Below are 118,872 nucleotides of genomic sequence, written 5' to 3'. Positions count from 1 at the left end.
ATCTGATGGGACAAATTCCAGTCGACATTAGATGCCAGTTGGAGATATCTTTATCAACTGAATGTTCAACTGAAAAACATGATATCGGCGTAGAAATAAAAAAGCATCTGATGGGAGAATTTCCGGTCGGCATTAGATGCCAGTTGGAGATATTTTATCAACAGATTATTAAGCCGGATGACACAGTTAGTGATGGTAATGCCCGACAGTTTGCAAAATACATGGTATAAATATGAAACTAAACATCCCTCCTCCCTTTCCACTACCAACAAATAGTTTTGTTTTTGCATGTGGAGGTAAAAGGCGTTTGTGGTCTGGGCCTCGACTCAGTTTGGTAATAACAATAAGCTATATAGGGCTGAATTCAAATACCAAACATAGAAAGCGAATATAATTTCGTAGATGTCTTTGTCGTGATAATAATTAATGCACAGAAAAATGAAAACAATGCAGATTATAAACTCATAGGTAAGTTGTAACTTCTTAACGAAAACCTTAAATGTCTTTTAATAACATATTGAGAAAGCCCGCCGGATATTTTTCCTTTTTTTCTGAATAAAGGATAAGTCAACAGATATAAGGTGATTTCTAATTAAACAAAGAATTTGTTTAATTAGCTCTATTACTATCTACCTTAGTTCTGCCCTAGGAATGACGCATGGACGGATGATAGATAAACTTATCTGTCAACAAATGGACTAACCTCATTTTTATACGATCCTAATAAGGGCTTATGCCAATTTGCCTCTCACTCACTCGGACTATCTGTCTTGGCTTTTTCTACAATTAGCCATGGCTTGATGCCTACAACTAAGTAAATTTTGAACCAAAATCAAGTAGTTGTGGACGTCAAGCCATAGCTAATTGTAGAAAAAGCCAAGACATATAGTCCGAGTGAGTGAGAGGCAAATCTGGCATAAGCCCTTATAAGCACCTTGATTTTAAAAACATATTGATACAGCCCGACGGATATTTTTCCTTTTTTTTCAAATAAAGGATGAGAACAGATTTAAGGTAATAGCTAATCAAACAAAACTGAAAATGCAGCGACACCTAAAACCAAGCCGAAAAAATTACCTCTCATTTTTACTCAGTTGGTCAATAACCTTTCCCAGGGCACTGAGACTAACGTTGATAGCACACCCTTCTTTGAATCTTCCGCCGGTGGCTCCTGTTTGATGACTTTTTCAGACCCAGCCAAATCAACTAGATTTAGATGAAAGTTGAATGGCGATTTCATCGCTACCAGTCTCACAGCGACTTCTGCTCTCAATAATCTGAAAAAAAAAGGATGAGTCATACTTCAGTATCGCAGAACATAGGTAGAAAGTACATGACCAACCCTTAGAGGAGATAGGATTTGGGAAGTTTTTACCTATTGAGATGGGGTACGGGGGAGGATTCTAACTCGAAAGAAGTTGATTATGAGACCACTAGTTTTCAAAATCTCTGGGAGGAAAGAAGGGAACTTCACAAACAGCAGAAAAAAAAGCTTTATAGTGTAAAAGGGTGCTGAAAAAAAAGAAACTGTACGACCTTCCACATCACGACAGGAACCGAACAAGTATTACTGCAAATAATGTAAGGTGGTTATTCGCAACAAGCCATGTATTAACGTACGAAAAATGTCGTTCAGTCCCGACTTTTAGGGCTACAATGAGACACGTTTTGAGGATGAAGAGTGACAGATTACCAAATATCCTTGTCGGCCAACCGTCTAGGGTAAATGAAAAGCAGTTCGTCCCCAAATGGGGTGGATGGATGTCACAAGGGAAGATTTAAGGGAAATGACAGCTTCTTGGGAGGATGTAAAGAGGGAGCCTTTGAATAGATCTTCATGGAAAAGGAGCGTGCGCAGCTGTGCTGGCCTCACACGGCATGATGCTGCGATGAGTTGTTAGTAGTAGTATAAATTAACGGCAAAAAAGTGTCGGCCTTAAGTATTCAATGGAAGACAAAGCTGGCTTATAAGACTGGTAGTGAAATATTCTCGAATGTCACGTAATTGAAAATTACCTGTAATTAATTGTGGTAATTGCAAAAAAGCAAGGTAATTGAAAATTGACTATACTTCCATTGTCTTATAAATTTATCTTAATAAACTGTGATTAGTAACTGTGTCTCGGTTATGGTTAGACATAGACATAGACATAGACATTTTTTATTTTCATCCAAAACATATAAAATAAACAAAAAATTTACCATTAACTGCCACTCTTAAGACAAAAGAGTCCTGGTTTAGCAAGCTTTCAAAATACTATCCCCTACAAGAAAATTCTGATTTAAAAAAAAGATAAAGGAAACGTAAAGATTGTTCAAAGTCAAAAATATAATAATTTGAATTTGGCGCCAAAAACCTTTCGCAAAAGCATTTTCCGCTAGTAGCCTAGATTTACTTTCCCGAGTCTAGCCGATTCTTGTCTTCTCACGAATATCAGTCTAGTAGCTTCTCACTAGTCGCATATATCAAATGCAAAGCTAAGTCAGCTTCGCTAGCCGGTCCACGAATAGCACCATACACCACAACTGTTATTCAACTTAACACAAAAAACGTTAGCCGACAACGGATAGCAGATAGTAGGATAGCGGAGCTCGTGGGTCTACATCAAAATATTATGTTCCTGCCCGATGTCATTTACAGAGTAAAACCTCTCAAATCTGGCACGCCAACCTTCCAACATCTAAAGATACATTTTTAGAGGGAGGTAGGATGGGCAGCAAAAGAAACCAATATATGAAAAAATACATGAAATAAAAATATAAAAAGTAAATATAAAAACATATGAAATATAAAAAACCTTAAAAATAAATTTCGAATATACACCAAACAATATAGACTGAAATCATTGCAAAAGTTACATTGGCTGAAGTCTGGAGGCTTTTTACGAACAAAAATTTTATTTAGTCAAAAGATCAGGCTAAATAACGAATTTAAATGATTTTTAATATATTTCCCGGTGCAAAGCATCAGATATATCTCAACTTTTGTTTTAGCTTTTTCCGTCATGTCAGTAAGCCTGTCATCCTTATTCCTAAATAGACATTTGAGTTTTGTAGTTTTCACATAATTCTATTATGTCTATAAAAGTTGCAGGTGCAGAGATTTTTTTTTTCTTTGTTGCATTTTTCTTTGTTGCAATAAAAATAATTCAAAATTAGTAGATATATTGCTTAGAAAAGGCTAATGGATTTTCTTTTAAGGCCTTGGTAATGGAAAACATCAGTATTCATTGTATAATATCTTTTAAAAGTTTTACTATTATTTATTTTTTTTACGCACACTATACAATAATATTAAACGTAATGTAGCCTACAAAGATAAAGGAGAAAAAGCAAAAATATAATAGGAAGAAAAACTAACAACTGAAGAACCTAAAAGGGCGGTGATGTGGGGAGACAGTATCGCAAGCTGTGCTGCAAACTTTGTGTGCGGTGATTAATCTGATTTTTGTCCAACGCGGAAGAAACCACAAAGAATTACAAATCATTATTTTTTTAAATAATTTGACTCCCAATTCTTTCCTTTTGGGTGATTTTTAGATCTTTGCAGAAGTACCTTTTTCGATAAAAAAAAATTAGGATATGAACAAAAAAAGACGGAAATTCTATAACTTGATTTAAAACATCAATAAAAAAAGACAAAATCCCCCATCCCCCCAAAAAATCCAAACAAATGTAGCCTACTAGTCCAATAACCGAGGGAAACCTATATACAAGAGATACTTACGATTCTGAATATAGTGTGCGACCGAGAACTCCTCTCGTTCATGTTTGTGCACGCTATGTGACGGAGTTTTTCACCCTTTTTCATAACGTCTATTACCTATGAACAGAAACAATTAATAGAAGAAAAAAGAGCTAAAAAACAGCATAATTAAATTTAAAAAAAATGGCAACTGGCGATACTGGGAATAAATCGTTCTTAGTCTTGAAAATTATCATTATTAAGACACATATTATTATATATGTAATAAAATTCACTCATCAGAAAAGCATAGGGTCATTGTTGAAGACAAAAAGTAACAGCTCAAAAAAAAAGAAAAAAAAAAGAAAAAAAAAAGAAAAATCGGCGTGCCTTGTTTACCTCTCATTCCAGACAATCTAATGATAATCCTATGCCAATTTTAAATTCTTGATCAACTTGCCCAGGACTCTAGGCAGGCATGACTTATTAAAAGATAACAAACAAGTATTAGTCCAATAAGAGAGGTAAGCTCACTCCCACTATTACCCGTGCAATTTAACAAAACACTTGGAAAACTATAGGTTCTATGAATATATTAGCTCTATGACTATCTATCTACCTTAGTTCTACTGCCCTAGGAGTGAAGCATGGACGGACAATAGATAGATATATCAATGAATTGAATTGAACTATCTGTCTTGGCTTTTTCTACAATTAGCCATGACTTGATGCCCACAATTATTCCATTTTAATTCAAATTAATGTGTTAATAAATTGAATAAAACATTCTCTGTCTGACACAAAAAGTATGTCCGAGTGCACCTTTAGTTTTATTGTGATGAAGCATCAACCCCAAGCAATCTCAATCATCAAAAACACTTCCACAATTCATTCCCCAGACATCATTCTTCTCAGATTCCCGAGTGAAAACGGGCACGTAACCTAAACAAAATGTATCTTCTTCCATACTGTCACACACAGAAGCATAAGAAAAGGGCTCCAACGCTACCATATTTTTTTTTATCAATTTGAGCTAAAGAACTAGACTTATGTTTAGCAGTCTTCGTGAATAGGCCTTATCTTCTCCCTTCAAAGTACTAGTAACAAGAATCAACTAAAAGTGAATCCATTAAATTGGCACAGATTCCCGTCAAGTGTAGGGTTCGACTTCTTAACTAGTCAAAGAGAAGGGTTGTCCTTGTATTGTAAACAATCATTTGACTTTCCAGATTTACGTGAAACAGGCACGAATTCTCGGAAGCTCTATGTTCAATCCTCCCTGCCTTGGAATTTAAAGTCTTTAGTTTCATACTTTCCATTAGTCTGCATACAATTCGCCACCAACTTCATGCTATTTCGACAAATTTGTGCTTTGATACTTTTCAAAACCATTCTTCATTTCGCCCCTATTAATATAGTCGGTCTGTGCCCGGCGTTCTGAACTTTTGCACGAAAGTCCATTAGTTACCCAACTGACAGTGAGCTCATCCCAGCAAATAATAACGAGCTCCTCTGCAACTCCTCTCTATTTGAAGCTTCAGTCATTACTCCCTCTCACAAAACTCCACCTCCTTTAAATATTTTTACTACCAATTCCTATCACCATTGAAGACATCCTACATTTCGGTTGACACCTGTTTGTATTGCCACGAATCACAATTTTCCCCCATTGTAAATCGTACAATTATCATTTATCTGTAAAAGATAGCCTAACCATTTTGACTTCTCCATTATAGATGAGCCGCAGAATGATGGAATGAGCCACGTTTTTGTGCAGTTTTTTGTATGATGTGTAGTCACTCAAGCCAGTCCTAATCTAAAAAAACTTCCAAGAAGAACATCTGGCATTTCTTCTCTTTTTTCCCAATGAAGTTTAAGAACAAAATCAAGCAAAAAAAAAACAAAAAAAAAGAACAGGACTTCAATCTTCCCTCTGATAAAACATATCTGGCAATATATAGCATACAGACGCAAATACACAAATAAGATCCTCTCCACTGAGGCCCACGATTCCAACTACTAAAATTCTATCGTTTTTTCCCTTTTGTAAAAGACTAATATGTACTGAAAACATCAACTTTCAACTTGAAAGCAAATCAGTCCTTCATCTACTTTCAAACTGCTCAAGCAAGGTCGTATCCAGTTTTTTTTTTCTGGGGGGGGGGGGTACGAAACGATTTTTTCGAGGGGGTCACAAGAGGATTGGGGGGGGGGTACAAAAAACTTTAAAAACACGTCAAAAATATTTAAAAATATTAAAATATTTAAAAATAACAAAAATATACAAATTTGTTATTTTTTCTTTAGTCGGACAATCATTTCAAGGAGGGATTCGAACCCCCTAAGCATCTCCCTTCTGGATACGGCCTTGTGCTCAATTTTCAGGAGCATACTTAAGAACTGTCATTACACTGCTTCTAGAATCTAGGCCTTATTGCTAAGACTTTTCACCTTGTTCTTCCAAACGTCTCAATTTTCTAAAATGAGGCACCCTTCACCATCTCCTCTTTCTAAATCTTCACTGTATCTACCTTCCTTACTATTAGTATTACTACCTATGCAAGAACAGTTATTACCACTATTATTTGTAAACCTTGATTATCCTGTGATATAATTTTTTTTTTTGTTATGACAAGTAAAAACACACCGCGCAAAATACAGATCTCTTTCAGTAAAAGGCAAATGACGCTATAGTTTTAAAATGCTCAGGGGACTGGAGCCCTACGTCGTTTTGTCGCAACAAATTTTTCTTTACATACTTGAAGATAACTTCGAAGACCAAACTGCCTTTCCATGACGAAAATATAATAGTTCAAAATAGGGATGAAACCTTTTAATTGACAGTGAAACAAATAGATTTTTTTAAGTGGATATTTCGGACACATATACAGGGTCCATCATCACCAGTATATTTGTAGTTTTAAGCATATCGAAAAGAGGAAAAATACATACACTATCAGGAGTGGAGCACATTTCTTCTGATAGCTCCTTAATGACAACTTCGTTGTGAGTATCACTTACTTTGAGTCGAGTGGAGCCTGTCAGCAAGTCAGTTATCTGCTCTTGATAGATCTCAATGAACGAAACTCTGAAAGCAACGTGGAAAGATTAACATCTTGAGCGCACAAATAGCAATTTTCAGAAACAAAAATAGTAATTTTGAATCTTTCATCCCCCCCCCCTAACCTCACTAAAAAAAACAACTGGAAATACCTTATTTTGGGGCATTTTCACAGAGAAATGCTGTTTTTTGAAAATTTCAATCATTATTTTAACGGGCAAATTGGCTACCCTCCCCTCACTACTGAGATACTGAAATACCCAGATACTGAAAAAACATTTTTTCCCTCTTCCCAATTTTGGTGAATTAGCGCTTTAGCCCCTTCCTCACTTGGGAATCCTTTCTTTTTGGCCTACCAGGCAGCGTCTTTTGATTTACTGGGGTTCGGAAATGAGGTCATCTTTCTCTGCGGTAAATAGTATCCCCAAGTTGGTGTCGTATCTACTGTTCCATTTTTGGTTTATTGTGGTGACATCATTCTTATATGACGCCCATGATTTCTACCTTGAAAAACCGAGAAATTGACCAAGTTTAAACCAAGAAAACTTGGAAACTAACCATTAAAAAAGTCACTAGACTTTCACTGCAAGAAAATTAATTTTATGAATTAAGTTAATTAATTGAATTAATTTTTTTGAAAGTTAAATTAAATTAATTTAACAACTCAAGGGTCATAGTTAATTAATCTTGTAAAAATCAATGAATGGGTAAAAACGTGGATAAATTGGCAAAACCATCAAAAAGTAACCTATTATATATTTTCTTACTTGAAAATGTGCAAATTGCACTACGGAACACGTAAGTTTTAGCCTGAAATGCAAAGTTCTCCGATCGGCTCTCAACAACGCTAATAAATGAATGCTCAAACTCCGTTTAGCTTTGTTTCCCTTAATATTAATGGTACAAAAGACAAGGATCTACTGATAAGTGAGCTACTTGAAAATGATATTGTGTTTCTACAGGAGCACCTTCTCTCTAAATTGAATGTTGATAGCCTAAAGCGTTCTCGGACCCATTATACCTTCTTGAGAACCGCCCAAAAAACCCGTGGAAGACCATCAGGAGGTCCGGCCATCTATTTCAGACACAAGACTCAGCCGATATTATTGCAATGCGACGCTAACATCTTAGCAATAAAATGTGGTGATACCGCATTTATAAACATTTATTTCCCCTGTAATAAAAAGACTGTGCAGTCATTGTCTAGTTTTTCACAAGCATGTAATCGCCTACGAACACTACTTAGCGACCTTTTAAAACAAAATACCAAATGGGTTCTCAACGGCGACATGAACACTGACTTATTATCTAATTCCGACCGATCTGAAATCTTTCTCGATTCACTACCTGGAGGATTCCATCTTGCTGATAAAGATCTCCTATTTACTTATATTCACAATCGTGGTGGTCTTACTTCCAACCTTGATCATGTAATTGTGTCAGATTCAACTCTACTTTCATCAATAGTTCATGTGGAAGACTTTAAAATCGACGACGATCATTTACCAATCACGTGCCAACTATCTTGCTCCATGGCGACCTCTGTGCAACGTAACTCTCCCAAGTGGTTCTCAAAGTTAAATTGGGAAAATACCAATGTTCCACTTTATGTATTGACATTGTCCCAGTTATTATCATCTATTAAAGTGCCTTTCCACTTATTGCAAACATCTGTATCTACAACTTCAACTCGGATAGATATAAACTCGTATTATCAGCAAATAGTGTTCTGTCTAAAGTCTGCCGCTAAAACAGCTGTACCCTCCGAGTGCGTGCGAACGGGTACTCGCAATCCCTTTTGGAAATTTGATCCTAAAGTGAAGATAGCTAAACAAAAAGCTAAGTTCTGGCTCCGTATGTGGATAGCCTGTAATCGTCCTTCTTCTCGTTCAGTACATCAAATAAAACAGAAAACCAAACGAGAGTACAAATATTCCCTGCGTAGAGCGAGACTGAATGCCTGGGATGGTCCTTGTGACAAGAAATCCTGGGATCGTGTTATAAACAGTGTTAAGTGTTCACCTCCAATTAATTCGTCTCTTCGGCTATGTGACTTCGTTTCTCATTATAAAAACATTTTGCTTTCGTTTAATATTTATCTCCAAAATCATTTTACAAAGCTTGTCAACTGAATCCTCCCAATTCATATCAACCAATCTCAAGTGTTGTCGGTAAAATCTGGTGTTATACTCCGAGCTCTTATGCAAGTGAATAAGTCTGAGTCTCTCGATAGTGATGGTCTTTGCTTCAAGTTTTTTGCTTATGATTGTCCTGAACTACTGAAGCATTTGCAATTATTGTTCCAGATGTGTTTGGCACAGTCCGTTGTGCCAGATAGTTTTTTGTCCGGCTGTATATCTCCCATAGTCAAGAGGGGTAAGGACCCCAGTGCTTGCTCTAATTATCGTCCTATCACTGTGTCTTGTTTTGTTAGTAAGCTACTTGAATATGTACTGCTACCGGCCATTAACTCCAAGTGCAATTTTACACCCTTCCAGCTTGGTTTTAGAAAAGGCATGGGCTGTTTTCAAGGTCACCATATTGTGGGTTGGCTAATGAAACAAGCTGTTGCTCAAAAAAGTCACCTGTATTGTTTGACTGTTGACATATCTAGTGCTTTTGATAATGTAATTCATTCAAATGCTTTGTTTTCTCTAGCAGCCTCGGGTGTTAACCTTTCTATTGTTTCCGTGCTTAAGTATTGGTATGCTAATTCTTCAGTTAGGGTGAAGTGGAATGGTACGGTAGGGGAGTATATTCCTGTTAAAAAAGGCGTTAGGCAAGGTGCCGTGTTATCCCCAAGCATTTTTAAATGTGTTTTTGCTTCGTGTCTCCAACGTCTTCAACCGTCAATTTTTTACAATGATAATTTAGGCATTAGTCACGTTGCATATGCTGATGATGTTCTGCTTCTTAGCCGGACGAAAAATAGTCTAATTACCAACTTCTAACGGCTTTCAGCCGCACTATCCACGGTAGGCCTTTCAGTTAATGCCTCCAAATGTGAGTTTTTGTGTCTTGGGAGTCCTCCACCAGCATCACCTCTTTGCTTGGGTTCTTCAACTATACCATGTTCAGCAAGTATTAAATGGTTGGGTCTCTCTTTTTCCACGTCACTTTCGTCTACTTGCTCCGCTATTGCGTCCAGCGTGCTGATAAGTATGCGGGTTGGATACGCGAAAATTTCACCAAATCGTGGTCGGTATAATGGACTATGCCGTCTTTATTCTAGTTTTTGTGCCCCTGCTGTTTTTTATCTTTCTGGTTTTGCTTTCCTCCTTCGCAAGAAGGATACAAAGAAAATACGCTCAGGATATTTTAAGTATTGCAAGTATTTGCTGCGTCTGCCTCGGTGGTATCGGAATCATACAGTCGTCTCTAAACTTGACATCGTTGATGCGCCCTCGCGACTGAAACATTTATCTAAAGATATATGTCTTAAAACTCGGCAAATGATCGGTGTTTTTGACCCTCTTTGGCCATTTTTTGAATGGAGGTAATTTATTTATGTTGTATGTTGTTATGCTGCTATGTTATTTATGTTGTTATGTTTTTTGTCTTGTTTTTTCTTTTTTTGTGTGTTTACTCCACAGTTTAATGTACTTTGTGGGTTATAAATAAATTATTATTATATTGTATGGTCCCTCCCAAATACTTAATTATAATCTATAAAGAACTGTTTCCTCCTTTTCAGTTCAAAAATTTTGTTCCATCTTCTTTCATATAAATTGCGCCTATTTTCTATATAGCTAAATATAAAAAAGATTGTGACAATTTTCTACATAGCAAAATATAAAAAGATAAAGATTGTAAGAAATACCAGAAGATAGGTAAACGTGATAGAAGATAGGTAAGGACCCCTTCTCAGAAAAAGAACGATTACTTTTAAGTTTGACAATATAAGGAAGGGGCAGATCCAAAGGGGTACTGGAGGACCCCCCCCCCAAGACTTCTCTGGCACCCTCATTTTGTTTTTTCTCTTTTTTAACTTTTTAAAATGAAACTTGTCAATTATTGGTCCCTAATCACATTGCCAACCCCCCCTCCCAAGACTTTACTCTAAACATACATTTGATATTAGGGGTATGATTTTTATCCTCCAGGGGGTGAAGAGTGAAATTCTGATGACAAATATAAGTAGATAAAATATTATGGGATACATAAGCAAACGTAAGCCTATTTGTAATAATATTGGCTACCCTCTCAGACAATTTTTTAACCTTTTGGGGTTAAAAACAAACTCTAATTATCGTTTGTTTGTTATAATAAATTTTTCTTTCTCTGTCCAGGACATACAGGCCTTCAAAAGTTAAAAACAACAAAGATATTTAAAAGATGGGAGATTTAATCCCAAAAAGATTGCTTACATTTTGAAAATCTTCTTTGAACCTACAACTTTTTTTTAAATTCAGTCTCCTTATAAACAGCACTTATTGGAAGAGAATGTTAAAAAGCATGCCGCTTATTGTTAAGAATGTCAAAAAGAGTCCCTTGGTTATTTTTGCCCATTTCAGAGATTTTATAGTAAAAAATAAATTGTAAGACATGCTGTAACTCTTACTTCGATGTTGTTCTTTTAACATGAGCACCACCAAGGATATCCTGGGAAGGGGGAGGCATGGTATTACCAGGAGCTTTATTCTTACCGAAATTTCAATGGGAATGTTTCTCATTTTCCAAGGTTCTATGCCTTCTTGCTTCTAATGAGTTAGACATTGATTGAACCCCCCTCCCCAGCCTCTGTGTATTATAGGATCGTAGCACTGAATGATTGCCTCAAAGAGCGATGTAAATTATATAGTACTTACCTGAGCAAGTACTCCCGGTCGGGATTACTTTCAATAGCCTCAAATATCTCGTTTACAACGAGTTCCAGGACCCCTCGTTCGGTTTTGCTACCCATCATAGTGTGGGTTTTACCTGAAAAAGAAGATTGTAACAGAATATAAAATTAATGACAAATGGAATAACTGCTGGGTCAGGTTTAGCCTTTAAGAAAAGATACACTTGGGTCATTGCAAAAGGAATAACTTTCATCGGACCACTATTTTGGTTTGATTATTTTGTTAATTGTATTTATTATATTATAATAATTTATTGGATTTATTTACTGCGGTTGCTATTTCCCTATAAACTGTGGTTTAAATATTACTGATAATTTTAAAGCTGAGGTACATCATATTCTTTTCAACTGAATTTATGCTAAAGCAAAAGATAAAACTGTTATGTAAACATAGGTTTTTAACGATTCGTTGTGAAGTACCAAGGACAGTGAAAATGAATTTTTATTATTTGAATTGGTTAAATGGTGAACCATATACGTCTTAAGAGATCAGGAAAAACAGAGAATTCAACTTTTAATGAACAACACCTCTTATGCAGTTCTCCAGTTTTGGTAACAGCAGGCATCCAATTCATGAATAAAAAAATCAGCCAAAAATATAAGTTAAAAACATATGGTAACACTAGTATCGTCAATTGGGGAGGGGACTATATGCACCCTCTTAGATTTGGAAATATCTTTTTTGACCGAGTATATTTATTGAATATATTTTTTTTTTCATTGAGAAAGAAGCAACAAATTTATCCCCCTAGATTTTGAAAATATATTTTAGCCCCACCTAAATCTTTGTAAATTGTCACCGCTGGGTGCCAAATAGCTTAAGAAGAAGTAACTTTCCTTTAATGGTATTATTGTCTTTGATAATGCACAGATTGTTAACGTTTAATTACTAGGGATGAAAGGCGACGTCAAAGTTATTTCAGTTTTGCTTATGACCTGAAAAACTAATTAACTTAAAACAGCCTCAAGAAAATCTTAGAAACTCATGGTTGTCCGGTACAAATAGACCATAGATGGGTAAAAGGGGCATACATAGAAAAAAAAATTTTTTTTTATCTTTGATACTTTAACTTTAGCACTGTTTGAGTCACAAAAAAAATTCTCATCTTACCTTTCAATTTCTATTTCCTTTTTCACAAATGGCTTATTAAAACTTAAGACATATCAACAATACCAAAAGGATGTACATTAACACACTTCTGTGTTACTACTGCGCCGTATGTTCCCTTAAGAATGGGTGAACCTTTTTAAACATTTGATTTCAATTATATAAAGACTTCCAGAGATCTTTTGTTCTTTTTTTTAATATGACTATTTTCTGAGTGCAAGTTTTGTCTGTTTTCCTAATTTAGAATAATAATTACTATTTTTTTATTTGCATATTTAGAGTTTACCGGCTTTAAAAAAAATTGTATATTTTAGTTGTTAATTCCACTTACATCTTTCTATTCCTTTTTTGATAAAGGTTTGCAGAGGCGAAGCCGAAATATTCAGGCCTTTTTCAGTTTATATTATTTGTTATCTCCATTACAATTTTTACGCTTATATACTATATTTACATTTTATTTGTGATACTCAAGATTATTTGTTTGTATAATCCAAATTTTAATGGCCATTTTTAAAATTTTGTGTGCCCCTCAGAAGTGAACTTACCAATCTTTCATATGCTATATTATATCCAGATAATTTTTACAGCATTCAAATTTAAATTAATCATTAAATTAAATTTAAATTAAATTCAAATTTACTTCATAAGTATTATAGAACATTTAGTTTGCTTTGTTTTAAATCTAGCTACCAAAATGATTTTTTTTTCTCATACTGTCTCGTTTTCTGGACAATTACAATTACCAAAGAAAATATATTTCGCTGCCAAACTCTTGGTTAGAACGTAATACGTGATGGGTACATTTTTTTTCAAATGGTAGCCAGATGGCATAAAAATGCAGCTGCACAATAAGTGGCTACTGCTGAAATAGCTGATAAACTAGGGTTACCACGCTTTGAAACCTCCAAACTATAAGTGTTGGAAAATTAAGTTATGAAATCAAAACTTCGAAGAAAGTTTTCGCATAAGCATAGAACCTTAACAAAAAATAACTATAAACATAATAAATTTAGTACAAACGTAATACAATCATAATAAAAACTGAAAAGAATAGAATAAATAAGGAATTGAATCAACCAAAATAGAGCGAAGTCAAAACTTCGACGAATATTTACGTACCAGCGTGAAGTTTTTTTAGTATGGAAGACAAAGTAAAAAACTAAGAGAAATAGAATAAAAAAGGAATCAAATCAAATAATAAAAAAGATGCTCGATCAAACTTCTAAAATAATTAAAAGGTAAAAAGCAAAAAAAAATTTTGCTTAGAAACAAATGAAGCTTAAAGACACTACTTAAGAAGCGAAATTAGCTTCTGTAGATTTGAACATACAAAATACAGGTGCAGTTTCAGGTGGATCATTCTAATACAGCAGTTAAGACATATTCACAAATATTATTTTGCTAATAGCGGTATAAAGGCTAACGCTGACTTTGACCCTATCATAGAATTTTATGATTGGCTAAAAAAATTGATTGGCTAAAATTAACAGTAGCTAAATTCATTGTGAGAGGATACTTACCAGAGGATGTTTGACCATAAGCAAAGATTGTGGCATTAAATCCATTGACAGCCGAATCTACTAAAGGCTTAGTGACCTTCTCGTAAACATCCCTGTTTGTGGCCTTCATATCGAACACATGATCTGCAAAATTGATAACATGATAATTACAAACCGACTGAATACATAAGTATATACTTATATTAATAATAATAATTTATTTATAACCCACTGCATAAAACAATGTGAGGATAGTGGAGTAAAAAGAGAGAAAACAAAATAAACATCATAAAAGAAAACAACACATAGGTACAACAAAATCAAAAGAACAAACGGATGAGAACAAAGGCACAACACAATAAGTACACCAAAATCAACAAGGAAAAGGGTCAACAAAACAAACGGATGAGCCCGTAATATGGGGTAAGCCGTCGATATGCTTGTGCCGATCACTTATCATGAAGCTCCTGCAGTTTTGCGGTTATATCGGGAGCTTTATATTTTCGGATTATTCTCCGATTTCGATACGATAGAGGTAGATAAAGCAGATATTTATAGTATTTATGGTAATATCTACATAGTTTACATAAGTCACTCTTTTTCAGTAGAATGAAGGTCTCAGAAAGAAGTACAGAGTGATCACTTGCCCAGTAAATAATTTTAAACGTTACAGATTCCTTTAGGAGAAACGATAAGATACGTTCATTTGCAATAGAGTTCTACTCGATGAAGGTTCAGGAAAGGCAACTTCGAAACAATATGGAAGTGATCTGGAATATCACACACCAAGGCATAGCTCCAAAGAATTTTAGGCATATTCTTCAAGTGCAGCTTTGACCTCAGTCGTTTTCTTCTTAAGAGCTTTGGCTATTCACAGTAACAAAAACACCCCTATGAGAGCCGTAGTGAAATAGCCTATAGCTCTTGTGACGGTTCTTTGATTTAATTTTTAATATACGTGACAGCCAGACGGGGTAACGGACAAAATTTGCTAGAGCCGTATCTCCAATTTTTAATTTAATCATCTTGATAATAGATATATTTGAAAAAACTAAGTTTTTCTGATGAAAGTAAAGAGCGAAGCTGAAACTTAAAACGAACAAAATTACTGTTTCACGGTTTATGCAATATATTTTTGAAAAATTGTTTCAAAAAAACTGGCTCGTCATATTTCTTTATATTTACAGAATTCTGAAAACTAGCACTTTACTGAAACCACAAAATTGGCACGACAAAATAGAAATTGAAACAGGAAAACTCTAAAGTGGTCTACAGAAAATAAAAGAGTAACTTATAAAGCTCTCAATAGTCTTTTACCAGCCATGAAATCAAAAATTCTACGATACGATTTTAACTCTAACAACTCTCTAAAAACTCAAGAGAGCTTAATTTTCAAAAATGTGTTGCATAAATTTTCAATAATTTTTGTTCATTATAGGCTCCAACCTGGCACTTTACTTTCATCAGAAACTGTCATTTTTTTTTAATAATTATTTTGTATATTTATAGGATGTAAAAGTGTTGACAATAAACCTTATAAAAGATTTTTTCCGACTTAGGCGAAGAAAATGGCGAAAATAACATGAGTTTTTGGCATTCGCAAAATAACAAGAGCAGTAACTATAAACTAAAGCATCTTATAAAAAAGGCTCCTTTATACTAATTGATTTTTTTAAATCCCAGCTTTATTGCATGATAGATATCTAAGACAACAAAGTAGCCTAGATCTCAAAATCTTATTACCACTCGATGCACCTTTTAAATGCTTCATTATAAATCTATAAAAAGCACGCTGAAAAGATCAATAGCTATAAATTAATCCTCTAAACGTATCACTATAATGTTACCTGTGTTCTACTTCTCTTGGTGGGAATGGAGGGGAGGGGGTTCCCGTTCTCCCTAGTTTTGCCCCAGCCTATATTCTGAAATATACCTTTTTAAAGGTTTTCTCGGAAAAGTCCTTTTTTGGGCATTTTCAGACAAAATGAAAAAAAGCACATTTTTATGTCATACGGTGGCGTTATCAATTCGACTTTATTAGATATCAAAATTGGCTTTTAAATAAGCCCTAAAACAGCTCTCTATCATGTTGCATTTGCCTCCTAGTTTTGCTTGTCATTAGACAATTTATGGAAAATATTAGGGGGACTATTAAAGAGGGAGGATTTAAAACTTTGACATCGAGTTTCCAAACCGTGGAGATTATTGCAGTACTCATTTCATTCTTCGCAACCTTTCCATTCCAAAAATCAGCTTTTAAATGAGCCCTTAAACAGCTCTGTACGATGTACCAGTACTCCACGAGCAAAGAAGAAAAAAGGAGCAGCAGCAGAAGAAGAAGAAGAAAAAAGACGACACTTCAGTGCTACCCATGCAAAAAAGTAATTTCCTTTGTTGTTAAAGGTGGGAGAGGGTTAAGTTCTTGTACAGGATTTCGACAATGGCAAGTCCAATTGGGTACCTTTTGTTTGGCTCCACCGCCATTTTAGAGTGGTTTCATGCTATTTTTAAAAATCTCTCCAAATGTGTTTTCTAAATAATATTTTACAATTAGAGTTAATCGAAATAATAGCTACCATTCCTAAATCACCTACAACTGTAAATGAGAACGGTTCAAAAAAAATACTTTTTCTGGGACAGGCCCTTACTAGCAGTGGCGAACACCTTAAACAAATTCAAAGGTCCAAAAATCAAGTACGTAAATATTTAAAAAAAGAAACTAGATCAAATTTAGTGACCAACCAGAAAACTATAAGCCCTAAGTCGCTGCATTAATTATGTTCGGTATAATTAGAGACCTAAAGAACTTCTCTTTATTTCACAATTAAATAAAAAAACTAGTTTTTTTAACTGAAAGTAAGGAGCGACATTAAAACTTAAAACGAACAGAAATTACTCCGCATATGAAATGGGTTGTCCCCTCCGCAGTCCCTCGCTCTTTACGCTAAAGTTTGACTCTTTGCCACAATTCTACTTTTTAAAACAATTAAAAACTTTAGCGTAAAGAGCGTGGGACTGCGGAGGGGACAACCCATTTCATATACGGAGTAATTTCTGTTCGTTTTAAGTTTTAATGTCGCTCCTTACTTTCAGTTAAAAAAAAAACTAGTTTTTTTTATTTAATTTCTGAACGTTTTTGAATTAATGCATGTTTGATTTTGGCTCTCCGCACATAAATTATTGAAATGAAATTAGTATATTAATTTTTTTTGGCTAAATGGCTTTCTCTTAGTTTTGATCAGACGATTTTGAGAAATAAGGGGTGGGGAAGGAGGCCTAGCTGCCCTCAAATTTTTCGGTTACTTAAAAAGGCTACTAGAACTTTTGATATTCAACGAACGTTTTTATTAGTAAAAAATATACGTAACTTAAGAATTAACTTACGTAACAAACTTTTATATTCTTATATTTTTATTATGTGTACGAGGGGGTTTGTACACTCGTTAATACCTTGCTCTTTACACTAAATCGTAAGTTTTGTCCCAATTCTTTGAGAATGACCCCTGAATCAAATAGGCCGTAGAATAAATAGTTGAAATCACTAAAAATATTTTAGCATAAAGAGCGAGGTATTTATCTCCTCCTAAATACCTCGCTCTTTATGCTAAAGTAATTTTAGAACCCCTCATATGCGTAATAATCTCTGTTTGTTTTAAATTTCAATGCTATTCCTTACTTTCATTTGAAAAAACGTTTTCATGTTTATTTTTTCATTGTTTTTTTTTTATAGTAGTGCTACAAAATCCTGCGCCCTTTTCATTGAATTTTTCTTCCCCCGTGACATATTCCTCAAAGGAAAGATCCTCCCACTAAGCCTTCTCCCATCAAACCCACTCCCCCAAACCAAAAAAAAAACCATGAAAACGTCTGAACACTTCCCAATAACCATTACTATATGTAAACACTGGTCAAAGTTTGTAACTTGCAGCCCCTCCCTCAGGGATTGTGGGGGAGTAAGTCATTCCCAAAGACATAGTTATTATGGTTTTCGACTATGCTGAACAAAATGGCTATCTTAAAATTTTAATCTGTTGACTTTTGGAAAAAATGAGCATGGGAGGGGGCCTATTTGCCCTCCAATTTTTTTGGTCACTTAAAAAGGGCAGTAGAACTTTTCATTTTCGTTACAATGAGCCCTCTCGCGACATTCTAGGATCACTTGGTCGATAAGATGACCCCTGGGAAAAAAACAAAAAAAAAACAAACAAATAAACACGCACCCGTGATTTGTCCTTCTGGCAAAAAAATACAAAATTCCACATTTTTTAGATAGGAGCTTGAAATTTTCGCTATAGAGGTCTCTGATATACCGAATGCGATAGTGTGATTTTCGTTAAGATCCTATGACTTTTAGGGGATGCTTCCCCCTTTTTTCCAAAATAGGGCAAATTTTCTCAGGGCAAATAACTTTTGATGACAGAGACTAAATTAATTGAAACTTATATATTTAGAATCAGCGTAAAAATTCGATTCTTTTGATGTATCTTTTAGCATCAAAATTCCGATTTTTAGAGTTTCGTTTACTATTGAGCCGGGTCGCCCCTTACTACAGTTCCTTACCACGAACTGTTTGAAAAGAAAATAATTCGGTATTTCGGGGCTTCTGACATTATTACTCCTTTGCGGAAGTTAGGCTCAAAATTGAAAAAGGATTATATTTTTTCTCTGGGCCTCTTCCACATCTTAGTTCGTTTATTTTCTCGTTAGTTTTCACCTGTTTTCGCTTTATAGTTGTGTTATCTCTTAGCAGTTCTTTCGTTAGTTGAGTTATGGTTGTGGTATATATGTTTTATCACTCGTATAGTTGTGTTATTTTCAAATTATACTCTATAATAGAGAGGCTCCGAACACCCAGCATTGTATATTAAGCTCTTAATTTGACGTTTTTTTCTAACGTGACCAGATTCGTCCTGCGCCCTTTTCATTGAATTTTTTCCCCCATGGCATATTTCTTCAATGAAAGATCCTCCCACATAGCCCCCTCCCTCAACCCTACCCCCAAAACCAAAAAAATACCCCTGAAAACGTCTGTACACTTCCCAATAACCATTATTATATGTAAACACTGGTTGAAGTTTGTAACTTGCAACCCCTCCCCCAGGGACTGTGGGGGAGTAAGTCTTCCCCAAAAACATAGTTATTATGATTTTCGACTATGCTAAACAAAATGGCTATCTCAAAATTTTGATCCGTTGACTTTGGGAAAAAAAATGAGCGTGGTAGGGGGCCTAGATGCCCTCCAATTTTTTTGGTCACTTAAAAAGGGCACTAGAACTTTTCATTTCCGTTAGAATGAGCCCTCTTGCGACATTCTAGGACCACTTGCTCGATACGATGACCCCTGGGAAAAAACAAAAAAAAACAAATAAACACGCACCCGTGACAAAAAATGTCTTCTGACAAAAAATGCAAAATTCCACATTTTTGTAGATAGGAGCTTGAAACTTCTACAGTGGGGTTTCCACCTACTTTTAGGGGGTGTTTCCACCTATTTTCCTAAATAAGGCAAATTTTCTCAGGCTCGTAACTTTTAATGGCTAAGACTAAACTTGATGAAACTTATATATTTAAAATCAGCATTAAAATGCGATTCTTTTGATGTAGCTATTGATATCAAAATTCTATTTTTTAGAGTTTTGGTTACTATTGAGCCGGATCGCTCCTTACTACAGTTCGTTACCACGAACTGTTTGATTCATAATAATCAAACAGTTCGTGGTAACGAACTGTAGTAAGGAGCGACCCGGCTCAATAGTAACCAAAACTCTAAAAAATTGAATTTTGATATCAATAGCTACATCAAAAGAATCGCATTTTAATGCTGATTTTAAATATATAAGTTTCATCAAGTTTAGTCTTACCCATCAAAAGTTATGAGCCTGAGAAAATTTGCCCTATTTAGGAAAATAGGGGGAAACACCCCCTAAAAGTCGTAGGATCTTAGCGAAAATGACACCATAAGATTCAGCGTATCAGAGAACCCTACTGTAGAAGTTTCAAGCTCCTATCTACAAAAATGTGGAATTTTGTATTTTTTGCCAGAAGACAAATCACGGGTGCGTGTTTATTTGTTTGTTTTTTTTTTTTTTTATTTTTTTTTTCTTTTCCCCAGGGGTCATCGTATCGATCAAGTGGTCCTAGAATGTCGCAAGAGGGCTCATTCTAACGGAAATGAAAAGTTCTAGTGCCCTTTTAAGTGACCAAAAAAATTGGAGGGCATCTAGGCCCCCTCCCACGCTCATTTTTTTCCCAAAGTCAACGGATCAAAATTTTGAGATAGCCATTTTGTTCAGCATAGTCGAAAATCATAATAACTATGTCATTGGGGATGACTTACTCCCCCACAATCCCTGGGGGAGGGGCTGCAAGTTACAAACTTTGACCAGTGTTTACATATAGTAATGGTTATTGGGAAGTGTACAGACGTTTTCAGGGGGATTTTATTTTGTTTGGGGGTGGGGCTGAGGAGAGGGGACTATGTTGGAGGATCTTTTCTTGGAGGAATCTGTCATGGGGGAACAGAAATTCAATGAAAAGGGCGCAGGATTTTCTAGCATTACTATAAGAAAACAATGAAAAATAAACATGAAAACGTTTTTTCAAATGAAAGGAAGAAGCAGCATTGAAACTTAAAACGAACAGAGATTATTACGCATATGAGGGGTTCTAAAAATACTTTAGCATAAAGAGCGAGGTATTTAGGAGGAGATAAATACCTCGCTCTTTATGCTAAAGTATTTTTAGTAATTTCAACTATTTATTCTACGGCCTTTCTGATTCAGGGGTCATTCTTAAAGAATTGGGACAAAACTTACGATTTAGTGTAAAGAACGAGGTATTAACGAGGGTACAAACCCCCTCATATACATAATAATAATTAAAGAATATAAAAGTTTGTTACGTAAGTTAATTCTAAAGTTACGTATATTTTTTGCTAATAAAAAAAATCGTTAAAATTAAAATTAATAGTTGCCTTTTTTCTGTAACCGAAAAATTGCATGGCAACTAGGCCTCCTTCCCCATCCCATATTTCTCAAAATCGTATGATCAAAACTAAGAGAAAGCCCTTTAGCCAAAAAAGGAATTAATATGCAAATTTCATTTGAATAGTCTACGTGTGGAGAGTCAAAATCAAACATGCATTAATTCAAAAACGTTCAGAAATTACATAAAAAAACTAGTTTTTTTAACTGAAAGTAAGGAGCGACATTAAAACTTAAAACGAACAGAAATTACTCCGTATATGAAATAGATTGTTCCCTCTGCAATCCCTCGCTCTTTACGCTAAAGTTTGACTCTTTGCCACAATTCTGCTTTTTAAAACAATTAAAAGCTTTAGCGTAAAGAGCGAGGGATTGCAGAGGGAACAATCTATTTCATATACGGAGTAATTTCTGTTCGTTTTAAGTTTTAATGTCGCTCCTTACTTTCAGTTAAAAAAACTAGTTTTTTTATGTTAACACTAAGTCACTGAATTAATCATTTTCGATATTTTCAATGCACGTAATAGATTTCTCCTTAGTAACAGAATTAGTTCGTAAACTCGTATTAAATCACAAATAGATTTCACATAAGAAGCCTAAATACAGTTTATATGTTTACTGGTCAAACGCCATTAAAAGATATTAAATTTTATCTACACTGTGTTAAGTACGGCCTATTTCGTCTCACTTGTAAGGAATCAAGTTGGAGCTGGCACGTACTCAGGGGGGAGGGGCCTTCGCCCCCACCCCCGAAATTTTGTGAAATACTTAATTTCCCCATGGTTTCTTTGGATTTCTGGCAAAAGTAGGACATTTAATCTAGATACATGTTTGAAGCCTTTTTTGAGGGATTTTACAGCATGCAATTATCCGGTCAAATCGCTGCCCAATTATTAACCAATTTTCTGTCGAACTTTTTACCCTCTTTGAAGTAATTAGCAATTGTACTGTTATTTTTTCTTTGTAAAGAGAGTTTGATTTCCACAGCAAAATAGAATTGTCCTTGATATTAGAACGTTTATCCCCCCCCCCTGTTCAGGATAAAGTACAGCTTTCAATGTATCAATTTTGCAAACAATCATTTTTCATTAAAATCTACGTTTTTGCAATAGAAGAACTACCCCCCACAGCGCCCATATTGCACTGTTAACCCTAAAATTTCCCTTTTAGTGGGATATGATAGATAAATCACTGGTTCTAAGTCGCTGTGAACTTCTCTTTATTTCACAATTCATAATAATCAAACAGTTCGTGGTAACGAACTGTAGTAAGGAGCGATCCGGCTCAATAGTAACCAAAACTCTAAAAAATGGAATTTTGATACCAATAGCTACATCAAAAGAATCGCATTTTAATGCTGATTTTAAATATATAAGTTTCATCAAGTTTAGTCTTACCCATCAAAAGTTAAGAGCCTGAGAAAATTTGCGTTATTTTAGAAAATAGGGGGAAACGCCCCCTAAAAGTCATAGAATATTAACGAAAATCACACCATCAGATTCAGCGTATCAGAGAACCCTACTGTAGAAGTTTCGAGCTCCTATCTACAAAAATGTGGAATTTTGCATTTTTTGCCAGAAGGCAGATCACGGATGCGTGTTTATTTGTTTTTTTGTTTTTTCCAGGGGTGATCGTATCGACCCAGTTGTCCTAGAATGTTGCAAGAGGGCTCATTCTAACCGAAATGAAATTTTCTAGTGCCCTTTTTAAGTGACCAAAAAAATTGGAGGGCACCTAGGCCCCCTCCCACGCTAATTATTTTCCCAAAGTCAACGGATCAAAATTCTGAGATAGCCATTTTATTCAGCGTAGTCAAAAAACCTTATAACTATGTCTTTGGGGACGACTTACTCCCCCACAGTCCCCGTGGGAGGGGCAACAAGTTACAAACTTTGACCTGTGCTTACATATAGTAATGGTTATTGGGGAGTATACAGGCGTTTTCAGGAGGATTTTTCGGGTTTGGGGGAGGGGTTGAGAAGAGGGGGATATGCTGGGGGAACTTTCCTTCGAGAATTTGTAATGGGAGAAGAAAATTTCCATGAAGGGAGAGCAGGATTTACTAGCATTATTTAAAAAAAAACAATTAAAAAATAAAAGTGAAAAAGCTTTTTCAGCTGGAAGTAAGGAACAGCAATAAAACTTAAAACAAACAGAAATTATTACCCATATGAGGGGCTCACCTCCTTCTAATACCTCGCTCTTTACGCTAAAGTATTTTCGGTAATTTCAACTACTTATTCTACGGCTTTTGTGATTCAGGGGGTCATTCTTAATGAATTGGGATAAAATTTAAGCTTTAGTGTAAAGAGCGAGGTACTGACGATGGGGCGAATCCCCTCATATATGTAATAAAAACATGAGAATACAAAAGTTCTTAACGTAAGCTAATTTATAAGTTACGTAAATCTTTTACCAATAAAAAGATTCGTAAAAAATTAAAAGTTCTAGTTGCCTTTTTAATTAACCAAAAATCGGGGGGCAACTAGGCTTCGTCCCCCGCTCTTTTTTTCTCAAAATCATTCGATCAAAATTATGAGAAAGCCATTGAGCCAAAAAAAAATATGCAAATTTCGTTTTGATTATTCCTCTGCGGAGAGCCAAAATCAAAACATGCATTGATTCAAAAACGTTCAGAAATTAAATAAAAAAAACAAGTTTTTTCAACTGAAAGTAAGGAGTGACATCAAAACTTAAAAAGCACAGAAATTACTTCGTATATGAAAGAGGCTGCTTCCTCATCAACGCCCCGCTCTTTACGCTAAAGTTTTTTACTGTTTTAGAAAGAAGAATTGAGAGAAAGAGTCAAACTTTAGCGTAAAGAGCGGGGCGTTGATGAGGAAGCAGCCTCTTTCATATATGAAGTAATTTCTGTGCGTTTTAAGTTTTGATGTCACTCCTTACTTTCAGTTGAAAAAACTTGTTTTTTTTATTTATCTCTAAATAGGGTTCATACAAGTTTGTCCAGTCTAGATGTTTAACTAAATCACTGAATTAATCATTTTCGATATTTTCAATGCACGTAATAGATTTCTCCTTAGTAACAGAATTAGTTCGTAAACTCGTATTAAATCAAAAATAGGTTTCACATAAGAAGCCTAAATACAGTTTATATGAAGCCTAAAAAGTACTTTTGAGGCTTCAATCTTCTTCCCCCATCCGCTACAATACTACAGATTAAAGTTGTTCTGTATTTTCCGATATACGTGCTTTTTGCATTACTAAATAAAAAAAGTGCTACTTTATGTCTGCTGTTTCGAAGGTATTGCCCCCCCCCCAAAAAAAAAAAAAAACTACGTACGTGCCTGAGTTGGAGGTGTCGGGATTTTTTTCAGGAGGGGGACACGTACTGTTTTCGTTTTCTTGTCTGTCGTCTGACACGTTCTTGAGCTAGGTAAGAATTATACAAGCTAGAGGACATCAAAATTCTTATTCAGTGAATTCATAAAATTTTACCATTATATCCAAATGCAAAGCTATTATCAAAAACACACTTTAGAATAAAACATATTTTATCACCATTATTGTGACTCTATTAACAAAAAGGTTGGCCTGTTTGACCTCATTTTGAGTAGTATCATGCAATAGTCTTCAGTCTGTGGAGACACAAAATAGGTCTCTGGGTCGTAAAACACCTTCAAACCGTCCATCCAAGGACCAGCTTTTGTAGGAACTGTAGGGGAAGGTAAAGAAAGGAAGGCGAAAATAATTTTCAACCTGAATGATTGAACCAAGGGGTGCCACAGGCCACTCCACCCCCTCCATACACCTGAACAGCATTCTAAAAATTTGCAATTCGCGTCGCTTTGCAATGCTTGCCGGCAGTTTCGTTCTATTTGACGGTTTCGCCCAAAAGGTTTATTTTCTGGAGCAGAGACTTTTCCAGAATAATTGTTTCGACATATTGTTATGTCTAATAATGGTTATGTCTAATAATGGTTAGACATATTGTCCATACATTTAGCTTGGATATTTTTTCATGGAGCCAACAATTTTTCATATTGAAGGCCATTTAGAAGGCCTACTCTAGGGATTTGGTCTCTGTCTATCTGGATGATATAACCCAAACACCAAGTCAATTATTAATTCAAATAGAACCAAGAAAATTTCCTATTGAGCAACTAGAACCAAGGAAATGTCCGTCTGGGTTCAGGTCTACGTCCCTCACAACCCCCAAAATTATGATACTTTTATAAGGTTCCAATAATTTCTTATACTTTCCAAGTGATTCGTCCATTTGTGTTTCAATCTTAAGTTAATAATTGAGAAGTACCTTAGTTGTCAAACACCTTTGGTACTCAGTTTTAAACATTGTGAGCAAACGTTCGATACTGTTGATAGAAGAGCTTTAGCAAAGGTCTTATCCTTGCATGGTATTAAATAAAAAAAATTTGTTTTTTTTACTGCAAGTAAGGAGTGACACTAAAACTTAAAACGAACAGAACAGTTGTCCCCTCCTTAACGCCTCGCTCTTTACGTTTAAGTTCGACTCTTTCTCACAACTCTACTTTTTAAAACAATAAAAGACTTCAGCGTAAAGAGCGAGGCGTCGAGGAGGGGACCACTCCTTTCATATATGGAATGGTTTATGTTCGTTTTAAATTTTAATATCGCTCCTTACTTGCATTTTAAAAAAAAACTTTTTTTTAATTAAATTTCTGAACGTTTTTGAATTAATGCATGTTTTGACTTTGGCTCACCGCATATGAATACTTAAAACGAAATTTGCCTATTAATTTTTTTTGGGCTAAATGGTTTTCTCTTAGTTTGAATTGGACGATTTTGATAAAAAAAAAGGGGTGGGGGAGGACGCCCAGTTGCCCTCCAATTTTTTGTTACTTAAAAAGGCAGCTATAACTTTTTAATTTTTTGTACGTACGTTTTTATTTAGTAACACATATACGTAACTTACGAATTAACTTATGCAACGAACTTCTATATTTGTATATTTTTTGATGAAGCCATGATGAAGCCATGAATCTTATCATAAAATTAAGCCATATTAAATTAAATAACTTACCAAATTTGAAGACAGAACTGGAATGTTCAGAAATTTGTTTGGTCTGTGGGTCAATTTGATATACAGTGTTATTTTCTACTTTCCAACATATTGGGTTTCCAAATGTTATCTCCCGCTCTATTAAGGGACGCAACCTCACAGCTACCAATATGTTATCGCACATCTTGCAGCTTAGTATCTGAAAAAGAACATGTTTTTATTTTTAGCACACATTTAGGAAAGCCAAAGCAACAAACCACGAAAAAGCATATGCAAGAATTACTTTCTGGTGATAAATCGCGCGAAGTTTATGGAGATTTCGAAAAATATCTATCCATTAGAGTTAATTCTGGAACCTAGCTATGGGACAAGACAATATGACCATTTTTTAGATTTAAATATCAATATTTCTGATAATAACAAATTATAATAAAATTGCTATCAAATATATAATAAAATTGACGATTTCAATTTTGAAGTAATGAATTTCCCATAGCTCAAAAGTAATATACATTCAAATATCACTGATTCAGCTTTTCATGCTTCTAGTCTACTACTACACGTCTAGAGGACCTTAAAGCTATCAAATGGATTAAGATGATTATATATGATCAACCACAACAAGTTTACCCTAAAAATAATACTCTATTCAAATAGAAAAATCGAATAATTACACAAGTTGAATTCAAAATATACATCCACTTTTTCAACATGCCATCAACACAAAATCCAAAAAATAACTAACTTCCAATCAATAAAATAAGTAAAGTCGAACTGATCCATACTTCCACAAATGTAACAATTACTATTAACCTTCTTCTAATAAGAAAATAGAACTATTACACAGTTTAAGTTAAAATATATTCATCCAATCGCTCGGCATGTTTTCAGCACCAAGTCCAAAATCTAACTAACAACGAGAAATACAAAAATACTTGAAACCCAGTTTAATATTTGGACAGCGTCACTTGGAACATAGACATAAAGCTCATTTATTTTGCAATCCGTCAATTGAACTAATTTATTTTAGGAGAGCTGATACATAATTATAAGGGTATTACTAAATATAAAATCTTAATTGAAGCACAAGTCCAGGGGGAATCAACACGAACTGTCATTATTGGGTCAAACAATTTACATCAGTTCACTTCTGGTTTAGTATTTTTAAAGTTGCGGTAAATTCTAGTTAATTGACTTCTTCCTATCTCAGAAAGGGTTTAGGTTAGGAAAATGAAACTTTCAGGGATGAGTCTATAGGCTAAAGTATGTTCTGGGAAGTGATTATAAAGTACCCATCTCCGCTCCTTCTCCTTCTAGAGGGCCCTAAAATTTGCCTACATGACAAGTCTATACCTATTGAAATTTTGACAAAACAACATTTTACCTTAATTTTCAGTTACTAGTTGCTTTTTCTCTGCCTTTAGTTCTGAAAATACAATTCCTGTTATTTGTGTAGAATTTTGAGCCAAATCAATGTTTTTTTTTCAAAATTTAGGAAATGTATTTACATATCTTTCAAACCTTATAAAATGGAATTGAGCAAAGTTATGAAGCTGAAAACAATTTTGTTGTGCTTCAATTACGCAGAAGATCTATTTTGCAAGGTTTCACTTTTATATCACACAAATTTTTAAAGGTCATCAAAGGTCAGGGCCCTCTAGAGGGAGAAGGAGTGGAGGTAGTTGCTTCAAAATGCTTTCCCGGGACACACTTTAGTTTCTAGATTCATCCCTGAAAGTTTCATTTTCCTAATCTAAACCCTTTCTGAAATAGCAAGAAGTCAATTAACTAGAATTTTACCAAAGTTGCTTCCATGTGGCTACAATTTATCTTGGGCGTTGGGAGCAGAAGCGTAATTTGCTATGGGGCAGGGGGAGGCAACTACTCCTCCCGGACCTTGGTTTGCCCCCCAGTTGAAATTTAGTTTCTTCAAAAATCTTGTCAAAACTAAGATAAGTCAGCATAATTCCAGCATTCTCACCCCAGGGCCATACCCAAGACTTTTGTTTAAAGAAAGGGGCCAATAATATTTGCCCATAAAATCTTGTCTATTTTAATACTGATTTCATTGTGAAACAAATTTGATGGGGAAAGAGGTTCAGAATGGGAGTTTCCTTCTCCTATGTACTGCTTTGCTTATCTTAGTATTACCTATAATTCCTTATATTTTCCCCGTGAAATTGAGCTGGCCAAATGTATAAATTATTTCATCAAATTAACAGAGATGTCGAGTATGTGTACTGGGGGGGGGGTAGCCTGGAGATTTTCCTTAGGTTGGTTGCCAACGGGGTAAGTCTTCAGATAAATAGTGTGAATTTAGTTATCCCATTATTCAAACTTCGATCATCATACCACAGGAAAGGTGAAGTATTTGATATTCGAACGGGGAAAGGTAATAACTAAATTACAACGAGTTTTGGCCTTAGCGTGTATGTCGACGATTACCAAGAATACGTAAGGCTTTTTACCAAGACTGCCATCAATAGTGATTTTGCCACCACTCCTAAGTATATAAGCATATTTTGCCACAGCTCCTAAAATATCTTTTAGTGTATCGTATCTTAATATGTAAGCCCAAGTTCTTTTCAGGGCTGTAATTCTTTTTCTGGGTTGATGTGAGCCCAGCTGTAGGCTAATTAACTTATTTCTATCCGTTTTCATATAAACCTTTGTATTTTTTAATGTGTACAGGTACGCTCCCTGATCCACAAGTAAACAATACATATTTGTTCAGCACTATCTGGACATTATAAGAGTTTAAATAAAGTGGGGAAGAGTAGAGTCACAACGAAGAGACGTAACGTAGGGGGATTTGGAACCCCCCAATTCTAAACTGCCCCCTTTTTCTAGGTATTTCTTATTACTAGGTATATTTTTTGGGTTGCACTCAAGGCATATTTTATACTAATGAAATTATTATTTTAATGTAGCACGTTTTATTTAATCAAATATAACGTCATTGCTATACTACCATTATCTTCTTGGCTCTTGATATGGAATTGAATAATCCGTTAAGTCTTTCACATGAAACGGATGTAAGAAAGTAGAACATTTATAGGGTTATAAACCTTAAAAATTAGAAAAGTAGGGAAAATATAGTGGCCTGGCAATACCTTCGCTGGCTATATTTTTGACCTGGTATTCATTCCATAGTTTTACTCAGCCTGCAACTACTTTTCGAGAAAGTAAGAAGCCACTAGACTAAAATTTTATTCTTTTTTAATATCTTGAAAAGTAACCGGTATTTTGTTTTTAAAAATAAAATATGACCTAGATAAAATTTGTTGCACAATAATTTCAGGGTTCAAAAGTTCAGGAGGATTTTGCATGTTCTTTCTTTAATCAGCATTCCGATTTAAATAAGGTTACATTCGAGGAAGAAAAGTCAGATAAGAAACAGTATGTCGGAAACCTCTAGCATTTCATCATCGCAAATAGAAACAGATGGCATATTTATAATTTGAAAATAACAGCACCAAGCCGCCTGAGGCCAACACTGCTACACACGCTCCTCCTTCATCCCAATATATTCAAAGTTTCGCTTTATACACCCTCCCGGGAAGTTCCCATTTTGTTTATCTTTCTTTAGGCCTATGACGTCCTCCCACCCCTGACGAGGACGACCCGCTTTCCGTTCAGCCCTAGACGGTTGGCCGAAAAGGACAATCTTCGGCAATCTGTCATCCTTCAGCCGCACAACTTGTCCTAGCCATCAACCTTTTTTTGGTTAGGGATTTAAAAAACCGAAATCTGGGGAAGGTTTTTTCGATTTAACTGGGGTGTTCTTATCATATTTTTTTCAAATATAATACAAAGTTTTGGTAAAATTTTAGATAATTGACTTTTTGCTATCTCAGAAAGGGTTTAGGTTAGGAAAATGAAACTTTCAGGGATAGGTCTACAGGCCAAAGTATGTCCCGGGAAGGTATTTTAAAATACCCACCTCCACTCCTTTCTGCCTTTAGAGGGCCCTAAAATTTGCCTACATGACAGATCTATACCTATTGAAATTTTGACAAAACAACATTTTACCTTAATTTTCAGTTACTAGTTGCTTTTTCTCTGCCTTTAGTTATGAAAATACAATTTCTTTAATTTGAGTAGAATTTTGAGCCATATCAATGTTTTCCTTCAAAATTTAGGAAATGTATTTGCATATCTTTAAAACCTTATAAAATGGAATTGAGCAAATTTACGAAGCTGAAAACAATTTTGTTGTACTTCAATTAAGCAGAAGATCTATTTTGCAAGGTTTCATTTTTATAACACACATATTTTTAAAGGTCATCAAAGGTCAGGGCCCTTTAGACGGAGAAGGAGTGGAGTTAGTTGCTTCAAAATACCTTCCGGGACATACTTTAGTCTGCAGATTCATTCCTGAAAGTTTCATTTTCCTAACCTAAACCCTTACTGAGATAGCAAGAAGTCAATCAACTAGAATTTTACCCACTTTTTGACCTAACCTAACTATACATAATTTTGGCACTGAGAAAATGTAGTATTATTTTGTCGAAAACGACCGATAACTCACTTTAATTGAAAATTTGTCATTTTTAAGCGCTCATAAAGTACTTAAATTTGCAATAAAAGCGACTATTATAGGCGTATTCGTAAAGAGCATAAAAAAGGCATCGAGTGGTATGGTCACTTTATTGGTAAGTCAATTATATGAATTGTGATGCATATACCCTTGTTTTTACAGTAAAATAAATGTACCTTTTGAAGAAAAAATGCCTTCGTAAACAATAGACTAGTCTGTCACCTGATTTATTCTTTACAGCACACAAGTTGATAGTATGATTTGTGCAAAGAACTGTTTTAAAATTCACCAAGCAGGAGCATATTTCATAATTCACCGGCCTGTTTTTTGTGCAAACAACCAATAACATTGCAGCATTTAGTCAAGGAGCAGGGAGGAGAGGGAGAATGACCTTGAAAAGAAACTCATTTTTAATAGGGGGTAATCAAATGTAAGCAGTTCAATTTTTTACAGATGCATATGAAATTTTCATAAGCTGGTCAATAGTGATTGCAAATATTCATTGAAATATCCGTATTTGGGTTGAACGGGGGGGGGTCCCTTCATCTGAGATTCATCTAAAACATCCTTCGTAAGAACTCGGTGGGAAATAGTCTAAGTTTCAATTGCATGAAAATTACGGTGGCTTGCGCTAAAAACCTTTATATATTTTGCCTCATATATCAAGGGGTAACAAAAATGAGCATAAGCCTAGAATCAGGGCTATTGAGAAGGAAACATGTTAATAAAGCTATTTTTACTTCAGAATATGCAGAAAAATTGATGTTAACAAAGTTTGAAAGCTATTCCAATATACTTTACACCCCACCCCCGACTTTGCAAATATTTAGCCTAAATTGTTCATTTTCCAAGTGTTTTTCCGTTTCTTGATGTTCTCAACGCTGATTCAATTTACGGGTAAATGGGTTGAAACAAGAGTGACGCTTGGCAAAATACTTGGGAAATGTAGGCTATAATTTCAACATATGTTTGCACATTAGGGGGATTGGGGATAAAGTATCGCTTTCAAAATTTGTTAACTACTGTTTTTCTGCACATGACTAAATAAGACTTGTTTCCGTAATATGTTTCCCTCTCAATACCCCTAACTCTAACTATAGGCTTCTATCCAAATTTGAAACAAAGAGGAACAGAAAATACCGCAAAAATGTGTGCACATACTGCACGAAAAAGCAATCAATCCTTGAAAAAAAGAGGATGGAGTTATGCTTAAAAATAAACTCGAGCTCTTGTGTACAAAGCTTCATTGAGACCATTAATTAACAATTCTATTTTTGATTTGTTAATGAATATTTTTTTCAAAATTGTTTTCAATTTACTATTTAAATTATTCAATTATTAGAAATTATTTTAATTTAATAATTATTATTCATTTTTTTAAATCTTTTAATTTTTTGTTTGTTTTCCTTTATTAACTGCACCCTCTATTTATTAATAAAATTTCCTTCGACGATTTGTTCTACAGTCTCATGACACTGCTCGCTCAATTTTATGTTCTATCGAACCCCCTCCCCCTTAAAAAACAATATACATAGGCTACATGTTTAGTTTAGGTGCAACGTAATCAGTGGGGATTGAAAAAAAAAGTAAAAATGCTGCAGTAAAACCTCCAAAAATCATGATAGTCAGAATCAAGGATAGATTAGGACATGGGAATTGAGTTTGTTCCTTGGCCTGTCATTTTCGCATGAAGTAGATTTTTAAGTGGTGGGAGGAAGGGGACAAATAACTTTTCTTTCTTTTTATATAATGTTAGATTCAAAATAGAATACATGACGGTAACCCTAAAAATATTCTACAATCCAACAGTTTATAGTAACAATAAACCAAATGTAAACAGCAATTCATGCTAATGGTAAACGAAGCGCCATAAAAGTAAATATGATCAAACAGTTCGTGGTAGGAACTGTAGTAAGGAGCGACCCGGCTCAATAGTAACCGAAACACTAAAAAATGGAATTTTCTGCCAATGGTTACATCAAAAAATCGCATTTTAATGCTGATTTTAAATATATAAGTTTCATCAAGATTAGTCTGACCCATCAAAAGTTACGAGCCTGAGAAAATTTGCCTCATTTCAGAAAATAGGGGGAAACACCCCCTAAAAGTCATTTGATCTTAACGACAGTCACACCATCAGATTCAACGCATAAGAGAACCATATTGAAGAAGTTTCAAGTCCTTATCTACAAAAATGTGGAATTTCGCATATTTTGCCAGAAGACAAATCACGGATGCGTGTTTATTTTTTGTTTTTTTTTTCGGGGTGATCATATCGACTCAGTGGTCCTAAAATGTCGCGAAAGGGCTCATTCTAACGGAAATTAAAAGTTCTAGTGCCCTTTTTAAGTGACCAAAACAATTGGAGGGCACCTAGGCCCCCTCCCACACTCATTTTTTCCCAAAAGTCACCGGATCAAAATTCTGAGTTAGCCATTTTATTCACCATAGTCGAAAAACCTAATAACTATGTCTTTGGGGACGACTTACTCCCCAGCAGTCCCCCTGGGAGGGGCTGCGAGTTACAAACTTTGACCTGTGTTTACATATAGAAATGGTTACTGAGAAGTGTACAGACGTTCTCAGGGGGATTTTTTTTGGTTTTGGGTGGAGAGTTGAGGGGGAGGGGTTACGTGGTAGGATCTTTCCACGGAGGGGTGCAGGATTTTCTAGTATTATTTAAAAAAATAATGAAAAAATAAATATGAAAAGTTTTTCTATTGAAAGTGAGAAACAGCATAAAAAATTAAAACCAACAGAAATTATTACGCATATGAGGGGTTTACCTCCTCGTAATACCTGGCTCTTTACGCTAAAGTATCTTTAGTAATTTCAACTATATATTCTACGGCCTTTCTGATTCAGGGGAAGGAATTTGGACAAAATTTAAGCTTTAATGTAATGAGCAAGGTATCGACGAGGGGTGAACCCCCTCATATACGCAATAAAAACATACGAATATAGAAGTTCGCTACGTAATTTAATTCGTAAGTTATGTATAAGTTTTACTTATGAAAATGTTCGTAAAAAATTATAAGTTATTGTTGCCTTTTTAAGTAATCAAAAAGTCGGAGGGCAACAAGGCGTCCTCCCTCGCTCCTTTTTTCTAAAAGTCTTCCCATTAAAACTATGAAAAAGTCATTTAGCCCAAAAACATTAATATGCAAATTTCGTTTTAATTATTAATTATATATATATATATTTAATTATTTCGTTTATATTATTTATGGAGAGCCGAGATCAAAACATGCCTTAATTCAAAAACGTCCAGAAATTAAACAAAAAAAACAACAAGTTTTTTTTAAATGAAAGTAAGGAGCGACATTAAAACTTAAAATGAACAGAAATTACTCCGTATATGAAAGGGGCTTTTCCTCCAATGCGCCCCTCTCTTTACGCTAAAGTTTTTTACTTTTTTAAAAATAGAGTTAAGAGAAAGAGTCAAACTTTAGTGTAAAGAGCGGGCACATTGGAGGAAAAGCCCCTTGCATATACGGAGTAATTTCTGTTCGTTTTAATGTCGCTCCTTACTTTCATTTAAAAAAACTGCGATGGAATCAGGAATCATTCTCGATTACCGAATCAAAAACCTCGGAAAGAGCCTCCTTGAACCTAATGTACTACTATATCTTGACCACCACCATCAGCAAGGATGCCTTTCAAAATACAGCAGAGAACCACCCGCCTATATCTAACTCGTCAGAAATTTCCTGTGTTTTAATCACGTATTGCGATTTCCTAAGAGACGATACAGATGCAGTGCTTGAAGTGCCTCCGGTTATTTTCGTGGAGGACCGAGCCAATGGTTGCTAATTTCAGGTTCAACCTAAGTCTTCCTTAGGGCGGTATCAAGAAATAGAGAAATCGAGAACCGCTGCCCCCCTTTATATGGATCATTTAGATGGATTTTATCTTAAGGAGGTTTGTCTTAAGCAGCACAGGAAAGGCAATGGGAGACCATGGAATCAAATGGGGAGAGAGAACTTTCCTGGACTTAGATTATGCTTATGATATAAGCATTAGATGAAAGTATGAGCAAAATAAATGAACTTTTAGAGGTTTTGCGAGTTCAGAGAGCTAGAATAGGTTTAAAAACCAATGATAAGAAGACTAAGTCGATAAAGCTAAGAATCAGTGAAGGTGAAAAGGTGACGTTGGGTAACAAAAAAATTGATCAGGTGGACAGCTTCATTTACCTTGATAGCATTATTAGCAAAGACTTTGGGAGTGGCGAAGATGTTAAAGATAGAACAGCCAAGGCTCAAGGTGTTTTTTTTTTTCACATTTAAATAAAGCCTGGAAGAATAAGTCTACAAACCAAGATTATAATTTTGGAAGCTACAGTGATGACAGTGGTCGAATATGGCTCTGAAGCATGAGCGAACCAAAAAGCAGACGAAAGTTTGCTAGATGTTTTCCAGAGAAATTGCCTACGGTTTTTTCTGGGTACCCAGCTGACAGACCGTATTTCAAACAGTAGACAACACGAAAATTGTGGTTCAATCCTACTCTCTAGGGCTATGATGAAAGGTTGAGATGGCTAGGTCACGTTTTGCGGATGAAGGATGACAGATTGCCGAAGATTGTCCTTTTCTGCCAACCGTCTAGGGTTAAACAGCAAGCAGGTCTCCTGCGCTTGGGGTGGGAGGATATCATAAAGAAGGAACTACCTGGGAGGGTGAAAAGAGGGAAGCTTTGAATAGGTTGGGAAGGGGGAGTAGCGTGAGTATCTGTTGGCCTCAGGCGATTCGGTACCGCAGTGAGTTGTTAGTAGTGGTAGCAGTAGAAGGGTTGTCGATCATCAAACTACCAACTACGCAAAGATTCTCACGTAGCCTAAAATGTCGCAAAATGTCTAAATATAAGCAGTAACCATAAGAAAAAAAGAAAAGGGCCTTTCCGGATCCCCCCGCCCCCGCTGAACCTTATGATGTTTTTGTAGTGTTCCTTGAAAAAGCAACGATTCCCCCAAAGATTTTGAACAATAAATTTTTGCCCCCCCCCCCCTCCCCCAACTGTAAAGATTGTAATAAAGTGAAACTCAGGAAATTTAAAGATTTAATCAACCTTACAATCTAAACATTATGTTGTACGTTTAACCTTTGGTAGTCTAAAAGTTGGTGCGTTACATGAGGCAAATTTTAAAAGAGCTTGAGGAAAGTGCAAAAGTGCTTCGTTTTTTTTCCATTTTTTATAGCATTTTTTAAAGTAGTTTTTTTTATCAAGCAGAAAAGACTCGAACTACTAAATTTCAGCAGTCACATCAATTTCATCCCGAAAATTGATGTCTCGACTTCACTTATCGGTATCCGTATAAAAATGAAGATAATCGAATTTTTGATGTTTTTTTTACCCCCTCCCCGAAATAAATCCCGGGCACGGCCCTGCCAAAGGGTATGAGTTAACAACTCTTGCTTCAAAGCAGAAAACTTAACAAAGAAACTTACCCGGTCCCGTTGAAATGTCTTCCTTTATTTCGTTTGTATCCTCTTCTTCTTCTGATGAAACAGGAAGAACTTTATTTTTCCTTCTTGACCTTAGTTTTCGCGTTTTCCGTGAGGGTTCATCTAAGTTAATTGTACCATCTAAAAGTAAATTTATCTTAAAAAACTGCTGTATGTATTTTTCAGTCAGTAATTACTGTAATTCAGAGAGAAAGAAAGAAAAAGAAGGGCAAAAATCAAAGAGGGAGACAAAGTAATCAGAAACAAAAACAGTTAATTAAATTATTTTCTTTTCATTTTCTTCTTGCATAAAACTCTTATGACCTCGCCCTCCCTATGCCCCTCTTCCTCCCTACCTCTGTCCAGAGGCGGTTTTTGGGGAGGGACAGAGGGGGCACTAGTCCCTGGTGCAGAAATTTTAGGGACACTAAACTTTAAATCAACCATGTAATGGTTACAATAACGTAGTCCTTTTTTGTATATTTTGTAGACGGCACAGTTCATAAATCGAAATGATTAATACATTACTAATTATTTAGTAAAATGAAAATAAATAAAAAATGATAATTAAATTAGAGTAATTAATAGTAATTTAAATAAGTTAAACAATACAAAAAATTATTAATCAATTAATAAATTTAAAATATTTGTTAATAAAATGAAAATTCTGTCAAAATTCTTACTTCAGTTCTTACTTCATTATATGAAGAGAAATCATAGTTTAACACATTTTCAAGGCACTTCCACTATACTTTATGCCTAATGCATTTTATATTGGCCTAACCTATCCTAAATTAGGATTTTATAGTGAATTAGTTATTGGAGAGGTGATTAGCTGCCTGAGTAGGCTACTGGATATCTTAACCTAGACTGCTTTTGTTAGAAGAGTAGCCTAGGTCTAACCTAGCTTAATACCATTATTCTTGCCAAGAAGAGCCTAATTCTTCACCTTCTAACAAAAAAACATTTTCTAAACAAAAGTGAGTGTCAATGCATGGGTTTAATAAGGGTTCCTGAGAGGGAAACATGTTCAGAAAACAATTCTTAGGCTACTTCACTATATTTAGAGAAATTGTAGGCCTAGCTTGACACATTTTCAGGGCATTTCCACTATGCTATACACCCAACCCATTTTATATAGCCTAAATGAGGCCTACCCTGATGATTTTCTACACTAATAGGATAATATTAAAATAGCGCTTTACTGAAAGCTCAAAAACCACACTGGTATGTTTTCAGGAACGGATAAAGGGCGATTGGGCCCAATCGGGCCCCGAGTTAGAAAGGGCTCCTCACTGCCATCAAAATGGACAATTGTTTTGGAAATTGCAAAATAGTCTTAACAATCCAGTAAGTGTTGTTTCTGGAGAGAGATCATTAAACTAAAACCATCTGGTATCAAGAAAGAATCAGGAGAGATAAAATATTTTAGCAATAATGTCGATTGGAAGTGAAGACACAAGGAAATTAAATTTTCAAACAATTTTAGAAAAATTTACTTAAAAAACTTAGAGGCATGAAGATTCATTCATTAATGTTCGGTGATGTAAATTTCAAAAGGTATTTTGAGCAGTTTTATAACGTAAATTAACGCACTTACGAAAATGACAATTACAAGAGTGGAAGAACGAAATTGAAGAACAAAGAAATATGCGGTCAAAAGATAAGTGATAGCGAGAATTACAACAACTCAAAAATGAAAGGAAAGAACGAAAAAAATGCGCTTACAAGACAAGTGACAATTAAAATCAGAACGAATCAAAATTGAAAATGATAAACAAAAGAAAACAAGGAAAGACAAGATCCAAGAGGTCATATGGCATGAGTTCTAGCAAAATTCTAAAAGCCAATAGACTGATTTAAAGGGAAAATTAGAGGCTTAATGCCGGTAGGGATTTAAAATAAGAGCTCTGAGATACGAGGTCCTTCTAAATATCAAAATTCATTAAGATCTGATCACCCACTCATAAGTCAAAAATACCTCATTTTTTCTCTCCCTTCAGCCCCCCAGATGGTCGAATTGGGGAAAAAAACTTTATCAAGTCAAATTATGCAGGTCCCTGAAACGCATACAAATTTTCATTTTCCTAGCTCGTCCAGAAGCACCAAACTGCCAAAGCATTAGACCCCCACCCCACTAGCTCCCCAAAAAAGAGCGAATCCAGTCCAGTTACGTCAATCATGTATCTACAAAATTTGCTTATTCTGCCCACCAAGTTTCATCCAGATCTCTCCACTCTAAGCTTTTTCCAAGATGTCCGGTTTCCCCTCCAACTCCCCCCAATGGCACCAGATCTGGTCAGCATTTAAAATGAGAATTTTGAGACATGTATTTCTTCAAATATGAAATTTCATTAAGATCCGGTCACCCGTTCTTAAGTTAAAAATACCTCGATTTCTTTAATATTTCCAAATTAACAGCCCCCCCCCAACTTTCCCAAAGAGAGCGTATCTGTTCTAATAATGTCAATCACGTATCTAAGACTTGTGATTATTCTTCCTATCAAGCTTCATCCCGCTCTATCCACTCTAAGCGTTTTCCAAGATTTCCGGTTTCCAAGACTTCTGTTTCCCCCTTCAAACTCTCTATGTCCCTGGATCCAATTCGAATTGAAAATATAGCATCTGAGACATAAGATCTTTCTATATATCAAGTTTCATTAAGATCCGATCACCATTCGTAAGATAAGGATACCTCAATTTTCACGTTTTCCAATATTTCCGTTTCCCCCCTTCAACTGTCCCAATGTCAACCAAATCTGGTCGGGATTTACAGTAAGAGCTCTGAAGCACAAGATCCATCTAAACATCAAATTTCATTAAGATCTGATCACTCGTTCGTAAGTTATAAATACCTCATTTTTTCAAATTACCAGCCCCCCCCCAAATCCTCAAAGAGAGTAGATCCCATCCGATTGTCAGTCATGTATCTTGGACTTGTGCTTATTTTTCCCACTAAGTTTCATCCCGATCTCTCCACTGTATACCTTTTTTAAGATTTCCTGTCCCCCCAACTCTCCCCAAAGACACTGGATCCGGTCGGGATTTAAAATAAGAGATTTGTGTTACGAGGTCCTTCTAAATATGAAATTTCCTTATGATCTGATCACTCCTTCGTAAGTTAAAAATACCTCATTTTTTCTAATTTTTCAAAATCAACCCTCCCCCAACTCCCCCAAAGAGAGCCAATCCGTTCCGGGTATTTCAATCACGTATCTAGGATTTGTGCTTATTTTTCCCAACAAGTTTCATCCCGATGCCTCCACTCTAAGCGTTTTCCAAGATTTTAGGTTTCCCACTCCAAATCCCCCCACTATCACCGAATCTGGTCGAAATTTAAAAAAAAAGCTCTGAGATCCAATATTCTTCTAAATATCATGTTTCATTAATATCCGATCACCCGTTCGTAAGTTGAAAATACCTCATTTTTTCAAATTTTTCCGAATTAACCGCCCCCCCCCCCATTCTCCCCCCCAGATGGTCGAATCAGGTAAACGACTATTTCTAATTTAGTCTGGTCTGGTTCCTGATAAGCCTGCCAAATTTCATTGTCCTAGCTGATCTGGAAGTGCCTAAACTAGCAAAACGAGGACCGACAGACCAACAGAATTTGCGATCGCTATATGTCGCTTGGTAAATACCAAGTGCCATAAATAAGTGGTTAGAAGATATACAAAAGTGAGAACAAAGAAACATGCAATTATAAGATAAGTGGCAGCAAGAAATACAAGCAACAGCATTAACTAAAACGTGTCAAATATGAAACTGAAGAACAAAGGATTAAAGGGTTCGCAGACACGCAATAGCGATTATCAAAACGTGCCAAAAATGACAAGGAAGAACAAAGAATTTTGCTGTTAGAAGACAAGCGACACCGAGAATCAGAACGAGTAAAAAATCAAAGTGAAAAAAAAGATATTACGTTAGAAGAACAACCCCATTGCAATCTCTGACGAAAAAAAACCGTGGTGCAAAACCCAGTGTGGTGTAAACCTACAAAAACGCAGTTAACTACACTAGTTTTAATGACACGTCATTGGGACCCTTCAACGTTGCATATGTATGTATTCACTGTGGAGTCTCCCATTTCCCTGCAGAAAAAGCAGTCAACAAGGGTGATTTTTTCGAGGTTGGTGCCTGCTTAGTCAAAAGGCATTGCCACCTCAACAATTTCCAAATAAATTAGTTTGGCCTGTTACAGAACATCATTTGTTGGGGATCTCCAGGAAGAAATATAGCTAGGCAAAATTAACTATGCCAGTGATTACATAAAAATACGAGAAATAGAAGATGACTTAAATTAACCTGTTGCTTCACTATGTTAATAGTCTTGGATATAAGACAATTTACAATGAGAATGAACATATAATAGCCTGCCGCGTAGCTGTTGGTCTCTCAGTACTATAATTTCTCAGTATAAAATCTAAACTCATTCACACTGTTTTTTTTGAAGATTGTATTTGCTTTAACTCATTTAATTCATTAACTCGGAGCATGTTTCGGAATATTAGACTTCCTAGCCGAGTAGCTGGCGCAACAGATTCGGAATCTTTGTCCGAAGGGCGGAGGTTCGATTCCTAGTTGGTTTGGCTGGTTATTTGGTTTGGTATTGGGCTCAGTGAGTTTTTATTATTGTATAAACTTAATGAAGTGAATTTTTTTGTTTATTTGTTTTAAATTTTGTGTTATATAGCCCCCTTACTATGGGCCATGAAGCCTGTAGTGCTATTGTAAATAGTTGTTGTAATAAAGAAAGGAACTGAACTGAATTACAAATATTATGTTTTGCACATAATACAAAATCTAATATTAAGTAACTGTGAAATTTTGCTCTTAATATATTTAAAATATTATTTTTTAAGGGGCACATTATAATATTATTTCATTTTGCTTTGTTTTCAAAGTTTGGTAGTTTGATAAAGTGGTTTTATCAACCAAAATATTTTCAGCTCTGTGAGAAAAGGGTAGAGCATAGTTGTCCACACCCTTCCTATATTTTATATAAGAAATTTTGCCCCTCCTAGGTTTTTGCCCCACTGTACCAACAAAAAAGAATAACAATTCATTGTGCCCACATCCCTGTTTACTCTGGCAGTGCTATTGTGCTGCCTATGACCAAAAAAATAGAAAGGAAAATAGTCAGTTTTTCACAAATATGCTTTCCACAAGGATATATGATAAATAATTTTAAATGGCTATTATTTTCTGAATAGCTAACAAGTCCCTAAACTCTGCCTTTGGGAATGACATGACCCCTATCAATTTCTGAGTATAAAACCGTAGACTATAAAATTTGCCCATCGTTAAACATTGTATTTTTATTTTGAAATGCATGGGCTTTTTTCTTATGAGAAGGATTCCCTGGGTAAATTTCACACCGAGAAGGGGGGGGGGCGGTCCCTGACATCCTCTGAAAAATGGTGAGATGGTAAATACTTAGAAACATTCAACAAAAATATTTCAAAAAAGCAATATCAAATTTTAAGGCGAACAGAAGCTATTCCGTATATTAAGGGCACTGCCTGTGACCAAAAAGATTGAAAGGCAAATAGTCCCTTTTTCACACCTATGTTTTCCCCCAAGATATCTGACAACATTTTTTAAATATATATTATTTTCAGCTTAGTTGTCAAGTTTTTAAGCTCTGCCTTTGGGAATGACATGACCCCTATTAATTCTTGTGTATAAGGCCAAAGGCTATAAAATTTACTTTTGAAACCTTTAGATCTGTAAACTATGCTATTCCAGCCTGGGGGGGGGGGGCAGGATTGATTGTATCTAGTATGCAGGGGCGGGAAGGGGGGCTTAGAAGAATGGAATGAACTAATAGTTTTAGCTGGAAGAGTGTGTCTATAGCACTTATTTGACTTTAGTGCTTCTAAAAAAGAAACAAAGACCATAAATGTTGCCAGAGCCACAGGGATTGGGGTGCAGGAGGAGGAGAAGGGTGCAGACTAAACAACAATCATTTTCGAAACCTTTAGATTTGTAAACACTATCTATGTTCTACCAGCCCTAATTCTAGCTAATTCTATGAGGTGTGTGTCTATAACCTCTAGCATAAGATATTTAGGTTTTACATTTTATATTCACTCTATTAAAAGTTTATTTTGCTGGAAAATTGTTTTCTAATATTTATTGCCGGTGCATATTGCTCTGTATAAATGGAAAGTGCATATCTTATATTTTCAAATTTTTTTTTTTATTATTAAGATAAGATTTAATGATGGATACTTGATCAGTTTTCTGTTCATGATATATATATATATATATATATATATATATATATATATATATATATATATATATATATATATATATATATATATATATATATATATATATATATATATATATATATATATATATATATATATATATATATCATGAAAAGAGAAATCACCAATGCAACAACACAAACACAAAAAAAAAAAAAAAAAAAAAAAAAAAAAAAAAAAAAAAAAAGAGAGACAGAAGGAGAAAAGGAAGACTGTTTTCCTAAATTAGTGATTAATATAGACCAGCACTTGAATGAGGCCTTAACCCTACTCATCCATACAATCACATAGGTCAAACAGCATAGCCACACACAATCAACCATAAAGAATAATCCATGGACAGGCAGTCATGTCGTCAATAAGTATAAGTCGTCATTTACCAAACAATAGAAAAAATAATATAGACAAATAATTCAGAGGCAACACCCAACATAAGGGCTCATCAGGAGAATACACTGGCCTGTATAGGGTTTCGCCACTCTAAATTCTCTACCCAGCACAGTGTTGTGGCTACCACAGAATATCCATGGCATCCCCACGTAAGGTATCACCCCCAAAATACATGCCTATGAAAAAAAAAACAGCAAATGTAAAACAACCAAGTAAAACCAAAACAAGATTATCCTGTTAATATATCCCTCCCTTTAGCAACAATAGGTAAACTAAATATTATAAATTTTACCAAATCACAAATATTAACACATTGCAAAAAACCTGAATGAACTAAACAATTATAGAATTCATCTTTACCATGTGGCTAATTTTTAAGAAAATCCGCTCAATTAGAAACACAATTCAAAATAAATGGCGCTGTGACAACATTTCTCGAACCTCCGAAATTAGTTGAAAATTTCTTTAAGTATTTCTAGATAATTCTTTTGATATTTATTTAAAAGTTCGTTATAATGAAAACTAAATTTTTTAAATTGCCAAGTTAATTTATTTGCAAAAAAACCTCTTGATATCAATTTTTGGCTTAAGATTTTACATCTATTTTTAAAATCAATATAATTACTACAAATCCTTGCATAACGAAGTAACTGTGAGAAAAACGCTGAATATGTGATATTTGAGTGTATATTACTTTCAGGGAATGGGAAACTAATCACTTCAAAATCAAAATCATCCGTTTTATTATACATTTTAAAACTTAATTTATTATTATCACAAATATTAATATTTAATTCTAAGAAATGATCTTCATGACCAGCGCCATGACTAGGCTCAAGAATAAGCTCTGATGGATATATATTTTTAGAAATATCAATGAAATCCTTACAATTTAAGACCAAAATATCATCTAAATATCTTTTATTATTTGACAAAGCATGTTTTAAATTAATTGAATTATTCTTATCCATCATATATTTATATTCTAGTTGACTTAAAAACAAGTCAGCTATAAATGGGCTGGCATTCCCCCCCATGGGAATTCCCATAATTTGCTTGTACAAATCACCCCCAAATCTTATATAAGTATTGTATAAAACAAATTCCAATAACTCAAAAATCATATCCAAGCTGTAACATCTCAAGTTAACTGTAGTATTAAAGCAGTTTGTCCATATAGCTTTTTTATTATAAATGTCTATTTTTAAGAACCTTTTACTAGATAAGAGGAAAGATTTCTTGATAACAGTTTTTAAATTATCAAACACTACATTAAGTGTTAATTAGTATACATTGTCGCAAAATCGAAAGACTCAATTCTTTTAGCTGAAACCATTGTTAAAGAATCTATCACCTGCAGTGAATTATTAACACTCCAATATGGATTAAAATTCGAAAATTTTTTAATACCAGAACAATAGGTTTTAAGTTTATTTACAATTTCCTTTAAAATTAAAGAGAGGTCAGTAGCAGCAATGCGGGTTGGACATTTAGCTGCTCCAGCAATAAACCGTGGTTTAGGGGGATTCTTATGAAATTTTACAGTCCAATATAGGAAAGGGAACTTCTTATCATTGTCATTTATTTTAATATTAAAATTTTTAAAAAGTATTTCTTCAGTCTTTTCAATTAAATTCTCATCCTCTAAATTTACCTTTTCGTAAACATTAGTTGTGCATAACTCCCTTTTTAAGATATCACAATACAGCTTCTGACAAATTATGGCAAAATTATTATTAGCTTTATCCACTGGCACAATTACAAATTCATTCTTTAGATTAGCAATTGCTTGTTTAATCTTCGCATTATAAAATAATGATTTAGTGTTACTATTTTTTAAGTTAGAATATATTTTATTTCTTATTCTACTAATAATTAAATTCTTCCAACTTTGAAAACTATCTTTATTTTTATTTTCTTTCTTACACCACTTATCAATAAATAAATCAAAATCATTTTCCAAGCCATCAAGAACACTCGATGGTTTCAGATGATGAGAAAGATGGAAATTAGCCCCTTTATTCATTATAATTTGAAGATCATCTTGCTTTATTATTGACAAGTCCCCAGTTATAACATGTTTGTAAGTAGGATTTACAAATGGGCAAAGTTGCTTACAATTACAAACCGGTTTCCAATTTATATCACTATTTAGTTTTTTTAGTATTAAATTATAATTAAAAATAATTTGCCCAATAGTTTTTGAAAATTTATAAGTTAAAACTGGACTATCATTATAATTCAAATTACTAGGAAGGGCCTGTTTCACATGCCGCTGATTTAAAATTTCTGGTAAATTAATATCTTCAATCTGCTTACAAGTAAAATTAATAGGTAAATATAATCTGTTATCCTTATTACTAATCTTATCGAACTTTTTCTTTTTTGAAATAAATTTCGTTTTAGTTAGAATGCAAATTATATATATATATATATATATATATATATATATATATATATATATATATATATATATATATATATATATATAAATCATGAAAAGAGAAATCACCAATGCTACAAAACAAACACAAAAAAAAAAAAAAAAAAAAGAGACAGAAGGAGAAAAGGAAGACTGTTTTCCTAAATTAGTGATTAATATAGACCAGCACTTGAATGAGGCCTTAACCCTACTCATCCATACAATCACATAGGTCAAACAGCATAGCCACACACAATCAACCATAAAGAATAATCCATGGATATATATATATATATATATATATATATATATATATATATATATATATATATATATATATATATATATATATATATATATATATATATATATATATATTTATATATATATATATGTATATATATGTATATATATATATATATATATATATATATATATATATATATATATATATATATATATATATATATATATATATATATATATATATATGTATATATATATATATATATATATATATATATATATATATATATATATATATATATATATATATATATATATATATATATATATATAATGTATATAATGTATATTTAGCTTTTCATTTTATTTCATAAACGAGTTTTCATTTTATATATATGATGTAGAATATTAGTTGGTGATCTTTGATCTAGAGGCACTGTACTTTTTTCGTTGAGCAAATGCAAACAGTCGACAAAGATGCACTAATGGAATCCTTTACTTTTAACTCAATTTCTTTGAAGTATGAGGTATATCCTTTTGATTAGAGTGAGGCGATGTGTAGGTTTTGTAGCTGTATTTCATCTTTTAAATTCAAAATATTCGCGAAACTTTAATTCTATAAGGCTTCAGTTGAGGATATGGAGCGTAAAGTAAAGGATATGGAGTTGAGGATATGGAGCGTAAAGATAACATCACGCAGTGGAAAACAAAATATGCAAGCTTGATTATCCTTCTCTGGAAAATAGAAAATCTGAATCGTCATTATAATTCTCAAACAAAATTAAACTTGTTGAAAAATCGTGGTTGCAGCGGAGAACTTGAATAAAAAGGAGGAAAATCAGTATTTTTGAATAAGAAGTACTTTTTTTTCCTGGTTTTTCCTCCGTAGTTAAGAGGGTACTGGAAAATCACAAACAGCTATCTAAGGGCTCATCTTAAAGGAAATTACTACATCTAGTCCCTTTCGTAACTAAGTAAACGCAATATCATAGTCAGTGCAATAGCGCTGCTTAAGTAAAGAGCTATGAGGGCACAGTGTATTATTTGTTAATTTATTTTTGTGTATTTATTACAAACAAATGCACTTTGTGCAGAAGGAGTTGTCGTAAAAATTTTGAATGGGGCTCATTCAATTGGAAATTGAAAGGGCTAGTACCTTTTTTTAATAGCCAAAAGTGACTGGAGGGTAACCACACCACCCTTCACTGCCCATCATTTCCCAAAACACTCCAATCAAAATTTTGAGTTTTGTCTTTTGTAATTAAGCAAAAACAATATCATAGTCAGTGTAATAGCGCTGCCTAAGTAAAGGGGTATAGGGGCACAATGTATTGTTCGTTCGTTTATTTTTATTTATTTGTTTTAGACCAATGCACTTGGTATGGAAGTTGTTGTAGAAATTTAAACAGGGCTCATTCGATTGTAAATTGAAAGGGCTATTACCCTTTTAAATAGCCGAAAGTGATCATTCCCCAAATACATTCAATCAATATTTTGAGATAGCCATTTTTTAGTGTCGTTGAAAGGTCCAGTAATTATGTCTTTGGGATTGCAGCCCCACATGGCCCTCAGAGAGGGGCTATAAATTATATTAGTTGCCCATTATTAACATTTAAGGTTCTTAGGGAATGGATGTCGTATAAACTTCGGATGCAGCTAATTCAATTGGAAATCAGAAGTCCGTTGTTTCCTAATTCCTGTTGAAAATGGTCTAGAGATCATATAAAAAGGTCTTCAGAATTGTAATAGCCGCTCAGAGCCTGGAGACAAGGGTTGTAATTTATGCCCCGAAGGTATGTGAGGTTTTCATCGAATGGGTGGTCGTATAAACTTTGGATAGGGCTCATTTGATTGGAAATTACGACGTAATTTCAATTTAGAATTATGGCGAAAGTGAACTTAAAGATTTTCTAGAACATTTAAATACTTACGATAGAAACCTGCAATTCACTTTAGAGACCGAAAGAGATGGAAAAATACCTTTTTTAGATGTATTGATAATACACAGTGTGAATAAACTTGAATTGCACGGTTTACAGAAAACCTACCATAATAATAGATACCTTCACTTCAAATCTCACCATCCTCCACAGGTTAAAAGAGGTGTGGTAATATCTCTTGTGGATAGAGTACTTAATATCTGTTCAGAGCCGTATGTTAAAAAAGAATTAAATTTTATTACAGACATACTTTTTGGTAACGGGTACCCAATTTCTCTCATGAATACTGTTATTGCTCAAAGATTAAAGATGCATTCTTCTGAAGCCTTAAATCCCTCACAAGTAAATGATTCGAATAAACCCACAAGCACGATTTACCTACCTTATATTCCGAAAATTACTTCAAAACTGAAAAAAGTTTGTTTAAAGAACAATTTACGTGTTGTATTCACAAGCAATTTAAGTATAATGAATCTTATCAATTCTGGTAAGGATAAAACCCCAATTACTCGTCTACGAGGGGTGTATCAAATACCATGTAGTTGTAGAAATTATTACATTGGTTGAACCCACCAAAATTTAGGAACAAGATTGCAGCAACACAAAGAAAGTATTGAAAAAGCATTAAAATCTAAAAACAACTCCATATCTTTCGATTCAGCTTTAAGTAATCATATTTTTGAAAATCCAAACCATTATGTTCTATTTGACGAAACAATTTGAATTAGAAATGACCTAGGAATCAAACAAACTGTCCGTGAGGCAATCGAAATCAAACGAAACTTAAATAATAATACATCCCTAAATAGAGACTTGGGTGAATACACACTCAACCCTATGTACACACAATTAATTATAGAAAATAATCTAATTCAAAATAAAACAAAAATAGGAACGAACAAAAACAAGCCCAATATCAAAAGAACTATCAGATTAGCTGCAGAGAAGGCAAATATCGCAATAAGAAATCATTCCAATTTTTAATAAATTCAGTTAGTGAAATGAATGAACCTTTTTATCTTGCAAAATGTTAGCTTTTATCAGACAGTCTTGGCTGAACTTTTCGTTAAGAAGGAATGATGCCAAGGCTATTTTAAAATAAAAACAAATGGATTTTTAACTGAGAACTTGTATTGTAAGTGTTTTATTGTTTTTTATTTTTTCTTTGCTGAAGACGGCCCTTAGATATAGGGCCGAAATATTCAAATAGGTTTGGTTGGTTCACTGTCTTGGGAAAAAAGTCCTCATTATTCTCTATTTTGTTGTTGAGAGACGTTTAAAGAATAAATTCAAAGCTATTGACCATTTCACCGTGTTTTTGCTTCCTTTTTGAATATTTTTAGTTGAAAAGAGCATTAAAAAGCGTGATCAAGCTCTCACAAGACTTTGAAGTCTGGTCACCTTACTGCCTTAAATTTCTAGCACGTAATAAACGCAGGACTTAAAACAGCAAATATTATATAACAGACTATTGATGAGTAGACGCTATAATGTAATGATAATAGTTACGCCTTGTGATCGTATCAATACAGATTCAAATCTTGACCAAAAATATTTTTTGAAGTGTGTATCAAACAGATAGTGGTAACCAACTGTAGTAAGGAGCGACCCGGCTCAATAGTAACCAAAACTCTAAAAAATGGAATTTGATACCAATAGCTGCATCAAAAGAATTGTATGTTAATGCTGATTTTTAATACATAAGTTTCATCAAGTTTAGTTTTACCCATCAAAAGTTACGAGCCTGAGAAAATTTGCCTTATTTTAGAAAATAGGGGGAAACAACCTAAGTCATAGAATCTTAACGAGAATCACACCAAATTCAGCGTATCAGAGAACCCTATTGTAGAAGTTTCAAGCTATTATCTACAAAAATGTGGAATTTTGTATTTTTTGCCAGAAGGCAGATCACGGATGCGTATTTATTTGTTTGTTTGGTTTTTTTATTTTGTTTTTTCCCCAGGGGTGATCGCATCGACCCAGTGTTCCTAGAATCTTGCAAGATGGCTCATTCTAACGGAAATGAAAAGTTCTAGTGCCCTTTTGAAGTGACCAAAAAAATTGGAGGGCCCCCTCCACGCTAAATATTTTCCCAAAGTCAACAAATCAAAATTCTTAGATAGCCATTTTATTCAGCGTAGTCAAAAAACCCTATAACTATGTCTTTGGGGACGACATACTCCCCCGCAGTTCCCGTGGGAGGGGCCGCAAGTAGCAAACTTTGACCAGTGCTTACATATAGTAATGGTTATTTGGGAGCGTAGAGACGTTTTCAGGGGGATTTTTAGGTTGTGGGGGGTTGATAAGAGTGGGATATATTGGGGGAACTTTCCTTGGAAGAATTTGCCATGGGGGAAGAAAATTTTCATGAAGGGAGCGCAGGATTTTCTAGTATTAATTAAAAAACAAACAATGAAAAAATAAATATGAAAAAGTTTTTGCAACTGAAAGTAAGGAGAAGCATTAAAACTCAAAACGAACAGAAATTATTACACATGTGATGGGAATCTCCTCCTAATACCTTGCTCATTACGCTAAAGTATTTTTAGTAATTTCAACTATTTATTCTACGGCTTTTGTGATTCAGGGGTCATTCTTAAGAAATTAGAACAAAATTTAAGCTTTAGTGTAAAGAGCGAGGTACTGACGAGGGGGTGAACCCCTTCATATACGTACCAAAAAAATGAGAATACAGAAGTTCGTTATGTAAGCTAAGTTGTAAGTTACGTATATCTTTTACTAATAAAAATGTTCGTAAAAAATTAATGTTCTAGTTGCCTTTTTAAGTAACAAAAAAATCGGAGGGCAACTAGGCCTCCTCCCCCGCTCCTTTTTTCTCAAAATCCTCCGATCAAAACTATGAGAAATCCACTTAGCCAAAAGAATAAATATGCAAATTTCGTTTTAATTATTCATCTGCGCAGAGCCAAAATTAAAACATGCATTGATTCAAAACGTTCAGAAATAAAATAAAAAAAAACAAGTTTTTCTAAAGGACAGTAAAGAGCGACATTAAAACTTAAAACGAACAGAAATTACGTCGCATTTGAAGGGGCTGCTTCCTCAGCAACGCCCCGCCCTTTACGATAAAGTTTTTCACTGTTTTAAAAACTAGAGTTAAGAGAAAGAGTCAAACTTTAGCGTAAAGAGTGGGGCGTTGATGAGGAAGGAGCCCCTTCATATACGAAGTAATCTGTGTTCGTTTTAAGTTTTAATGTCGCTCCTTACTTTCTGTTAAAAAAACTTGTTTTTTTTTTTATTTAATTCTAGTTGGAGGCGGCTCCAAACCGGTTCTTGTGTATTATCTATTACACACTCGAGAAGTGAAGTTAGCTTAATCCTAATGAAATATACAAAAATATGATGAAAATATAATACTTAATTAACAAAATTATGGAAACTACAGCAAAGAATTATGGAAAGCAGGACGCATTATATCAAATGCCTAACATATCCTAACCCAAACAATACCATTTCTATATATTAGATATTTAATAAAAATTTACCTGCAACGTTTCAGTTAAGCCTAACCTAATTTTCTTCGAATACTGACCGGTTATCAGATGATATGCAGATCCAAATTCTCGGCTTTGTACTGAATAATACATAAGTACCTAAAAACCTCTTATCGAGGCTTTTAGATCATGACAAATTGATTGACTACATTGAAATCAGCATTCCTTGATATTTTGAACCCGTATGGACAAAAATTTGAGTTTGGTAGCACAGTAGCGAAAACCGCCATTTTGCTGTATTCATCAAGAACGGGGGGAAGAGGCTCAAAACTTCCTAACTATGGAATATCGATGAGCCATCTTAAAGTTTCTATTAGCTGGCATTTTAACCCTCTTTGGGCAAAAATGGATGCTTCTCGGCATAAATGGCAGAAAACGTCACTTTACTGTGATATAATTTCTTTTGCTAATCAAAAGAGGCGCTAGAAAAAAAGCATTGGAAAAAACGGAGAAATCACTAATTCCCAGGAGATTTTCTTGTTCAAGGTGGGGACTTTAATTCTGCTAAATGGGTTTCCGACCCTAGTGATTCTTACGTTGCATTTTTGATTTCTATTCGACACCATTTTGGAGGTTTTAGCAAGAAGTCACTGAACTAGTATTTTACCAGCTATTGTTTTTGGCTAGTTAATAATATTATATAGGGTTTCAAGTTCTATTAAAATTTCTTTCTTTGAGAAATTCATTTTGATTTTTAACTGCATCCAATCACAGTGATTACGCTTATTTAATAAAATTTATCAAACAGTTCGTGGTAACGAACTGTAGTAAGGAGCGACCCGGCTCAATAGTAACCAAAACTCTAAAAAATTGAATTTTGATATCAATAGCTACATCAAAAGAATTGCATTTTAATGCTGATTTTGAATATATAAGTTTCATCAAGTTTAGTCTTACCCATCAAAAGTTACGAGCCTGAGAAAATTTGCCTTATTTAGGAAAATAGGGGGAAACACCCCCTAAAAGTCGTAGGATCTTAACGAAAATGACACCATCAGATTCAGCGTATCAGAGAACCATACTGTAGAAGTTTCAAGCTCCTATCTACAAAAATGTAGAATTTTGTATTTTTTGCCAGAAGACAAATCACGGGTGCGTGTTTATTTGTTTTTTTTGTTTTTTTTTTTTTTTTTTTTTTTTTCCCCAGGGGTCATCGTATCGACCAAGTGGTCCTAGAATGTCGCAAGAGGGCTCATTCTAACGGCAATTACTTATATACGAAGTGTCCTTGTCTATTACTTTAGAATTTGAGTCAAGAATTGAAGGGAAATTTACCATAAAGAGGGTCGGCTGGGGAAGGGGTAGTCCTCCACATTAAGGAATTAATTTGTATTCGTATTAATTTTCATTTTGCTCCTTACTACCAGTCAATTTTTTTTAATTGAATGTTATGCTATCATGCTTCTTTTCCCTATTATGCTATACAGTAATGTTGCCTCTGGAAATGCATTTGTTGTATGGGCTGGTAACTATCCCTAAAAGCGATAAGTATCAAAACCCAAGATAAGCAGTATTTTCTGAAGTGGTTGATAGTGCAACGAATCTTGCAATTAAAAGTCCTAGGGATTCGAGATTCCTTTGCCTTTTTTTTTGCACCAATTCACAAAATTGTTACGGGGGGGATTTTTTGTTAATTCCGTAATTGAAGATACGAATAAAGGTATTTTCAAAATATAAGAAGGAGGGGGACATGGCCATTTCAAAGATTTTTGTTTGGGGAGGGGGGACACAAAAAAAACTTTGCAAAACACATGAAGAATTTGCTGATATACATTTTCGTTATTTTTTGCGAGTCGGAAAATTTTTTAGGAGGAATCTCCAAATCCGATACCCACCCCCTAAATGTTGCCTAGGGGATATAGTTTTTTCAATTTTCAACGAAAAACTTGCATCTTTCAGAATATAGCGGGAGAGTTGCCCTCTTCTCTCTTGGTCGATGCTCTTGTTGGAATATGTTATAGGAATTGAACCTCTACGCTTTTCTTGGGTACAGATCTTTTAAATTTTATATTCAGAATCGTAAACAGTACCTGGCCCATGATAGACTTCGGAAGTCAATGTATTAATTAGGCCTTTGTCATTTGATTTTTGTGTCATAAAGTAAATATGCAAATAAGAATCCAGGCTCTTCCTCATAAGGTATGCATAGAACATAATTAAAAAAAAAAACTTGAGTTATTACTTGGCTGGAGATTAATATTTTTAAAATGTTTTGTCTAAGGTAAATCATCAAAGCAAGTTATTGGACGGATAAGATTTATAGGCTGAATGGTCGGCTGGTATTTCTGAATAATGTGCAACTTCTGAGCTTAAGCAATTCTGAAAAATAGTCGTAATTTTGGAAGGGATTGCATAGAAAGTTTTCTCATTGAATTTTTGTTTTACTTACAGGTGGGGCTGTATCCAGGATTTTTTTTTCAGGAGAAGGAAGGTTACAAAAGGAATTTATTCGGGTGGTTTTACACAAAGTTCTTTAAAAAAAAACACATAAAAAAAATTGTTTATCTTCATTTTTGTTATGTTTTTACCAGTCACACCAATATATTTCTTCTTTTTTTTTTTTGGGGGGGGGGGTCAAACCTCCTCTCCAAATACGGTATTGCTTACAGGTGTATCAATTTTAGTTTCTTGGGCTTTTGAATATACCAGTTTTTTGGGTTTTACTTAGAAAAAAAAAAAACAAAAACAAGCCAAATTTACTCAGTAATTTGAAAAAATATATTTCCCCCTTCCTATTAAAGCTTCAGAATTGGTGCCCTTAATTACATGCTTTTTGTTTAGACATTTATATCGATCCCACGTTTTATTAAATAAAAAAAACAAGTTTTTCGACTGAAAGTAAGGACCAACATTAAAACTTGAAACGAACAGAATGTTACGCATATGAAATAGACTATCCCTTCCTTGCCCCTCACTCTTTATGCTAAAGTCTTAAATTTCTTTAAGACTTTATCTCTTTCCCCCCCCCCCCTATAAAATCCAGTTTAAAATACAAAACTCCACATTTTTGCAGTTGGGAGCTCGAACCCATTACAGTAGTGATCTTGAGACAAATTGTTTGATGTTGTGATTTGCATTATAATACCTTGACGTTTGGGACGTCCCCTCTCCCTTCTCAGGAATCACGGATATTTTCTAAGGTTCATAGCTTTTGATTGGTAATATTAAACTTGATGAGTTATATATTTTGAATCAAAATAAAAAGCCTATTCTTTTTATATGTTTTTTTTTCAAATTCTGTTTTTTAGAGTTTCGGTTACTATTGGGACGAGTCAATCCTTACGTACAGCTCTTTACTCCAAACTGTTTGAACTAGAGACGAAAATAACCATGAAGCATCCAACATGATTAAGTGACCAATTCAAAGAGTGGTCACGGGAGGGGGGAAGTTAAACGAGCAAGTATGAAATATTGATTCAAGCTATGGTTAATATTTGTATGGGGGGAGGGGCATTGAATTTTTAGAAAAGTAAACAAAATAAAAGTTTGTATTCCGAAAACAAATGGAACTATCGATAAAAGTGCTCTAAAATTTTGAGAGGTGTTGTTTGGGCCTGGAGACAGGCCCCTGCTAAGGAAAACTGATTAGAGATGGAAATCAAGTTCGTCTAGGAGAAAAATAACAATAGCCATCTAGCTTTACTTAACAGGGACATAATCTTAAAACAACCAATTTTTCTGGTTTAATGGGGATCTTACTTTGGAAGATCTTTCCCAGGAGGAATTTTTCGAGGGGGAGTAAAAATTTTCCATGGAGGGAGGCTGGATTTCCCAGAGCTATTAAAAAAACTATCGAGATTTTTCAAAAATTTGAACAAAGCTGTTTGGTTTTTGCTTTACTTAGGACGTAGACAACAAAACAAGTTGCCTGGACCAAATATTATATTAGTATATTTTTTTTTCATTAGCCTAGGTACTGTATGTCAAGCCCTTGAGGGCTAATTGAGGGTGGAGGGGTGGGAGGGCAGTGGTGTTATCGTTAACGGTACGTGTACAATAGCCAGCTCCAACAAGAAATCCCTTCAGAAGGGGTGAGGGGGGCAAGTTCAACCAGGACTAGGGTTTTGACAATATCAAGCGAGAGAAATTTTTACTTTCATCTGTTGATCCATTTTGTTACTGTTCTAGTTTCCTATACGAACCTATCAAAGGCAGATTTAGTGCAAAATCTTGGAGGGGAAGAAGGCAATGTGACAAAGGTGCTAGTAATTAACCAAATTAAAAAGTTTATATACAAAAAGAGAGAAAAAACGAAAAAACAGAATGAGTGTAACAGGAAAACCTTGATGGCACAGTCCTCTTTGGGTCCCTTGGAGATGCTCCCTAGCTTTCTATTTCTGGTGCATATTTATAATGCACTGTTTTTGCACCACAGAGGAGAAATCGTTTTTATCAAATATTCAATGATTTCACAATTTTAGTCCATATGGACTGATTTCCCAGAGCAGGTTATCCCAGAAGAACATGGATCGCAAGTGCTAGACGGCAGTGGCTACTATTCACAAATTGTAGGAGAAGGTAAAAATATTTTTCAAAGTCTATAAGAGGGTTAGTGCTGTTGTTTTACTTCTTTTTTAATGAGAAAACCGAAGAACGACATTTTTTGAGGAAAATAAAAAAAACAGATATTTTCCAGAATCAAGAGAGGGCAAAAGTTTATTTAGAGGGGGGGGGGGGCAAATCAAACCCTACCCTTCCCCCTTGATTGACACTTGAACACGTGACAAAGACAATTTGTTTTGCCAATCCATCAATTAGCATACCTGGTGAGGTAGTACCCTAAATACCTCGTCAAACGTTGTACTGCAAACTTTTTTAGTATGCTGAGAATTAACCTTTTAGCATTAACCTTCTACGATTAAAAGTGTCAAGAAACTTAGGCATGATACGTGAGCTAAGGTATATTTTTCCTGGATGTATTTTAAAGCTTCTTTATAATTATCTCATACAGCCGCAAATTAATAACTGTTCTATTGTTTGGACTAGTAATTTCCTATCCCTATTAAAACCACTTTCTCTTCTTCATGAAAAGGCCCGTCAGTTAGTTTCAGATACGAATAGTACGTCAACAAATTCTCTTCTTAGGTTCTGTTTCCTATCTTGTGCTATTTTTATTCTTATATATCTTCATGGTCTACTTCCCTTTTGTTTTTTGAACTTGTTACAACCCCGAGTGTGTCAATCTTCGTGGTACTCGTAACTCTGAAGTTTTATTGGTTGTTAGAACTCCAACCAAGAGGTCAAATTCTAGCCCTAAATACGCATGTAGTAGGGTTTGGAACTCCCTGCTGAAGAACATCAATCTTTTGAAGACTCCTTCGGTGTCTTAAAAAGATTGATGAAAAGTCATTTGGGTTAATTTTTTTTCTTATTCTTCTTTTTTTGACAAGTAATAAAAGTACCATATATTTGCCAGTTTAGTTGAGTGTAAGTAACTGAAAAAAGGTTTCATATAACTATTCGCATTTTCGTTTTTTTTTTTGTATTTTTTTTTTCCTCTCCGCGTTTATTTCCCTTGTCTAGTATTATGAATCTTGATAGATATGATTATAATGTTTTCCCTACGTTCACAGGTCATGGAGCCTTTTGTAGGGATGTTAAAAGAGATACAATTATTGATTATTTGATATAAATAAAGTTGAAATTGAAGCTATGCATAAGTTCGATGGGGTATTGGCTTCTTGGTGTTTCTTCTTCTTTTTCTTCCTTTTAATGTGTTCCGTTAAAACTTATCGATAACTAAATACAAGACATATTTTAGATTTTAAAAATGTTTTGGTGAACATAAAACATAAATATGAAGACAAAAACCGCTGATCTCAGGCCAAACTGCTCTGATTTTTAAAACTAAAAATGATTTTTTAATGATTTTTTTAAGTCACATTTGGCCCCAAGACAGATATTCTATCGTAGCCATTCCTAACAGTAAACCTTTATGCAGATATTCTTGGAATTGAAAAATGGCAACAGATGAACGAATTTTATTTGATTCAAAATACTTGTCGGTTATTTGAAACACGCATAAGAAGTAAAGTAAGGTAAATCGTATTGAAATATAAAAAAACATGATGATAAAATAGCACTTTAGAAAAAAAATTTATGGAAACCCAACCTAACCTAACCCCTAACCAAAACTATATGTTAAATATTTAGTTAAAATATAGCCACATCGTAGATTTTCTCATTCAAAACAAGCATATGATAACCAATTCCAGAGGGGCAAAATGGTTATTGTTAGATATTACACTGCGTAGCTCTTGAATCCGTTTCGAATAACTGACAAGTACCAAATACGGCGCTGTTTATATACAGCGGTCGTCCATTGTCGACCAACACAGCGGAGCATATCGAAAATGCATTACAAATGTATTCAAAGATACTTTGATCGTCCAGATTCCTACTTATTTTACCCTCGAGAACGGCTTGATACTCTTTTTGCAACTGCCTCAACAGTATGAAACTATTAGATAAACCTTTAAGCAAGGCATCAACGATAGTTTGTCCACACATGAGTAGTTTATAATTGTTATATTCAGATCCCTGATTGATTTCAAAAATATCATCAGGCTCTCTGTCCCCCTCCTACCATATTCCTCAAATAGCATAGGCCTACGTTTGACATAAGCTCGTTTCAAACCTATTCATGTCCTTTCTCCCCTTTCAGGCAGTTTTGTTTTAGGTTGAGTCCCAGTTGAACTTCACTGAAGTAAAGATACTGGGACTGTTTGAAAAAATTTCCATTTTAGTTTTATTGGTCGTTTGCTATTGTAAGCTTTTCTTCTTTTATATGTTTATGGTTTTCTGAGGACGGCCTTGGGACATAGGGCCAAGATATTCATTCAAATTAGATTTCCACTGTCTTGCGGAAAGAATTCTCTATTGTTCTTCCTGTTTTTGATGTTTGTGGTGGAATACTAGCATCGTAGTTTTCTTATTGAGACAAAGCTAATTTTTTCTCAGACGGCTGACCGGTTTTTCTCAAACAGAGCAAACTTCTTGAGTGTTGTTGGGCAAGCACAAAAGTACGAATAATTCTCAAACGTCTAAAAATAAAAATGAAGATTTCGACTGTTTTGGCTTTCCATGCCTTTGAATACCTAAATCATTTAGTTTTGATTGACAAACCAACTTCAATTTCCACGATAAATGGCTTAAAACAACCTTTAAGGGAGGCAACTGAAATTAAAAAAAAATATATGAATACTTAGGTGTAAGAGATAATAAGGAATGTTTTATCAACCCTATGTTTTATAATTTAATGCAACGAGAATAAACTAGCATTCTTTTTTTATCAAACAGTTCGTGGTACGAACTGTGAGTAAGGAGTGACTCGGCCCAAACGTAATCAAAGCTGTAAAAAAGGGAATTTTGATAAGAATTGATAGAACAAAAGCATTCGCTTCAATGCTGAATCCATATAACCAAAAATTTGTTAACTTTAATGTTCCCATCAAAAGGCCAAAACTTTGAGAAAATTTGCCTTATTTTCAGAAAAGAGAAAAGTTCAAATGATCTTAATGAACACAACACCGTTAGATTCAGCTTATGAACATACTATGAACATATTAGATTCATTAGATGTCAGAGAACACTCCTATAAAAGTCTTCATAGCTACAAAGGAAATTTTGTGTTATTTGCCAGAACAAGGATTATGGATCCGAGTTGAATTTTGCCCAGGGATGATCGTATAAAACCAATGGTTCTGGATTGTCGGAATAGGGCTTGTTCGAACAAACACCGAAAGTTCTAGGCCCTGTTTTTAGTGACCAAAGAGATTGGAGGGAGACTAGCCTTCACCCAAGCTCCTTTTTCCCCGAAGTCATCTGATAAAAATTTGGAAGAGCCATTCGATTAAGCATTGTAGAAATATCCAATACCTATGTCTATGGGAATGACAAGACACCCCACAGTCCATAGAAGTTTGTTTTATGCGATGGGGGAAGGATATTCCACAGAAAGAATTTCGGAAAACAAAGTTTTCAAGGGAATTTTGCTGGCAAATTTTACACTGAGATGGGGATTCCGCAGCAGGATTTTAAAAAGGTCAGATATTGAGTATAAAAGTTTTTTCAGACACTAAATTTTTTCAATACTTTTAGAATTTTCTTATTAAAATGCAGCAGCTTTTTTTTATTCCGGAGTAGCTCTTAAAGAATTGGGACAAAACTTCAAAATCAAACAATTCGTTGTAACTAACTGTAGTAAGGAGCGACCCGGCTCTATAGTAACCGAAACTCTAAAAAATGAAATGTTGATACCAATAGTTACATCAAAAGAATTGCATTTTAATGCTGATTTTAAATATATAAGTTTCATCAAGATCAATTATACCCATCAAAAGTTAGGAGCCTGTGAAAATTTGCCTCATTTCAGAAAATAGGGGGAAACACTCCCTAAAAGTCATACAATCACAATACATACAAAATCACACCATCATATTCAGCGTATCAGAGAACATTGTTGTAGAAGTTTCAAGCTCCTATCTACAAAAATGTGGAATTTCGCATTTTCTGCCAGAAGAGAGATCACGGATGCGTGTTTATTTGTTTTTTGTTGTTTTTTTTTCCAAGTGGGATCGTATTGACTGAGTGGTCCTAGAATGTCGCAAGAGGGCTCATTTTAACGGAAATTAAAAGTTATAGTGCCCTTTTTAAGTGACCAAAAAAATTGAAGGGCACCTAGGCCCCCTCCCACGCTCATTTTTTCCCAAAAGTCACCGGATCAAAATTCTGAGATAGCCATTTTATTCACCATAGTCGAAAAACCTAATAACTATGTCCTTAGGAACGACTTACTCACCCACAGTCCCCGTGGGAGGGGCTGCAAGTTACAAGCTTTGACCTGTGTTTACATATAGTAATGGTTACTGGGAAGTGTAAAGACATTTTCAGGGGGATTGTTTTTGTTTAGGGGGGAGATTTGAGGGGGGTTACGTGGGAGGATATTTCCATGGAAAAACTTGTCATGGGGGAAGAAAATTTCAATGAAGGAGGCTCTTAAAGAATTGGGACAAAACTTCAAAATCAAACAATTCGTTGTAACTAACTGTAGTAAGGAGCGACCCGGCTCTATAGTAACCGAAACTCTAAAAAATGAAATGTTGATACCAATAGTTACATCAAAAGAATTGCATTTTAATGCTGATTTTAAATATATAAGTTTCATCAAGATCAATTATACCCATCAAAAGTTAGGAGCCTGTGAAAATTTGCCTCATTTCAGAAAATAGGGGGAAACACTCCCTAAAAGTCATACAATCACAATACATACAAAATCACACCATCATATTCAGCGTATCAGAGAACCTTGTTGTAGAAGTTTCAAGCTCCTATCTACAAAAATGTGGAATTTCGCATTTTTTGCCAGAAGACAGATCACGGATGCGTGTTTATTTGTTTTTTGTTGTTTTTTTTTCCAAGTGGGATCGTATTGACTGAGTGGTCCTAGAATGTCGCAAGAGGGCTCATTTTAACGGAAATTAAAAGTTATAGTGCCCTTTTTAAGTGACCAAAAAAATTGAAGGGCACCTAGGCCCCCTCCCACGCTCATTTTTTCCCAAAAGTCACCGGATCAAAATTCTGAGATAGCCATTTTATTCACCATAGTCGAAAAACCTAATAACTATGTCCTTAGGAACGACTTACTCACCCACAGTCCCCGTGGGAGGGGCTGCAAGTTACAAGCTTTGACCTGTGTTTACATATAGTAATGGTTACTGGGAAGTGTAAAGACATTTTCAGGGGGATTGTTTTTGTTTAGGGGGGAGATTTGAGGGGGGGTTACGTGGGAGGATATTTCCATGGAAAAACTTGTCATGGGGGAAGAAAATTTCAATGAAGGAGGCGCAGGGTTTTCTTGAATTATTTGAAAAAACAATGAAAAAATAAATATGAAAACTTTTTCCACTGAAAGTAAGGAGCAGCATTGAAACTCAAAACGAACAAAAATTATTACGCATATGAGGGGTTTACCTCCTCGTTATGCCTCACTCTTTACGCTAAAGTATTTTCAGTAATTTCAACTATTTATTCTACGACATTTGTAATTCAGAGGTCAGTCTTAAGGAATTGGGACAAAATTTTAACTTTAGGGTAAAGAGCGAGGTATCGACGATGGTTGAGCCCCCTCAAAACATTGAATATTAAAGTTTGTTACATAAATTAATTCGTAAGTTACGTATATTTTTTACCAACGAAAACGTTTGTAAAAAATTAGAAGTTCTAGTTGCTTTTTTAAGTAATCAAAAAATTGAAGGGCAACTAGGCCTCCTCCCTCGCGTCTTTTTTCTCAAAATCTTCCGATTAATTGCAATTCATCATCTATTTACAAATGATGCTTCTTGAGTATATAGGTCTTCGTGTTGACCCGGCAGCAGATGGGATTAAGCCCTGGGCCAGATATCTTCAGACAAAAATCAACCCACTGTTCCATCTTTCACATTTCTTCCTGTTCCTATCTATACTTAAACTTCTTTAGATCCTTTTCTAGGTTTTCATTATAACGAACTTTTAAATAAATATCAAAAGAATTATCTAGAAATACTTAAAGAAATTTTCAAATAATTTCGGAGGTTTGAGAAATGTTGTTGCAGCGCCATTTATTTTGAATTGTGTTTCTAATTGAGTGGATTTTTTTTTAAATTTAGCCACATGGTAAAGATGAATTCTATAATTGTTTAGTTCATTCAGGTTTTTTGCAATGTGTTAATATTTGTGATTTGGTAAAATTTATTATATTTAGTTTACCTATTGTTGCTAAAAAGAGGGATATATTAACAGGATATGCTTGTTTAGGTGTTACTTTGTTGTTTTACATTTGCTGTTTTTTTTCTTTCATAGGCATGTATTTTGGGGGTGATACCTGACACGGCGATGCCATGGATATTCTGTGGTAGCCACAACACTTGGCTGGGTAGAGAATTTAAAGTGGCGAAACCCTATATAGGCCAGTGTATTCTCCTGATGAGCCCTTGAGTTGGGTTGTTGCCTCTGAATTATTTGTCTTTATTATTTTTTCTATTGTTTGGTAAATGACGGCTTATACTTATTGACGACATGACTGCCTGTCCACGGATTATTCTTTATGGTTGAATGTGTATGGCTATGCTGTTTGACCTATGTGATTATATGGATGAGTAGGGTTAAGGCCTCATTCAAGTGCTGGTCTATATTAGTCACTAATTTAGGAAAACAGTCTTCCTTTTCTCCTTCTGTCTAACCTTATTTTTTTTTTTTTTTTTTCTGTGTGTGTGTGTCTTTGTACTGTTGCATTGGTGATTTCTCTTTTCATGATATATAAATATATATGTATATATATATATATATATATATATATATATATATATATATATATATATATATATATATATATATATATATATATATATATATACATATTAATTAATATGCAAATTTCGTTTTAATTATTTATGTGCGGAGAGCCAAGATCGAAACATGCATTAATTCAAAAACGTCCAGAAATTAAATTAAAAAAACAATTTTTTTTAAATGAAAGTAAGGAGCAACATTAAAACTTAAAACGAACAGGAATTACTAAGAATATGAAAGGGGATTTTCCTCCTCAACGCCCCGCTCTTTACGCTAAAGTTTCTTACTGTTTCAAAAATAGAGTTAAGAGAAAGAGTCAAACTTTAGCGTAAAGAGCGGGGCGTTGAGGAGGAAAAGCCCCTTTCATATGCTTAGTAATTTCTGTTCATTTTTAAGTTTTAATGTTGCTCCTTACTTTCATTTAAAAAAAACTTGTTTTTTTATTTAATTCAGCGTAAAGATCGAGGGATGAGTAACAGGTAGGCTAGTTCCTCTATTGTCCGACAAGCAATAATTTATGTTCTTTTAAGTATTAATGTCACTCCTTAATTTCTCCAGGAAAAAATTATGCAATTTGAAAACAATACCAACTCGCAATTTTAAAGCGAATCTGGGTACTTGATAATTATAGCGACCACACCAAAGAAGTTAATTATAGCGACCAAACTCATGAAGTGAAGCTAGAAAACAGAAAACAGAATAATTATAGCTAACATGTTTTGTATGCAGACCCGCTATACTTCCCCCAACCCCCTCCTAATGTGCAAATATATAGCTCAAATTATATATTTCCCCGATATTCTCCCAATGCGGCTTCTTAATTCAACCTGCGTTCCTATAAATTGAATTAAATAAAAAAACAAGTTTTTTCAACTGAAAGTAAGGAGTGACATCAAAACTTAAAACGCACAGAAATTACTTCGTATATGAAAGAGGCTGCTTCCTCATCAACGCCCCGCTCTTTACGCTAAAGTTTGACTCTTTCTCTCAATTCTTCTTTCTAAAACAGTAAAAAACTTTAGCGTAAAGAGCGGGGCGTTGATGAGGAAGCAGCCTCTTTCATATACGAAGTAATTTCTGTGCGTTTTAAGTTTTGATGTCACTCCTTACTTTCAGTTGAAAAAACTTGTTTTTTTATTTAATTTCTGAACGTTTTTGAATCAATGCATGTTTTGATTTTGGCTCTCCGCAGAGGAATAATCAAAACGAAATTTGCATATTTTTTTTTGGCTCAATGGCTTTCTCATAATTTTGATCGAATGATTTTGAGAAAAAAAGAGCGGGGGACGAAGCCTAGTTGCCCCCCGATTTTTTGGTTAATTAAAAAGGCAACTAGAACTTTTAATTTTTTACGAATCTTTTTATTGGTGAAAGATTTACGTAACTTATAAATTAGCTTACGTAAAGAACTTTTGTATTCTCATGTTTTTATTACATATATGAGGGGATTCGCCCCATCGTCAGTACCTCGCTCTTTACACTAAAGCTTAAATTTTATCCCAATTCATTAAGAATGACCCCCTGAATCACAAAAGCCGTAGAATAAGTAGTTGAAATTACCGAAAATACTTTAGCGTAAAGAGCGAGATATTAGAAGGAGGTGAGCCCCTCATATGGGTAATAATTTCTGTTTGTTTTAAGTTTTATTGCTGTTCCTTACTTCCAGCTGAAAAAGCTTTTTCACTTTTATTTTTTAATTGTTTTTTTTTTTAAATAATGCTAGTAAATCCTGCTCTCCCTTCATGGAAATTTTCTTCTCCCATTACAAATTCTCGAAGGAAAGTTCCCCCAGCATATCCCCCTCTTCTCAACCCCTCCCCCAAACCAAAAAAATCCTCCTGAAAACGCCTGTATACTTCCCAATAACCATTACTATATGTGAATTTGACAAAAGAGGGAATAGTTGTGGGAAAAGTGGAAGTCATGGCCAATTGTAGAAAAAAGCCAAGACAGATTGTTTGAATTTAACAAAAGAGGGAATAGTTGTGGGAAAAGTGGAAGTCATGGCCAATTGTAGAAAAAAGCCAAGACAGATTGTTGAATTAAGTGGGCAGCCCAGTCAAGGGTTAATTTTATCCGTTTTTTTTTCAAATCGAGGTCGAGGCCGAAGGCCTCGACCGAGATCCGTTGATTTTTGAATTTGACAAAAGAGGGAATAGTTGTGGGAAAAGTGGAAGTCATGGCCAATTGTAGAAAAAAGCCAAGACAGATTGTTGAATTAAGTGGGCAGCCCAGTCAAGGGTTAATTTTATCCGTTTGATTGCCGTTGTTACTGTCTGCCATTTATGCTACACCTTTCCGTGCATGTGTGTCCCTTCACAAATGCCAAAATGGACACACATGCACGGAAAGGTGTAGCATAAATGGCAGACAGTAACAACGGCAATCAAACGGATAAAATTAACCCTTGACTGGGCTGCCCACTTAATTCAACAATCTGTCTTGGCTTTTTTCTACAATTGGCCATGACTTCCACTTTTCCCACAACTATTCCCTCTTTTGTTAAATTCAAAAATCAACGGATTTTTGCCCCTTCAACGGAAAAAATGCCGTTGTTACTGTCTGCCATTTATGCTACACCTTTCCGTGCATGTGTGTCCCTTCACAAATGCCAAACTAGAGTTGTACCTGTTGGAGGTTCTCGCTGGGGAACACACGCAGGTTGACTACGGGTTAAATTACTTGAAAATTTTCCCTCTCATGGCTATCACTCGACAACGCTGAACTAGAGTCAACCCTCTCATGCTAATTCACGGTGAGTTGGGTTCCAACCTGTTGGAGGTTCTCTCTCAGGTTAATTCACGATCGCAGAAAGGGGAAAGCAGCATATTGACAAATGGAAATAACGAGTCCAATTCAAGGCCTACAAGGGCCTCCTGCAATCTGCCTCGACTCTTATGCAAGTGAACTTGCATTTATAAGCCAAGGAATTTGGGCGAGAAACAAAAATTTCAACTGTCTGTAATTGACTACAAAACGTCGACTAGACATGGGCTAGATGGGAACCCCAAATGAGAATGAGTATATTGTTGGTATGTGTGAAGCGGATGATTACTACCACTTGAGCAATGGTCTAACCATTGACGGCTTTAAGGATTCGTGCTCTAAGCGCGGCAAACATAGGCTCAATGAAATACCCTATGAAAGAGGTATATGGTGTTGGTATGTGCCTATAGCAATGGCCTAGCGCTAGAACAACGGGTCTAACTAGCCTCGGCTTGAAGGCATCCGTACCTCAAGCGGTGAGCGGTTATTCTTGTACGGTATGTCTCTTTTTTACAAGATTTATAAGCCTAAGCCCCTACAATGCTCCACTTGTCTAGCCCACGGCCACAGCAAAAAACACTGCAAACAGTCCCATCCGTCTTGCCTTAAGTGTGGGAAAACAGGCCACGCAATTAGTGAATGCCCTGAGTCAGAACCTTTCTGCAGAAATTGTAACCGGAAGGGACACACAGCCCTCCAAAAACAATCTTGCCCAGCTCACCAAAAGCGAGTTGTAATCCTTAGAACATCTGATAAAATGAACCTACCCTACTCAGTTGTAGCTGCAAGAATCCCTTGGCAACCCACACCCCATCGGCCCAGTAGAAGCCAAGCAACAGTTGCTGTAGCAGATGCAAAGACAGTATCATTTCCAAAAGAGGCAAATAATGTTCATACTCAAGGTTCTAGTCATTCCCCCCATCCCTTACCTAAGTTTACTTCAACATCCTGCCCTCCAAAAGATTCATCTAAAAATAGCCAAGAATGGCAAAGGCTTGCAACTTATCTCACAGTCAGTCACTTAATTGAGGTTAGTAATGAAGCTGAGGAAACCAAAAATACTCTCAAGAAGAAAGCTATCACTAAACTCCTAGGTGATGACATATTAGAAACAGCTATGGCTCAATTATCCTCCATGAAGAAGGACATAGATTCCACATCAAAGCTAGTTAAGTCTGTAGACTCAACTGCAAATCAAATCAATGCAGGCTCTGAAATTGCCACAACCCCCAAGACGGTAATCGATGCCACTGCCCTAGTCAAAGGCAAGAAATCTAAGAAAAAAACGGCAAACTTTCCATCCCAGTCCAAAATTACCACCAATGATATTTCGTCGGCTGAAGAAGATTTCCAATATTCTAATCAAGGAGATGATGAAACTCAGACCACAATGGATGTTTAAATGTGCACCGTACAAGATTTTACGTTTCTCACGAATTTATCACTGTGTAATAATGTTGTCTTTAACTATAACGATGACCAAAATAATTTGCCCACCAGCCCCTTAGCTAGCCCCGATAGCCCTTTAAACCAAATTAACTGTGAATATCTCGACACTTTTGATTTTGTAAAAAATGTGAAACCTAAGCTAATGGAAGAGACCAAACTTAATGTAATTTGCTTTAACATCAGAAGTATACGGGATAAGTGGGCTAATTTTAAAGACTTAGTTTTAATTAATGGTTACTGCCCTTTCGACGTAATTGGAATAACGGAAACATGGCTTTCAGAAATTGATGATAAGAATGAATTTTCCCTCCCTGGTTTTCAAGCTATTCATATTGAAAGAAAATTAACCAAGTCCTCTGGCGGCATTTCTCTTTACATCCGGTCAAGTCTGAAATTCACCAGGCTATTAGACTGTGAATCCTTATTCTCGCAACCTATAAATAATAGATGCATTTATTCAATAATCGTAGACATAAGTGTTGACGAGAATTCTCTTATTTTTTCATTATTTTATAAGCCCCCCTCATTTCCGACCCCTTTCTTTTGTAACCTATTTGATGATTTTTCTAGTTTTATTAATTTACCACAAAAGAAGGCAATAGTTTTTGGGGACTTCAATTGTAATTTACTAAATGTTAGCAATAATAATGATTGTGATACCTTTTTTGAAACATTCACCTCAAGTGGTCTTCTTCCCACAATCCTTTTTCCTACTAGAGTTGATCCTGTGAGGTCTACAGCTACTGTAATTGACAACATTTTTGTATCCACTTCCCTGGGAAACCACCTGTCCTCCAAAATAATATTTTCTGACCTGTCAGATCACTTTCCAATCTATCTCTCGCTACCCTCCCTACCAACTAATCAGCCCTCTAGAACTAAAACCCCTACGTATAATAGAATATATAATACTGTGAATATGAACAGGTTCACGGATCGTTTGAAATCCTTTGACTGGTCCAAGGTTTTGGATTGTCAGGATGTTAATTCAGCCACAAATGGTTTTACACAAGGACTGAGTGATCTTATCAGTTCAACCTTTCCAGTTCGTAAATCAAACCGAAAAACTAGCCATATACGTCCCTGGATGTCAAATAGCCTGATAATCTCTTCATATCGAAAAAATGACCTATATAAGTTAGCTTGCAAAACCAGTAACGTTATTGACCTGACTAATTATAAAAAATACAAAAATTTATATACCAAACTTGTCCGGGAAGCAAAAAAAAATTATTATTATTCGAAAATCTCTCATTGCAAAGGGAACTTGCAACAAATTTGGTCAACAATAAATGAAATTCTTTCAAAAAAAAGAAGTTCAAGATCTGTACCTCTTAACCTTAAGGACATCAGTGGCAGATTAATTGACCCAAGTTCAGTACCGGATGCTTTTAATAATTATTTCACTAATATTCCAAATGCTAACTCCTGTTCCTTCTCCCAGTCAGTTCAACCTAGCAAGAATCCTGGATCTATGTTTTTCTCTCCAACTGATCGTAAAGAGGTGCTTCAAGTTATCAATTGTCTCTCTAATAGTAGTACACCTGACTTCTTTGGCATAAGTAATAAGCTTCTTAGGACCGTATCTTCCTATGTTTGTGAACCCATTGTGCACATAGCAAACCTGTCTATGACCAATGGAGTCTTCCCAGAAATATTTAAATCAGCAATTGTTATCCCGATTCATAAAAAAGGCGATCCGTCTGAGATAAGTAATTATCGTCCAATCTCACTTCTCCCAGTTATATCTAAAGTGCTCGAGAGAATTGTATTCCGACGTCTTTCTCCCTTTTTATTTGGGATTCATTCTTCAGATTCGTTGATTTCTCCTCATCAATATGGCTTCCGTTCCAAATTTTCAACTGCTCATGCACTAATAGACGCCACACAGTTTATACGTTCCCAACTTGACCTTAAAAATACTGTATTGGGCTTATTTCTGGACTTTTCTAAGGCCTTTGATATGGTTGATCACAGTGTTCTATTAAGTAAACTCAACAACTTAGGGATTCGTGGAGTTCCTTTCTCATGGTTTGGCTCTTATCTCTCTGGTAGAGTACAGAGTGTGAGTCTGGGCGGGTTGACTTCACATCCCCTACCTGTCCGAAGGGGCGTCCCACAAGGCTCTGTTCTTGGTCCAATACTTTTTCTCCTTTATATTAATGATTTGGTTACGGACCTGGGTCCATCAGTGCACCCAGTACTTTTCGCTGACGATAGCAACTTTTTCATCACCGGTCCTAATTTACCATCCGTTGTCGCCTCTACTCAAACCCTTCTAAATAGAGTAGAGGAGTGGTGTCTAGTTAACTGCATGACCATTAACATCAAGAAAAGTCAGGTTGTATTATTTCGAACCCCTTACAAAAAAAATGAACCTCAGCAAGCACTTGGCCTAAAATATTCTACCAATCTCCTCCCACAGGTCGAAGTTGCCAAGTTTCTTGGTGTTCACATAGACTCCTCCCTATCATTTGCAACACACGTGTCCTACATCAGAGCCATAATTTTGCGACAGGTAAGTATGATTAATCGTGCGAATTATTTTCTTCCTCCCGATATCCTTGTCACCCTTTATTACTCTTTTATTTACCCATATATCTCATACTGTGGATCTGTTTGGGGCAACACTTTTCCTTCAGTTACCAATAAATTAAAATCTGCCCAAAACCGTGCCATCAAAGCAGTTTTTCGGCTGCACCGACTATATCCCACCCAGGACTTGTACTCCGATTTTGGTATTATCCCTTTTGAACAAATCATCAAAAAATTAAATCTGTACCTTGCATACTCCGCTTACCATAAAAATCTTCCTCCTCAATTATTATCTTATTTTAATATTAATAATTCTGAAGGCCTCTGTCTCCGTTCATCCAACCGTTCCTTCATTGTCCCCAAGTTTGTCTCTAGTTCCGCCCAGCGATCCCCCATTTATAAATCTATACTTCAATGGAATATAATACCCTCCAGTGTCGAGCTATCCACAAGTTTTCGCACGCTGTATAGCAATGTACTAAAATTTTGATATTATAACTCTCTAAATTCTTATTCAATTTGCTTTAGTTACTCATGTTTTCTCTTTTCTTTTTTTTTCTCTCTCTTCTTCATTTTCAATTTTTTGTGGTTATGGTCCTCAACAAGTTCGCTTCCAGGATCTTTATTATTATTGGTGTTATATTGTAGTTTTATTTGAATAAATTGAATTGAATTGAATTGAAGCACAGGTCAAAGTTTGTAACTTGTTGCCCCTCCCACGGGGACTGTGGGGGAGTATGTCGTCCCCAAAGACATAGTTATATGGTTTTTCGACTACGCTGAATAAAATGGCTATCTCAGAATTTTGATCCGTTGACTTTGGGAAAATATTTAGCGTGGGAGGGGGCCTAGGTGCCCTCCAATTTTTTTGGTCACTTAAAAAGGGCACTAGAACTTTTCATTTCCGTTAGAATGAGCCCTCTTGCAACATTCTAGGACAACTGGGTCGATACGATCACCCCTGGGGAAAAAAAAAAACAAAAAAACAAAAAAACAAAAAAACAAATAAACACGCATCCGTGATCTGCCTTCTGGCAAAAAATGCAAAATTCCACATTTTTGTAGATAGGAGCTCGAAACTTCTACAGTAGGGTTCTCTGATACGCTGAATCTGATGGTGTGATTTTCGTTAAGATTCTATGACTTTTAGGGGGCGTTTCCCCCTATTTTCTAAAATAACGCAAGTTTTCTCAGGCTCGTAACTTTTGATGGGTAAGACTAAACTTGATGAAACTTATATATTTAAAACCAGCATTAAAATGCGATTCTTTTGATGTAGCTATTGGTATCAAAATTCCATTTTTTAGAGTTTTGGTTACTATTGAGCCGGGTCGCTCCTTACTACAGTTCGTTACCACGAACTGTTTGATCACTGTGACGAAACAAGAACCGGAAAATAAGTGACAGGTGACAGAATGCATTTGACTTGTATACTTTGGGCTTCGTTTTTGTACATTAGGGGGGAGGGGTAAGTACAGCGGGTCTGCATGAAAAACGGGATTAGCTATAATTATTCTAAATACCATGAAGCAAGAATTGTTTTCTAACTTCACGGTGTCCCATCATTGGCGTGGTTGCTACAACTAATACGAACCCGGTCATTAGACAGACTGCATCAATCGCTAGCAAAAGACTGTTTGCATGATCTAATTTCTGAATGATCTTTTCACTGCTTCGGCTTTGGTTATTGTTTCTGGCATTTCACTTTACTTTTTTTTTCCTTTTTCGAGCGCTAAGGACAGCTTTGTAATGGTACTTGCAGAAATATGCGCTTTATGACTTTGATTAAATAAAAAAAACTAGTTTTTTTAACTGAAAGTAAGGAGCGACATTAAAACTTAAAACGAACAGAAATTACTCCGTATATGAAATGGGTTGTCCCCTCCGCAGTCCCTCGCTCTTTACGCTAAAGTTTGACTCTTTGCCACAATTCTACTTTTTAAAACAATTAAAAACTTTAGCGTAAAGAGCGTGGGACTGCGGAGGGGACAACCCATTTCATATACGGAGTAATTTCTGTTCGTTTTAAGTTTTAATGTCGCTCCTTACTTTCAGTTAAAAAAACTAGTTTTTTTTATTTAATTTCTGATTGTTTTTGAATTAATGCATGTTTGATTTTGGCTCTCCGCACATAAATTATTGAAATGTAATTAGTATACTAATTTTTTTTAGGCAAAATGGCTTTCTCTTAGTTTTGATCAGACGATTTTGAGAAATAAGGGGTGGGGAAGGAGGCCTAGCTGCCCTCGGTTACTTAAGTTTTTTCGGTTACTTAAAAAGGCTACTAGAACTTTTAATATTCAACGAACGTTTACAACGAACTTAAGAATTAACTTACGTAACAAACTTTTATATTCTTATATTTTTATTATGTGTACGAGGGGGTTTGTACCCTCGTTAATACCTCGCTCTTTACACTAAATCGTAATTTTTGTCCCAATTCTTTAAGAATGACCCCTGGATCAAAAAGGCCGTAGAATAAATAGTTGAAATCACTAAAAATATTTTAGCATAAAGAGCGAGGTATTATAAAGTATTTTTAGAACCCCTATAGTATTTTTATATTTTAAAAAAATATAAAGTATTTTTAGAACCCCTCATATGCGTAATAATCTCTGTTCGTTTTAAATTTCAATGCTATTCCTTACTTTCATTTGAAAAAACGTTTTCATGTTTATTTTTTCATTGTTTTTTTTTATAGTAATGCTAGAAAATCCTGCGCCCTTTTCATTGAATTTTTCTTCCCCCATGACATATTCCTCAAAGGAAAGATCCTCCCACAAAGCCCTCTCCCATCAACCCCCCCCCCCATAAACCAAAAAATCCCCATGAAAACGTCTGTACACTTCCCAATAACCATTACTATATGTAAACACTGGTCAAAGTTTGTAACTTGCAGCCCCTCCCTCAGGGATTGTGGGGGAGTAAGTCATTCCCAAAGACATAGTTATTATGGTTTTCGACTACGCTGAACAAAATGGCCATCTTAAAATTTTAATCTGTTGACTTATGGAAAAAATGAGCATGGGAGGGGGCCTATTTGCCCTCCAATTTTTTTGGTCACTTAAAAAGGGCACTAGAATTTTTCATTTCCGTTAGAATGAGCCCTCTCGCGACATTCTAGGACCACTTGGTCGATAAGATGACCCCTGGGAAAAAAAAACAAAAAAACAAACAAACAAACAAATAAACACGCACCCGTGATTTGTCTTCTGGCATAAAATACAAAATTCCACATTTTTTAGATAGGAGCTTGAAATTTTTGCTATAGAGTTCTCTGATATACCGAATGCGATAGTGTGATTTTCGTTGAGATTCTATGACTTTTAGGGGATGTTTCCCCCTTTTTTTCCAAAATAGGGCAAATGTTCTCAGTCTCGTAACTTTTGATGACAAAGACTAAATTAATTGAATCTTATATATTTAGAATCAGCGTAAAAATTCGATTCTTTTGATGTATCTTTTAGCATCAAAATTGAAAAAGGATTATATTTTTTCTCTGGGTCCCTTCCACCTCTTAGTTCGTTTATTTTCCCGTTAGTTTTAACCTGTTTTCGCTTTATAGTTGTGTTATCTCTTAGTAGTTCTTTCGTTAGTTGAGTTATGGTTGTGGTATATATGCTTTATCGCTCGTATAGTTGTTTTATTTTCAAATTATACTCCATAATAGAGAGGCTCCGAACACCCAGCATTGTATATTAAGCTCTTAATTTGACGTTTTTTTCTAACGTGACCAGATTCGTCCTGCGCCCTTTTCATTGAATTTTTTCCCCCATGGCATATTTCTCCAAGGAAAGATCCTCCCACATAGCCCCCTTCCTCAACCCTACCCCCAAAACCAAAGAAAATCCCCCTGATAACGTCTGTACACTTCCCAATAACCATTATTATATGTAAACACTGGTTGAAGTTTGTAACTTGCAACCCCTCCCCCAGGGACTGTGGGCGAGTAAGTCATCCCCAAAAACATAGTTATTATGATTTTCGACTATGCTAAACAAAATGGCTATCTCAAAATTTTGATCCGTTGACTTTGGGAAAAAATGAGCGTGGGAGGGGGCCTAGATGCCCTCCAATTTTTTTGGTCACTTAAAAAGGGCACTAGAACTTTTCATTTCCGTTAGAATGAGCCCTCTTGCAATATTCTAGGACCACTTGGTCGATACGATGACCCCTGGGAAAAAAAAAAAAAAACAAACAAACAAACAAACAAATAAACACGCACCCGTGATTTGTCTTCTGGCAAAAAATGCAAAATTCCACATTTTTGTAGATAGGAGCTTGAAACTTCTACAGTAGGGTTCTCTGATACGCTGAATCTGATGGTGTCATTTTCGTTAAGATCCTACGACTTTTAGGGGGTGTTTCCCCCTATTTTCCTAAATAAGGCAAATTTTCTCAGGCTCGTAACTTTTGATGGCTAAGACTAAACTTGATGAAACTTATATATTTAAAATCAGCATTAAAATGCGATTCTTTTGATGTAGCTATTGATATCAAAATTAAATTTTTTAGAGTTTTTGTTACTATTGAGCCGGATCGCTCCTTACTACAGTTCGTTACCACGAACTGTTTGAAAACCAGCAGCTACATTGTGCCTTTTCATTTTTTTTTTATTTCTAAAATTTCTCGAAAGTTTTTACTTTATACTCTATTAGTGCATCTAATAATTGTAGTAGTAGTAGTAGCCCTGAGAGTTTCAACTTAACGCTCTTAGCGTTCCTGATCTATCCTTTGCACAGCCATATTGCGACTACTCTATTATATCTATTTGGTCATTTACCTTCCTTGGAGTCTTGGACCACAATAATATTATAATCCGTGTCTTGAGCTATGGTTATCCCCTTCTTGTCATCCAGATTCTAAAAGCCAGAAATGCATCCTTATTACCAACTCAGATCAAAAACTCCGCATTCTGAATATCAAATCACAATGAAAGTAGTAGCCACGGAGACAAGGTGAATTTTGTTAGTTTGAATAAGTCAAAAAGTTCGTGGTAATGGACTATAAGGAACGACCCGGTTCAATAGTAACCAAAACTTTAAAAAAAGGCATTTTGACAACAATGGATATATAAAAAGAACTGGCTTTTTTATGATAATTTCAAAAATACAAATCTAATTGAATTTTAGTCTACCCATCAAAAGCTACCAGCCTGAGAAAATTTGCCTGATATGCGAGACAAGGGGGAAAGACCGCTATAAGTCAAATAATTTTAATGAAAATCACATCTTTTTAGCCAGAAGAAAGATCACGGATGCGTGTTTATTTGTTGTTGTTGTTTCTTTATTTGTTTGTTTTGTTTCTTCTCAGGGATGATGATATCGACCCATTAGTCCTTAAATATTGGGAGAGGGATTGTCTGAATGAAAATTGAAGTTCTAGTGCTCTTTTTAAGAGACCAAAAAGATTAGAGGGCAAATACACTCCTCCCAATTTTTCTTAGAATCATCCGATAAAAATTTTGAGATGACCATTTCGTTCAGCATAGTTGAAAGGCCAAATAACTATGGCTCTGGAAATAACACGATCACCAACAGACCCTGGGGAAAGGTCTTTTGGCCAATTTTGGTTAAAAATATTAAAAAAATTTAATAGCTAAGTTTTTAAAGATAATTTGACCCCTCGACACCTACGAGGCAAAGGCTAAAAGCTTTGAACTCTGGCTAGTGTTTACATTGTTTATTGGTTATTGGGAAGTATACAAATATTTTTTCGAGGGAATTATTCCCGGTGGGGGAGCGGGTATTTTATACGGGAAGATTTTCACATTGATAGGGTAGTTTCTGGAGGTGAGCTTTCCAAATAAAACTTTACATGGGGGAGGGGATACTTTGCCAAAATTAACTTTGCAAATTCTATTTTAAGTTTTCATGTAAGTTGAGCCAAATTCAAATCTGCATTAGTTGAAAAACTTTCAGAAAATATTTTTTTTAAATAAATTTTTTTAACTAAACGTAAGGAGCAACATTAAAACTTAAAACGAATAGAAATTATTTCGTATACGAAAGGGGCTGTCCCCTCCTCTGAGTAATTCTCCTTACGCTAAAGTTTGACTTTATCCCAACTCTTTTTTTAAAATGTTTCCGTCGAAACACTGGCAACCATGGATTTGGAGTACACGGGTTGAAACAATAGAGGTTCGTTGCCAAATACTTGGGAAATACCCAGACGGTATTTTCCTAGAGTACTAACTGGAGAGGTGGAAACATACTAAGAAAATAATTCTAACATCACAGTATACAGAATAAGAATAGTATAACACATTTTGCATTCAGCCTCGTTATACTTTACCCCCAGCAACCCCCCAAGACGATGCGCAAATATAAAACCCGAATATATTTTCCAGCTATTCTCGCAGTGCGTCACTCTTGTTTCAACCCGTGTACCCAAAGCCTATATAGACAATGTCTATGTAGGCTGTGAGTGTGCCTGTAAATTGAATCAACTGTGACGAAATAAAAACTGGAAAAATAAGTTATGGTGGCCGAATGCATTTAAAATACATAATTTTGGCTATATTTATACATTAGAGGGGAGGGGCAAAGTATATGCAAAATATGTTAACCATGACTATTCTGCAGGTTATGAAACAACAATTGTTTTCTTAGCATGTTCCTTTCTCTACAGTTAGTTCTCTAGGCCAGTGGTTCTCAAACTGTTGTACACGTGCCCCTTGGAGGTACGCAAAATTTTTAAAGGGTAAGTGGCCGGCTAACAAAAAAGAAACAACTCTTTACCTCTAGGACTGACAATTTCAATTGGGCCTATATTATAGCCATAGTTTACTTTGTAGCGGTAACTGCGGTGTAGGCTACCTAAAAAAAAAGTTTGGGTATAAAGGGGTAGAGTGTCTAAATAAGTTTGAGAACCACGCTTCTAGGGAATGACCCAAGCAATAATTCACGCTAAATATACGGAGGGGGCAGAGCCGGTCCTGGGGTAAAGATAGATAAGATAAAATATTTATGTCAAAAATATCACTATCACAAGCCCTCAAAGGGCCGAATTCGGACTTCGGAGTCGACTAACAAAGCAAATAAAGCAAAAAACACTAATAATAATGAATAAACAAATTATGAGTAAAAAAAAAATCTGTCAAACTAAACTTGAACAAATACAAGTCAGAAAAAAAGGGAAGGGGACAAAAAAATCTAATGATACAGAAAAGAACAAAAAATAAACATATATATCCACAAATTAAAAGGGCCACTAAAAAAAGTCCAAAAACTCACAAAAAAAGAACGAAGCATAAAACACACGAAAAACACATATGATTAAAAAGGAAACTAAACCAAAACAGCGGGGAGCAAGCAAATTAGTGCAACGACTTAAAGCACCTCACATGAAAATAAGGGGGGGGGAGAAACTAGTTGGCTATTTTATTCATTTTTCCTGTGATGAAGGGGACAAAGGTTTTTTCATATCTGGAAGTAACGCAGCGAATGGGGGACAAAACTGGGATAGGCGCAGAAACAGCTCGAGGCTGTCGTAATCTGGATGGTGCAACACCATCAGATTCAGCGTATCAGAGAACCCTAATGTAGAAGTTTCAAGCTCCTATCTACAAAAATGTGGAATTTTGTATTTTTTGCCAGAAGACAAATCACGGGTGCGTGTTTATTTGTTTTTTTTTTCCAGGGGTCAGCGTATCGACCAAGTGGTCCTAGAATGTCGCAAGAGGGCTCATTCTAACGGAAATGAAAAGTTATAGTGCCCTTTTTAAGTGACAAAAAAATTGGAGGGCATCTAGGCCCCCTCCCACGCTCATTTTTTCCCAAAGTCAACGGATCAAAATTTTGAGATAGCCATTTTGTTCAGCATAGTCAAAAACCATAATAACTATGTCTTTGGGGATGACTTACTCCCCAAAAATCCCTGGGGAGGGGCTGCAATTTACAAACTTTGACCAGTGTTAACATATAGTAATGGTTATTGGGAAGTGTACAGACGTTTTCAGTGGGATTTTATTTTGTTTGGGGATGGGGCTGAGGAGAGGGGGCTATTTTGGAGGATCTTTCCTTGGAGGACTCAGTCATGGGGGAAAAAATTCAATGAAAAGGGCGCAGGATTATCTAGCATTACTATAATTTATTTAGCATAAAGAGCGAGGTATTTAGGAAGAGATAAATACCTTGCTCTTTATGCTAAAGTATTTTCAGTGATTTCAACTATTTATTCTACGGCCTTTCTGATTCAGGGGTCATTCTTAAAGAATTGGGACAAAACTTACGATTTAGTGTAAAGAGCGAGGTATTAACGAGGGTACAAACCCCCTCGTATACATTATAGAAATATATGGTTATGAAAGTTTGTTACGTAAGTTAATTCTTAAGTTACGTATATTTTTTACTAATAAAAACGTTCGTTAAAAATTAAAAGTTCTGGTTGCCTTTTTAAGTAACCGAAAAATTGGAGGGCAACTAGGCCTCCTTCTCCACCCCTTATTTCTCAAAATCCTCTGATCAAAACTAAGAGAAAGCCATTTAGCCAAAAAAAAGAATTAATATAAAAATTTCATTTTAATAATTTATGTGCGGAGAGCCAAAACTTGACATGCATTAATTCAAAAACGTTCCGAAATTAAATAAAAAAAACTAATTTTTTTAGTTGAAAGTAAGGAGCGACATTATAACTTAAAACGAACAGAAATTACTCCGTATATGAAATGGGTTGTCACCTCCACAATCCCTCGCTCTTTACGCTAAAGTTTGACTCTTTGCCACAATTCTACTTTTTAAAACAATAAAAAGCTTTAGCGTAAAGAGCGAGGGATTGCGGAGGGGACAACCCATTTCATATACGGAGTAATTTCTGTTCGTTTTAAGTTTTAATGTCGCTCCTTACTTTCAGCTAAAAAAATTAGTATTTTTTTTTATTAATAAGAACGTTCGTAAAAAATTAAAAGTTCTGGTTGCCTTTTTAAGTAATCAAAAAATAGGAGGGTAACTAGTTTGGAAGAGGGAGATGGCCAGAAACCCCTCTGCGCTCGTGCCTGAGCTAGAAAAAATTATTCTAACTGGAATTAGGTTAGCTTTATTTCGTATCCATTGCTTTAATTAATTGTTAAGGTCTTCCACCAAGGCCGTATACAGGAGGGTGGTTACGGGGTCTGAACCTGTCGCCGAAATATTTGCCCGACTTGTAAAAATGTAACGAAAATGCATATAAGCAAATTTTCGCTCCGTTTTTAATGCTTTTTTTATTGCACCCCCCCAGCCTTGAACAAAAATCCTAGATGCACCCATGCCTCCCAAACTTCATATCCTCGATTAAGTTATAGGATTATGTACATGCATCAACTATATAGGTCATACCTCCATCCAATTTTGATAGAAATCCACACAGACTTAGGTTTATTGCGTTTCCAAAAATCAAGGGCTGGCCTTGGGCCCTGAAATTCAATTTTTTCTTGAGCTTCTGGACTCTTTTATTCAAGCCTTACATCCACAATGGAAGGCTTGAATGTTCAAAAATAAAGCATCAATTATGACAGGGGAGTCCAATACTGCCTCCCCATAAGAAGTGGAGGAGAAGTATACTGTCTAAGTCAATGTCACTAGAGAGACTGTACCTAAAGATAAGCGTCTTTCATAACTAGGTATTAATACACATCCGTAGATATTTCGCAAACTATGAAGACAGACGTGCAAAGAGGGAAAAGGGACCTTCGCCCTCCTGGAGTACTGTATTTTCATATATTTCCACATAGATTTCATATTGTTCTTACAGTTCACATTTTTTTTTACAATTTCCTCCCTCGAATCATTTTCTTGATACAAAATTGGGTAAGATTCTAGTTAATTGACTTCTTGCTATCTCAGAAAGGGTTTAGGTTAGGAAAATGAAACTTTCAGGGATGAATCTACTGACTAAAGTATGTCCCGGGAAGGTATTTTGAAGAAACTACCTCCACTCCTTCTCCCTCTAGAGGGCCATGACCTTTTCTGCTTAATTGAAGTACAACAAAATTGTTTTCAGCTTCATAACTCTGCTCAATTCCATTTTATAAGGTTTTAAAGATATGCAAATAAATTTCCTAAATTAAAAAAAAAGATTGGTATGGCTCAAAATTCTACTCAAATAACAGGAATTGAATTTTCAGAACTAAAGGCAGAGAAAAAGCAGCTTCTAACTGAAAATTAAGGTAAAATGTTGTTTTGTCAAAATTTCTATAGGTATAGACCTGTCATGTAGGCAAATTTCAGGGCCCTCTAGAGGGAGAAGGATTTGAGATGGGTACTTTAAAATACCTTCCCGGGACACACTTTAGCCTGTAGACCCATCCCTAAAAGTTTCATTTTCCTAACCTAAACCCTTTCCGAGATAGCAAGAAGTCAATTAACTAGAATTTTACCCAAAATTGGGGCTAGACGCCTCCGAAACCTGCACAAATGCAAGATTAATAATTCATTATAAGTCTATGATGTAAACATAAAATAATTTCCTTGGTTAAATCCCCCCTCCAACAAAATAATTATTTCCGGTTTCTCCAAAACAGAAATTCAGCCACGACTTTGTCATTATGCACTGATGAAAGGTTCTTCCCTAAAGATCAACATACCTTAGATTAAATCATTCAAAAATATAACTCCTACTTTGCAACATTTACAATCAATCCTTAGAGATACAGAAATTAAATAAAAAAAACAAGTTTTTTTAAATGAAAGTAAGGAGCGACATTAAAACTTAAAACGAACAGAAATTACTCCGTATATGAAAGGGGCTTTTCCTCCTCGACACCCCGCTCTTTACGCTAAAGTTTTTTATTGTTTTAAAAAGTAGAGTTGCGAGAAAGAATCAAACTTTAGCGCAAGGAGCAGGGTGTCGAGGAGGAAAAGCCCCTTTCATATACGGAGTAATTTCTCCTTACTTTCATTTAAAAAAACTTGTTTTTTTTATTTAATTTCTGAAAGTTTTTGAATTAATGCATGTCTGATTTTGGCTCTCCGTACATAAATTACTAAAATGAAATTTGCATATTAATTCTTTTTTTGGCTAAATGGCTTTCTGTTAGTTTTGATCAGATGATTTTGAGAAATAAGGGGTGGGGAAGGAGGTCTAGTTGCCTTCCAATTTTTCGGTTACTCAAAAAGGCAACTAGATCTTTTAATTTTTAACGAACGTTTTTATTAGTAAAAAAAAACGTAACTTAAGAATTAACTTATGTAACAAACGTACATAACTTACGTAACTTACGTTACGTTTTATCCCAATTCTTTAAGAATGACACCTGAATCAGAAATGCCGTAGAATAAATAGTTGAAATTATTTAAAAAATTTTTAGCATAAAGAGTGAAGTATTTATCTCCTCCTAAATACCTCGCTCTTTATGCTAAAGCATTTTTAGAACCCTTCATATGCATAATAATCTTTGTTCGTTTTAAGTTTTAATGCTTCTTCTTACTTTCAATTGAAAAAACTTTTTCATGTTTATATTTTCATTGTTTTTTTTTTATAGTAATGCTAGAAAGTCCTGTGCCCTTTTCATTGAATTTCTCTTCCCCCATGAAATACTCCTCCAAGGAAAGATCCTCCCATATAGCCCCCTCCCATGAACCCCACACCCAAACCAAAAAAATCCCCCTGATAACATCAGTACACTTCCCAGTAACCATTACTGTATGTAAACATTGGTCAAAGTTTGTAACTTGCAGCCCCTCCCCCAGGGACTGTGGGGGGTAAGTCATCCCCAAAGACATAGTTATTATGGTTTTCGAATATGCGGAACAAAATGGCTATCTCAAAATTTTGATCCGTTGACTTTGGGAAAAAAATGAGCGTGGGAGGGGGCCTAGGTGCCCTCCAATTTTTTTGGTCACTTAAAAAGGGCACTAGAACTTTTCATTTCCGTTAGAATGAGCCCTCTTGCAAAACTCTAGGACCACTTGGTCGATACGATGACCCCTGGGAAAAAAAAACAAAAAAAAAACAAAAAAACAAATAAACACGCACCCGTGATTTGTGTTCTGGCAAAAAATATGAAATTCCACATTTTTGTAGATTGGACCTTGGAATTTTTTCTATAGGGTTCTCTGATACGCTGAATGCGATGGTGTAATTTTCGTTAAGATCCTATGACTTTTAGGGGGTGTTACCCCCTATTTTCCAAAATAAGGCAAATTTTCTCAGGCTCGTAACTTTTGATGACAAAAACTAAATTTGATGAAACTTATATATTTAAAATCAGCATAAAAATCTGATTCTTTTGATATATCTTTTAGTATCGAAATTCCGTTTTTTAGAGTTTCGTTTACTATTGAGCCGGGTCGCTCCTTACTACAGTTCTGTTTGAAACTAAACTCTGTTTGAACCACGAACTGTTTGAAACTAAACTCTAGGCATTCTAAATTAATTGGTATAGAGATTGGTATACCCTGACTAACCCACGCATGCCCCGCCCTGAAACTGCTGTTTGTCGATGGATCTTCTTTGTCCAGGATCTACCCAAACGGGTGGTATCTATCCAAGCAAGAAAAATCTTAATGATTAAGACTACATAAGGAAAGATGAATACATCTCATGAAAGTGAAGCAGATTGACTGAATCGTTGAATTTGCTACCACACACTCTTGTGTGTTTTTGGGTCGTAAAAAGATAATGGTTTTTGTCCTTCAAGTGTAGTATCCAATCAGCAAATTGAAGTCAGTTTATGTATTTCTAGTTTTAGAATATTCATTACCAAACATAAATATTGAAAAACACTAAATTAATAATAAAAATGTATTTGTACAAAAGCCAGTGAGGGTTGTGACAAACCAAAACGTACAAAAAAACCACTACGGTGCAGTCCTAATCTCAGAAATTTCTCAGAAGCTTGCAAATTACCCTATAATAATTATTTCTCATTATCCTTGTTTAATTTTTCTTATCAATAAGACATTCCCCAAAAGTTCCTTTTGTAAGTGAGGCAAATAAAGGAGACACATACACATCCTCTGTTCTCCTCCCCGGATAATTTTTTCCCCCACAAATGATGATCCAACTCAACATAAATTTTTAAACATGTTCACTTGGTTTACTTAAACTATGCCATCCCAAATGTAAAAAATTTTTGTCCTAAATCAGCTAACTAAGCTTTAACTTAGTTTAGCTACATTTTTTTTTAGTATAGCTAGCCAACATCAATTTTTATCAGCCCAATCTAGTACCACACTTTCATATGGTACTCAGCTGGCGTGTGAGAAAGTCAGGGTCTGGCTTATTCCCCGAGTAAATCCCCAGAATATCCCTCCTCCCGGCGGAAAATTTGGTCGTGCGAAAATTTTCCCGTTTCAAAATACCCACTCGCGGAAATTCCGCCAGGGAAATTTCCCCCAGTAAAAAAATTCCCCTAAGAGAATCAAGCCCACATGTAAAATTGAGCAGCCACAAAGAAAGTATGAACTAATGAAAGAAAAAAGAAATAAAGACAAATAATGAAGAAAGAAGGAAATTTTGGAATACTACTACTACTACTAATAACTCACTGCAGCCCCAAGCCAACTGAGGCCAACACAGCTACGCACGCTCCTCCTCCAACCTAATCTATTTAAAGCCTCCCTCTTTACACCCTCCCAGGAAGTTCCCATTTCCTTTAAATCTTTATTTATGACATCCTCCCAACCCAGACAAGGACGACCTGCTTTCCGTGTAGCCCCAGAGGGTTGGCCAAAAAGGAAAATCTTCGGTAATCTGTCATCCTTCATCCGTAGAACGTGGCCTAGCCATCTCAACCTTTCTTTCATTATAGCCCCAGAAAGCGGGATTGAACCACGCTTTTCGTACAACCTACTGTTTGAAATACGGTCAGTCAGCCGGGTACCCAGAACAATCCGTAGGCAATTTCTCTGGAAAACATCTAGTAAATTTTCATCTGCTTTTCGGAGTGCCCATGCTTCAGAGCCATATTTGACCACTGTCATCACTGTAGCTTCCAATATTCTAATCTTGGTTTGTAGGCTTATCTTTCTATTCTTCCAAACTTTTTTTAACTGTGAAAAAACACCCTGAGCTTTAGCTATTCTACTTTTAACATCTTCACTGCTCCCACCATCTTTACTAATAATACTACCAAGGTAACTGAAGCTCCCAACCTGATCAATGTTTTCGTTACCTAATGTCACCTGTTCATCTTCACTTATTCTTAGCCTTAATGACTTAGTCTTCTTAAAATTAATTTTCCAGCCTATTTTAGCACCCTGAACTCGTAAAACCTCTAAAAATTCATTCATTTTGCTCACACTTTCATCTAATATGCTTAAATCATCAGCATAATCTAAGTCCAGGAGCATTCTTCCTCCCCATTTGATTCCATGGTCTCCAATTGCCTTTCCTGTGCTCCTTAAGACGAAGTCCATCAAAATGATCCATATAAAGGGGGATAGAACACAACCCTGCTTAACTCCTGATTTAATACAAAACCAGTTGCTAACCTCATTTCCTACCTTAACCGCAGCAGTATTATTCTCGTACATAGCGCAAATCACTTTAATGTATTTTTCTGGTATACCATATAACGATAAGACCTTTGTTAACACTGTTCTATCAACAGAATCGAAAGCTTGCTCATAATCTATAAAACTAAGGACCAAAGGTGTTTGACAACGATGGGACTTCTCCATTATTAACCTAAGAGTAAAAACATGGTCGAAACATCCTCTACCTTTTCTAAAACCGCATTGTTCTTCCCTTAAAACTTTGTCTACAGTATGTCTCAGCCTAAAAAGTATCATATTACTCAGTAATTTACTACCTACAGAGACCAGACTAATGCCTCAATAATTACGACACTCACTCTTGTCACCTTTCTTATACAGTGGTTTATTCAAGGTTTTCCTAAAATCATTAGGTACTTCCCCTTTTTCAAAAATCATGTTCATAATCTTCAGTAGCTTATTCCTAACCTCAGAGCCACCGTATTTAAGGAACTCATTAATCATACTATCAGCACCTGGGGCTTTATTATTTTTTAATCCTTCTAGTACTGTCGCTAATTCTTCCTCACTAAACAAATCTTCCTTCACATCCAAGGTATCACAAACATTTTCATTTTCATCTATATCTTTTCCTGCAACTGTATCTCGGTTTAGCACATTCTTAAAATGTTCCACCCATCTTTCTTTTACTTTTTCCTTATCACTAATTGTGGCCCCATTTCTATCTTTAACTGGGACTAGTCCGGATTGGCTACTCCCTTTCAATTTATTAACATGCCAGTATAACATTTTCCTATTATGCCGTCTAGCCGCATCTTCCAGATCCTCAGCAATTTTATCCATCGCCTCCATTTCACATCTCCTTAGTTCATATTTTAATGCTTTCTCCACTTTCTTCACATTCCTTTTGTTTTCATACGACCTATCACTCAGATAATTCTTATACAAACACCTTCTACTCTCTATTAAACCTAAAGATTTTTCACTAATATTCCTAGTTGCTGTCTTAGCACTCTTCCCTAGGACACCATCAGCAACTTCACAAATTGTTTTTCTGAAATTATTCCATCCATCTTCCACATTGTCAAATTTTAAACCCTCAAGTTTAGTACTCAACTGTTCCTGGAATTTTTTTCTCAAATTTTCATCTTGAAGTCTACCAGCATCATAACTTTCTGGGAGGGAGTTGCCCTTCCGAAATTTCAGCTTTAAATTAACCTTAAACACTACTAGATGGTGATCTTTACTTCTAACATCAATAACGGCATTCCTATACACCCTAGTATCTTGTATTGATCCTGGTCTTCTGTTTACAATAACATAATCAATAAGGTTTGCTGTCTTGCCATGACGTGAATACCATGTCAACTTATGGGCCATTTTGTGACCAAACACAGTATTGGTTATAACTAGGTTGTTATACCTACAAAATTGCAAAAGCCTATAGCCATTACTGTTTTCTTTTCCTACACCAAATTTACCTAGGCTAGGATATCATCTGTCCCTATTTCTACCAACCTGGGCATTAAAATCTCCTAGCAAAAACACCATATTTCTACCTGGTACCCTGTCTATTTGCTCCTGTAACTGTAAGTAAAATTCATCTGAGTCACTAGTATCTCCATCAGTTGGTTCAATGGGGGCATATACTACTATAACTGATACCCTAAACTTTTTAGTCATAAAATGAGCGATTAGTATTCTATTATTAATACCTTCCCAGCCTAAACAAGACTTAGCAGCTTCCTTATTCATCATGAGCCCTACTCCCTGTCTATGTACCCCATCCTTCCTGCCTGAGTAAACAAATTCTATGTCACCTAATTTCATGCTTCCTACCCCTGGGATATGAGTTTCTGAAACTCCTAATAAATCCAGTTCAAACTGCGTAACATTCCATGTTCCAATTTTCATGTTCTTTAAATCTTTGAAATTATTTTGGCCTCAAGAAAAGCAGTGATCCCGGATACCAGTGCAGGATGGGGACCAACATATCTTCTCAAGTCTACACCGAAGCGCTTAAGCCGGCTTAGAACCGGATAGACTGCTAATACTGCAAAAGTAGACCTAAGTAGCCAATTTAGCCTGTTTGAAACATCTCACAAGCCATCACCCTATAGAAAACACCATTGAGAATTTAAATGAAGAAGAAAACTTATTAGAGACTGCTAATACTGCAAAAGTTATGAGGTACAGCAAGATTATTTTCAGCTTCACAACATTGCTCAATCAAAATAAATTTTGAAGAAAAAACATTGACATGGCTCAGAATTCTACTCAAATAATAGGAATTTAAAATTTTTAATACTTTTAAAAAAGCTTTTTATTGTTCTATTTAAATGACGCGTGCTTCTCATGAGTCGTTCTTTAAGTATTGGGAAAAAAAGTCAAACTTAAGCGTAAAGAGCGAGGTATTAAGAAGGGGGTATCCCCTCATATACGTAATAATTCCTGTTCATTTTATGCTTAAATGTTGCTCCTTAACTTCAGTTGGAAAAGTTTTCGTTTAATTTATGATTGTTTTTTAAATAATGCCGGGAAATCCGGCTCCCTCTCCACGTGTGAAGATCCTCTAGACAATTCAGTCCCGGTGAAAATTTACCCTATTCTTTGTGATGAACTTCGACCAAATCCATAACTTGACAACGATCTTTTATATCTTGTGTGGTAAATACATTTAGAATTTATTTGGAAGATTTTAACAATGAACTTTAAGAACAGGGTGATGGATATGTACCACTTCAGCTAACTTTGTCCTATTTATTTATAATTAAAAAAAAACAAGTTTTCTGAAACTGAAAATAGGGAGCGAAATTAAAACTTAAAACGAACAGAAATTATTCCGTACATGAAAGGAGTTATCGCATCCTCAACACCCCGCTCTTTACGCTAAAGTTTTTGTTGTTTTAAAAAGTAGAGTTGTGAGAAAGAGCCAAACTTTAGCGTAAATTGCGGGGCGTTGTGGAGGGGATAGCCCCTTTCATATACGGCTTTCTCAAAGTTTTGATCGGACGATTTTGAGAAAAAAGGGGTGGGAGAGGGGCTTAGCTGCCCTCCAATTTTATTTTACTTAAAAAGGCTACTAGAACTTTTAATTTTATTTACGAACGTCCTTATTAGTAATAAATATACATAATTTACAAATTAACTTACGTAACAAACTTCTATGTTCGTATATTTTTATTATGTATATGAGGGATTTTTCCCCTCGTCAATACCTCCCTCTTTACACTAAGGTTCGAATTTTGTTCCAATTCTTTAAGAATGACACCTGAATCACAAAGGCTGTTTAATTAGAATAAATAGCTCTTTTAAAATTACTAAAAACACTTTAGCGTAAAGAGTGAGGTATCGAGGAGGGGACTAACCCCTTCGTATACTGAATAATTTCTGTCCGTTGTAAGTTCCAATATTGCTCCTTACTTTCAGTTGAAAAAATTATTTTTTTTATTTAATATCTGAATGTTTTCGAATTAATGCAGCTTTTGATTTTGGCTCACCGTACATGAATAATTAAAACGAAATTTGCATATAAATTCCGGCTAAATGGCTATATTTATAATTTTTTTTCGTATAAATAAACTATTGGCTAAATGGCTTAATCAAAGTTTCAATCGGACGATTTTGAGAAAAAGGGGTGGCGAAGGGGGCCTAGTTGCCCTCCAATTTTGTTGGGTTACTTAAAAATTATTTGATTTTTCGTTTTAAATAACGCTGGAAATTCCAGCGCCCCCTTCATGGAAATTCTCTTCCCCCATGATAAATTCTTCCATCCCATATCGTGACATTCTAGGACTACTTGGTCGATACAATCACCCATGGTTAAAAAAAAACAACCGAAAAACAAATAAGCACGCATCCGTGATCTTTCTTCTGGCCAAAAACACAAGATTCTGCATTTTTGCAGATAGAAGCTTGAAACCTCTACAATAAGGTTCTCTGATACGCTGAATCTGACGGTGTGTTTCTTTTTTCTTAAGATTCTATGACTTTTAGGGGGTGTTTCCTTTTTTTTTTGAAAATAAGCGAAATTCTCTCAGGCTAGTAACTTTTGATTGGTAAAGCTAAACTTGATGAAACTTACATATTTTAAATCAGCATGAAAATCCAATTCTTGTGATGTATATATTGGTATCAAAATTCCGTTTTTTAGAGTCTCGGTTACTATGAGCAGGGTCGCTCCTTACTACTGGTCGTTACCACGAACTGTTTCATTAGGTTATTTATTTTATTTTATTATACTTTAATAGTTCTATATTATTTTTTAATACATATTATATATATACTATAATTTAATTTTATTTTATTTAGGTATTTATTATTTATTTTATCTATTTATTTTACTTTTTATTAAGAACTAAGAAACTATCTACTCCTGAAGCGAAAATCATGGAGAATTCGAAAGAAATCTTGGAACGGGTCAGCTTTGTTCTCTACTGTGGCAATATGTCATCAAACATGATAAAATCGCTACATATTAAAAGAATAAAGATGCGGTGTTCCTAACGTGGTTAAAATTCCCTAAATCGAATTTGTTTACGATAAAAAAATTGGCAAGCTTTTCAAATAGCCCGATGCGTGTATGAGAAATTGATACGCATACACCAAAATTTTATCTTCAAAAAATAAAGCTATAAATTAAGCCGACCTCCTGAGAATCACTTCCCCACAGTTCTCTTATGGAACACTCGCCAGGATCGGGCGTGAACCTCCTGGGCAAGAAAGCTGGGGATCACTCTTCGTTATAGAAAAATTACCAGTGAACTCAATCACCCCACTTAATATGTCTTGCATCTTGCTCATTATTGCTCATCGCTGAATATGGATACCCGCTATACTTTTAAGTGTCTGGTATTGAGAAAAATCATGGATGCAGCGGTAGCTGCAATCTAGTAAAGAACGAACCACAGCCCATAGTAACCAAAAGTTAAAAACCGCGTTTAGAAAAAAGCTACCTAGTGAAAAAAATTGCCATCTGACACTGATTCTGGAATGGTAACTATTATTTCGGTTCGTCCTAAAAGTAAAAGTTTATTGCGAAAAGAAATCTATGGTGCTTTCGAAAAAAATTCTGAAACCCAATGAAAATGGCGTCAGATCAGAATGAAAAGTGTATCATTGGAATCAGCATGGTCAAAAACCGTTTAGAGGGAAATCCCCTCCCCCTCCTTGAACAACAAGGAAATTTTATTTTTGATTATTTTTTTTGTAGGGCTAGGGTGGAAAGGAACATCATAAAGAGATGTGTAGTTGCTCATTCCAACGAAAATTAAATTTGCTAGTGCCCTTTTTAAGTGACTAAAATATTTGAGGGCAACTAACCCTCTCCCTAAAGGCCTCCTCCCCCTAAAGTCATCCAATCAATATTTCGAGTTAGCCATTTTGCTCAAAACAGTTCCAAGGTCCATTATCTATGGTTTTGGTTGTTACATGAACATAATCCCTTGGGAAAGGGCTGTACGCTGTATCGGTATCGGACGTATTGATATCATGAGTATCGGTATGGGCGTATTGGTATCGCCTGTATCTTCGACAGATTTTTGGTACCTCATGTAAAAGATATTGCTCATATATACGTCCTTCCTATATATTCCACCATCAGCAATTTCCAAATGGTACTAAAAACGGCACTTTTGTTGCCTTGTCTCAAGGGAAAACCTTGGGCTACTGGGCTACTAGAAATTTTTAGAGTGACGATTATTGGCTCGTTTGAAACCTATTGCTCATATCTACGTGCTTTTTATCAATTCTACCATCCGTAAGTGTGATAAAGGACTAAAAATAGGGGCGTAATTTCGTCAAAATCCTACGGGGGGGGGGGGGCAAAGGTGAACCAAATTTTCCCAGATCAAGTGAATGTCAATGAGAAATGAAAAATAAGCCTTATAGCACCATAAATGCAAAGAATCAGAGGCAACGCTGTAGGGTTGCCTATAGTAAAGGCCATACGGCTCCATTGTTTTATTATTCGTTTATTTATTTTTTCCCAGAGGCACTTCCTATGGTAGGGGTCGTCGTATAAATTGGAAATCGAGAGCTCTAGTTCATTTTTAAGAGTCAAAAGTATCAGAGGGCAGCTAGCCCACCCACACCCTTTTCCCCTAATCCGTCCGATAAAAATTTTGAGGCAGCCATTTTGTTCAAAATAGTTCAAACATCATATAGCGATAACTTTGGGGTCAATACAATCCTTCAGGGCCTGGGGGAAGGCGTTGTAAGTTAAGCCCTAGGGGCAAATATGGCTCTTATAGAAGAGATGCTCTTATAAACTAAGTAGAACTGTGCCAAGCATTTTTGAGAGTGCGCCACCCGTTTTGGGGACTTTTCCAAACGTGGCGGAACTGTGCGGTATACCTGGCGTTCCGAGATGTATGCCAGGTGGTGGAAAGTCAGCGCCCCCTCGAAAATGGAAAACATGATATGTCATGCTTTTATATGTAGCTGATGGTATGAGGGTTATGATAATGATCCTACTATGAAAAAATTCCTTTTTTGTCAATTTGCTATTGTTCTCACTAAAAACATTTTGGAAACTTCAGATTCTGAAAAGGGTCAATCTTTGGCCATCCGTTTCTATTCTAATACATCTGTTGTGTTGTAAACTTTGTGAAATGATATTGTATCTCTATTGCTTTATGACTTATAAACCTCCCTGAATCCAGCATTTATATGCTCCGTTGTTGGTTTCCAGGGTATAATAGAATTTCTTTAGAGTGAGCAACAGGAAAATAAAATTATATTGCTTTTTTTATTTGTATCCATGTGTAGGCTGTGAGTGGGCCTGTAAATTGAATCAACTGTGACGAAATAAAAACTGGAGAAATAAGTTATGGTGGCCGAATGCATTTAAAATACATAATTTTGGCTATATTTATACATTAGAGGGGAGGGGCAAAGTCTAGGGAGGCAAAGTATATGCAAAATATGTTAACCATGACTATTCTGCAGGTTTTGAAACAACAATTGTTTTCTTAGCATGTTCCTTTCTCTACAGTTAGTTCTCTAGGCCAGTGGTTCTCAAACTGTTGTACACGCGCCCCTTGGGGGTACGCAAAATTTTTAAGGGGTAAGTGGCTGGCTAACAAAAAAGAAACAAGGACTGACAATTTCAATTGGGCCTATGTTATAGCCATAGTTTACTTTGTAGCGGTAACTGAGGTGTAGGGTACCTAAAAAAAAGTTTAGGTAAAAAGGGGTACAGTGTCTAAATAAGTTTGAGAACCACTCTTCAAGGGAATGACCCAAGCAGTAATTTACGCTAAATATATGCACATTAGGAAACAGAGGGGGCAGAGCCGGTCCTGGGGTAAAGATAGATAAGATAAGATATTTATTTCAAAAAGATCACTATCACAAGCCCTCAAAGGGCCGAATTCGGACATCGGAGTTGACTAACAAAGCAAATAAAGCAAAACACTAATAATAATGGATAACCGAATTATGAGTAAAAAAAATCTGTCAAACTAAACTTGAACAAATACAAGTCAGAAAAAAAGGAAAGGGAACAAAAAAAATCTAATGATACAGAAAAGAACAAAAATAAACATATATATTCACAAATTAAAAGGGACACTAAAAACAGTCCAAAAACTCACAAAAAAAAGAACGAAGCATAAAACACACGAAAAACATATATGATTAAAAGGGAAACTAAACCAAAACAGCGGAGAGCAAGCAAATTAGTGCAACGACTTAAAGCACCTCACATGAAAATAAGGGGGGAGAAACTAGTTGGCTATTTTATTTATTTTTCCTGTGATGAAGGGGACAAACGTTTTTTCATATCTGGAAGTAACGCAGCGAATGGGGGACAAAACTGGGATAGGCGCAGAAACAGCTCGAGGCTGTCGTAATCTGGATGGTGCAACACCATCAGGTCAGCGTATCAGAGAACCCTAATGTAGATGTTTCAAGCTCCTATCTACAAAAATGTGGAATTTTGTATTTTTTGCCAGAAGACAAATCACGGGTGCGTGTTTATTTGTTTTTTTTCCCAGGGGTCCTCGTATCGACCAAGTGGTCCTAGAATGTCGCAAGAGGGCTCATCCTAACGGAAATGAAAAGTTATAGTGCCTTTTTTAAGTGACAAAAATTGGAGGGCATCTAGGCCCCCTCCCACGCTCATTTTTTCCCAAAGTCAACGGATCAAAATTTTGAGATAGCCGTTTTGTTCAGCCAAGTCGAAAACCATAATAACTATGTCTTTGGGGATGATTTACTCCCCCACAATCCCTGGGGAGGGGCTGCAAGTTACAAACTTTGACCAGTGTTTACATATAGTAATGGTTATTGGGAAGTGTACAGACGTTTTCAGTGGGATTTTATTTTGTTTGGGGATGTGGCTGAGGAGAGGGGGCTATGTTGGAGGATCTTTCCTTGGAGGACTCAGTCATGGGGGAAGAAAAATTCAATGAAAAGGGTGCAGGATTCTCTAGCATGACTATAAGAAAACAATGAAAAATAAACATGAAAACGTTTTTTCAAATGAAAGGAAGAAGCAGCATTGAAACTTAAAACAAACAGAGATTTTTACGCATGAAAGGGGTTCTAAAAATACTTTAGCATAAAGAGCGAGATATTTAGGAGGAGATAAATACCTTGCTCTTTATGCTAAAGTATTTTCAGTGATTTCAACTATTTATTCTATGGCCTTTCTGATTCAGGGGTCATTCTTAAAGAATTGGGACAAAACTTACGATGTAGTGTAAAGAGCGAGGTATTAACGAGGGTACAAACCTCCTTGTATACATAATAGAAATATATGGTTATGAAAGTTTGTTACGTAAGTTAATTCTTAAGTTACGTATATTTTTTACTAATAAAAACGTTCGTTAAAAATTAAAAGTTCTAGTTGCCTTTTTAAGTAACCGAAAAATTGGAGGGCAACTAGGCCTCCTTCTCCACCCCTTATTTCTCAAAATCGTCTGATCAAAACTAAGAGAAAGCCATTTAGCCAAAAAAAGGAATTAATATAAAAATTTCATTTTAATAATTTATCTGCGGAGAGCCAAAACTTAACATGCATTAATTCAAAAACGTTCCGAAATTAAATAAAAAAAAACTAATTTTGTTAGTTGAAAGTAAGGAGCAACATTATAACTTAAAGCGAACAGAAATTACTCCGTATATGAAATGGGTTGTCCCCTCCACAATCCCTCGCTCTTTACGCTAAAGTTTGACTCTTTGCCACAATTCTACTTTTTAAAACAATAAAAATCTTTAGCGTAAAGAGCGAGGGATTGCGGAGGGGACAACCCATTTCATATACGGAGTGATTTCTGTTCGTTTTAAGTTTTAATGTCGCTCCTTACTTTCAGCTAAAAAAATTAGTATTTTTATTTATTAATAAGAAAGTTCGTAAAAAATTAAGTTCTGGTTGCCTTTTTAAATAATAAAAAAATAGGAGGGTAACTAGTTTGGAAGAGGGAGATGGCCAGAAACCCCTCTGCGCTCGTGCCTGAGCTAGAACAAATTATTCTAACTGGAATTAGGTTAGCTTTATTTCGTATCCATTGCTTTAATTAATTTTTAAGGTCTTCCACCAAGGCCGTATACAGGAGGGTGGTTACGGGGTCTGAACCTGTCGCCGAAATATTTGCCCGACTTATAAAAATGTAACGAAAATGCATATAAGCAAATTTTCGCTCCGTTTTTAATGCTTTTTTTATTGCACCCCCCCCCCAGCCTTGAACAAAATCCTAGATGCACCCTTGCCTCCCAAACTTCATATCCTCGATTAAGTTATAGGATTATGTACATGCATCAACTATATAGGTCATACCTCCATCCAATTTTGATAGAAATCCATACAGACTGAGGTTTATTGCATTTCCAAAAATCAAGGGCTGGCCTTGGGCCCTGAAATTCAATTTTTTCTTGAGCTTCTGGACTCTTTTATTCAAGCCTTACATCCACAATGGAAGGCTTGAATGTTCAAAAATAAAGCATCAATTATGACAGGGGAGTCCAATACTGCCTCCCCATAAGAAGTGGAGGAGAAGTATACTGTCTAAGTCAATGTCACTAGAGAGACTGTACCTAAAGATAAGCGTCTTTCATAACTAGGTATTAATACACATCCGTAGATATTTCGCAAACTATGAAGACAGACGCACAAAGAGGGAAAAGGGACCTTCGCCCTCCTGGAGTACTGTATTTTCATATATTTCCATATAGATTTCATATTGTTCTTACAGTTCACATTTTTTTTACAATTTCCTCCCTCGAATCATTTTCTTGATACAAAATTGGGTAAGATTCTAGTTAAGTGACTTCTCGCTATCTCAGAAAGGGTTTAGGTTAGGAAAATGAAACTTTCAGGGATGAATCTACAGACTAAAGTATGTCCCGGGAAGGTATTTTGAAGAAACTACCTCCACTCCTTCTCCCTCTAGAGGGCCATGACCTTTTCTGCTTAATTGAAGTACAACAAAATTGTTTTCAGCTTCATAACTCTGCTCAATTCCATTTTATAAGGTTTTAAAGATATGCAAATAAATTTCCTAAATTAAAAAAAAAAGATTGATATGGCTCAAAATTCTACTCAAATAACAGGAATTGAATTTTCAGAACTAAAGGCAGAGAAAAAGCAGCTTTTAACTGAAAATTAAGGTAAAATGTTTTGTCAAAATTTCTATAGGTATAGACCTGTCATGTAGGCAAATTTCAGGGCCCTCTAGAGGAAGAAAGATTGGAGATGGGTACTTTAAAATACCTTCCCGGGACACACTTTAGCCTGTAGGCCCATCCCTGAAAGTTTCATTTTCCTAAACTAAACCTATTCCGAGATAGCAAGAAGTCAATTAACTAGAATTTTACCCAAAATTGGGGCTAGACGCCTCCACAACCTGCACAAATGCAAGATTAATGATTCATTATAAGTCTATAAAGTAAACATAAAATACTTTCCTTGGTTAAATCCCCCCTCACACAAAATAATTATTTCCGGTTTCTCCAAAACAGAAATTCAGCCACGGCTTTGTCATTATGCACTGATGAAAGGTTCTTCCCTAAAGATCAACATACCTTAGATTAAATCATTCAAAAATATAACTCCTACTTTGCAACATTTACAATCAATCCTTAGAGATAAACTAAACTCTAGGCATTCTAAATTAATTGGTATAGAAATTGGTATACCCGGACTAACCCACGCATGCCCCGCCCTGAAACTGTTGTTTGTCGATGGCTGATCATAGCTGGGTGGCCCAGGATCTACCCAAACGGGTGGTATCCATCCAAGCAAGAAAAATCTTAATGATTAAGACTACATAAGGAAAGATGAATACATCTCATGAAAGTGAAGCAGATTGATTGAATTGTTTAATTTGCTACCGCACACTCTTGTGTGTTTTTGGGTCGTAAAAAGATAATGGTTTTTGTCGTTCAAGTGTAGTATCCAGTCAGCAAATTGAAGTCAGGTTATGTATTTCTAGTTTTAGAATATTCATTACCAAACATAAATATTGAAAAACACTAAATTAATAATAAAAATGTATTTGTACAAAAGCCAGTGAGGGTTGTGACAAAACAAACAAAACAGACATAAAAAATCTGATACAAAAGAAACGTACAAAAAAACCACTACGGTGCAGTCCTAATCTCAGAAATTTCTCAGAAGCTTGCAAATTACCCTTTAATAATTATTTCTCATTATCCTTGTTTAATTTTTCTTATCAATAAAACATTCCCCAAAAGTTCCTTTTGTAATTGAGGCAAATAAAGGAGACACAAGCACATCCTCTGTTCTCCTCCCCAGAAAATTTTTTCACCCACAATTCCAGGCAAAATCCTTCCAGTCGGATCACATAACCAGCTGATAATGAAATGATGACCCAACTCAACATAAATTTTTAAACATGTTCACTTGGTTTACTTAAACTATGCCATCCCAAATGGAAAAAAATTATGTCCTAAATCAGCTAACTGAGCTTTAACTTAGTTTAGCTACATTTTTTTTTAGTATAGCTAGCCAACATCAATTTTTATCAGCCCAATCTAGTACCACACTCTCATATGGTATTCAGCTAGCGTGTGAGAAAGTCAAGGTCTGGCTTATTCCCCGAGTAAATCCCCAGAATATCCCTCCTCCCGGCGGAAAATTTGGTCTTGCGAAAATTTTCCCGTTTCAAAATACCCACTCGCGGAAATTCCGCCAGGGAAATTTCCCCCAGTAAAAAAATTCCCCTAAGAGAATCAAGCCCACATATAAAATTGAGCAGCCACGAAGAAAGTATGAACTAATGAAAGAAAAAAGAAATAAAGACAAATAATGAAGAAAGAAGGAAATTTTGGAATACTACTACTACTACTAATAACTCACTGCAGCCCCAAGCCGCCTGAGGCCAACACAGCTACGCACGCTCCTCTTCCAACCTAATCTATTTAAAGCCTCCCTCTTTACACCCTCCCAGGAAGTTCCCATTTCCTTTAAATCTTTATTTATGACATCCTCCCAACCCAGACAAGGACGACCTGCTTTCCGTGTAGCCCCAGACGGTTGGCCAAAAAGGAAAATCTTCGGTAATCTGTCATCCTTCATTCGTAGAACGTGGCCTAGCCATCTCAACCTTTCTTTCATTATAGCCCCAGAAAGCGGGATTGAACCACGCTTTTCGTACAACCTACTGTTTGAAATACGGTCAGTCAGCCGGGTACCCAGAACAATCCGTAGGCGATTTCTCTGGAAAACATCTAGGAAATTTTCATCTGCTTTTCGGAGTGCCCATGCTTCAGAGCCATATTTAACCACTGTCATCACTGTAGCTTCCAATATTCTAATCTTGGTTTGTAGGCTTATCTTTCTATTCTTCCAAACTTTTTTTAACTGTGAAAAAACACCCTGAGCTTTAGCTATTCTACTTTTAACATCTTCACTGCTCCTACCATCTTTACTAACTGAAGCTCCCAACCTGATCAATCTTTTCGTTACCTAATGTCACCTGTTCATCTTCACTTATTCTTAGCCTTAATGACTTAGTCTTCTTAAAATTAATTTTCAAGCCTATTTTAGCACCCTGAACTCGTAAAACCTCTAAAAATTCATTCCTTTTGCTCACACTTTCATCTAATATGCTTAAATCATCAGCATAATCTAAGTCCAGGAGCGTTCTTCCTCCCCATTTGATTCCATGGTCTCCAATTGCCTTTCCTGTGCTCCTTAAGACGAAGTCCATCAAAATGATCCATATAAAGGGGGATAGAACACAACCCTGCTTAACTCCTGATTTAATACAAAACCAGTTGCTAACCTCATTTCCTACCTTAACCGCAGCAGTATTATTCTCGTACATAGCGCAAATCACTTTAATGTATTTTTCTGGTATACCATATAACGATAAGACCTTTGTTAACGCTTTTCTATCAACAAAATCGAAAGCTTGCTCATAATCGATAAAACTAAGGACCAAAGGTGTTTCACAACGATGGGACTTCTCAATTATTAACCTAAGAGTGAAAACATGGTTGACACATCCTCTACCTTTTCTAAAACCGCATTGTTCTTCCCTTAAAACTTTGTCTACAGTATGTCTTAGCCTAAAAAGTATCATATTACTCAGTAATTTGCTACCTACAAAGACCAGACTAATGCCTTGATAATTACGACACTCACTCTTGTCACCTTTCTTATACAGTGGTTTAATTAAGGTTTTCCTAAAATCATTAGGTACTTCCCCTTTTTCAAAAATCATGTTCATAATCTTCAGTAGCTTATTCCTAACCTCAGAGCCACCGTATTTAAGGAACTCATTAATCATACTATCAGCACCTGGGGCTTTATTATTTTTTAATGCTTCTAGTACTGTCGCTAATTCTTCCTCACTAAACAAATCTTCCTTCACATCCAAGGTATCACAAACATTTTCATTTTCATCTATATCTTTTCCTGCAACTGTATCTCGGTTTAGCACATTCTTACAATGTTCCACCCATCTTTCTTTTACTTTTTCCTTATCACTAATTGTGGCCCCATTTCTATCTTTAACTGGGACTAGTCCGAATTGGCAACTCCATTTCAATTTATTAACATGCCAGTATAACATTTTCCTATTATGCCGTCTAGCCGCATCTTCCAGATCCTCAGCAATTTTATCCATCGCCTCCATTTCACATCTCCTTAGTTCATATTTTAATGCTTTCTCCACTTTCTTTACATTCCTTTTGTTTTCATACGACCTATCACTCAGATAATTCTTATACAAACACCTTCTACTCTCTATTAAACCTAAAGCTTTTTCACTAATATTCCTAGTTGCTGTCTTAGCACTCTTCCCTAGGACACCATCAGCAACTTCACAAATTGTTTTTCTGAAATTATTCCATCCATCTTCCACATTGTCAAATTTTAAACCCTCAAGTTTAGTACTCAACTGTTCCTGGAATTTTTTTCTCAAATTTTCATCCTGAAGTCTACCTGAACATCATCCTGAATTTCATCCTGAACATCATAACTTTCCGGGAGGGAGTTGCCCTTCCGAAATTTCAGCTTTAAATTAACCTTAAACACTACTAGATGGTGATCTTTACTTTTAACATCAATAACGGCACTCCTATACACCCTAGTATCTTGTATTGATCCTGCTAGTCTTCTGTTTACAATAACATAATCAATAAGGTTTGCTGTCTTACCATCACGTGAAGACCATGTCAACTTATGGGCCATTTTGTGACCAAGCACAGTATTGGTTATAACTAGGTTGTTATACCTACAAAATTGCAAAAGCCTATAGCCATTACTGTTTTCTTTTCCTACACCAAATTTACCTAGGCTAGGATATCATCTGTCCCTATTTCTACCAACCTGGGCATTAAAATCTCCTAGCAAAAACACCATATTTCTACCTGGTACCCTGTCTATTTGCTCCTGTAACTGTAAGTAAAATTCATCTGAGTCACTAGTATCTCCATCAGTTGGTTCAATGGGGGCATATACTACTATAACTAATACCCTAAACTTTTTAGTCATAAAATGAGCGATTAGTATTCTATTATTAATACCTTCCCAGCCTAAACAAGACTTAGCAGCTTCCTTATTCATCATGAGCCCTACTCCCTGTCTATGTACCCCATCCTTCCTGCCTGAGTAAACAAATTCTGTGTCACCTAATTTCATACTTCCTACCCCTGGGATATGAGTTTCTGAAACTCCTAATAAATCCAGTTCAAATCGCGTAACACATTCCATGTTCCAATTTTCATGTTCTTTACATCTTTGAAATTATTTTGGTCTCAAGAAAAGCAGTGATCCCGGATACCAGTGCAGGATGGGGACCAACATATCTTCTCAAGTCTACACCGAAGCGCTTAAGCCGGCTTAGAACCGGATAGACTGCTAATACTGCAAAAGTAGACCTAAGTAGCCAATTTAGCCTGTTTGAAACATCTCACAAGCCATCACCCTATAGAAAACACCTTTGAGAATTTAAATGAAGAAGCAAACTTATTAGAGACTGCTTATACTGCAAAAGTTATGAGGTACAGCAAAATTATTTTCAGCTTCACAACATTGCTCAATCCCAATTTATAAGGTTTTAAAGATATACAAATACATTTCCTAAATTTTGAAGAAAAAACATTGACATGGCTCAGAATTCTACTCAAATAATAGGAATTGCATTTTGAGAACTAAAGGAAGAGAAAAAGCAAAAATACAAGTTTTGAAGTCTTAATCTAAAAAGAATTAAAAGTCTTATTAACTTATTAACTTATTAAAAGTCTTATAACAGACAACTTATTTATATATATATACATATATATATATATATATATATATATATATATATATATATATATATATATATATATATATATATATATATATATCATGAAAAGAGAAATCACCAATGCTACAGCAAAAAAAAAAAAAAAAAAAAAAAAAAAAAAAAAAAAAAAAAAAAAAAAAAAAAAAAAAAAGAGAGAAGGAGAAAAGGAAGACTGTTTTCCTAAATTAGTGATTAATATAAACCAGCACTTGAATTAGGCCTTAACCCTACTCATCCATACAATCACATAGGTCAAACAGCATAGCCACACACAATCAACCATAAAGAATAATCCATGGACAGGCAGTCATGTCGTCAATAAGTATAAGACGTCATTTACCGAACAATAGAAAAAATAATATAGACAAATAATTCAGAGGCAACACCCAACATAAGGGCTCATCAGGAGAATACACTGGCCTATATAGGGTTTCGCCACTCTAAATTCTCTACCCAGCACAGTTTTGTGGCTACCACAGAATATCCATGGCATCCCCGCGTCATGTATCACCCCCAAAATACATGCCTATGAAAAAAAAAAACAGCAAATGTAAAACAACCAAGTAAAACCAAAACAAGCTTATCTTGTTAATATATCCCTCCCTTTAACAACAATAGGTAAACTAAATATTATAAATTTTACCAAATCACAAATATTAACACATTGCAAAAAACCTGAATGAACTAAACAATTATAGAATTCATCTTTACCATGTGGCTAATTTAAAAAAAAAAATCCGCTCAATTAGAAACACAATTCAAAATAAATGGCGCTGTGACAACATTTCTCGAACCTCCGAAATTAGTTAAAAATTTCTTTAAGTATTTCTAGATAATTCTTTTGATATTTATTTAAAAGTTCGTTATAATGAAAACTAAATTTTTTAAATTGCCAAGTTAATTTATTTGCAGAAAAACCTCTTGATATCAATTTTTGGCTTAAGATTTTACATCTATTTTTAAAATCAATATAATTACTACAAATCCTTGCATAACGAAGTAACTGTGAGAAAAACGCTGAATATGTGATATTTGAGTGTATATTACTTTCAGGGAATGGGAAACTAATCACTTCAAAATCAAAATCATCCGTTTTATTATACATTTTAAAACTTAATTTATTATTATCACAAATATTAATATTTAAATCTAAGAAATGATCTTCATGACCAGCGCCATGACTAGGCTCCAGAATAAGCTCTGATGGATATATATTTTTAGAAATGTCAATGAAATCCTTACAATTTAAGACCAAAATATCATCTAAATATCTTTTATTATTTGACAAAGCATGTTTTAAATTAATTGGATTATTCTTATCCATCATATATTTATATTCTAGTTGACTTAAAAACAAGTCAGCTATAAATGGGCTGGCATTCCCCCCCATGGGAATTCCCATAATTTACTTGTACAAATCACCCCCAAATCTTATATAAGTATTGTATAAAACAAATTCCAATAACTCAAAAATCATATCCAAGCTGTAACATCTCAAGTTAACTGTAGTATTAAAGCAGTTTGTCCATATGGCTTTTTTATTATAACTGTCTATTTTTAAGAACCTTTTACTAGATAAAAGGAAAGATTTCTTTATAACAGTTTTTAAATTATCAAACACTAAATTAAGTGATAAATTAGTATACATTGTCGCAAAATCGAAAGACTAAATTCTTTTAGCTGAAACCATTGTTAAAGAATTTATCACCTGCAGTGAATTATTAACACTCCAATATGGATTAAAATTCGAAAATTTTTTAATACCAGAACAATAGGTTTTAAGTTTATTTACAATTTCCTTTAAAATTAAAGAGAGGTCAGTAGCAGCAATGCGGGTTGGACATTTAGCTGCTCCAGCAATAAACCGTGGTTTAGGGGGATTCTTATGAAATTTTACAGTCCAATATAGGAAAGGGAACTTTTTATCATTGTCATTTATTTTAATATTAAAATTTTTAAAAAGTATTTCTTCAGTCTTTTCAATTAAATTCTCATCCTCTATATTTACCTTTTCATAAACATTAGTTGTGCATAACTCCCTTTTTAAGATATCACAATACAGCTTCTGACAAATTATGGCAAAATTATTATTAGCTTTATCCACTGGCACAATTACAAATTCATTCTTTAGATTAGCAATTGCTTGTTTAATCTTCGCATTATAAAATAATGATTTAGTGTTACTATTTCTTAAGTTAGAATATATTTTATTTCTTACTCTACTAATAATTAAATTCTTCCAACTTTGAAAACTCTCTTTATTTTTATTCTCTTTCTTACACCACTTATCAATAAATAAATCAAAATCATCTTCCAAGCCATCAAGAACACTCGATGGTTTCAGATGATGAGAAAGACGGAAATTAGCCCCTTTATTCATTATAATTTGAAGATCTTCTTGCTTTATTATTGACAAGTCCCCTGTTGTAACATGTTTGTAAGTAGGATTTACAAATGGGCCAAGCTGCTTACAATTACAAACCGGTTCCCAATTTATATCGCTATCTAGTTTTTTTAGTATTAAATTATAATTAAAAATAATTTGCCCAATAGTTTTTGAAAATTTATAAGTTAAAACTGGACTATCATTATAATTTAAATTACTAGGAAGGGCCTGTTTCACATGCCGCTGATTTAAAATTTCTGGTAAATTAATATCTTCAATCTGCTTACAAGTAAAATTAATAGGTAAATATAATCTGTTATCCTTATTACTAATCTTATCGAACTTTTTCTTTTTTGAAATAAATTTCGTTTTAGTTAGAATGCAAATTGTATCACATATTACTTTAAAATTATAATCAAGAGCTGTATTATTCTTAACAATCCAGAAAAGTTTGATTAAATTCCTCTTGGATAAATTATTTAGACACTTTATTACAGAAATCATACCCCTAGATTCAAGTAGCTGGCATAGATCTATAGAAAGCATATGTACATCTAATTCATTTTTTCTATTATTTTTCCTATGTCCTCTCGATCGTTTTTTACGTTTAGTAGGACAAGTAAAAGAAGGATGGTCCATAAAACCATCAATACATTTAACAACAACATGAGACATGTCACCATATTTTGCTACACGATCATTTAGCCCAAAAGGATAAGCTGTACCAAGAGTATGGATCCAGAAATCCTCCTGTTTACGTAGTCTATTATTCTTCTCTTCTTTATTTAAATTTTCTAATTCTAAATTTTCTAAAATTGTGACAGTTATATCTGATATGGAACATTTACCATTACTAAAATGTTGAATTAGATAGTTATTAGTTTTTTCATTATTAACTGTTGTCTTGTGTCCAGAAAATCTTTTATATATATTATTAGTTGTTTCCCCCACATATTGTAGGCAGCATTTATTACATTCTAATAGGTAAATTACATTGGTTGTTCTACAATTAACATTACCACGTAACTTGCATGCAAAATTTTTATTATACAATGTACTTTTAACAGAAGTCCGTGGGACAAAATGATCTTGGCAAAGAAAACAACGACTTTTACACTTACTAACTTTCAAAAAATCGTTCCGAGTTCCGAGGCTAATATTTGTGTTTTGTTGCATAAAAAGTTATTGAAAATAAATCCAAAACAAACCAAGATCCAAATCAAAATCCCACAATCATAGTCCAAAAAACATGCCAAGGTCAATAGGTCAATAGGTCAATAAATACATAAACAAAAAGATGAAAGAACATGAAATTTGCATAAGTGCCATCTCACCAATAATTAACAATATCAGGTTAAAAACCTGGACCAGGGTAAAGGTCTGTCGGGGAGAAAACTAAAAAAAATTTCTCCACCAGCACTGGATCCAACCTGGAATAATATCATGAAAAGAGAAATCACCAATGCTACAGCACAAACACAAAAAAAAAAAAAAAAAAAAAAGACAGAAGGAGAAAAGGAAGACTGTTTTCCTAAATTAGTGATTAATATAGACCAGCACTTGAATTAGGCCTTAACCCTACTCATCCATACAATCACATAGGTCAAACAGCATAGCCACACACAATCAACCATAAAGAATAATCCATGGACAGGCAGTCATGTCGTCAATAAGTATAAGTCGTCATTTACCGAACAATAGAAAAAATAATATAGACAAATAATTCAGAGGCAACACCCAACATAAGGGCTCATCAGAAGAATACACTGGCCTATATAGGGTTTCGCCACTCTAAATTCTCTACCCAGCACAGTGTTGTGGCTACCACAGAATATCTATGGCATCCCCGCGTCAGGTATCACCCCCAAAATACATGCCTATGAAAAAAAAAACAGCAAATGTAAAACAACCAAGTAAAACCAAAACAAGCTTATCTTGTTAATATATCCCTCCCTTTAGCAACAATAGGTAAACTAAATATTATAAATTTTACCAAATCACAAATATTAACACATTGCAAAAAACCTGAATGAACTAAACAATTATAGAATTCATCTTTACCATGTGGCTAATTTTTAAAAAAAATCCGCTCAATTAGAAACACAATTCAAAATAAATGGCGCTGTGACAACATTTCTCGAACCTCCGAAATTAGTTAAAAATTTCTTTAAGTATTTCTAGATAACTCTTTTGATATTTATTTAAAAGTTCGTTATAATAAAAACTAAATTTTTTAAATTGCCAAGTTAATTTATTTGCAGAAAAACCTCTTGATATCAATTTTTGGCTTAAGATTTTACATCTATTTTTAAAATCAATATAATTACTACAAATCCTTGCATAACGAAGTAACTGTGAGAAAAACGCTGAATATGTGATATTTGAGTGTATTTTACTTTCAGGGAATGGGAAACTAATCACTTCAAAATCAAAATCATCCGTTTTATTATACATTTTAAAACTTAATTTATTATTATCACAAATATTAATATTTAAATCTAAGAAATGATCTTCATGACCAGCGCCATGACTAGGCTCCAGAATAAGCTCTGATGAATATATATTTTTAGAAATATCAATGAAATCCTTACAATTTAAGACCAAAATATCATCTAAATATCTTTTATTATTTGACAAAGCATGTTTTAAATTAATTAGATTATTCTTATCCATCATATATTTATATTCTAGTTGACTTAAAAACAAGTCAGCTATAAATGGGCTGGCATTCCCCCCCATGGGAATTCCCATAATTTGCTTGTACAAATCACCCCCAAATCTTATATAAGTATTGTATAAAACAAATTCCAATAACTCAAAAATCATATCCAAGCTGTAACATCTCAAGTTAACTGTAGTATTAAAGCAGTTTGTCCATATGGCTTTTTTATTATAACTGTCTATTTTTAAGAACCTTTTACTAGATAAGAGGAAAGATTTCTTTATAACAGTTTTTAAATTATCAAACACTAAATTAAGTGATAAATTAGTATACATTGTCGCAAAATCGAAAGACTCAATTCTTTTAGCTGAAACCATTGTTAAAGAATCTATCACCTGCAGTGAATTATTAACACTCCAATATGGATTAAAATTCGAAAATTTTTTAATACCAGAACAATAGGTTTTAAGTTTATTTACAATTTCCCTTAAAATTAAAGAGAGGTCAGTAGCAGCAATGCGGGTTGGACATTTAGCTGCTCCAGCAATAAACCGTGGTTTAGGGGGATTCTTATGAAATTTTACAGTCCAATATAGGAAAGGGAACTTTTTATCATTGTCATTTATTTTAATATTAAAATTTTTAAAAAGTATTTCTTCAGTCTTTTCAATTAAATTCTCATCCTCTATATTTACCTTTTCATAAACATTAGTTGTGCATAACTCCCTTTTTAAGATATCACAATACAGCTTCTGACAAATTATGGCAAAATTATTATTAGCTTTATCCACTGGCACAATTACAAATTCATTCTTTAGATTAGCAATTGCTTGTTTAATCTTCGCATTATAAAATAATGATTTAGTGTTACTATTTCTTAAGTTAGAATATATTTTATTTCTTACTCTACTAATAATTAAATTCTTCCAACTTTGAAAACTCTCTTTATTTTTATTCTCTTTCTTACACCACTTATCAATAAATAAATCAAAATCATCTTCCAAGCCATCAAGAACACTCGATGGTTTCAGATGATGAGAAAGACGGAAATTAGCCCCTTTATTCATTATAATTTGAAGATCTTCTTGCTTTATTATTGACAAGTCCCCTGTTGTAACATGTTTGTAAGTAGGATTTACAAATGGGCCAAGCTGCTTACAATTACAAACCGGTTCCCAATTTATATCGCTATCTAGTTTTTTTAGTATTAAATTATAATTAAAAATAATTTGCCCAATAGTTTTTGAAAATTTATAAGTTAAAACTGGACTATCATTATAATTTAAATTACTAGGAAGGGCCTGTTTCACATGCCGCTGATTTAAAATTTCAGGTAAATTAATATCTTCAATCTGCTTACAAGTAAAATTAATAGGTAAATATAATCTGTTATCCTTATTACTAATCTTATCGAACTTTTTCTTTTTTGAAATAAATTTCGTTTTAGTTAGAATGCAAATTGTATCACATATTACTTTAAAATTATAATCAAGAGCTGTATTATTCTTAACAATCCAGAAAAGTTTGATTAAATTCCTCTTGGATAAATTATTTAGACACTTTATTACAGAAATCATACCCCTAGATTCAAGTAGCTGGCATAGATCTATAGAAAGCATATGTACATCTAATTCATTTTTTCTATTATTTTTCCTATGTCCTCTCGATCGTTTTTTACGTTTAGTAGGACAAGTAAAAGAAGGATGGTCCATAAAACCATCAATACATTTAACAACAACATGAGGCATGTCACCATATTTTGCTACACGATCATTTAGCCCAAAAGGATAAGCTGTACCAAGAGTATGGATCCAGAAATCCTCCTGTTTACGTAGTCTATTATTCTTCTCTTCTTTATTTAAATTTTCTAATTCTAAATTTTCTAAAATTGTGACAGTTATATCTGATATGGAACATTTACCATTACTACAATGTTGAATTAGATAGTTATTAGTTTTTTCATTATTAACTGTTGTCTTGTGTCCAGAAAATCTTTTATATATATTATTAGTTGTTTCCCCCACATATTGTAGGCAGCATTTATTACATTCTAATAGGTAAATTACATTGGTTTTTCTACAATTAACATTACCACGTAACTTGCATGCAAAATTTTTATTATACAATGTACTTTTAACAGACGTCCGTGGGACAAAATGATCTTGGCAAAGAAAACAACGACTTTTACACTTACTAACTTTCAAAAAATCGTTCCGAATTCCGAGGCTAATATTTGTGTTTTGTTGCATAAAAAGTTATTGAAAATAAATCCAAAACAAACCAAGATCCAAATCAAAATCCCACAATCATAGTCCAAAAAACATGCCAAGGTCAATAGGTCAATAGGTCAATAAATACATAAACAAAAAGATGAAAGAACATGAAATTTGCATAAGTGCCATCTCACCAATAATTAACAATATCAGGTTAAAAACCTGGACCAGGGTAAAGGTCTGTCGGGGAGAAAACTAAAAAAAATTTCTCCACCAGCACTGGATCCAACCTGGAATAATATCATGAAAAGAGAAATCACCAATGCTACAGCACAAACACACACAAAAAAAAAAAAAAAAAAAAAAAAAAAAAAAGACAAAAGGAGAAAAGGAAGACTGTTTTCCTAAATTAGTGATTAATATAGACCAGCACTTGAATTAGACCTTAACCCTACTCATCCATACAATCACATAGGTCAAACAGCATAGCCACACACAATCAACCATAAAGAATAATCCATGGACAGGCAGTCATGTCGTCAATAAGTATAAGTCGTCATTTACCGAACAATAGAAAAAATAATATAGACAAATAATTCAGAGGCAACACCCAACATAAGGGCTCATCAGGAGAATACACTGGCCTATATAGGATTTCGCCACTCTAAATTCTCTACCCAGCACAGTGTTGTGGCTACCACAGAATATCCATGGCATCCCCGCGTCAGGTATCACCCCCAAAATACATGCCTATGAAAAAAAAACAGCAAATGTAAAACAACCAAGTAAAACCAAAACAAGCTTATCTTGTTAATATATCCCTCCCTTTAGCAACAATAGGTAAACTAAATATTATAAATTTTACCAAATCACAAATATTAACACATTGCAAAAAACCTGAATGAACTAAACAATTATAGAATTCATCTTTACCATGTGGCTAATTTTTAAAAAAAAATCCGCTCAATTAGAAACACAATTCAAAATAAATGGCGCTGTGACAACATTTCTCGAACCTCCGAAATTAGTTAAAAATTTCTTTAAGTATTTCTAGATAATTCTTTTGATATTTATTTAAAAGTTCGTTATAATGAAAACTAAATTTTTTAAATTGCCAAGTTAATTTATTTGCAGAAAAACCTCTTGATATCAATTTTTGGCTTAAGATTTTACATCTATTTTTAAAATCAATATAATTACTACAAATCCTTGCATAACGAAGTAACTGTGAGAAAAACGCTGAATATGTGATATTTGAGTGTATATTACTTTCAGGGAATGGGAAACTAATCACTTCAAAATCAAAATCATCCGTTTTATTATACATTTTAAAACTTAATTTATTATTATCACAAATATTAATATTTAAATCTAAGAAATGATCTTCATGACCAGCGCCATGACTAGGCTCCAGAATAAGCTCTGATGGATATATATTTTTAGAAATATCAATGAAATCCTTACAATTTAAGACCAAAATATCATCTAAATATCTTTTATTATTTGACAAAGCATGTTTTAAATTAATTGGATTATTCTTATCCATCATATATTTATATTCTAGTTGACTTAAAAACAAGTCAGCTATAAATGGGCTGGCATTCCCCCCCATGGGAATTCCCATAATTTGCTTGTACAAATCACCCCCAGATCTTATATAAGTATTGTATAAAACAAATTCCAATAACTCAAAAATCATATCCAAGCTCTAACATCTCAAGTTAACTGTAGTATTAAAGCAGTTTGTCCATATGGCTTTTTTATTATAACTGTCTATTTTTAAGAACCTTTTACTAGATAAGAGGAAAGATTTCTTTATAACAGTTTTTAAATTATCAAACACTAAATTAAGTGATAAATTAGTATACATTGTCGCAAAATCGAAAGACTCAATTCTTTTAGCTGAAACCATTGTTAAAGAATCTATCACCTGCAGTGAATTATTAACACTCCAATATGGATTAAAATTCGAAAATTTTTTAATACCAGAACAATAGGTTTTAAGTTTATTTACAATTTCCTTTAAAATTAAAGAGAGGTCAGTAGCAGCAATGCGGGTTGGACATTTAGCTGCTCCAGCAATAAACCGTGGTTTAGGGGGATTCTTATGAAATTTTACAGTCCAATATAGGAAAGGGAACTTTTTATCATTGTCATTTATTTTAATATTAAAATTTTTAAAAAGTATTTCTTCAGTCTTTTCAATTAAATTCTCATCCTCTATATTTACCTTTTCATAAACATTAGTTGTGCATAACTCCCTTTTTAAGATATCACAATACAGCTTCTGACAAATTATGGCAAAATTATTATTAGCTTTATCCACTGGCACAATTACAAATTCATTCTTTAGATTAGCAATTGTTTGTTTAATCTTCGCATTATAAAATAATGATTTAGTGTTACTATTTTTTAAGTTAGAATATATTTTATTTCTCACTCTACTAATAATTAAATTCTTCCAACTTTGAAAACTCTCTTTATTTTTATTCTCTTTCTTACACCACTTATCAATAAATAAATCAAAATCATCTTCCAAGCCATCAAGAACACTCGATGGTTTCAGATGATGAGAAAGACGGAAATTAGCCCCTTTATTCATTATAATTTGAAGATCTTCTTGCTTTATTATTGACAAGTCCCCTGTTATAACATGTTTGTAAGTAGGATTTACAAATGGGCCAAGTTGCTAACAATTACAAACCGGTTCCCAATTTATATCGCTATCTAGTTTTTTTAGTATTAAACTATAATTAAAAATAATTTGCCCAATAGTTTTTGAAAATTTATAAGTTAAAACTGGACTATCATTATAATTTAAATTACTAGGAAGGGCCTGTTTCACATGCCGCTGATTTAAAATTTCTGGTAAATTAATATCTTCAATCTGCTTACAAGTAAAATTAATAGGTAAATATAATCTGTTATCCTTATTACTAATCTTATCGAACTTTTTCTTTTTTGAAATAAATTTCGTTTTTTAGAATAAATTATATCATATATTATTTAAAATTATAATAAGATTATATATATATATATATATATATATATATATATATATATATATATATATAGTTTTGCGTCTTAAGATCTCGCTATTCACACTAAAAATTTTTAATACTTTTAAAAAAGCTTTTTATTGTTCTATAAATGACGCGTGCTTCTCATGAGTCGTTCTTTAAGTATTGGGACAAAAAGTCAAACTTAAGCGTAAAGAGCGAGGTATTAAGAAGGGGGTATCCCCTCATATACGTAATAATTCCTGTTCATTTTATGCTTAAATGTTGCTCCTTAACTTCAGTTGGAAAAGTTTTCGTTTAATTTATGTTTGTTTTTTAAATAATGCCGGGAAATCCGGCTCCCTCTCCACGTGTGAAGATCCTTTAGACAATTCAGTCCCGGTGAAAATTTACCCTATTCCTTGTGATGAACTTCGACCAAATCCATAACATGACAACGATCTTTGATATCTTGTGTTGTAAATACATTTAGAATTTATTTGGAAGATTTTAACAATGAACTTTAAGAACAGGGTGATGGATATGTACCACTTCAGCTAACTTTGTCCTATTTATAAATAATTAAAAAAAACAAGTTTTTTGAAACTGAAAATAAGGAGCGACATTAAAACTTAAAACGAACAGAAATTATTCCGTACATGAAAGGAGTTATCGCATCCTCAACACCCCGCTCTTTACGCTAAAGTTTTTGTTGTTTTAAAAAGTAGAGTTGTGAGAAAGAGCCAAACTTTAGCGTAAATTGCGGGTCGTTGTGGAGGGGACAACCCCTTTCATATACGGCTTTCTCAAAGTTTTGATCGGACGATTTTGAGAAAAAAGGGGTGGAGAGGGGCTTAGCTGCCCTCCAATTTTATGTTACTTAAAAAGGCTACTAGAACTTTTAATTTTATTTACGAAAGTCCTTATTAGTAATAAATATACATAATTTACAAATTAACTTACGTAACGAACTTCTATGTTCGTATATTTTTATTATGTATATGAGGGATTTCCCCCCTCGTCAATACCTCCCTCTTTACACTAAAGTTCAAATTTTGTTCCAATTCTTTAAGAATGACACCTGAATCACAAAGGCTGTTTAATTAGAATAAATAGCTCTTTTAAAATTACTAAAAACACTTTAGCGTAAAGAGTGAGGAATCGAGGAGGGGACTAACCCCTTCGTATACTGAATAATTTCTGTTCGTTGTAAGTTTTAATATTGCTCCTTACTTTCAGTTGAAAAAATTATTTTTTTAATTAATATCTGAATGTTTTCGAATTAATGCAGCTTTGATTTTGGCTCACCGTACATGAATAATTAAAACGAAATTTGCATATAAATTCCGGCTAAATGGCTATATCTATAATTTTTTTTCGTATAAATGAATTATTGGCTAAATGGCTTTCTCAAAGTTTCAATCGGACGATTTTTGGAAAACGGGGTGGCGAAGGGGGCCTAGTTGCCCTCCAATTTTGTTGGGTTACTTAAAAATTATTTGATTTTTCGTTTGAAATAACGCTGGAAATTTCAGCGCCCCCTTCATGGAAATTCTCTTCCCCCATGAGAAATTTCTCCATCCCCTATCGCGACATTCCGACCGACATCGGTCGCGACATCGCGACCGAAAAACAAATAAGCATGCATCCGTGATCTTTCTTCTGGCCAAAAACACAAGATTCTGCATTTTTGCAGATAGAAGCTTGAAACCTCTACAATAAGGTTCTCTGATACGCTGAATCTGATGGTGTGTTTCTTTTTTATTAAGATTCTATGACTTTTAGGGAGTGTTTCCTTCTTTTTTTGAAAATAAGGCAAATTCTCTCAGGCTAGTAACTTTTGATTGATAAAGCTAAACTTGATGAAACTTACATATTTTAAATCAGCATGAAAATCTGATTCTTGTGATGTATATATTGGTATCAAAATTCCGTTTTTTAGAGTCTCGGTTACTATGAGCAGGGTCGCTCCTTACTACTGGTCGTTACCACGAACTGTTTCACTAAGTTATTTATTTTATTTTATTATAATTTTATAGTTTTATATTATTTTTTAATACATATTATATATATACTGTATTTTAATTTATTTTATTTAGGTATTTATTATTTATTTTATCTATTTATTTTACTTTTTATTAAGAACTAAGAAACTATCTACTCATGAAGCGAAAATCATGGAGAATTCGAAAGAAATCTTGGAACGGGTCAGCTTTGTTCTCTACTGTGGCAATATGTCATCAAACATGATAAAATCGCTACATATTAAAAGAATAAAGATGCGGTGTTCCTAACGTGGTCAAAATTCCCTAAATCGAACTTGGTTACGATAAAAAATATTGGCAAGCTATTCAAATAGCCCGATGCGTGTATGAGAAATTGAGACGCATACACCCAAATTTTATCTTCAAAAAATAAAGCTATAAATTAAGCCGACGAGCTCCACCTTCTGAGAATCACTTCTCCACAGTTCTCTTATGGAACACTTGCCAGGATGGGACGTGAACTTTCTGGGCAAGAAAGCTGGGGATCACTCTTCGTTATAGAAAAATTACCACTGAACTCAATCACCCCACTTAATATGTCTTGCATCTTGCTCATTATTGCTCATCGCTGAATATGGATACCCGCTATGTGTTGGTGGTCAAAAAACGCTGCCAGCTCCATTTCTGAAAATCCAGAATAGGACTATGAGGGTAGGCTCAGCCATTACCCATGACTCTTCTTAATCTGTTAATGAAAAGGCTGGTGTAGTGGCGATAGCTGTTTTTTACGCGTGCATTAATTCACCTCCCTCTATTTAGCTCTCCTGCATTGTGCCCACCACCCCAAGTCAGAACGATAAGACCAACACGAAAACACACAGCTCAGGCCAGTCATCTTGAGCTTGGCACGTCAACAGCTGAGAAGCTGAAGAATAGCTTCGTTTTACAGTGCTCTTCGATTTGGAACTATATGTCTGGAGATGGTTTGCCTAAAAGTCTGCGTTGATTGCTTCAAAGGATGATTCTACATACATTGATAACCTCTTGATGGGCCGAGATGAAAGAATAACGGTATGTCAGATACTTTTAAGTGTCTGGTATTGAGAAAAATCATGGATGCAGCGGTAGCTACAATCTAGTAAAGAACGAACCACAGCCCATAGTAACCAAAAGTTAAACACCGCATTTAGAAAAAAGCTACCTAGTGAAAAAAATTGCCATCTGACACTGATTCTGGAATGGTAACTATTATTTCGGCTCGTCCTAAAAGTAAAAGTTTATTGCGAAAAGAAATCTATGGTGCTTTCGAAAAAAATTCTGAAACCCAATGAAAATGGCGTCAGATCAGAATGAAAAGTGTATCATTGGAATCAGCATGGTCAAAAACCATTTAGAGGGAAATCCCCTCCCCCTCCTTGAACAACAAGGAAATTTTATGTTTGATTTTTTTTTTTTTGCAGGGCTAGGGTGGAAAGGAACATCATAAAGAGATGTGTAGTTGCTCATTCCAACGAAAATTAAATTTGTTAGTGCCCTTTTTAAGTGACTAAAATATTTCAGGGCAACTAGCCCTCTCCCTAAAGGCCTCCTACCCCTAAAGTCATCCAATCAATATTTCGAGTTAGCCATTTTGCTCAAAATAGTTCCTAGGTCCATTATCTATGGTTTTGGTTGTTACATGAACATAATCCCTTGGGAAAGGGCTGTACGCTGTATCGGTATCGGACGTATTGATATCATGAGTATCGGTATGGGCGTATTGGTATCGCCTGTATTTTCGACAGATTTTTGGTACCTCATGTAAAAGATATTGCTCATATATACGTCCTTCCTATATATTCCACCTTCAGCCATTTCCAAATGGTACTAAAAACGGCACTTTTGTTGCCTTGTCTCAAGGGAAAACCTGGGGCTACTAGAAATTTTTAGAGTGACGATTATTGGCTCATTTGAAACCTATTGCTCATATCTACGTGTTTTTTATCAATTCTACCATCCGTAAGTGTGATAAAGGACTAAAAATAGGGGCGTAATTTCGTCAAAATCCTGCGGGGGGGGGGGCAAAGGTGAACCAAATTTTCCCAGATCAAGTGAATGTCAGTGAGAAATGAAAAATAAGCCTTATAGCACCATAAATGCAAAGAATCAGAGGCAACGCTGTAGGGTTGCCTATAGTAAAGGCCATACGGCTCCATTGTTTTATTATTTGTTTATTGATTTTTTCCCAGAGGCACTTCCTATGGTAGGGGTCGTGGTATAAATTGGAAATCGAGAGTTCTAGTTCATTTTTAAGAGTCAAAAGTATCAGAGGGCAGCTAGCCCACCCACACCCTTTTCCCCTAATCCGTCCGATAAAAATTTTGAGGTAGCCATTTTGTTAAAAATAGTTCAAACATCATATAGCGATAACTTTGGGGTCAAGGCAATCCTTCAGGGCCTGGGGGAAGGCGTTGTAAGTTATGCCCTAGGGGCAAATATGGCTCTTATAGAAGATATGCTCTTATAAACTAAGTAGAACTGTGCCAAGCATTTTTGAGAGTGCGCCACCCGTTTTGGGGACTTTTCCAAACGTGGCGGAACTGTGCGGTATACCTGGCGTTCCGAGATGTATGCCAGGTGGTGGAAAGTCAGCGCCCCCTCGAAAATGGAAAACATGATATTTCATGCTTTTATGTGTAGCTGATGGTATGAGGGTTATGGTAATGATCCTACTATGAAAAAATTCCTTTTTTGTCAATTTACTATTGTTCTCACTAAAAACATTTTGGGAACTTCAAATTCTGAAAAGGGTCAATCTTTGGCCATCCGTTTCTATTCTAATACCTCCGTTGTGTTGTAAACTTTGTGAAATGATATTGTATCTCTATTGCTTTATCAAACAGTTCGTGGTAACGAACTGTAGTAAGGAGCGACCCGGCTCAATAGTAACCAAAACTCTAAAAAATGGAATTTTGATACCAATAGCTATATCAAAAGAATTGCATTTTAATGCTGGTTTTAAATATATAAGTTTCATCAAGTTTAGTCTTACCCATCAAAAGTTACGAGCCTGAGAAAATTTGCGTTATTTTAGAAAATAGGGGGAAACACCCCCTAAAAGTCATAGAATCTTAACGAAAATCACACCATCAGATTCAGCGTATCAGAAAACCCTATTGTAGAAGTTTCGAGCTCCTATCTACAAAATGTGGAATTTTGCATTTTTTGCCAGAAGCCAGATCACGGATGCGTGTTTATTTGTTTTTTTGTTTTTTTGTTTTTTTTTTGTTTTTTTTTTCCCAGGGGTGATAGTATCGACCCAGTTGTCCTAGAATGTTGCAAGAGAGCTCATTCTAACGGAAATGAAAAGTTCTAGTGCCCTTTTTAAGTGACCAACAAAATTGGAGGGCACCTAGGCCCCCTCCCACGCTAATTATTTTCCCAAAGTCAACAGATCAAAATTTTGAGATAGCCATTTTATTCAGCGTAGTCGAAAAACCTTATAACTATGTCTTTGGGGACGACTTACTCCCCCACGGTCCCCGTGGGAGGGGCAACAAGTTACAAACTTTGACCTGTGCTTACATATAGTAATGGTTATTGGGAAGTATACAGGCGTTTTCAGGAGGATTTTTTTGGTTGGGGGGAGGGGTTGAGAAGAGGGGGATATGCTGGGGGAACTTTCCATCGAGAATTTGTCATGGGAAAAGAAAACTTCCATGAAGGGAGAGCAGGATTTACTAGCATTATTTAAAAAAAAATTAAAAAATAAATGTGAAAAAGCTTTTTCACCTGGAAGTAAGGAACAGCAATAAAACTTAAAACAAACAGAAATTATTACCCATATAAGGGGCTCACCTCCTTATGATACCTAGCTCTTTACGCTAAAGTATTTTTAGTAATTTCAACTATTTATTCTACGGCTTTTGTGATTCAGGGGTCATTCTTAATGAATTGGGATAAAATTTAAGCTTTAGTGTAAAGAGCGAGGTACTGACGATGGGGCGAATCCCCTCATATATGTAATAAAAACATGAGAATACAAAAGTTCTTGATGTAAGCTAATTTATAAGTTACGTAAATCTTTTACCAATAAAAAGATTCGTAAAAAATTAAAAGTTCTAGTTGCCTTTTTAATTAACCAAAAAATCGGAGGGCAACTAGGCTTCGCCCCCGCTCTTTTTTTCTCAAAATCATTCGATCAAAATTATGAGAAAGCCATTTAGCCCCCCCCCCCCAAAAAAAATATGCAAAATTTCATTTTGATTATTCCTCTGCGGAGAGCCAAAATCAAAACATGCATTGATTCAAAAACGTTCAGAAATTAAATAAAAAAAAACGAGTTTTTTTAACTGAAAGTAAGGAGCGACATTAAAACTTAAAACGCACAGAAATTACTTCGTATATGAAAGAGGCTGCTTCCTCATCAACGCCCCGCTCTTTACGCTAAAGTTTTTTACTGTTTTAAAAAGAAGAATTGAGAGAAAGAGTCTAACTTTAGCGTAAAGAGCGGGGCGTTGATGAGGAAGCAGCCTCTTTCATATACGAAGTAATTTCTGTGCGTTTTAAGTTTTAATGTCGCTCCTTACTTTCAGTTAAAAAAACTCGTTTTTTTTATTTAATGACTTATAAACCTCCCTGAATCCCTGAATCGTTGGTGATTTCCAGGGTATAATAGAATTTCTTTAGAGTGAGCAACAGGAAAATAAAATTATATTGCTTTTTTTATTTGTGTCCATATGTAGGCTGTGAGTGTGCCTGTAAATTGAATCAACTGTGACGATATAAAAACTGGAAAAATAAGTTATGGTGGCCGAATGCATTTAAAATACATAATTTTGGCTATATTTATACATTATAGGGGAGGGGCAAAGTCTAGGGAGGCAAAGTATATGCAAAATATGTTAACCATGACTATTCTGCAGGTTATGAAACAACAATTATTTTCTTAGCATGTTCCTTTCTCTACAGTTAGTTCTCTAGGCCAGTGGTTCTCAAACTGTTGTACACGCGCCCCTTGGGGGTGCGGAAAATTTTTAAGGGGTAAGTGGCCGGCTAACAAAAAAGAAACAAGGACTGACAATTTCAATTGGGCCTATATTATAGCCATAGTTTACTTTTTAGCGGTAACTGAGGTGTAGGGTACCTAAAAAATAAGTTTGGGTAAAAAGGGGTACAGTGTCTAAATAAGTTTGAGAACCACTCTTCAAGGGAATGACCCAAGCAGTAATTTACGCTAAATATATGCACATTAGGAAACAGAGGGGGCAGAGCCGGTCCTGGGGTAAAGATAGATAAGATAAGATATTTATTTCAAAAAGATCACTATCACAAGCCCTCAAAGGGCCGAATTCGGACTTCGGAGTCGACTAACAAGGCAAATAAAGCAAAAAACACTAATAATAACGAATAATCAAATTATGAGTAAAAAAAAAAAATCTGTCAAACTAAACTTGAACAAATACAAGTCAGAAAAAAAGGGAAGGGGGCAAAAAAATCTAATAATACAGAAAAGAACAAAAAATAAACATATATATCCAAAAATTAAAAGGGACACTAAAACAAAGTCCAAAAACTCACAAAAAAAGAACGAAGCATAAAACACACGAAAAACACATATGATTAAAAGGGAAACTAAACCAAAACAGGGGGGAGCAAGCAAATTAGTGCAACGACTTAAAGCACCTCATATGAAAATAAGGGGGGGGGGGAGAAACTAGTTGGCTATTTTATTTATTTTTCCTGTGATGAAGGGGACAAAGGTTTTTTCATATCTGGAAGTAACGCAGCGAATGGGGGACAAAACTGGGATAAGCTCAGAAACAGCTCGAGGCTGTCGTAATCTGGATGGTGAGTGACGTTTGGGGAAATAACTTGCCGTCCGAGGGTTCATTATTCATTATGTTCATTCATTATTGGGGTTGATGGTGTCTGGAGAAAAGTTAATTATAGCCCCCTCCCCTCTCTTCCCTACTCAAAAATAAAGCCAAATTAAAGTGAAAAATTAGATTAAAATTGTCATTTCTCCCGCCACGACGCCTTCTATGCCACGGCACTCAGAGCAACTGCCCCAGTTGCCCCATCCCTCGAACAGAACAGGTTAGGGTAAAATTTTAGTTAATTGACTTCTTGCTTTCTCGGAAAGGGTTTAGGTTAGGAAAATGAAACTTTCATGGATGGGTCTACAGACTAAAGTATGTCCCGGGAAAGTATTTTAAAGTACCCACCTCCGTTCCTTCTTCCTTTAGAGGGCCCTGGAATTTGCCTTCATGACAGATCTGTACCTATAGAAATTTTGACAAAACATTTTACCTTAATTTTAAGTTACTAGTTGCTTTTTCTCTGGCTTTAGTTCTGAAAAATGCAATTCCTGTTATTTGAGTAGAATTTTGAGCCATATCACTATTTTTTTTTCAAAAGTTAGGAAAAGCATTTGCATAACCTATCTTTAAGACCTTATAAAATGGAATTGGGCAAAGTTATGAAGCTGAAAACAATTTTGTTGTACTTCAATTAAGCAGAATATCTATTTGGCAAGGTTTCACTTTTATAACGCACACATTTCTAAAAGTCATCAAAGGACAGGGCCCTCTAGAAGAAGAAGCAGTGGAGGTAGTTGCTTCAACATACCTTCCCGGGACATACTTTAGTCTGTAAATTCATCCCTGAAAGTTTCATTTTCCTAACCTAAACCCATTCTGAGATAGCAAGATGTCAATTAACTAGAATTTTACCCAGGTTAGGTTGAAGTATAGTGGAAGCACCTTGAAATGTGTTTAACTATTTTCTCTCTCTCTCTCTCTCTCTCTTGATAGTTTCTTTTCAAGATTAATATATTTTTTAAGATTCTCCCGCCGCCACCCCTAATGTACAAATATATACTCTGAATTGAAATATAGGCCTACCCTGAATTGGTATATAAAAGGTAGGGGTAAAGTTTATTTCCGATGTAGCCTAAATGAATGTTGAATCTGGATTCAGGACACAATTCCGACTATAGAGGTAAGTCTGAACTTTACCCCTATCCCCCTTAATTTGCAAGGACATACTCTGAGCTGGTATAGCCTATATAGTGGTGGGGGTAAAGTTCGTTTCTGACACATATGAATGTTAAATTTTGATTTAGGATCCAATTCTTACTATAGAGGTAAGCTTATTTCTAAGCAGACAGAATAGTCAATTAATATAAGCATTACCCCCAATACCAGTCTGTTGACTATGACCCAAAATTGCGTGATTCCACATTTCAATACACTGATGAAAAAAACAAAACAGAAACTTACATCTAAAAAGCAGAAATCATTCCAAATTCAATGAAAACAATCCAAAATGTATAAGTCAAACAAGATATTCCTCATTCAGACTTCAATCCAAAATGTATGAAGTCATAAGTCAAACAAGATATTCCCAAGCACAGAATTCATGTTGGAAAGAGTCCT

At 34.9% G+C, this 118,872-nt stretch overlaps 1 protein-coding gene across 7 annotated transcripts; it reads right to left on the bottom strand.

Annotated features, from left to right (window-relative positions):
* Positions 1-1,187: 1,187 nt before the first annotated feature.
* On the bottom strand, positions 1,188-118,822 carry LOC136041276 (centromere-associated protein E-like). Of its 7 annotated transcripts, none has more exons than XM_065725882.1 (8): positions 118,717-118,822; positions 36,166-36,303; positions 26,200-26,377; positions 14,218-14,340; positions 11,555-11,666; positions 6,638-6,773; positions 3,728-3,823; positions 1,188-1,277 (listed from the first exon to the last, which is right to left on the bottom strand). In XM_065725882.1, exons 3-8 carry the CDS (start codon positions 26,360-26,362, stop codon positions 1,203-1,205), a joined length of 705 nt encoding a protein of 234 aa, XP_065581954.1. In that variant the 5' UTR covers positions 26,363-26,377; positions 36,166-36,303; positions 118,717-118,822; the 3' UTR covers positions 1,188-1,202. The 7 variants fall into 7 exon arrangements, with proteins under 7 accessions (XP_065581954.1, XP_065581956.1, XP_065581958.1 ...); XM_065725884.1 differs by lacking the exon at positions 118,717-118,822 and adding an exon at positions 79,596-79,621; XM_065725886.1 differs by lacking the exons at positions 36,166-36,303; positions 118,717-118,822 and adding an exon at positions 79,596-79,633.
* Positions 118,823-118,872: the final 50 nt, after the last annotated feature.

The sequence above is a fragment of the Artemia franciscana genome, unplaced genomic scaffold, assembly GCF_032884065.1.
Source record: "Artemia franciscana unplaced genomic scaffold, ASM3288406v1 PGA_scaffold_120, whole genome shotgun sequence".
NCBI classification, from domain to species: Eukaryota; Metazoa; Arthropoda; class Branchiopoda; order Anostraca; family Artemiidae; genus Artemia; species Artemia franciscana.
The sequence above is the reverse complement of the archived record's forward strand: the minus strand, read 5'-3'. Positions and strand labels throughout refer to the sequence as shown.

Coding starts and splice junctions, on each gene's coding strand:
- LOC136041276 (XM_065725880.1), bottom strand. CDS start 26,891: ATGTTGAAAAAGTGGATGTATATTTTGAATTCAACTTGT. Junction 26,378..26,852: donor ATATTTTGAATTCAACTTGT/GTAATTATTCGA, acceptor GTTCTTTTTCAG/ATACTAAGCTGCAAGATGTG. Junction 14,341..26,199: donor CAGTTCTGTCTTCAAATTTG/GTAAGTTATTTA, acceptor TCAATTTTGCAG/ATCATGTGTTCGATATGAAG.